The sequence below is a fragment of the Antedon mediterranea genome, chromosome 11, assembly GCF_964355755.1.
Source record: "Antedon mediterranea chromosome 11, ecAntMedi1.1, whole genome shotgun sequence".
Lineage (NCBI taxonomy): Eukaryota > Metazoa > Echinodermata > Crinoidea > Comatulida > Antedonidae > Antedon > Antedon mediterranea.
This window is the reverse complement of record NC_092680.1, coordinates 17,455,564-17,592,036: the sequence shown is the minus strand read 5'-3', so window position 1 is coordinate 17,592,036 and position 136,473 is coordinate 17,455,564. Positions and strand designations below refer to the sequence as shown.

General features: G+C 33.6%; 11 protein-coding genes and 1 long non-coding RNA gene across 23 annotated transcripts; 7 read left to right on the top strand and 5 right to left on the bottom strand.

The window, feature by feature from the left end:
- Window positions 1-1,138: 1,138 nt before the first annotated feature.
- Window positions 1,139-11,899, top strand: LOC140062697 (uncharacterized). Of its 3 annotated transcripts, XR_011847522.1 has the most exons (5): window positions 1,139-1,621; window positions 2,893-5,800; window positions 7,058-9,616; window positions 10,005-10,148; window positions 11,518-11,899. XR_011847522.1 is itself a non-coding variant. In XM_072109005.1 (3 exons), exons 2-3 carry the CDS (start codon window positions 2,960-2,962, stop codon window positions 7,106-7,108), a joined length of 2,892 nt encoding a protein of 963 aa, XP_071965106.1. In that variant the 5' UTR covers window positions 1,139-1,621; window positions 2,893-2,959; the 3' UTR covers window positions 7,109-9,785. The 3 variants fall into 3 exon arrangements, 1 of the variants encoding a protein (XP_071965106.1); XR_011847521.1 differs by lacking the exon at window positions 11,518-11,899 and having other exon boundaries at window positions 10,005-10,582; XM_072109005.1 differs by lacking the exons at window positions 10,005-10,148; window positions 11,518-11,899 and having other exon boundaries at window positions 7,058-9,785.
- Window positions 11,900-12,060: 161 nt separating this feature from the next.
- LOC140062560 (uncharacterized) lies at window positions 12,061-15,271 on the top strand. The gene is made up of 2 exons (XM_072108827.1): window positions 12,061-14,381; window positions 14,788-15,271. Exons 1-2 carry the CDS (start codon window positions 12,474-12,476, stop codon window positions 14,821-14,823), a joined length of 1,944 nt encoding a protein of 647 aa, XP_071964928.1. The 5' UTR covers window positions 12,061-12,473; the 3' UTR covers window positions 14,824-15,271.
- Window positions 15,272-19,323: 4,052 nt separating this feature from the next.
- Window positions 19,324-31,524, top strand: LOC140062033 (uncharacterized). The gene is made up of 3 exons (XM_072108075.1): window positions 19,324-19,409; window positions 25,794-28,705; window positions 28,829-31,524. The coding sequence occupies exons 2-3, from the start codon at window positions 25,865-25,867 to the stop codon at window positions 28,877-28,879; spliced, it is 2,892 nt and encodes a 963-aa protein (XP_071964176.1). The 5' UTR covers window positions 19,324-19,409; window positions 25,794-25,864; the 3' UTR covers window positions 28,880-31,524.
- Window positions 31,525-47,609: 16,085 nt separating this feature from the next.
- Window positions 47,610-62,309, bottom strand: LOC140062638 (ribosome-releasing factor 2, mitochondrial-like). Of its 3 annotated transcripts, none has more exons than XM_072108939.1 (18): window positions 62,128-62,309; window positions 59,736-59,852; window positions 59,232-59,369; window positions 58,695-58,820; window positions 57,558-57,646; window positions 57,089-57,238; window positions 56,811-56,984; window positions 56,165-56,245; window positions 54,791-54,887; window positions 53,887-53,998; window positions 53,184-53,283; window positions 52,527-52,740; window positions 52,215-52,291; window positions 50,729-50,867; window positions 49,928-50,110; window positions 49,226-49,392; window positions 48,549-48,680; window positions 47,613-47,903 (listed from the first exon to the last, which is right to left on the bottom strand). In XM_072108939.1, exons 2-18 carry the CDS (start codon window positions 59,848-59,850, stop codon window positions 47,775-47,777), a joined length of 2,223 nt encoding a protein of 740 aa, XP_071965040.1. In that variant the 5' UTR covers window positions 59,851-59,852; window positions 62,128-62,309; the 3' UTR covers window positions 47,613-47,774. The 3 variants fall into 3 exon arrangements, with proteins under 3 accessions (XP_071965041.1, XP_071965040.1, XP_071965039.1); XM_072108938.1 differs by having other exon boundaries at window positions 47,614-47,903; window positions 53,887-54,027; window positions 54,739-54,887; XM_072108940.1 differs by lacking the exon at window positions 48,549-48,680 and having other exon boundaries at window positions 47,610-47,903; window positions 53,887-54,027; window positions 54,739-54,887.
- A 1,998-nt stretch (window positions 62,310-64,307) lies between these two features.
- On the top strand, window positions 64,308-96,317 carry LOC140063237 (uncharacterized). Of its 2 annotated transcripts, XR_011847595.1 has the most exons (5): window positions 64,308-64,445; window positions 71,696-71,790; window positions 95,014-95,492; window positions 95,784-96,051; window positions 96,154-96,317. It is a non-coding gene; the product is annotated as an uncharacterized lncRNA (long non-coding RNA). The 2 variants fall into 2 exon arrangements; XR_011847594.1 differs by lacking the exons at window positions 64,308-64,445; window positions 71,696-71,790 and having other exon boundaries at window positions 92,634-95,492.
- Window positions 64,756-83,896, bottom strand: LOC140063236 (uncharacterized). 5 transcript variants are annotated; one of them, XM_072109741.1, is made up of 11 exons: window positions 83,838-83,896; window positions 83,644-83,753; window positions 82,938-83,040; window positions 78,411-78,492; window positions 78,100-78,323; window positions 68,229-68,306; window positions 68,016-68,067; window positions 67,291-67,493; window positions 66,569-66,710; window positions 65,662-65,722; window positions 64,756-65,316 (listed from the first exon to the last, which is right to left on the bottom strand). In XM_072109741.1, exons 5-11 carry the CDS (start codon window positions 78,321-78,323, stop codon window positions 65,147-65,149), a joined length of 930 nt encoding a protein of 309 aa, XP_071965842.1. In that variant the 5' UTR covers window positions 78,411-78,492; window positions 82,938-83,040; window positions 83,644-83,753; window positions 83,838-83,896; the 3' UTR covers window positions 64,756-65,146. The 5 variants fall into 5 exon arrangements, with proteins under 5 accessions (XP_071965842.1, XP_071965843.1, XP_071965844.1 ...); XM_072109742.1 differs by lacking the exon at window positions 83,838-83,896 and having other exon boundaries at window positions 83,644-83,812; XM_072109743.1 differs by lacking the exons at window positions 82,938-83,040; window positions 83,644-83,753; window positions 83,838-83,896 and adding an exon at window positions 78,618-78,643.
- On the bottom strand, window positions 86,250-90,555 carry LOC140063235 (uncharacterized). 3 transcript variants are annotated; one of them, XR_011847592.1, is made up of 4 exons: window positions 90,135-90,555; window positions 89,917-90,024; window positions 88,194-88,283; window positions 86,250-87,921 (listed from the first exon to the last, which is right to left on the bottom strand). XR_011847592.1 is itself a non-coding variant. In XM_072109740.1 (2 exons), the coding sequence occupies exons 1-2, from the start codon at window positions 90,173-90,175 to the stop codon at window positions 88,953-88,955; spliced, it is 1,113 nt and encodes a 370-aa protein (XP_071965841.1). In that variant the 5' UTR covers window positions 90,176-90,555; the 3' UTR covers window positions 86,250-88,952. The 3 variants fall into 3 exon arrangements, 1 of the variants encoding a protein (XP_071965841.1); XR_011847591.1 differs by having other exon boundaries at window positions 88,194-90,024; XM_072109740.1 differs by having other exon boundaries at window positions 86,250-90,024.
- A 1,108-nt stretch (window positions 96,318-97,425) lies between the features above and the next one.
- LOC140062032 (BTB/POZ domain-containing protein KCTD6-like) lies at window positions 97,426-98,196 on the top strand. Its single transcript, XM_072108074.1, has 2 exons — window positions 97,426-97,774; window positions 98,186-98,196. Exons 1-2 carry the CDS (start codon window positions 97,426-97,428, stop codon window positions 98,194-98,196), a joined length of 360 nt encoding a protein of 119 aa, XP_071964175.1.
- An 820-nt stretch (window positions 98,197-99,016) lies between these two features.
- LOC140062688 (BTB/POZ domain-containing protein KCTD6-like) lies at window positions 99,017-100,642 on the top strand. Its single transcript, XM_072108992.1, has one exon. The coding sequence runs from the start codon at window positions 99,171-99,173 to the stop codon at window positions 99,780-99,782; it is 612 nt and encodes a 203-aa protein (XP_071965093.1). The 5' UTR covers window positions 99,017-99,170; the 3' UTR covers window positions 99,783-100,642.
- Window positions 100,643-105,641: 4,999 nt separating this feature from the next.
- On the top strand, window positions 105,642-107,445 carry LOC140062031 (uncharacterized). The gene is made up of 2 exons (XM_072108073.1): window positions 105,642-106,233; window positions 106,988-107,445. Exons 1-2 carry the CDS (start codon window positions 105,702-105,704, stop codon window positions 107,443-107,445), a joined length of 990 nt encoding a protein of 329 aa, XP_071964174.1. The 5' UTR covers window positions 105,642-105,701.
- Window positions 107,446-108,199: 754 nt separating this feature from the next.
- LOC140062030 (uncharacterized) lies at window positions 108,200-114,286 on the bottom strand. Its single transcript, XM_072108072.1, has 3 exons — window positions 111,417-114,286; window positions 110,269-111,375; window positions 108,200-110,130 (listed from the first exon to the last, which is right to left on the bottom strand). The coding sequence occupies exons 1-3, from the start codon at window positions 114,255-114,257 to the stop codon at window positions 109,597-109,599; spliced, it is 4,482 nt and encodes a 1,493-aa protein (XP_071964173.1). The 5' UTR covers window positions 114,258-114,286; the 3' UTR covers window positions 108,200-109,596.
- An 8,573-nt stretch (window positions 114,287-122,859) lies between these two features.
- LOC140063029 (uncharacterized) lies at window positions 122,860-124,977 on the bottom strand. The gene has a single exon (XM_072109456.1). It carries the CDS (start codon window positions 124,923-124,925, stop codon window positions 123,651-123,653), a length of 1,275 nt encoding a protein of 424 aa, XP_071965557.1. The 5' UTR covers window positions 124,926-124,977; the 3' UTR covers window positions 122,860-123,650.
- Between the last annotated feature and the right edge of the window lie 11,496 nt (window positions 124,978-136,473).

Below are 136,473 nucleotides of genomic sequence, written 5' to 3'. Positions count from 1 at the left end.
ACAACGATCATCAAACAATAAAACAGTGTATCTTCTGTATCAGTTGTATATTATAAGGTCCAGTGGGGAGTTTATCCAGATGTTTTAAAATTCCATTTAGTCCATAATTAATGGGTCCCTAAAGAAACAGCTTAACTTTATGACCTTTCCCATCGGTAAACCAGGAGAGATTGACACTATTTATGTACAGATTTGACAATGATATCCGTCATTGAAATACTTTAATATACAATTAATCAATACTTCCAAAAAGTCTCTGGACCAATTTAGGACCAATCATAGTCTCAGAGATGACGTAATGACATATGATAATGAACTGAAGCCGATATACCCCCAAGTTCCAGGAGCCTCCAGACACACCTTACCGACATTTCTTCAGAAGCACATCTACACTCACATCTTACTGACAGAATCACTTTATCCTCTGTTCCTTAGTTGCATTATTCTGAATACTATCCTGAGTTATATTATCCTGAATTATTATTGTATCAAGTATTATTGAATAAACAATATATGTGTTACTGCAGTCAAGCGAGTACAGTCTTTAATTAGGTTAAACCTCAACACATTATATTACATGGTGCAATTTTATAAGAAACAGAGTGAGCAAACCAGAATTAACAAGACAAGAAGCAGAAAATAAAAGCAAGAAATAATTTCTTGAAATAGAACAAGAGACGAAGACAAAGAAGACAACCAGATATTTGTTTGATAGGAGAAAACCAGAAATGTCTTTTACACGAAGACAAGCAGAAATTTATTTTACACGAAGACAAGCAGAAATTTATTTTACACGAAGACAAGCTGACATTTATTTTACACGAAAACAAGCAATTTAGAGAAGCAACAATTTTTTAACCAGAGTGAACCAAGTAGATAGCAGATTTTATGTCTATAACTATTGGATGAAGACAGCCGATAATTTACAATAATAATAATAATAGAACAACAAGACCTTCCAGAAGATTCAAGACGGAGTACGGAAAACAAAAGCAAGCGGACAAGAACTGTTTTTTTTTTGGACATTCACGAGTTTTTTGATAATGATTAATTTTGAATATTGATGATCGTTCTGATTAGAGAAGTCAATTTGTTTCTTCAGGTTCTTTTATCTCTCAAAAAATACTTATAAGTATCATCTGATTTCCGTCTGTTTGCTGATGACAAATGTATTTCGTTCCTTCTTCTACAGTGCTATTGAGCCTTTATATTAATAATATTATAATGTATAATAGTATGTTTGTATGGTTTTTATAATGTATGCTTTTGTCATTTAAAGATTAATGTCAGGGGTTGACGAACCAGGAAATACATTGGTTTGATTCAATAGTTAGTGCGGTACGTTACTTGTTGTACATTTGTTGGTTGTGTATCTACAAATGGATCACTGTTTGCCCCAGTATTCCAAATAGAGAGAGGAAGATTGATTAAGTATCGATAAAGTATGACGTTCAAGATTTTAAGCAGATCAGTTTCGATCTATTGTTTGGACATAGAAGATAGTAATTAACCTAAGTTCTTAAACGGTACGTGTTGCTCCGAGTCCTCGATTATATCCGGCATTAAGGAAATAAATTGTACTGATCACTTAATGGATATTAAGGCTACTGAGTAAGCCTGGGTAAGATTACAATCAATTTATACTTTAAACTTATCCATTTCAAGAAGTAACTTTGATTCCTTGCATGTTGATGTTGTCAAATGTATATAGCGGTTTTAACAATTGTCTCAAAGCGCTTAAAAATAAAGATGGGAAACAGATTGAATTACAAAGAACAAAATGGTGGGTTTTTTAAGTTTTGACAACTTCAATAGATTGTTCATTTGAATTGAATTACGAAGATTGTTCCACAGTTTAGGAGTAAACAGATGTACTGTAGTAGTCGACCTAAGAGATCTCTTACAGACTAAAGATCTACCTATAATTAAGGGGGAAATATAATATGATGGTGATTTGGGCTTATATATTTATACAATGTTTACTCAATGTTATAGAAAAAAAAACAAATGTAAAAATTTAGTATTAAACAACGATGGACAAAGAATACCTACTGCCTATATTTATAGATTGAATTGTCTAATGGTAGGTTTGTTTTTTTATACTCGTCACCAGTACAAATAATGTATGTACTTTAGACATTGGATTATTGTTAACGCGCAACACAATGTAAACAGACACGTTTCATTGAGGTTATATTGGTTGTGGCTCCAAGGGTCCTGGGTTCAATTCCCGTCACATGTCAGGATTTTTTCTAAGGACCAAATTACTCCACTCCCAAAGACTTGTAATAAGACTTTGTTTATGTAGAGCATCTTGTGTATATGTTTGTCTTGTGAACCTCTGAGGGTCCCTAATGATCAGCAATAGCTGGATGGATCACCCTCATTAAATATGGTTTTAAAAAAAATAAATTAAAAAAAAAAATAAAATAAAGATAAACATCACGATTAACCAAAAACGTCATCGTTATTCAATTTAATTTTCCGTGTCATAAATCATATTTTATCATATTCATTTCTTAAAATGTTCATTTCTTAACATCACCATAATCTTAGCGGGTTAATTCTTTGTTTATTTTTTAGGCATTTATTTTTAAAACCTAATGTACTCTACTGGCAAACCTTTAGACGGTTACCTGTTCTAATGCCAGAATGAGCACTATCATCCAAAAGAAGCAAGATCCTTCCCACACAATAACTAATGTAGACATGCATTAATTAGCATCATTTGTAGTGTTGCCCTATAAACTAAAAACATATATATAATAATACAAAACCTTTTTGTACTTATTTTTAATATATCCTTTTCGCTTTAGGCTAGTTTTAATTTTATATTACTATGTCTTGACACTTTCCATTTGAATGCTTTATTAACATATGTTCTTGTTATAGAAAAATACAAGGCAGGAGAGGAACCTTTCTTAGATAAATAAATATCAAACAGGAAATAACTAGCAAAATGGATGAAAAGGGGGTGGCTTACTTGAAAGGATATGCTGAGTCGTTTCAGCGAAGTTTTAACATGCGAGTTTTAGCAGACGATACTGAGATTAAAGAAGCTTACAAAACAGCTCAAGAAAAGGGAAAAGTACCTTTTAACAGAACTAAGGTACTTATTCTGGGTGATCATGGTGCTGGAAAAACCTCGACTTGCAGGCGTTTACAAGGAAAGGATTTTCGACCAGAAGAGCCTAGTACAATCGGAATTGAAACAAACACAGTACAGGCGAAAGTCAGTGATGTTAATAGTAAATGGTGTGAAGTGACCAGTACTCCACTAGAAGATTATGAAAGTTCAGCAGCGTGGTGGACTGTATCACGTGTCCTTAAACAGAGCAAAAATAAGGTATCAAATTCTCGTGGTCGGTCCAAAAATAATCCACAAGTATTAATGCAAAAATTACTGGAGGACACATGTTATTTAATGTTGTATATTGTTCCTTTCATGACTATACTTTGTTTTGGTGGATTTACATTCGGGTTTGGTCCAGTCGTGTGGTTGTACATTGTTTGTGTTATGTCAATATGTGATGTCCACAGTGCATATCGATTTGGTTGTGGATATGCTATATTTATGGTAATATTAGATAGCGCTACACAATTAAATGAACATTTTTTAAACTTACAAAGCATAGAGTCAATATGGATGTATGTATCTGCGGTGATAGATGTTTGCATTTATGGAGTTGGTTCGTTCCTTATTGGTGTGCTTATGAGTACAGGTGGAAGGACTGGTATCTGTGTAGCATTGTGCTTTATGGTACACCCAAATAAGACTGATATTTCTATTGAAAGTTTTTTTAAAAAACTATCATTTCTTTATAATATATTATATTATTTTAAATTCGTATTTTCGGCAGTTATTATAATTGTAATTTTTAGGAGCATTAACACACACATATTTTCATTAAGTCGAAGGAAGTTGATTATTCTGTTAATGATTAACATAATTTGTATCATTACAGCAATATACTTAGGAAGGAACAATTTTGTTGAAATATGTATTTTATTTTGTTTCATTGCAATAGTCTTTTCCATAATGTGTGGGGTTATATTAGGAAGAAAGATGGTAGCTTATGGCTATACACCTGGAAATTACATTTTAAAGAAATCAACAGGGTTTATTGTTGGAATATGTTTAGCAGAAGTATGTGGTTGGAGATTTGGAAATGTGTTTAATTTAAGAGATGGTCATAACCATTCCAATTCACAGTATATATTTGACTTGATTTTATTTTATGCCCCAATTACTGGGTTTTTTATCTACGAGATATTATCTTATGTCAAAGTAAAAACTACATCATCAATACCTATAGTACATATCAGAAATTCAATGAAAGCAGATCTACGAAACGAATGTTACATTGACGCCAGACTTAGTTTATGGGATTTTGCAGGACAAGACATGTACTATAATACGCATCATCTGTTTATGCCAAAGCAAGGCGTATATTTGGTTGTTTTCAACGCTGTAGAGGCGATTTCTAATCCTCATAGACACATTAAACGGCTACAATTCTGGTTACAATCTATTGCTATGCATGTTGATATTGAGAATGCTGTAGTGTTTCTTGTAGGAACAAGAAGAGGAAGTGTACGTGATGAAAAGGCGTTTTCCACCTTTGAGAGATGTGTAAATGCACATCTTTACAAAAGGTTTTCTAAATTACTTGCTTTTCATCCAAGTGGACGACTTTGCTTTTTTATTGAAAACTCATTCAATGTTGATACGGAGCTTAACATCTTACGACAAAATATATATAACGAAATTATAAAATTTAAATACGTTTGCGAAATGTTTTATGTCAAATACCTATTGTTTAAAGAAACGTTAAATGGATTTCGTCATAGAAATTTCATTATTGTGAGTATAAAAGAAATTGAAGATGAATTAATGTTAACAGCAAGCACAATTTTTGTGAAATTTGAGGTGCGTCAACTTCTAAATTTCTTTGAAAAATCGGGAGATATCATATACAATGAATTTGATGAACTACTTCAGAATTATGTTGTTTGTGATCCTCAGATATTAATAGACATTCTGAAATTATTAGTGAATGTACCTGAACCACACAAAAGAAACAGAGCTTTATCTGATCTTTGGCAGCGATTACAAGAAACAGGGATTGTAGACAGTAGACTATTGGAACACATTTGCCGAATGAAAGGAATTTGGAGAGTTTATCCTTATGTGATTCGGTACTTGGTTGGAACACAGTTGATGTTTCCACTTACAATAACTAATCAAGTTGATCAAGTTGGAACATTTTGTCTTCCTTGCAAATTGCCCAAAATTGATTTACAACAACGTGAATTTGAGTATATTGATTGTACTTCTGATATTTTTTATTTCGATTTTGGTGAAATGTTACTGGAGTTTGTATTTCTTCGACTTATTGCAAAATGCTGCCAAGTATTTGATTGGAATAATATTTATTATAACTGTGCACGATTCAGAGCAAGTGACACCTGCTTTTTTCAAATAAACACTGACACAGTTTCTTCTGGCAGTATTTTCTTTTATGATAGAAATCTGATCAAACTGTCAGTGTCTAAAGAAATTCCGAGTCAGTCAGTTAATATCTTACAGACAATTCTTAATTCGATTGAAGGAATAATCGAACAGACTTTTAATCCGGATTACTTTCATGATCAGTATATTTGTGGTCCAGTGTGTGAAAGATGTAGTTCTTTGGATGGAACAATGTGTTTGGTGAATCTTATTACATTAAGTAACGATGTCTCTGCATTGAATGAATACAGAGTAGATGCACATCACAAAGTGTATCGTAAACCAGAGGTAAATATATTTATTTTGATTTTTGTTCTCTGTAGTAAGATGTAACACCGTTAATGTAAGTCTGTTTTTTGTTTGCTAAGTGAAAACAGACATATTAGTAGCATTGCAAATTGTGTTTTACAAACAGTAGGCCACATTTTACGGGAAAGGAAATTTTTTGAAAAACATAGCAACGTTTTTAGTTTCAGCAACGTTTTCACTCGTATTAACATAACATAATTACAATGCACGATGCAGTTTCACTATTTTTATACTGTATGGTGAAACCAACATTTACGTAATTATTCCATAACATTTTAAAATTATATTGATGTACTTGACATTTAAATACATTAATATTGTCGAGTAAACGTAAACGTAAACGTAAACGTATCAGAAATACAACCCTACTGTTGATTGGTGATAAAGAAGAAATATTTCTTACAAAAAAAACGCCGCTCGTTTTGATACATTATTTTCCCGTGTATTGAACATCCTCAGAGACACGTGACTTCACGACACGTGAGAACATTTTTTTCCGCAGTGTGTTGATTTGCGTCAACCAATCAAAGGATGAGAATCCAAAATCGTTTAACCGTGAGTCTTCGTCTCTTTTCACAGACGTACTTTGGGTCGAGCAGCATGGACCTATACATTAGTCCCAAAACCCAAAATAAATAGCTTTCGCGATGATAATAGTTTCCTAATGGTTCCGTTCTCTTTATTATAATTGTCTAAAGCTGATTTTCCACTAGGCGAATTTGTTCGCGCGAATCGAAAGCGTCTTTTTTTATCGTATTTATATTTTATGTACTGTATCCATTTTATATTTGTATGTACTGTACTTTTGAAAAGGCCAACAGAGTTTCCCCATGGGGATAATAAAGTTTTAATTGAATTGAATTGAATTGAATTATGCTCTACGCATGCGTATTCGAGTTTTTGTTTGTCATACTCCCTTTCTGCGACGAATTCTAGTTCCTTGATTTTTGCTGCAGCGAAATTTACTAGTTCGAATTGTTTCAACTTTTTGCGAAGCGAAATATTGCGCAACTAATCAGAGATCAGGACATGACCTATGACGCTTTCATGAGCAAATCGAAAAGCTCAGCAACCACGCGAGAAGAACATGAACGTCGCAGCTATTCGTTCATGTAGTGGAAAAGAGAGTAGGCGATTTTTTCTCTTTGAAACGTTGGATTCGCGTGAACAAATTACATGCACTGTAAATATACTTATTTTAACCTAACTTGATTTTAAAATGCTTTAATTTTACAGTTTAGTTTTACATGCAGTAGACCGATAACCACTAGACAAGTTGCTATTTGAGAAGTTGCCAACAATTAATTATATTTAGATGGCTTGCTGGTACCTGTCACTAAATGACGATTGCATATACACATACCTATCTCATACATGCGGCAAGTTGTATAATGTTAGAGAAAGACATTAATTTGCTTAAAGTTGCCGCTGCTGCATTAAACGATTTATTCAAGAGTGACATTCTTACATGAAAGTAAAACTACCTCCTCAATGCCAATAGTGTATATCAGAAAATCTGAAAGCAGATCAACGAAACGCGACAATTCTGATGGTTACAATCTATTGATGCATGTTGACATTGAGAATGTTGTAGTGTACTCTTTGCCCAACACAATTTTGCAGACACGCTTCTGAATCTTTTCCACCTGATTCACATGCGTAAGACCAGCATGCCACAAAGGGGCTGCATACTCAAGCACCGGTATTAAATAACCCTTGTAAACAGAAATAAGTTCATTACTATTAATACCTGCTTCTTTCAACTTGCGTATCATACACATTTTCTTGTTAGCTTGAATACAAATTCTATCTACTTTTGAAAGATTACACCTAACAATTTAACTTCCTGTACTATAGCAAAAGAGTGATTAGATATATGCAAATCAGGATAGGGGGATATACGTTTACGAAAATTGATATGCATTGCAAGGCATTTATTTGTATTTAGTTTAAGTTTATTATTAATGCTCCATTCAAACAGAGTGTCTAAACTAGTTTGAATCGATGTATCACCACTAGTCCTATTTTCACCAAGTGTGAGGTTGTCTACATATTTCCACACTTTCATTTTGTTATTATTGATCTTTAGATGCCAATAAGTACATTAGCCTGCAGCATGGTATGTACTTCCTGGCTTTAATTAAACCCGCAGATGTGTACCCAGTTCAACGGATACAAAGCATTCCACCAGATTATTTATATAACCCTGGAGGAATTATTTGGAATATCCCTGGTATAACTAAGCATTGCTGCTATTGCCATTTATGGTTTTCTGTACGCTCTACTTCATGCTTATTGGATAGCGTTGGATAACAATACATTCAACAATAATTGTCTGTGTATAAGATTCCATTTTTTAATATTGTATAGATGAGGCAACAATGGTTAAAGCCTAGTTTCTAAAGATTATTTTTAAATTCACTATTTTGAACTTTGTTGTATACTTATTTATTGTTGTTACTTAAAAATGAGCTATGCTCGACGCGTTTATGAGATCGAATATGTTCCGAATATGAGCACTGTTCTATATACTTACAGTATATATATATATATTTCCACACTTTATACTCTGACGTTATTCAAATTCCTTCACTTGCACTGATGAAGGGCTAGTGTTGCCCGAAAGCTCTGCTAACTTTTTGGCTGTTTACTTTATCGTTTTGATTTAGCTTTTCGCTTTTTATTTTTGTATCTCCATTGAGATCCAGCCACTGATACCCACAGCATTGTCATTTTTTTCAGTTCCATATTTTTTAGTTGTATGAAAAAATGTCTCTGGCTGGATTCGAACCTGCAACCTCTCGCTTACAGGGCGAGTATCATACCACTAGACCACAGAGCCATGTATGGTATTATCACAGATTTTCACCCACCAGATACATTCTCTCATACAACAAACGCCCTCACAATCAGTGGAGGCTTAACAAGTCAGAATAAATTCCAACTTTAATTCGCAACGGTTTTTTAAATAATATTGTGTATATGTAAATCAATGATGTTGCGTAGCACTGTGTAAATTGTATATAAATCATACTGTAAATTATAGAAACAGTGCTCATATTCGGAACATGATCTCATAATCGCGTCGAGCATAGCTCATTGGCGAAATATAAATCCAAAGGCAAATTACTGAAAAAATGACAATGCTGTGGGTATCAGTGGCTGATACCCACAGTGGTATATAATACCAGTAAATATATATATAATCTTTCTGTTAAACTTACTTCAGTAATTTAACATTATTATTTTTTTTAAATATATTAGTTATTCCAATAGTTTAAGGTTTCACATGCCTTGTTATGTATTGTACCTTTGTCCTGTCTTCATGTTGTTTGTAATGTACTTAACTAATTAGTGGCCGGTAAACGAGCTTCGCTCTTATCCATACAAGCATTTGTATATTTATCTTTAATGTACAGTATTTGAAATGCTTTGAAACTGAAACTAAATTGAAACTAAAACTTAAGCTTTTATTAGCTTTATTGACAGAGAAGCAATTCTCATTGCAGAATTCAATAAAATCAAAGCAGTGTAAAGACTGTTCTTTGTTCTGTTGACTTGAGGTACCTGTTGACAATTGTGTATGTATATAATGTATATAAATTATTTATATAATAGTATACTGGAGCGGAAATCAAAAGACTCTACACCATCGTTTCCAATAGCTCTTTAAACTTAAAGAAGCAATCGATTTTGAATACTATATCACATTACAACCAGTACCAGTTCAAGCAAAATTATTCAAATACAGATCGAGAGCTAACTGGACAATACAATACTGTCAAAAGTAACAGGGTAAGTATGAAATATCACCGGATTTTCGATCAGATTTAGAAACTACTAATCTATAAATACATTGACGTAAGGGCAAAATTCGGTAAATCGCGCGTTACTTCTAGAATGTTTACTCGATGGTATATAAAGTTGGTTCGTACATTCGGTACTGATTTTAACCACCTGATGTAACTCTGTTTACTAATTAAAGTGAGTTAGATAATTAGTTATTGACAATTAAAATGAATTTAGGTTCAACGATTTGCCCCAAATAGGGGTGTTTTCCGATCGTGGTATACACTGTCCCAATGGATGGATGGTCCATCTTGAAAAATACCCACACACAATAATACGAAGATGCTTCGCATTAACCTATCTCCTTCCCCTTCTGCGATAATTGTTTTAATAGCTGAACACCGGTTGAACGGCTCGAGTACAGAATCATAATGTTGAAGACAGGCCGATATACGTTTATACAAATGTTTTGATTTCCGATGAATGGAACATTCCGATGTCTCAGTCTCTCCTAGTATAATTATTTGTTTTAACACAGGTAGGTAAATTTATTGGCCCTTTGGGTAATAATTTAAAAAAATATAAACATCGTAGAGGTGTATCATTACACGTACTTTACTATTTCAGTCGACTATGGTAGTGACATGTTAACACAAAGTATTAAATCCCAAATGTTTTACTGTATTGGTATATTATTTATAGGCCAATACAAATTGACAAAATATTTCGTTACTGAGTGGATAAAGCATATATTTAAAAATTGGTCCTCTTTGTAACCATCCTCTTCCCCATCTCTAATGTTGCATACAAAACACACACAAAAATAATTTTGTGTGACAAGTTTCTTTTTCGGAAGTAATTCCCAAGATGCTAATTTTAGTTGACTACATAAATAATCGTATCTATTTATTCGTTTCTGTCAAGGACAATGTATTACAGTCCTGCTGTACGTACAGTAGGCCTACATTTGAAATCGCCAGTTCGTTAACGCTGAAATTACTGTGTTAACATCTAGTGTTAACTAATTTGACTAATAACATTAGTTGTTGTTTTTTTCTCTTTTGTGAGGTTCACTCACCTTTATTTCATTTCAAAACATAAATAAACAATTTTATTATGTTTGCATATTATCTATTTTCATTCATAGACATAAAGTTTTCCCTTACATCTTAAAAAAACTCTGCAAGATATCATTTACACATTTACATTACATATAAACTGAAAACAATATCAATAAATATGGAAAATCAAAGGCAACTCAATAACCAGTTGCTTGTAGAGTATAGCATTTACCATGCTATTTTTTTTTACACTTCTTTTTATTGTTTTTTTCTTTTTTTCTGTTTTATTTGCTCTTTTTACATTTTTGTACAAATTACTTTATTTACAGTAACCTTCAAAATAAAAAATTAATAAAATACATTCATGGTATACTCTTGTGTAAGTATATTTTTAAACATTATCCATGAGATTTTACAGACTGACTTATTTAATTCTGGCAATATTTTTATTTTATAATAGAGCAATTGAGTATAACTTATTTTTTATGTTGCATTCAGACCCAAAAACAAAACACTTCAAAAGAACCGCTACTATTATCTAACTTTTTAAATATTTTATTGATTTTTTTCCATAATAAGATATTGCTTTTACATTTGAAAAACATGTGCTTTTCATCCTCAGTTACATCACATAACTCACATTTTTTTGTGTTCTTAATATTCCATTTATATAATTGTAAATTTGTTGGTAAAATTCTAAGAAGTAATTTGTATTAAGTTGTGCATATTTTTTGTTTTTCTCATTTTTTACTTTTCTTGACCAAATATCAAACCAGTTTGTAATTTCAATATCAATTTCTTTTTAGTTGTTAATGTTAATATTGACATTATTTTATATAATACAAGATTTGATGCTACTCAGACAAGTTAGAGATAGTCCAATGAGATGGAGCAAAACCAATTGAATTACTTGAGAGGATGTGCTGAGTCTTTCAAGCGAAGTTTTAATATGCGAGTTTTAGCAGACGATACTGAGATTAAAGAAGTTTACAAAACTGCTCAAGAAAGAGGAAAAGTACCATTTAACAGAACCAAGGTTCTTATTCTGGGTGATCATGGTGCAGGAAAAACGTCGACTTGCAGGCGTTTTCAAGACAAAGATTTTCGGCCAGAAGAGCCTAGTACAATCGGAATAGAAACAAACACAGTTCAGGCGAAAGTCAGTGATGTTAATAGTAAATGGTGTGAGGTAACAAACACTCCTTTAGAAGATTATGAAAGTTCAGCAGCGTGGTGGACAGTATCGCGTGTTCTTAAACAGAGCAAACATAATAAATAAATAAATCTGATAATGATGTAAATGTTTCGATCCGAAAAATATTTGAGGACATAACTTACCTGCTGTTTCAGTTTATTCCTATGACTGTAATTTTCTGGTTTGGTGGACTTTCTTTCGGGTTCGGACCAGTTGCATGGTTATACATTATTTATCTTTCAAGAATTTTTGGTGTTCACAGTGCCTATCGCTTTGGATGTGGGTACGCAATATGTATGGTATTCATAGACAGTGCAACACAATTGAATGAAACATTTGCTCAGCAACCTGTCGTTGAGTTAAATATATGGCTTTATATGACTGTTGTTATGGTCGTTTGCTTGTATGGGTTGGGTTCGTTCCTTGTTGGTGTGCTTATGAGTGCAGGTGGTAGGACTGGTATTTGTTTAGCTTTTTGTCTCATGGTACATCCAAAACAGAATATTATTTCTACTGATGTTTTTTAGAAAAAATATCATTCATTTACAATATAATATACATTGAGTTTGTGATTGCTGCAGTTATTTTAATAGTTATTTTTAGAAGTATGCATACCAAAATATTTTCACTTAGTCGAAGAAAGTTTGTCCTTGTATTTATACTAAATGTAATGCTTATAACAACAGCAATATATTTGGGAAGCCATAATTTTGTAGACATATTTACATTGTTTTGCTTTATTTCATTGGTGTTTTTTATAATTTGTGGAGTTTTTATAGGAAGGAAATTTGTGGCGTATGACTATTTCCCTGAACACTACCTTTTTAAAAAGGTTATTGGGTTTATTGCTGGGATTTATATTGGCAGAATGTGTGGTTGGAAATTTGACAATTTTGACCATCTAACTAACGTAGAGAAAGACTTTTCTAAATATTTGCTTAAAATGTTGTCATTTGCTGCACCGATTTTGGGTTTTATTATCTACGAGTGGCATTCTTACATGAAAGTAAAAACTACGTCATCAATAACAGTAGTGCATATTAGAAAATCAATGAAAGCAGATCTACGAAACGAATGTTACATTGACGCCAGGCTAAGTTTATGGGATTTTGCAGGACAAGAAATGTACTATAATACACACCATCTGTTTATGCCAAAGCAAGGCGTATACTTGGTTGTTTTCAATGCTGTAGCAGCGATTTCTAATCCTGATAGACATATTAAACGGCTTCAATTCTGGTTACAATCTATTGCTATGCATGTTGATATTGAGAATGTTGTAGTGTTTCTTGTAGGAACAAGAAGAGAAAGTGTACGTGATGGAAATGCGTTTTCCACCTTTGAGAGATTTGTAAATGCACATCTTTACAAAAGGTTTTCAAGATTACTTGCTTTTCATCCAAGTGGACGACTTTGCTTTTTTATTGAAAACGCATTTAATGTTGACAATGAGCTTAACATCTTACGAGAAAGGATATATAATGAAGTAACAAGATTGAAATATTTTTGCGAAATGTTTTCTGTAAAATACTTATTATTTAAAAACACTTTAAATGGATTTCGACATAGACAGTGTATTATTGTGAGTGTAAACGATATTGTAAATGAATTAAAGTTAACAAGAAAAATCTTTATGGAATATGAGGTGCGCGAAATTCTGAATTTTTTTGATAAATCCGGAGACATTATATACAATGAAGTTGATGAACTACTTCAGAATTATGTTGTTTGTGATCCTCGGGTATTAATAGATATTCTGAAATTATTAGTGAATGTACCAGAACCACACAACAGAAACAGACTCGTATCTGATCTTTGGCAGAGATTGCTGGAAACAGGAATTGTAGACAGTAGACTTTTAGAACACATTTGCCGAATGAAAGGAATTTGGAGAGTGTATCCTTATGTGATTCGGTACTTGGTAGGAACACAGTTGATGTTTCCACTTACAATAACTAATCAAGTTGATCAAGTTGGAACATTTTGTCTTCCTTGCAAATTACCAAAAATTGAGTTAAAACAACGTGAACTTGATCATGTTGATCATACTTCTGATATATTTTATTTCGATTTTGGTGAAATGTTACTGGAATTTGTATTTCTTCGACTTATTGCAAAATGCTGCAATGTGTTTGATTGGAATAATATTTATTATAACTGTGCACGGTTCAGAGCAAGTGAAACATGTTTTTTCCAAATAAATACTGACACAGTTTCTTCCGATAGTATTTTCTTATACGATAGAAATCTCATCAAACTTTCAGTTTCGAAAGAAGTCCCGAGTCAGTCAGTAAATATCTTACAGACAATTCTTACTTCGGTTGAAGAAATAATCTTACAGACGTTTAACCCGGATTACTTTCGTGATCAGTATCTTTGTGGTCCAGTGTGTGAAAGATGTAGTTCATTGAATGGAACGATGTGTTTGGTGAATCTTGTCGGAATAAGCAAAGATGCTTATGCATTGAATGAATACAGAGTGGATGAATACCACAAGGTTTATCGGGAACGAGAGGTAATTGCATTTATTTCAATTCTGTGCACATTTGTTTTTCTTTTGTAATTCGAATTGTTTAAGAACTAATAGACCTACTGATAGGAGTCTGTGTTTGTTAAATAAAAACATACATATTATACATTTCATAATGTTGTTACTGTGTAGGCTTCAGCCTTAGGTAAATGGAAATGTTGGTAGAAAACAGTAATATTTTTGGTCTTAGTGACATTTTCTCTCCACTTAACATAATTGCAACGTACGATGTAAGTGCAATACTTTTGTAATGGAAATAACAATTACGCACAGACTTGTACTTGTACTTCTACAAGCGGTTTTCCGGGAATATTTCGTCAAGTTCGCACAACAATCAATACTCTATTTTAACCATAACTTAATTTGGTTTTAAAATTCTTTAATTTTGCAGTTCAGTTTCACATGCAGTAGACGGATAACCACCTAGTCAAGATTTGAGAAGTTAATGTCTACAATTAGCTGGTACCTATAACTACTGTTTATGCGGTCAGTACATTGTATACAATATGTGATTAAATAAGTGGTTTTTGAATATTTATTTGTTATAATATAAGGCTTACATAGAAATAAACGTTACATTGTGTTCTTACTCGGTTCATCGCACATGACATTCCCTGACAATCATGATAATGAGTAATATAGTTTGAACATCGCAGAAATTTAAAAATACCTTGTTATTGAAACCAAAACATAGTTAATAATAAAATAAACTTATACAATGTTAAGACAATAAGTAACTACTAAATAAAGTATTATTTTCATTAATGTTAAGTAAGTTCCATAATTATAGAGACTGTAATGTATCTTGGTAGTACTATACAATGTTTATATAGCAGTTTTTACCACGTGTTAATAAATTATAATCTATAACCCTGATAATGAAACAAAAAATGTTTTTTTTAATTGAGTATGTGTTGTTGTCTGCATCGCTAATTATGTTATGTAACAATACTGTATATAGGCCACATACAAAAAGTGAACCTTCTTTATTTATTGAACTCGAACAAACAAAATTATTATTATTGGGTAATATGTTTTTGGGCTCTTCTTAAAATTGGGTTCCGGGAATAAAATTTCTAATCGTTTACTTGTAATTATGAGAGATGGATTTTGCACTTGACAGAAATGCAAGAAGTTCCTGATTTTGAAACCGATAAAGAAACATTCGCGCAGACTGAAATTTATGATGTCAGCTTCAAATATAGATTTATGGGTATATATATATTTGTTTCACTTGCACTGCAGATGAAGGGCTAGTGTTGCCCGAAAGCTCTGCTAACTTTTCTGGCTGTTTTACTTCTCGTTTTGATTTAGCTTTTCGCTTTTATTTTGTATCTCCATTGAGATCCAGCCACTGATACCCACAGCATTGTCATTTTATATATATATATATATATATATATATATATATATATATATATATATATATATATATATATATATATATATATATATATATATATATATATGTGAGAATAAGAATAAGTCGCCCAACCGAGACTCGAACTCGGACCGCCTGCTTGATACTTGATATGCAGTTGTCCTAATCATTAGACCACTGGGGCTTTCATGGTATTGTTCAAACTCATTTGGATAGCGACTCTTTAATATTCTCGGTGTGGTAAGACGGAACAGCACTCTAGTCCTCAATTGTACGCACGCGCACCAGAGATCAAATTGATACGCCCTCATCTATTCAGTATTTTTATTCACGAAGCTAAGCGGGATCTCCGAAGATATACTTATATATATATATAAACACATCAGGCAAAGAACATTAATTCTAAACCGCCCGGTGATATACTGAAATTGTAATTAATTAATTTGAAACGATAATGATGAGTAAGTCTGTGAGAATGAGAAAAAGTAGATCCCGCTTGTTTGTAGTAGGAAACCTATCTATCTAATATGGAGCCCATGTCATTTGTATTCCTACTGTCTGTGGCAGGGAGGTACTGTACCCTGCTGTAAGGTAGGCCTAGAAAAAAAAACTCAGATTTTATTAGTGGACAATAACAAATGAACTCTATGCCTAGGCTAGTAGTAGTAGGCCTATAAAGGTAGCCTAACTAACAGGACTAGGATAGGCCCTACTACTAGCCTAGGGCTCTAGGTAGCCTCGAAGTCTGAAGAGAAAGCAAATTAGTATTACCTATTACTTCTACTCGCGAAATAAACTACGTGCGTACGAGTACGCCAAAAAAATCACCTATTATGGACAACACAATTGATGGCGCACTACTCCAATAAAATCCCCTACTGTGGACAAAAAGTCACCTATTTTGGACAGCCAATTATGAATTATGAAATTATGAATTATGAAATTATGAATTATGGACAAACAACATCGCCCTCTAGTCCCTATTATGGACAGAATTTAACCTATTATGAACAGAAAAGGAGCAGTATGAACAGTATTGGCCTTCTAGAGGTCAATCTGTTTAGTGGCAGAATGTCATTCTTCTGAAAAGGCTGTTAGTGAAACGAACTAAACTGATAAGGTAACTTTTAAACATCTTTCATTTTAATGTTTTGTTTGGTTTTACCAGTCATAGGTGTTCTACGTCAATTTTAAAAATACTGTTAAAGTAATCCAAATACGGTGTATATAAAAATGTTTATTGCTTAAGAGAAAGAAAAAAAAGATAGAACATATTGTTTAACATTCTTTAACTCCATTACCTCAACGACGGCAAAGATTTTCGCGTTGCGTGCGTCGCCATCCGTGCAAATAGCAATGTCCTTTCGTAGATTTTAGGTCCTAGATCTACAGCTTTCTTATCGCGAATATTTTCACCATCAAACTGCAATAATTTGGGTGAGAATCAATGCGCACAAAGAGTTCCTTCTAAGCATAAATTATTCATTATAATATAATCCGTAAGTTTATATTAATTATTTTGTATAACAAACACGCAATCGGGGTTGATTCCAATGTCACTGTTACTGCCTCAAGGTGATTAAAATCCTTTATTCAGTGAAATTCCAAACGTGAATTCCAAAACATAAATATACTAACAATTTCCAATTCTAATCCAACATATTTGTTATTGAAATTACACAATCGTAATAGTATAGAATCATAATGGATCAGTGAACTTTATTAAAGTGACTTGCTTTTCTTCACAAATAGGCCATATAGCATTTAAATTGGATTCACTATACGTATAATTGTTCTTAAGCAGAAAATGGTGATCCACAGAATAAACTACACTTCCTTATTGGGTATCGTTTATTATTTGCAACATTTTAACGTCCAAAAAATAAAAATAAAATAAAAAATAAGAAACATGTGACTAAAATATAATGTATTACATGATCTTCATTGAAGCTTGGTAAAATATTTTTTTAATGAAAACCGATACAACAAATCAGATACATGACTTTAAATTGTTCATAACATGCTAATGTTAATGAAAAAACAATTTTAGTTTTAGGAGGGGACATTAAAATGGATCTTAGTAAAGCTGTCTTGGCAGCATTTTACAAATATTGTAAACATTTTCTTGAAGTTGCCTGAGAAAAAAGATCTGAATTAAATAAGAGCTTATTTGCATTGTTGCACTAATGAGTGCGTTGCCACTGATCCAAAAGTGTTTGTCAATAAATTTATTATTATTATTATCTATTCTAATAAAACATTGTTCCAATTTTTGGAAAAAATCCCAGTACCATTAGTACAGGGAAATTTTCGAAAAATGGCCTATTTTCGACCCTTTTATTTTTTGACATAAATGATTACTATTGCATAATAAACATGCGCAGAGACTAATAATGGGTTTTGCGCATGTCAATTGTGCTATAGCAACCAGTTTTGACATAAATGGTTACTATAGCATAATAAACATGCGCAGAACCTATTATTCGACTCAGCGCATGTCAAATGTGCTATAGTAACCAGTTTTGACTAGATGGTTACAATAGCATAATAAACATGCGCAGAGTCGACTAATGGGTTCTGCGCATGCTAATTGTGCTATAGTAACCAGTTTTATCGAAAAATAAAAAGGTCAAAAATTGGCCATTTTTTGGAAAAAATCCCTGTACTATAGTACAGGAAAGTTTTCGAAAAATGGCCTATTTTCGACCCTTTTATTTTTGACATAAATGGTTACTATTGCATAATAAACATGCGCAGAGACGAAAAATGGGTTCTGCGCATGTCAATTGTGCTATCATAACCATATTTGACATAAATATAGCACAATTGATATGCGCAGAAGCCATTATTTGACTCTGCGCATGTCAATTGTACTATAGTAACCAGTTTTGACATAAATGGTTACTATTGCATAATAAACATGCGCAGAGTCGAATAATGGGTTCTGCGCCTGTCAATTGTGCTAGCATAACCATATTTGACATAAATGGTGACTATAGCATAATAAACATGCGCAGAGTTGACTAATGGGTTCTGTTTGGGATCTAGTGTATACTTGAGTAGTCGGTCATACTAATCTACGCCCGGTATCGCCCTGTACGGTTTTATGATATAAAATAATGTCCCCAAGTAATCTAGTGGCGCACACCAACACACAACCCTCATTCAATGTAACAGTGTGTTACATACATTTTCTGCAATGAAATGCAACGTAAGTTTATATTAATTATTTTGTATAACAAACACGCAATCGGGGTTGATTCCAATGTCACTGTTACTGCCTCAAGGTGTTTAGAATCCTTTATTCAGTAAAATTCCAAACGTAAAAAGTATATTAACATAAAAATACTAACAATTCCCAATTCTAATCCAACATATTTGTTATTGAAATTACACAATCGTAATAATATAGAATCATAATGGATCAGTGAACATTATTAAAGTGACTTGCTTTTCTTCACAAATAGGCTATACAAAATGTTTAGCATTTAAATTGGAATCACTATACGTATAATTGTCCTTGAGCAGAAAATGGTGATCCACAGAATAAACTACACTTCCTTTATAATATTATACCTTATGAATACTGTTTCAAAAAGAACATTCATTTTTTTATTTATACAATTTTTCAGGTAAGTAATAGGTTTCATTATTTTTATACATAATTGTTGTTTATAGCATTGATTATATGTATATTCTTAATTTTTTTTCATTTATAAAGAGATGATGAAGTAAGGCATATTTCCATTTATTTAGTTGTTTTAATACATTAGCTTTGTATATGCTTAGCAAACCAATTGAAAACACATGATCTACATATGTATTTCCAGTGCCAAGTATTATATTTTTTAAATTTGCCTCGATATTGAATTTAGTTATTGTATGCTCATTTATGTAAAGCCACAAATGATTTGCTTCTGCACATTCAAAAAATAAATGTGCATCATCTTCAACACAGTCGCATTGTGGACATTTGTTTATGTTTACAATTTTCCATATACATAACCTATTTCTAGTTGGCACAATCCTATGTAGTAACTTAAAGTTAATTTGTTTGAGCTTGTTTTCCTTCATTAATTTTATTTTACGCTCCCAGGTTAATTTCCAATCAATTGTAGTATTAAAATACAACTGCCATTTTATTTGACATTTTGGTTCTATACCCTTTTTTCTAATAAAACAGTTATACATTTGCTTACTTGTCATTTTACATAATTTAGTAGCAGACTGAATCTTGTCCTGTATTGTATTTTCATTATTTGACTTAATAACGTCTTTCCATTCTTGTGGAATGGCTTGTAGTAATGTGTGAAATTCTGCTATCCAATTTGATTTTGAAATTAGAATTTCAAGTAACATATTCGAATTAATGAATCTATTACCAAAAACAATATCTTTTATTTTTCTAATACCGGATCTGATCCAGTTTCTATACAGTAGTGATAGGCTGTTATAACTTATAAATGTATTTCCCCAAATGTTTTGTTCTAATATTTCATCATAGCATGATGGCCATTTGAATACACTTTCATTATATTTAGTTAATGCATTTAATACATCTAGATAAAAACTAGGTACATCTTTACAACATTTTATATTATAGTGAGACATATTTTCAAGGACATCTAGAGGTTCGATATTATTTAAATACATAGTCGGTAAGTATTTCCACTTTGAAGGCATTCAAAATTTTAAAATGCGCAAAATTAATTTTTTAATCAACTTTCTACGCGTTTCTTGTCATTTTGAGCATGTCAAAACTTCCCATACGCGCGCAAATTTTTACGCGCGCGGTGCGCATGTAGCGTTAAGTACATACTTTTTTTGCGTGATTTATGTTTTTGCAGCCTTTTCTAATAACTTTGCCAACTTTTAAACAATTTCGACTTAAAATTACGTCATACGAGCAGGTCGAATTGGATAATTTTCGCACGTTTTTGATGAAAATGTTCACTATGTCGGTCGGTCTGTCTGTCGGTCTGTCGGTCTGTCTGTCGGTCCGGTATCACTATGCATTGTAGCACGCGAGTTAATGGCTCTTGGCCTTGTTTGTATATAGATGATATCGACAGCCTCATAACAAAAGTGTCTAAGTCATAATTTTTTTTTTCTGCCTAACTCACTGCTTATATATAGGCCTACTATATTTGTTGTGTTTCTACCCAAGTCAGCTGTGTGACTTAGGCAATTAAGGAGAGCTGACTTCTGATCTGCCTAACTCACTGCTTATATCATTATACTGCCCTCTGTACATTATCAGAGTGCTTTTATATACATTTGCACATGCTCAGATCGTTTTTTGTGTTTCTGCCTAAGTCAGCTGTGTGATTTAGGCAATTAAGGAGAGGGAACTGATGATTTTTTAAATAAAATAAGAAATACATTTTTAACCCATTTGTTACAAATTCTTTCTCTTTTATTGCTACTTTCCTTTTCTAAAATCTTCAGTATTAATTTTAATCTGAAGAGCTGATGCTATTAAATTTTGTTACTTAAAGGTAGCATTTTTTGTATACAGATGATATCGACAGCCTCATAACAAAAGTGTCTAAGTCATAATTTTTGTTTTGTTTTTCTGCCTAACTCACTGCTTATATCAATATACTACATTTTTTGTGTTTCTGCCTAAGTCAGATGTGTGACTTAGGCAATTAAGAAGAGCTGACTTATGATCTGCCTAACTCACTACTTATATCTTTATACTGCCCTCTGTACATTATCTGAGTGCTTTTATATACATTTGCACATGCTCAGATCGTTTTTTGTGTTTCTGCCTAAGTCAGCTGTGTGACTTAGGCAATTAAAGAGAGGAGACTCATGATTTTTTTAATAAAATAAGAAATACATTTTTATAGTATATTTTTTAACCCATTTGTTACAAATTCTTTCTCTTTTATTGCTACTTTCCTTTTCTAAATTCATCAGTGTTAATTTTAATCTCAAGAGCTGATGCTATTAAATTTTGTTACTTAAAGGTAGCATTTTTTGTATATAGATGATATCGACAGCCTCATAACAAAAGTGTCTAAGACATAATTTTTTTTTCTGCCTAACTCACTGCTTATATCAATATACTATATTTTTTGTGTTTCTGCCCAAGTCAAGCTGTGTGACTTAGGCAATTGAGGAGAGCTGACTTATGATCTGCCTAACTCACTGCTTATATCAATATATTATATTTTTTGAGTTTCTGCCTAAGTCAGCTGTGTGACTTAGGCAAGTAAGGAGAGCTTACTTATGATCTGCCTAACTCACTGCTTATATCATTATACTGCCCTCTGTATATTATCTGAGTGCTTTTATATACATTTGCACATGCTCAGATCGTTTTTTTGTGTTTCTGCCTAAGTCAGCTGTGTGACTTAGGCAATTAAGGAGAGGAGACTCATGATTTTTAAAATAAAATAAGAAATACATCGTTATAGTATATTTTTTAACCCATTTGTTACAAATTCTTTCTCTTTTATTGCTACTTTCCTTTTCTAAAATCATCAGTGTTATTTTTAATCTGAAGAGCTAATGCTATTAAATTTTGTTAATTAAAGGTAGAATTTTTTGTATATAGATGATATCGACAACCTCATAACAAAAGTGTCTAAGTCATAATTTGTTTTTTTGTTTTTCTGCCTAACTCACTGCTTATATAAATATACTATATTTTGTATGTTTCTGCCCAAGTCAGCTGTGTGACTTAGGCAATTAAGGAGAGCTGATTTATGATCTGCCTAACTCACTGCTTATATCTTTATACTGCCCTCTGTACATTATCTGAGTGCTTTTTTATACATTTGCACATGCTCAGAACGTTTTTTTTTTGTGTTTCTGCCTAAGTCAGCTGTGTGACTTAGGCAATTAAGGAGAGGAGACTCATGATTTTTAAAATAAAATAAGAAATACATTTTTATAGTATATTTTTTAACTCATTTGTTACAAATTCTTTCTCTTTTATTGCTACTTTCTTTTTCTAAAATCATCAGTGTTAATTTTAATCTGAAGAGCTGATGCTATTAAATTTTGTTACTTAAAGGTAGCATTTTTTGTATATAGATGATATCGACAGCCTCATAACAAAAGTGTCTAAGACATAATTATTTTTTTGTTTTTCTGCCTAACTCACTGCTTATATCAATTTTATATCTTTTTTGTGTTTCTGCCCAAGTCAGCTGTGTGACTTATGCAATTAAGGAGAGTTGACTTATGATCTGCCTAACTCACTGCTTATATCAATATACTATATTTTTTGTGTTTCTGCCTAAGTCAGCTGTGTGACTTAGGCAATTAAGGAGAGCTGACTTATGATCTGCCTAACTCACTGCTTCTATCATTATACTGCCCTCTGTACATTATCTGAGTGCTTTTATATACATTTGCACATGCTCAGATCGTTTATTGGTTTCTGCCTAAGTCAGCTGTGTGACTTAGGCAATTAAGGAGAGGAGACTCATGATTTTTTAAATAAAATAAGAAATTTTTATAGTATATTTTTTAACCCATTTGTTACAAATTCTTTCTCTTTTATTGCTACTTTCCTTTTCTAAATTTTTTAGATTTAAGCTGTTGAAAGGTTACTGTCCCCATTCTTTCAATGAGTATATTAAAACTAGTGAAAGATGTCCGGGTAGGCTTTTACGTTGGAATTCGAAAGGCAATACTTTTCATAATTCTGTATTTGTTTCCTTTCCTAGACTATGGGAGCAAATACCAAATGACATAAAAGATTCACAAACAATTTCAATATTTAAGGCTGCTCTAACAAAACACTATATTTCATGTTATGTATAATTTATTTGTATTTTTCTTGTATATGGTTTTATCTTTAACTGATTGTATTGTATGGAGTGAGTGCAGAATCTGTTTGGGCTTTAGCCTATTCTCATTCCTGGTTATTTCTACATTGATGACCGAATAAATATTATTATTATTATTATTATTATTAAAATCATCAGTGTTAATTTTAATCTGAAGAGCTAATGCTATTAAATTTTGTTCCTTAAAGGTAGTATTTTTTGTATATAGATGATATCGACAGCCTCATAACAAAAGTGCCTAAGTCATAATTTTTTTTCTGCCTAACTCACTGCTTATATCAATATACTATATTTGTTGTGTTTCTGCCCAAGTCAGCTGTGTGACTTAGGCAATTAAGGAGAGCTGACTTATGATCTGCCTAACTCACTGCTTATATCAATATACTATATTTTTTGTGTTTCTGCCTAAGTCAGCTGTGTGACTTAGGCAATTAAAGAGAGGTGACTTATGATCTGCCTAACTCACTGCTTATATCTTTATACTGCCCTCTGTACATTATCTGAGTGCTTTTTTATACATTTGCACATGCTCAGATCGTGTTTTTTTTTGTGTTTCTGCCTAAGTCAGCTGTGTGACTTAGGCAATTAAGGAGAGGAGACTCATGATTTATAAAATAAAATAAGAAATACATTTTTATAGTATATTTTTTAACTCATTTGTTACAAATTCTTTCTCTTTTATTGCTACTTTCTTTTTCTAAAATCATCAGTGTTAATTTTAATCTGAAGAGCTGATGCTATTAAATTTTGTTACTTAAAGGTAGCATTTTTTGTATATAGATGATATCGACAGCCTCATAACAAAAGTTTCTAAGACATAATTTTTTTTTTGTTTTTCTGCCTAACTCACTGCTTATATCAATATACTATATTTGTTTGTGTTTCTGCCCAAGTCAAGCTGTGTGACTTATGCAATTAAGGAGAGCTGACTTATGATCTGCCTAACTCACTGCTTATATCAATGTATTATATTTTCTGTGTTTCTGCCTAAGTCAGCTGTGTGACTTAGGCAATTAAGGAGAGCTGACTTATGATCTGCCTAACTCACTGCTTATATCATTATACTGCCCTCTGTACATTATCTGAGTGCTTTTATATACATTTGCACATGCTCAGATCGTTTTTTGTGTTTGCAATTAAGAAGAGGAGACTCATGATTTTTTAAATAAAATAAGAAATACATTTTTATAGTATATTTTTAAATATAGAATCATTATGGATGAGTGAACTTTATGAAAGTGACTTGCTTTTCTTCACAAATAGGCCATACAAAATGTTTAGCATTTAAATTGGAATCACTATACGTATAATTGTCCTTGAGCAGAAAATGGTGATCCACAGAATAAACTACACTTCCTTATTGGGCATCGTTTATTATTTGCAGCATTTTAAAGTCCAAAATAAGAAACATGTGACTAAAATATAATGTATTACATGATCTTCATTGAAACTTGGTAAAATATTTTTTTAATGAAAACCGATACAAAAAATCAGATACATGGCTTTAAATTGTTCATAACATGCTAATGTTAATGAAAAAACAATTTTAGTTTAGGAGGGGACATTAAAATGGATCTTAGTAAAGCTAAGCATTTTACAAATATTGTAAACATTTTCTTGAAGTTGCCTGGGAAAAAAGATCTGAATTTAAAAAGAGCTTATTTGCATTGTTGCAAAAAAAAGGTTGAAAAATTTAAGTTCAAAGTTAAGAAAAGCTACTGCATTGGTTTTGTTTTACTATTGTATTTAATGTATGTATCCTTGAGTGTACATACATACATGTTTGGTTTATAATGTTTATTTGTATGTAGTTTAAGTTGACTGCACCACTAATGAGTGCGTTGCCACTGATCCAAAAGTGTTTGTCAATAAAGTTATTATTATTATTATCTATTCTAATAAAACATTGTTCCTAAGCGCCGTCGTGAAAACACACCTCAAGCAGGTAATATCTCAATAACGAATCTTCTTAATAAAAGATGCACTCCGATCCGATTTAGTATGGCATGGTAATTAACTGGTAAATTGATCTCATTTATAATTTCAATAAATGAGAACAGTAGTGTCAGCCTCTCATAAACGTTTGGGTGCGGGTGGATATATTAATCTTGTTGTAAACGCTACCTGGTCAGAAATATACCTATTTATAAATGATTTTCACGTTTTAATTCTTGTTTTAATAAAATTATAAAAATGTTCTTGTTACAGAAATGAAAAAGGGAGTAAACTATCTTAGATAAATATCAGAAAGTTAGAAATCTCAAATAACGTACAGTAAGATGGATAAAAAAGGCCAGAATTACTTAACCGGATATACTGCATCTTTTAAGCGAAGTTTTAACTTGCGAGTTTTAGCAGATGATACAGAAGTTAAAGACACTTACAAAACAGCGGGAGAGAGAGGGAAATTACCTTTCAATAGAACTAAGATTCTTTTTTTGGGTGATCATGGTGCCGGGAAAACTTCGACTTGCAGGCGTTTACATGGAAAGGAATTTCGACCAGAAGAGCCTAGTACAATCGGAATAGAAACAAACACTGTTGAGGCGAATGTCAGTGATGTTAATAGTAAATGGTGTGAAGTGACCAGTACTCCACTGGAAGATTATGTAAGTTCAGCAGCGTGGTGGACAGTATCGCGTTTACTCAAAGAGGGTAAACAGGTATCAAATAAGACAAGTGTGTTGCCTGATAAAAATAAACGAATATCGATTAGAAAAGTACTGGAAGACACATGTTATTTAATGTTGTATATTATCCCTTTCACTATTATACTATGTTTTGGTGGGCTTACATTCGGGTTCGGACCAGTCGTGTGGATATACATCATTTGTATTATGGGAATATGTGATTTTCACACGGCCTACCGCTTTGGTTGTGGATTCTCTATATGGATGGTACTCGTAGATAGTGTTACACAATTAAATGAAAATTTCGAAAATTTACAAAGCAGGAACTTATGGATGATTTACACAACAGGTGTAATGGTTGTTTGCATGTATGGCATTGGTTCGTTCCTTATTGGTATGCTTGTCAGTGTAGGTTGTAGGATTGGTATTTGTCTGGCATTGTGTTTTATGGTACATCCAATACAAACTTCAATCGAGGACTTTTTAGAAAAACTCTCATTTATTGACAATCTAGTTTACCTTAAATTTGTTATTTCTGTCGGTATTATATCAGCAATATTTAGGAGAATTCACACTAATATATTTTCACTTAGTCGAAGGAAGTTGATTATTTTGTTCACGATAAACATATTTTGTATCATTGCAGCATTATATTATTTCGGAAGTAATAATTTCGTCGAGATATGTATTTCATTTTGCTTTATAGTAATTACCTTTTTCATAGCATGTGGGACTATATTAGGAAGATTGATTGTAGCGTATGGGTATGTCCCTGATAACTATATTTTAAAGAAGACTATTGGGTTTATTGCTGGAATATATATTGGCAAAATGTGTGGTTGGGAATTTTTTAATTTTAACCATCTAACCAATTTAGAAAAAGAACATAACTATTCTTTATCAAGACATTTGCTTAAAGTTGTGTCAGTTGTTACACCAATTTTGGGTTTTATTATCTACGAATGGCATTCCTACATAAAAGTAAAAAATACGTCATCGATACCAATAGTGCAAATCAGGAAATCGATGAAATCAGACGTGCGTAACGAATGCTTGATTGACGCAAGACTTAGTTTATGGGATTTTGCAGGACAAGAAATGTACTATAATACACACCATCTGTTTATGCCAAAGCAAGGCGTATACTTGGTTGTTTTCAACGCTGTAGCGGCGATTTCTAATCCCCATAGACACATTAAACGGCTACAATTCTGGTTACAATCTATTGCTATGCATGTTGATATTGCGAATGTTGTAGTCTTTCTGGTAGGAACAAGAAGAGAAAGTGTACATGATGCAAATGCGTTTTCTACTTTTGATACCTTTGTAAATGCACATCTTTACAAAAGGTTTTCAAGATTGCTTGCTTTTCATCCAAGTGGACGACTTTGCTTTTTTATTGAAAACTCATTCAACATTGATAAAGAGCTTATCCTCCTGCGACAAACATTATATAATGAAACTTCGAAATTGAAATACTTTTGCGAAATGTTTTCTTTAAAATACCTATTATTTAAAGATACATTAAATGGATTTCGTCATAGACAGTGTGTTATTGTAAGTGTTAAAGATATTGAAAATGAATTAAAGTTGACAAGCAAAATCATTGTGAACTTTGATGTGGGTCAGCTTTTGAATTTCTTTGATAAATCTGGAGATATCATATACAATGAACTTGATGAACTACTTCAGAATTATGTTGTTTGTGATCCTCAGATGTTAATAGACATTCTGAAACTATTAGTGAATGTACCTGAACCACACAACAGAAACAGACTCGTATCTGATCTTTGGCAGAGATTACTGGAAACAGGAATTATAGACAGTAGACTATTAGAACACATTTGCCGAATGAAAGGAATTTGGAGAGTTTATCCTTATGTGATTCGGTACTTGGTAGGAACACAGTTGATGTTTCCACTTACAATAACAAATCAAGTTGATCAAGTTGGAACATTTTGTCTTCCTTGCAAATTGCCCAAACTTGAGTTACAACAACGTGAATTTAATTATAGCTATCATAACTCGGACATATTTTTTTTCGATTTTGGTGAATTCTTACTAGAATTTATATTTCTTCGACTTCTTGCAAAATTCTGCGAAGTTTTTGATTGGATTAAGATCTATTATGACTGTGCATATTTCAGAGCAAGTGAAACATGTTTGTTTCAAATAAAGACTGAAACAATTTCTTCTGGCAGTATTTTCTTATATGATAGAAATCTATTAAAACTGTCAGTGTCTAAAGTAATCCCTAGTGAATCAGTTATTATCTTACGGAAAATGCATACTTTCATTGAAGAAATAATCCTACAATCTTTTAATCCGGATTACTTTCATGATCAGTATCTTTTTGGTCCAGTATGTGATAGATGTAGTTCTTTGGATGGAACGATGTGTTTGGTGAATCTTGTTGCCATAAGTAATAAAATCTCTACATGGAATGAATACAAAGTAGACGAATATCACACAGTATATTGTAAATCAAAGGTAAATATATATCTATTGTTTATATTGTTTTGCTTTAATATTTTCTCTGTTGGTAAGTGAGATGTAACAACTCTTTTGTTGTGTCTTATGTACTAATTTTCTTTATACATGTTTTTTTTTCAGTTCAGTTTTACCTGCAGTAGACCAAACACCTTCACCCAGACAAGTGTTTGAGAAGTTGCTACATCTTAGTAATTAAAATACAAACAATTTATAATAGTGTTAATTGAATTAAATTAAATAAATTCCTGTCATTTGATTGACAATTGTGTGCAAGAGTACGCACTATTGAACGGTTGTTCAATAGTACTTTTTTAGCGCACGAAACAAAAATCAACAGCGCCGCCTATACAACAACAGCGCCTATTATATGAACTCTCGTTTCGCGACGGAATTTTTGGAGAGATATACATACTAACTTAGGCCAAAAAAGCATTTGAATTAGCTTTAGATCGTTTGTATGATTTTGAATAATTAATGGGAACAACTCTACAAGACATAGAATTGTTTGAAAACACAGAATTAGCCTAGAACAATGTTAGTTGCCTGGCGAAGTTTCGTAATGGTATCGCTGCCATTCAGCCTAGTTAAGACTAGGATTGTTTTGGAGTTCGTTTACATAATTAACACGAGGTAGGTGTGATTACAAAATCAAAATAAATATAACATTAAATATATTATAAAAAAACATATATAATTATTTTGCAATGTAAATATGTTACAAACATAATTATCAATGCGAATCAAATGTAGGCCTATCTTTTCTGATTCAAATGAATATATTTAGGTGTTATACACTAAGGGGTGTCTAGAAAACTCAGATCTAGAAAAGTCAGATCTCAGATATATCTGACTTTTCTAGATCTAGAAAACTCAGATATCTGACTTTTCTAGATCTAGAAAACTCAGATATCAAGATCTGAGTTTTCTAGTTCCAAAATGGAACTAGAAAACCCAGATCATCAAATGGATCGTTCCATTTTTATCAGAGGGTAGCTTGTTTGAAATACTACAGTATTATATGTTTTCTTACTAATCTATATATTAATGTATATATTAATGCTACTAAATTTTTCGCGTAATTTTACGTATCTCGTCCAAAACCACTGAAAGGTACGTGCTTAAATTTGGCACACTGGTGTTTATTGAGAGGCCGCACACGATAGGCTATTTCACTTTCCTAAATTTTAAGGATAAACACTAAAAAAGGCAAAATATAGCAGTAATTTGACTTCTTAGCGACCATGTTACGTCACTGTATAAATAAACAGTCTTTAGTCAACCGTATCGAATGATCGCGCCGTTGAAGTTTTAATTAATTACTCCTATCCTTGGAAGAGAATGTATTTTGTAGGCCGTAGGCCGCTTCTACATGTTACAATATTAGTAAGAAAACGTATAGGTGGCCTACAGTAATCAGTTTCAATAATATTCTAGTATTTCAAATTAATAATGGAATGATCCAAATGACCTACCAACCAATCATATGATGATCTGATGATTTCTAGTTCCATTCTGGAATTAGAAAACTCAGATATTGATATCTGAGTTTTCTAGATCTATAAAAGTCAGATATCTGAGTTTTCTATATCTAGAAAAGTCAGATATCTGAGTTTTCTAGATCTAAAAAACTCAGATATATCTGAGATCTGAGTTTTCTAGACACCCGTTATACAAGATATGTATAAAACAAATAATGACTCTTTTATATTCGTGTAATGGCCACATAGCCACCTTGGTTAAGATTCGTTGCATAATACCATATGGAATTAATAGTGTAAGTAAGGGTAGAAATTAATTGTAATATAATAATGTAAAATAATAATAATTATCATCGTCATAATATTGCATGGTTATTAAATGTTACATCTATTAATACCTAATCATTGCATACAGAAGGTATCAGTTCAACCGAGTCGAATACATATAATAATAAATGGGCAGCATAAAATGTAAATAATCTATGTGCCTACATAATCACATATGTCTTTACTACTTTCTATAGTAGAATAATATACAATGAAAATATTATTTACCGGTGATAAGATTATTTATAGTAAAATGTCCTTGTTGAAACGTTTGAACTACAAACCAACCAAGGAGAATAAATATGTAGTAAATTACTTAATGTGAAATAAGATTTTAAATGCACACTCGAATGTCAACAATATCCAAGATTCGGCCGTTGTGTATAAAACAAAACAAAACCATGAAATGTTCCATCGGAAGCTCTGTCTACACTAGTTTGACACAAAAGTGTGATGTGCCCAAATATGGTAGTGATATAACCAAATATGATAGTGATATAACCAAATATGGTAGTGATATGACATCATCATCATGACCATAATGGGTGCACCACATTTTTGTCACAAAAAGTTTAATAGTGTTAACAGAGCTTAAGGCGTTGTTTGCTTCAGCGGAAGTTTCACATAATTTTGTGAAAATGGATGAATGAACGAATTCAGCAAGTTCCCAAATTTATTTGGAAATATTGACTATTAGCAATACTGTTGATTTTTCGTTTGCTTACATTTGACTAGTATTCAATCAATTTTATCTTGTATAAATAACTGGATTAATTTTGTACTATGTTCTGATTTTTCATCACCAATGACCTTCACCTTGAAATTAGGATTGTTGTTTTCTAATAAAACTGTAAACAAATAATAATGAACAAATAAAACAGAATGTTAATTTGTATATATAAATATTTGTTGGTGGATACATGTACTACAAAGGGAGAGAGGCATTATATACCAATAGATAAAAGTTTTGGTCCTCTCTCCTTCATCTTTTTTGGTTTTTTTTGTAATGTATTATACCATATGGACAATTGTCTGAAATAAAAGTTGAATTGAATTGAATTGAAATAAACAACTTTGTATAATGATTTAAAATGTTTTTTTGTGTATTTCTATAGTTCACATTTTCCTCGTTTTTAATTTTTTGTAACTGTTTCCACTTCTTACTTTTTCTGATTTTAAATATATGGACCCAATTGGAAATAAATCGGCCACTTAATTGTCGACTTAATAGATACCTTACCGTACTCAAACTATATGAAATAAACTGAATACCGACCGATATTGGTTTTTTTTCTACAAATATTATAGGACTATTTTGATAATAATACATGAGGATAATGAGTAGACGTTTTCATTTATTGAAAACAATACTTCCAATAAAAGCGAGAAAACGAGAATTAATTTCAATCACATAATTATGAAACGACAATAAATAAAAAATGATAGCTCCATATACTGAATTTACATTCTATAAATAAACCATGCCACCTTCACTTAAATAATGTATAATATACATAATATATATCTACTTCCTCTATTCACAATCCTACATGATTTTCTGCAAACAACGTCATTCGATATCAACCTGCAATAATTTAGACAACTATATTCCATGCTGATCCTACATTTATGGAAAGATATTTTTAATTAAGTATAAGTAAACCATCCGTGAAGATCTTTTAAATGTACCTGATCTCGGAATATGGTGAGTAATACTAATATTTACGAAACGATATCTATACAGTCTGCTGTAGACGCGGAACTGTTTGATCGCCTCTAATTTCAAGTTCACAACGATAGCAATCGAGGCTAGATAAACCATGAATGGCACCAAAGAACGAACAGTCTTAAAGACTAGCATTTAGGATAAAAACTCTCCCCCTACCCAAAGTGTAGTTTTTATCTTTAAAATCCCACTGTGTTTTAGCGTTTTTCGATTTTTACTAAAAAACGCATTACGGAAACTGGTGTAAATTTACCAGAGGTAGTGAGCGCATCCTGTAACTCACAGTTGCGAATTGCTAAAAAATATTAAATATAATTACTAAAATGTAATCAGAATAAATGGACGTTCACTTAATGTATTATAGTTACAGTCAATTTTCAGCTGTGTAAAGGGTCTTTCACACCTGTTCCGGCACGGTTCCGGTCCGGCGAATCGAACATCAATGTTTCGTTTTCACGCGGCTATGCGCCATACGATATGTGCGTAGCCGCGTGAAAACGAAACATTGGCGTTCGATTGGATTTTCCGGCGCCGGACCGGAACCGTGCCGGAACAGGTGTGAAAGACCCTTAGGGTCTTTTACACCTGTTCCGGCATGGTTCCGTTCCGGCGAATCGAACATTAATGTTTCGTTTTCACGACGCTTCACGCGGCTATGCGCCAATCGATATGCGCATAGCGTCGTGAAAACGAAACATTGATGTTCGATTCGGACCGGAACCGTGCGGGAACAGGTGTGAACGACTCTTAACTTATCAATGGACACATATGGCCATGTTTTACTAAAACATTACTTACATGTTATTTAACAATTAAATTTGAAAAGCAAAGGAACTAAACGGTAGGCCGTACATTTAAAATTCGTGAATGAGACTGGTGTGTTTAGGTAGGCTACGATTATTAGTTGTTGATTGTATATCCGACTAGTAGTCCATTATAGGCAGAATATCGTTAAACAATTTTCGATCCGTTATGAATAGGAAATGGAGGATCATTCACGTTTATATAGTTGAGTTCTCAGATATAGGCCTATCTAGTTTTACAAGGAAGTATTATACATCCATAATCTAAGAAGAGAGGATATGTTTTTGTAATTCAGTATCGATAAAGGAACTTCAAGGATACGGACAGATTAGTTCGATACGTTACTTTCAATACATTGCTTTCAATACAACAGGACTGAGTTCTAATTTAGATTCTTCGTACTGAGTGGGGGAGGGGCTTGCGAATCAAATCGTAAGTACGTATCTATATATAAATTATGGTTAATTCTGACATAGGCGAGCACAATGCAAAAACTTCGGTACAAATCTCCGCCTTGGATACCTTATCTATCTGAGATGTACCGCGAAACGTAGATTTGATAACATTAGTGTTCACATCGAAGCTATTGTTCCATATTTCTATCTTAGGAAGATATTATAAAGAGTTTTTTAACAAAATTTATGATTTCAACATTAGATTTTTAATTCTTCCCGGTCAAAGTAATTTCCGGGTTTAATTTAAAAGATAAGTTCACCTTGCAACAACCTGGTTTCAAATATTTTCTTTCTTTTATACACAAGGGAGCAGTTAAAATAATAGATTTGACCCTAAAGGTGACTGGAAACAGGCACTTTCCATCAATCAATACAGTGTCCCTTTGGAAGACGAAAAAAAAATCAGATAGTAGGACTGGAGCTTAAGTTGGCCATTAGTCATAGCCATTTCAGTTTTTTGTTTATTTTAAAACATACCGCGCGTGTGTGAAGGTACAGTAGTTAAATAATAGAAATTATACTGCAAATTAATAAAGATCAAATTAAATATACGCCATAAAGAATCAGAATATATTGTGGGGAATAGTCGGGGGAATAGTATTATAAAATTACATAGGGAGATTTGATAAGACATTTTTCGAGTGAAATCCCGATAGCTGAGTTTTATTGAGTAAGCTTGCAGGAATAACTGTAGGCTATCTTCCTGTGTCCCGTTAGGACCGAGATGTCTGCCCATGTGGCAAGCCGTATGTCTTCTTTCTTGGGCCCACTCTGTCACGGCAGTTAGTTTCAAAAGATGATTAAATTAAATAATGTATTAATAATTATTAGGATGGTATTCATTTGAATAAACGCCTCTCCAATAAAACATCACTTTGAATAATATCCCCCCCCCCCCCCTCCAACCCAACTATCTAATAAACGTCCATCCACATATTTATAATAACACAATTAGGCCTATACTATTTGTAGTAGAATTCACCGCATTGTTATCTACAATTTACCAAGTCATGTGTTATTCTTTTTTACCACTTTTCATATCTATTAGAGGATTTCATTTGATTATAAATGTTACCATATTATTAAAACTAAACAATTTAACATATATCCCTCGAATAAGCACCTCCCTCAAATGACCTCCGCTTCCCCAAAGGGCCCTACCAAACAATAAAAACTATACTTTAAAATGTTATAATCATCTAAAACACTGTGAAACAAAGTAGTTTAGTTTTAGGAATGTCAAGCATTTTCAATAATGGTAACCGACAGAAAACGTACAAGGAGAACATTATCATTCCGAGAACCATCGTCTACACTTCCTAGAGGGGGAGCGAGCGAAGCGAGCTCACCCTCTAGTCTTATACAATTTTGTGTGCAGAATAGCTAAAATACATTTTCTACGCATTTAGATTTTAGTCGACTTTATTTTCTATTGTACACTTTGTCAACTGTCAACTATATTTGATACTTTTTTATTTTGCTTTTGTTGTTAGGATTTTACCGGACACACAGTGTTTCTGAGTCGCTTACAAAGGTAAAGCGTAAACAAAAAACAATACTTCCTGTCACCTTCTTTTAAGATTTATCTATAGTATGCGAGCATAGAAATAGTTACACCACTCATAAAACACATGCTATGTTATTGTTACTTGTATTTTATTATTTTTACAGCGATAGTACTTATAATTCATCTGATGGATTGATTGTAGGCCTACTAAGTAGAATGTTGATATCATCTATATTTGCTGACATCTATATTATTAGTTATTTATATAGTGCTTTTCTTAGAGACCCAAACGCTGTACAAGAATATAAATATTGTATACAATAATTTACAAATCAAAAAAAATGTTACATATGACATTGACTGAATACTTAACACTTTGGAAAAAGATGCGTCTTAAGTAGTTTCTTAAAAGATTGCACATTAGAAACCTCACGAGCGCATTCAGGTAGGCAATTCCACAATCGAGGCCCAGAATAAAAAATGACACCAAAAGACCGCTTAGTTTTAAGAATGTTAAGTATAATATCCTATTCAGATATAAGTACTCGTCTACCCAAGTGGTATTTAAAGATAAAATCAACAAAGCTCTCACTACATGTGCACAAGTACACCTGCCTAAAAAGCAACGGATTCGACTTCAATTACGAAGGTGAAAATGAATCGTTCTATACTGACTAGCATGATTTTTCACAGACGTTGGTTATCAAACATGATATAATATTTTTAATAGAGCCGGACGGAGTAATCGTTTGCTAACCTATTTTCAGATTGAGGTGAGATAGATAGTTAATATGCCTATTATATGAAATCAGGAAGAGCTCTGATTTCGAATCATTGAGTTTCAATTTGTTTCTAACCATTTGATTCGTGAAAGGAGGAAGTGCATGCATGTAGTGAAGTTATTCTCAATATCATTGAATAACAATATACAGTAAACAATGAAGAACAATATAGGCATAGGCTAAATTCACGGTCTTTGAATATTATTATTATAATAAACTCTAAAATAACAAATCTGCTTACCATAATAAAGTAAATACGATACGTCAAGCTCATTCTTGAATTTCAATTGTATTAGTATATGACTTGCAGAGGGTATTTCACAAAAAAAAAACCTACTAGTGTTTTGGTGTTGGTTTGCAGAGGGTATTTAACAAAAGAAACCCTAACTAGTGTTTTGGTGTTGGTTTGCAGAGGGGATTTAACCAAAGAAACCCTAACTAGTGTTTTGGTGTTGGTTTGCAGAGGGGATTTAACCAAAGAAACCCTAACTAGTGTTTTGGTGTTGGTTTGCAGAGGGGATTTAACCAAAGAAACCCTAACTAGTGTTTTGGTGTTGGTTTGCAGAGAGGATTTAACCAAAGAAACCCTTAACTAGTGTTTTGGTGTTGGTTTGCAGAGAGGATTTAACCAAAGAAACCCCACTGGTGTTTTGGTGTTGGTTTGCGGAGGGGATTTAACCAAAGAAACCCTAACTAGTGTTTTGGTGTTGGTTTGCAGAGAGGATTTAACAAAAGAAACCCTACTACTGTTTTGGTGTTGGTTTGCAGAGGGAATTGAACCAAAGAAACCCTAACTAGTGTTTTGGTGTTGGTTTGCAGAGAGGATTTAACCAAAGAAACCCAAACTGTTTTGGTGTTGGTTTGCAGAGAGGATTTAACCAAAGAAACCCTACTACTGTTTTGCTGTTGGTTTGCAGAGGGGATTTAACCAAAGAAACCCTAACTAGTGTTTTGGTGTTGGTTTGCAGAGGGGATTTAACCAAAGAAACCTCACTAGTGTTTTGGTGTTGGTTTGCAGAGGGGATTTAACCAAAGAAACCCTACTAGTGTTTTGGTGTTGGTTTGCAGATGGGATTTATGCAAAGACACCATACTAGTGTTTTGGTGTTCATCGCTAATATTGTGAATTCATTTAACATAGCGACATGTAGTAATAAAAAAGCATACACAATAACAAACAACATAAAACAAACATTATGATATTGCTGGTATAGATAAAAAAAATAGATTCTCTCTTAACCAATAATATTGAGAATAAAATGAAATAAAATTAAATGTGTTTACTATTTAAAAGGAATTGTATTGATAAAAATCGTTTCTTTGTCTTTACAGAAAATAAGTGAGAGAAGCCTAACTATAGATACAATGTCAAAACCTTTTTAACTGGATAAAATGGATAAAAGGGGGCTGAGTTACTTGAAAGGATATGCTGAATCGTACAAGAGAAGTTTAGACATGCGCGTTCTAGCAGACGATACTGAGATCAAAGAAGTTTACAAAACCGCCGAAGAAAACGGAAAGGTACCATTTAACAGAACAAAGGTTCTTATTCTTGGTGACCATGGTGCCGGGAAAATGTCAACTTGCAGGCGTTTACAAGGAAAGGATTTTCGACCAGAAGAGCCTAGTACAATCGGAATAGAAACAAACACTGTTGAGGCGAACGTTAGTAATGTTAATAGTAAATGGTCTGAAGTGACAAACACTCCACTAGAAGACTATGAGAGTTCAGCAGCGTGGTGGACTGTATCGCGTGTACTTAAACAGGGTAAACATAAGTTGTCAAAGGGCAAATGTTCATCTAGTAATAATTCACTGATGCGAAAAGTATTGGAGGACACATGTTACTTAATGTGGTATATTATCCCTTTTACGGCTATACTATGTTTGGGTGGGTTTACATTTGGGTTCAGGCCAGTCGTGTGGTTGTACATCATTTGTATTATGACAATAATTATGCGATGTCCACAGTGCATATCGCTTTGGTTGTAGATATTCTACATGTATGCTCCTCATAAGCGTGGTTCTTCCTAGCGACGCAACGCAAGGACGTAACGCAACGCATGTGAATTGATCAATCACAAGCGATGGCTTATTTGCTTGTGATTGCTGACTGTCTATAACTTCGCTTTTCATTGGTTAAAACGCTTGCGTTGCGTTTACGTCCTTGCGTTACGTTCTAGTGGGAACCAAGCTTTAGATAGAGCTACACAATTGAAGGAACTGTTTGCAAGCATAGACAAAATAGATTTTAATATCTGGATTTACGTGACTACTGTTACAGTTGTCTGCATATTTGGATTTGGTTCGTTCATTGTCGGTGTTCTTATGAGTACAGGCGGTAGGACTGGTATCTGTGTAGCATTGTACATTATGGTACATCCAGATCAAACTGTAATTTCCATTGACAGTTTTTTAGAAAAACCATCATTTCTTTACAATATAATATATTATCTTAAATTCCTATTTCCTGCCGTTTTTATAATTGTAATTTTTAGGAGCATGAGTGACTCAAATATTTTCAATTAGTCGAATGAAGTTAATTATTGTATTAATAGTTAACATAATTTGTATAATTTCAGCAATATACGTCGGAAGGAGCAATTGTATTGACATATGCAGTTTATTTTGCTGTATTGCAACAATATTTTTAATGTTGTATGGGGTTATTTTAGGAAGAGAGGTTAAAGCGTATGGGTATGCACCTGGAAATTACTTTTTAAAGAAAGCTATTGGTTTTATTGCTGGAATATGTTTAGCGAAAATGTGTGGTTGGGAATTTAGACATGTGAACAATTTAATTAATGTAAGGGATGACCATAGCGATTCAAAATCACACGATTTCTTTAATTTATTTTCATTTTTTGCCCCTATTACTGGTTTTATCATCTACGAATGGCATTCCTATATGAAAGTAAAAACTACGTCATCAATACCAATAGTGCATATCAGAAAATCTATGGAAGCAGATCTACGAAACGAATGTTACATTGACGCCAGACTAAGTTTATGGGATTTTGCAGGACAAGAAATGTACTATAATACACACCATCTGTTTATGCCAAAGCAAGGCGTATACTTGGCTGTTTTCAATGCTGTAGAGGCGATTTCTAATCCTCATAGACACATTAAACGGCTACAATTCTGGTTAAAATCTATTGCTATGCATGTTGATATTGAGAATGTTGTAGTGTTTCTTGTAGGAACAAGAAGAGGAAGTGTGCGTGATGAAGAGGCGTTTTCTACTTTTGATAAATTTGTAAATGCACATCTTTACAAAAGGTTTTCAAGATTGCTTGCTTTTCATCCAGCTAGGCGACTTTGCTTTTTTATTGAAAACGCATTGAAAGTTGATAAGAAGCTCAACAACTTACGAGAAAGTATATATAGTGAAGTAACAAAATTAAAATACTTTTGGGAAATGTTTTATGTAAAATTCTTGTTATTTAAACAAACGTTAGATGGATTTCGTCACAAACAATGTATGATTGTGAGTATTAAAGATATTAAAAGTGAATTAATGTTGACAACCAATACTTTTGTGAAATATGAGGTGCGTCAACTTCTGAATTTCTTTGATAAATCTGGAGATATCATATACAATGAACTTGATGAACTACTTCAGAATTATGTTGTTTGTGATCCTCATGTATTAATAGACATTCTGAAATTATTAGTGAATGTACCTGAACCACACAAAAGAAACAGAGCCGTGTCTGATCTTTGGCAGAGATTACTGGAAACAGGAATTGTTGATAGTAGACTAATGGAACACATTTGTCTAATGAAAGGAATTTGGAGAGTTTATCCTTATGTTATTCGGTACTTGGTGGGAACACAGTTGTTGTTTCCACTTACAATAGCTAATCAAGTTGATCAAGTTGGAACATTTTGTCTTCCTTGCAAATTGCCAAAAATTGATCACAACACTTATTTGATTGGATTAGGATCTATTATAACTGTGCATGGTTCAGGGCAAGTAACACATATTTTTTCCAAATAAACTCTGAAACAATTTCTTCTGGCAATATTTTCTTGTATAATAGAAATCTTATCAAACTTTCAGTGTCTAAAGAAATCCCGAGTCAATCATTTACTATCATACGAAAGATTAATATCTTCATTGAAGATATAGTCCAACAAACTTTTAATCCGGATTACTTTCATGACCAGTATCTTTTTGGTCCAGTGTGTGAAAGATGTAGTTCTTTGGATGGAACGATGTGTTTGGTGAATCTTATTTTATTACGTAACGATGTCTTTGCATTAAATGAATACAGAGTAGATGAATATCACAAAGTTTATCGTAAATCAAAGGTAATTTTGTTATATAATATAGAATAACCATGCCGGTATGCATACAACAATAACTTGCGTTTGCTTAATGTAATTAAATATTCTTTTTATTTTGCAGTTCAGTTTTACCTGCAGTAGACCAATGACCTTCACCGACACAAGTCTTCAATAATATTGACTACAAGCTCTTTTTTTTTGTAATGGAAACTAATGTTGGACATTTGTAACGTTTGTTAGAAACCGTTAGATATCCAATTCGGACATAAACATAGGCCTATTGTGCTTGTTTTTTCTACAATCATCATCGATTCAATTTACTCTTGCTGAGAACAATTTATTTGCGAGGAGTATTGACAGCATACACAATTGCGATGAATAAACTGTACAAATCACTTTTTAAGCATTCCATAAATTATACGAAATTAATTTGAACAAAAACAAACGTATGCGCAATGTAAACAATATTTGTATTTTTACTTGTTAAGTTGTATTGTTATGTTGTATTGTTTACATAATGTATTGTTTAATATTTGTAAATGTCTCTTGTTGCAACCATGGAGGTAAAAATGTCTTTGTTTACTACCATGCCGCAATTCTCTATAGAAAGTTTCGAATCAACTGGTATAGTCGTAAATAACTGTCAACAACAAAACCTACGCGTTATTAATCGTGTGCGCAGTCGGATTGCTGTATTGATATGCGTTTATTAACAAACATAATTATTATACTGCACTGCACTCGGCCGGCCGTACTTTTAAGTATCTTATTATGGTTAAAATATATTGTTCCGGAAAACTCCTAAAGCTAAATTACGGAAATCTATAGCCTATAAATAATACAGTAATTGTGTTGTTAATAGGCTGCGCTTTTGACTTCCAGATACTGTACGTAACTTCGTCGTATTTCAATTTTATTATCGAGCTTTGGGAGTACTGGGATGATCATAACTCATGCGCAGATCGGTGTTTCTATATATAAATTTACGTAAGGGCAAAATTCGGTAAATCGCGCCTTACTTCTAGAATTTTTACTCGATGGTATATAAAGTTGGTTCGTACTTTCGGTACTAATTTTAACCACCTGATGTAACCCTGTTTACTAATTAAATTAAGTTAATTTAATAAGTTAAGATAATTAGTTATTGACGATTAAAACGAATTTAGGTTCAACGATTTGCCCCAAATAGGGGTGTTTTCCGATCGTGGTATACACTGTCTAATGGATGTCCATCTTGAAAAATACCCGCCACAAAAATGCGAGGAGGCTTCGCATTTTTCTATCTCCTCCTACGATAATTGTTTTTAATAGCTGAAAACCGGTTGAACAGTTCGAGTACAGCATCATAATGTTGAAGACAGGCCGATTTTCTTTAAAAAATACTATTTTGATACATTTAATATACGTTTTTACAAATGTATTGATTTGTGATGAATGGAACATTCCAAATTATTTGGTTTAACCATACAGGTATAGATTTAGATTTATGGGCCCCCTTGGAGAATAAACATAAATAGTATTGCAATGCTGTACAATACTGTTATGGTATTAACCACTTTTGATCGCAATTTGAATCGCAAATTTCTTACTGTGAGTGTTGGTACTGTTAGATGTAATATAAAAATATATACAAATAAACTTTATTACTGTGAGTGTGGGTAGGCCCTACTGTTAGATTATAAACATATAATATACAAATAAATAAACGTTATTACTGACAGTTGCTTCTCAACGTTTGTATTAATTAATAATTTAAAATTATATAAACGTCGTAGTGGTGTATCGTTACATTTACTTTACTATTTCAATCGACTATGACAGTGAGAGTTTTAACAAAGTACCGTATTAAATCGTAAATGTTTTACTGTATTTAGTGGTGTATTATTTATAGGCCTATAAAACATTAAAAACAATATTTCGTTACTGAGTGGATAAGAATATATTTTAAAATGTTTCCTCTTTGTACCTATCTTCTTCCCCCATCCCTCAACCCTTAATGTTACATACAAAACACAAATTGGGGTTGTTTAAATGAGTCCAAATAAAAAAATTTGACTCATTTTGTTTCTCTCTCGGAAGTAATTCCCAGGGTGCTAATTTTAGTTGACTACATAAATCATCGTGTCTACTTATTCGTTTCTGTAAACGACAATGTATTATATCCTGCGGTACGTACATTTGAAATCTCCATTTTTTTCTCGCTGGAAATACTGTGTATTCGAGAGAACCATCTGTGGGCACGACCTAGATGGTACGCGAGCGAAGCGAGCGTGCCATCTAGTTGTATACAATTACTCTCACATTAGGCCTACTGTCCTGAATCGAAAGCTCGTGCGCTATTTATTAGTAGGAAATGGCGTAGGCCTATTAACAGTTGTGTCATTGAGTTTCTAACATATTTGTTCCCAAGTTATGTTCCCAAGGATTGTTAAGCTTCGATATAGTATCAGTATAAGGAAGTACATCATACTGTATCTGATTGATGTATTGTGAGTTAACCAAGGTAAGATTATCAATAGTTATAAACGGCTGTTATTTCTATGGCGTATTCATGTTTTAAGGAATCATAAGGGGTTACCGGGTTATTGTACCAGAAAATATACCTATATATATATATATATATAAATCCAAAGGCAAATTACTGAAAAAATGACAATGCTGTGGGTATCAGTGGCTGGATCTCAATGGAGATACAAAATAAAAGCGAAAAGCTAAATCAAAACGAGAAGTTAAACAGCCAGACAGGTAGGCCTAAGCTGTGCTTCGAAAATCCCCCTTTTTGTTCCTATTCCCTTATGTATTACCGGTACATTATTGTAGTGTTTAGGCCTACTTTAAGATCGAAAATAAATGAGAAGGTAACAGCATAATTCCTGTTAACTGTATATTGTTTGGCAATGGTACCGTAATCGATAGTGCAGTACCCCACTGCGTTGTTGGTTTACTGAATCTCGGATGCATGTGTATAATTCCTTCATATAATTTAAAGATAAGGAACAGTTAGTTTGTTTCAAATTATAATGTAACCAGATAACTTAGTGGTAAGCCCAAGTAATGCTGCGAGATCATGTTTAGATGCAATCTTATTGAGAGACAACAATTTTAATTTTGGAAAATTAAAATGCAGGTTCTGTCGAGGAAATTTAAAAGAAATTGGAATCTATATATAAATTCACGTAAGAGCAAATAAGGGTTAATCGCGCGTAACTTTTAGAATTTATACTCAATGGTATAGTAAGTTAGTACATACTTTCGGTATAATGTAAATCTGTTTACTAATTAAGGTTACTTAAATAATTAGTTATTGAGGATTAAAACGAATTTAGCTTAAACGATTTCTCCAAACGTGGTATGCACTGTGTAATGGTTGTCGCTGCAGAAACATACCCGCACACAATATACAAAGATTCTTCGCATTTACCTAACTTCTTCTACAAAAAATCTTTTAATTGCTGAAAACCGGTTAAACAGCTCGAGTACAGAATCATAATGTTGAAGAAAAACCAAATTTATTTTTTTTAACTACTTTACTACTACTCTACTACTATTACACAAACGTAACGTAATGTTACATACAAAGCACAAAGTGGGTTTATTTCCGCTTGATTCAAACGTTTGAACCCATTTTGTGATAAGTTTCTCTTTCAGAAGTAAAATTCCCAGGATGCTAATTTTAGTTACATAAATCATCGTGTCTATTTATTCGTTTCTGTAAACGACAAACGACATGTATTATAGTCCTGCGGTACGTACATTTGAAATCGCCATTTTTTTAAAGCTGAAACTACCGAGAACCATGTGGGCACGATCTAGATGGCCATAGTCAAAATAACTACTGCAATGCGCTAAACCTTTCCAAACCACATTGTTCTGCACCCTCGACGCGCCATTCCTTATAAATAAGTGTTACTTTTAAGAAATGTTTGATTTAATAATTTTACAATAGTTAATTGATAATTACGGTTGTAGAAATGCCCTATTTTATACAATTATCTTATATAGGAAAAGAAAATCAAATCGGAAAACAAGATGGAACAGAAAGGATTAAATTACTTGAGAGGATGTTCTGAATCTTATAAGCGAAGCTTTAACTTGAGAGTTCTAGCAGATGATTCCGAGATTAAAGACACTTACAAAACAGCCCAAGAAAGAGGAAAAGTACCTTTTAACAGAACGAAGGTACTTATTCTAGGTGATCATGGTGCCGGGAAAACGTCAACCTGCAGGCGTTTGCAGAGTAAAGAATTTCGACCAGAAGAGCCTAGTACAATCGGAATAGAAACAAACACTGCTGAGACGAACGTTAGTGATGTTAACAGTAAATGGCGTGAGGTGACAAACACTCCATTAGAAGATTATGAATGTTCAGCAGCGTGGTGGACTGTATCTCGCGTGCTTAAACTGGATAAAAATAAAGATAAGTTAAAGGCAAACAATACGTCTGAAAATGATACTCAGGCTTCGATCCAAAAAGTATTACATGACGCATATTACGTGATGTTTCACATTATGCCTATGACAGTAATGTTCTGTTTTGGTGGACTTGCATTTGGATTCGGGCCAGTTGCGTGGTTTTATGTCAGTTGTCTTTCGGTATTTTGTGATGTTCACAGTGCCTATCGCTTTGGCTGTGGTTATACTATATGTATGGTACTCATAGATAGCACTACACATTTTGGCCAGCAACAGGTCATAGAATTAAATTTAGTGATTTACATAACGGCTATAACATGTGTTTTTATGTATGGACTGGGGTCGTTCCTTGTCGGTGTTCTGATGGCTACAGGTGGGAGGACTGGCATATGTATAGCTTTATGTTGCATGATACATCCAAGCCATAAAATAATTTCCCTCGAAGTCTTACTAGAACACATATCTAAGATATTGTACAGTATGCAATATTTAGAGTTCTCAATTTATGGAATTACTATATTGGCCATTTTTAGGATCATTCACACCAAAAGATTTAGGCTTAGTCGAAAACAAGTGATAATTGTATTGCTACTTAATACGATGCTTATAACAGTAGCAATATATTTCGAAAGACATAATTTTGTTGACATATGTACATTATTTCGTTTTATTTCTACTGTGTCTTTCTTATGTTATGGTGGTATTCTAGGAAGAAAATTTGTTGCGTATGGGTATGTTCCTCAGCACTACCTTCTTAAAAGATTTATTGGGTTTATTGCTGGGATATATATTGGCAAAATGTGTGGTTGGGAAATTGGAAATGTTAACCTTCTGAGTCTATTAGAGAAAGAGAATAGCCTTTCTATGTCAAGATTGTTGACATTTATTTCCCCGATCTGGGGGTTTATAATCTACGAATGGTTTTCTTACATGAAAGTAAAATCGACGTCATCGATACCAATAGTGCATATCAGAAAATCAATGGAAGCAGATCTGCGAAACGAATGTTACATTGATGCCAGACTAAGTTTATGGGATTTTGCAGGACAAGAAATGTACTATAATACACACCATCTGTTTATGCCAAAGCAAGGCGTATACTTAGTTGTTTTCAACACTGTAGCGGCGATTTCTAATCCTGATAGACACATTAAACGGCTACAATTCTGGTTACAATCTATTGCTATGCATGTTGAAATTGAGAATGTTGTAGTGTTTCTTGTAGGAACAAGAAGAGGAAGTGTACGTGATGAAAAAGCGTTTTCTACTTTTGATAAATTTGTAAATGCACATCTTTACAAAAGGTTTTCAAGATTGCTTGCTTTTCATCCAAATGGACGACTTTGCTTTTTTATTGAAAACGCATTCAACTTTGATAAGGAGCTTAACATCTTACGAGAAAGGATATATAATGAAGTAAAACAATTGAAATATTTTTGCGAAATGTTTTCTGTACAATACCTATTATTTAAAAACACTTTAAACGGATTTCGACATAGACAGTCCGTTATTGTGAGTATAAAAGATATTGAAAATGAATTAAAGTTAACAAGCAAAATCTTTGTGAAATATGAGATGCGTCATCTTTTGAATTTCTTTGATAAATCCGGAGACATTATATACAATGAACTTGATGAACTACTTCAGAATTATGTTGTTTGTGATCCTCAGATATTAATAGACATTCTGAAATTATTAGTGAATGTACCTGAACCACACAAAAGAAACAGAGCCGTGTCTGATCTTTGGCAGAGATTACTGGAAACAGGGATTGTAGACAGTAGACTATTGGAACACATTTGCCGAATGAAAGGAATTTGGAGAGTGTATCCTTATGTGATTCGGTACTTGGTAGGAACACAGTTGATGTTTCCACTTACAATAACTAATCAAGTTGATCAAGTTGGAACATTTTGTCCTCTTTGCAAATTGCCCAAAATTAATTTACAACAAGGTGAATTTGATTCTAATCATACTTCTAACATATTTTACTTCGATTTTGGTGAAGTTTTACTAGAATTTATATTTCTTCGACTTATTGCAAAATGCTGCCAAGTTTTTGATTGGCTTGAAGTCTATTATAACTTTGCACATTTCAGAGCAAGTGACACATGTTTGTTTCAAATGAACACAGAAACAATTTCTTCGGGCAGTATTTTCTTATACGATAGAAATCTCATCAAACTTTCAGTTTTAAAGGAAATCCCGAGTCAGTCAGTTAATATCTTACAGAATATGCATACTTTCATTGAAGAAATAATCCTACAAACTTTTAATCCGGATTACTTTGATGATCAGTATCTTTTTGGTCCAGTATGTGAAAGATGTAGTTCTTTGGATGGAACGATGTGTTTGGTGAATCTTGTTGGAATAATTAACGATGCATCGAATAATGAATACAGAGTAGATAAATATCACAAAGTGTATCACAAACCAGAGGTAATTATAATGGTTATGTTACCTAAATGTGGTTCAAGTAATTATCTATGTTAGTAGTGAGAAGTAACGCCATTTAATTGATTAGGTTTTTGTTTTTTGTCAGATGTTTGCCCTACTCTGACGTAATTTGACATAATTCTCGGGTGGGACTCGAACCCACGACCTCAAGATCACTAGCCTGGCGTTCATACCTCTTGACCACCCAGCTTGAGCTGATCGCTATAGTGGTTAGATTCGAGCCCAAGTAAGCAGCGGGTACTGCACCAACTGGGTTGTAATTATATTAAACTACTGTGGAGTAGCTTTGTGTTTGTTTTATTTTTTACTAATTTGCTTTAAAAATTCTTTTATTTTGCAGTTCAGTTTTACCTGCAGTAGACCAACCTTCAGCCAGACAACTGTTTGATAAATTAATAAAACAAAATGGTTATGTGTACAGTGTTGCATTAAATACAACAGAACCTATATTTGGGGGACACTACCAAAACTGTCCCGATGAAAAAAAAACAAATCCCAAAATTCATATAGTAAATTAATTGATCTGGACAAGAAATTTTGAATAATGATTAAAACTTTATCAGTCAACATTTCACCAATGAAAACTCAGAGAAAGTATCATAATTATTATGAAATCCATGTTTGTAAAAATAATGCAATAAATGACTAATTATTTGCCCAGCTGTTTTGTTTTTTTTGAGATTAAAAAAATGTCACTGTTTCAATGTGAATCAACCGTAGGCCTACCATTTATTCAATCTGATTCAAATGATTTATTTAGATGATATATAAAACGAATACTGATGTTCATTATTTGTATAATATTGCACAATAAATTAACAGCATCAGTAAGAATAATGCAGTTTTTTTACAAGTGCATCTCTCTCAGATTGAGACATCCTTTCATAGCTTGATAATTCTAATGTAAATGTTGCTGTTCCAGATGTAATTGTCCTTAATGATGTTGCATAACCCTAGAAAAGAAAGAGAAAGACTTAAATAGGTCTACCTCAAATTATATTTAAGCACTCCACCTCCAATTCAAAGGCTACCTCTAATTAAGGGACTCCTTCCAATTATATAATATTCAATTTAAGAACTCTCTTCAATTTAAGCACTCCCTTCAATTTAAGGATTCTACTAAATGTAAGAACTCCCTTCAATTTAAGCACTCCCTTCAATTTAAGAACCCCCCCCCCCCCCTAAATTTAAGCACTCCCTTCAATTTAAGCACTCCCTTCAATTTAAGCACTCCTTCAATTTAAGCACTCCCTTCAATTTAAGAACACCCCCCCCCCCATCTAAATTTAAGCACTCCCTTCAATTTAAGCACTCCCTTCAATTTAAGCACTCCTTCAATTTAAGCACTCCCTTCAATTTAAGCACTCCCTTCAATTCAAGCACTCCTTAAATTCAAGCACTCCTTTCAATTTAAGGACTACCTTTCCTTCAATTAAAGGATTCCCTCCAATCAAAAGACTTCCTAAAATAAAAAAAACTCTCTCTTTCTCTGAACCTGGAAAAATATTTACTTTTTTCAATAAAAAAGGAAATTTAGAGTTACACTTTTATGGGAACTCATCAAAGGAAATCAAGCAAGTTAAAAATGACAAACGTACAAGCATCTCGGCCAATGGAGTTCTAGCTACAACAACCTTACAGTCTAACCGATTCTCAATGTCAATAATATGACCTCGTCTTTTTGAAAGGTCACCTAAAACTGCTCCTAGTCGGTCTTGATCTGTGGTAACCTTAAAAATAAGTTTGCAACATATTATTCAACTAAAACTAAACTTGCGGCAAAATCACTTTAAATCAATTAAGTCACCTGGACTAACTAAATCACTATTTTAAAATGTTTTCCCTACTATTCATATCTAGAAATACCATACTAAAATCATTATTTTGAACTTAAAACGAGAAAATTGAGATTTACAGTAGACTGCACTCTATATGATCATCAGCATCAGATGACTTCAGATCAGACAAGGGATTTGTGTCTGCTTTGTGAAGTGGAATATCAAACTTTTAGTGAGACTATATGAAGACTAAAGCACTGATTTATCCATTTAAAGCTCTGTCTATATACTATCAAACTTTATGTGACAAAAAAATGTAATGTGCTCATTATATGAAATGATGATGTTATATCACTACCAAATTTGGTCATATCACTACCATATTTGGTCATATCACTACCATATTTGGTCATATCACTACCATATTTGGTCATATCACACTTTTTTTGTGAAACTAGTTTGATAGTATAGACAGAGCTTTATACACGATATTTTACCTCGACATTCATCATTGGTTCTAAAACTTCAGATTCCGAAGATTGCAAACACGATTGGATACACTTTGCTGCACAAGCTGATACTATTGCAAGAGAAGTACCAGCAGCAACATGTAAGCTCTCAAGGACTACCTCAACACCTAGTACTTGTGCACTGATCCGTGGACCTAGCAAGACAAAAACTTGTATATTAATGTTTTTATTAAGATGCAAATGCCTCACCAACTTTATACCCAATGTTTTTAATCAAAGCATCCGCATCCTCAGTTAGCTCAATAATGTCAACCTCTGCATAAAGATTTCCAGACGCTAGACATACAAATTACTACACAAGTTTTACCAAATACAGTATCCATTTCACACCTAAAATTAATCAAAACTATCATGACACTGTATTTATCAGTTTAAAGAACACAAGTTCTACCATACTATTGAAAGATAATAACTTGGCTAAAGTTTTGTAGCTGAGATTGTTACAGAAAGGCAACAAATACGAATTTGTTTGTGCTTATCATCGCAGTGTATGATTTACAGGGTAAAACAAAACGCAATTGAAATTAATTCCCACTTACCGTAGTAGATGAAATTTGCCTGATGGCTAGGCATGATGGCCACAAAAATGAGCTAAGCCTAGGCACTGATACTAGTCGCTAGGCCTAGTTGAGAAAATAATACTTAAGAAAAAAAAGGGTTTGTTCTAACCTGCTGATAATGCTGATAACGCTCCATTCTCCACAGCATCCATGGCATCCTGATCATAGACAAATTCGTCATTTTCTTCTGGAAAAACCACTGAATCAGGTACAGAAAGTTCGAAGGTAGGTATCACCTTCATTCCTATATTAGCCATGTGAAATTGTTCACCAATAGTTGTTTCTAAAGTTGCTAAAAAAGGACAAAAATACATTGACAGGCACATTTAATTGTAATAAAAAATAGTAATTTGGGATCATGATCATTGTAAAATTCTGTGAACACTCCACTGCTGTTTAACAATGCAGTGGTAACCACATTAAAAATATTTATTGTGGTAAATATAAAATAAACATTAATTACAAAGCAGAAGCTACAAGCTAAGCATGCTAGGTTAAAATAAACTAGATATTTACCTATAAAATGATAAAAATAATCAATTGAAGAGCAGTGCAGAAAACTTAATTTTAATATAGTATTATATTTTATTATACCCATCTTATTTAACATTGTAATTTTTCAAAGTTTATAGATGTTTACATTTTTTTTATTTGCAATACATACTTGTTTAGTTGTGTGCTATATAAGTTCAGAACTTCATTTTAAAACTATTTTTAGACTCTGGATCTACCTTATTTCAAAATCGTGAATCAGCTACCATTAATGCAATACTGTTTCCAAATGTCAGAAACCGTCGTCATCTAAAGGATCATGTGAAGTGCGATTATCATAATGAGATCCAACCAGTGCTCACAGACAACAATGTGATCATTTCTGGCTAGAGAACATAGTTAATGATATGGTACTTACACTGCTCTGACACCTCTTCTGTTATCATCTCCCTGTATGATATTTGTAGTGGTCCTAGATCAGCATCAATCTTGTATTCTTTCTTGATTCTGTCATGTATTATCTCAAGGTGCAGTTCACCCATTCCTGATAAAACTGTCTGCATGATAACAAAAATAAATTTTAGTCTTTTTACGTAAAGAGTGACTTTCAACCATATTTCAACCTTCAGCATTTTGTTAATAGTCAAAGAATCTTTGCTTATCCTCAACAAATCTTGTTGAGACCAACAGAGGTACACACTTAAATTGGTGACAATGGCTTTGGCTGCGTTTGTGCTTTCCTGGCAGCTAGTGTAGTGACTATGATTTAATATTTATTCCTTGTGTTGTGATTTGTATTATATTTTGTAAAATTTATCTTTTGCTTGAATAAATAATAACAATAATAATTAACATGAAGAAAGAATATCGGGAGACTTCATTAACATGTGACCAACAACAATTTTTAATCTAATGCATATATTAGTACTACTTGGGATACTAACTACTAGGCATACCAACTACTTGGGATACTAACTACTAGGCATACCAACTACTTGGGATACTAACTACTAGGCATACCAACTACTTGGGATACTAACAACTAGGCATACCAACTACTTGGGATACTAACTACTAGGCATACCAACTACTTGGGATACTAACTACTAGGCATACCAACTACTTGGGATACTAACTACTAGGCATACCAACTACTTGGGATACTAACAACTAGGCATACCAACTACTTGGGATACTAACTACTTGGGATACTAACTACTAGGCATACCAACTACTTGGGATACTAACAACTAGGCATACCAACTACTAGGCATACCAACTACTTGGGATACTAACTACTAGGCATACCAACTACTTGGGATACTAACAACTAGGCATACCAACTACTAGGCATACCAACTACTAGGCATACCAACTACTTGGGATACCAACTACTAGGCATACCAACTACTTGGGATACTAACTACTTGGGATACCAACTACTAGGCATACCAACTACTAGGCATACCAACTACTTGGGATACTAACTACTAGGCATACCAACTACTAGGCATACCAACTACTAGGCATACCAACTACTAGGCATATCAACTACTAGGCATACCAACTACTTGGGATACTAACTACTAGGCATACCAACTACTTGGGATACCAACTACTTGGGATACCAACTACTTGGGATACTAACTACTAGGCATACCAACTACTTGGGATACCAACTACTTGGGATACCAACTACTAGGCATACCAACTACTAGGCATACCAACTACTTGGGATACTAACTACTTGGCATACCAACTACTAGGCATACCAACTACTAGGCATACCAACTACTAGGCATACCAACTACTAGGCATACCAACTACTAGGCATACCAACTACTAGGCATACCAACTACTTGGGATACTAACTACTAGGCATACCAACTACTTGGGATACTAACTTGCCCAGTTTCCTCATCCGTTTTTACTTGCAAACTGGGGTCTTCTCTTTGTATACATTCCAATGCGTTATCAAGAGCTAGGAATTTAATATGAAGATGGTGTAATAAATATTTGATTAGCAAAATAAGATTATGTCAATAAAAAATCACTTTCTAGTCAGGAGTACGCTTTCTAGCCAGGAGTACGCTCTCTAGCCTTCGGCTTATATTATCTCTATGGGATGGACACATCAATTTTGTGCAATGTTGAAATAAAAACTAAAAAGAAATCACATAAATCTTTTGTTATAAAGGTAGTGAATGTAAGCTTACCATCTTGATAAGCCATTGATGGAGCCTCTATAGTACAGAAAAACACAGGCTGAGGGATGTCTAAGCCTGGTAGAAGTTCTAATTGCCTTTCTGTTTTGTCTTTAACATCTTGGCCTAAATGTTTCTTACTCTTTCTGTTTGACTGTATTTTAGTATCCTTTGAGATTTTCGCTAGATTTGATTTTGAGGAAACCAATGTGTCCCCTGTTATTGTCTAAAGAAAGAAAAATATAGGATTAGTTGCCAAAAAAAGGTTAGGTAGTAATATTGGTTCTATGGCTTTGATATGTGTTACAACATCAATCAATTTATCTTAAGCAAGTCGAATGGCTAAATAAAGGGTTACCCCAGTGTGCTAGCTCACACAGCCACTGTCGTGGACAGAAGTAATGGCACTTTAGTTGGCAGCTGGTGACATGACGTGACCCTTAGGGGAGAAGAATGTTAGTGAAAAGGTTAACATCTTATTAGTCCACAGTGCCATGAGCGCTATTTCGGATATGGCGCTATATAAATCTTAATTATCATCATATATCAGTGCGTAGGTTCCACAAAGGTTATGTTTAAGTGTGTGAAATTCATTTAAGTCTAAGAGTAGCCAAGGCAAAATTATATGGATTTCAACCTCCTATAGCTGTAATAAATAATGCATCAAACCTGTTTCATGCCAACAGCAACAGCAATATTACCAGAGGTCATATTGTGAACTTCCCTATGCTCATCGGCAAATACCTCTAATAATCGGCTTATTCTCTCTCTAGGGAAAAAAAACGGAGAAAATTTATTCTATTTTAGTGGTTTATCTAAATAGCATTACGAGACAAACAATTTTCAACTTTAAAAATGTTTATATGAATGCGAGTCATGGGCTTTGACTAAATCTCCGCAAAAAAGATTGATGCCTTGTGAGATGTAGGTAGATAGAAGAGTCCTCCGAGTTCCCTGGACTGCAAGGAAGACAAATCACTGGGTACTAGACACCACAAAGACTGCAATGATGCTACGACAGCAGATGGCAGTTAGAATTATGCGATTCTTCAGCCATGCCATTTGTCAAGGAGGTTTGATATAGAAATAATATAGGGGTCAGTGGATGGACAATGAGGAATACCAACAACAACACGGGCAAATGACATAAAGAATAGATGGACAAGGATGGTAGAAGCATTAACTGTGGACAGAGAATGTTGGCGTGATATTTATACCACCGCAACAAGATTTGCACCACCTGACTAAAGAGAGTGAGACACTGCTTGCAACATTTATAAGCCAAATTTTCATCTTCACTCAAGTTAAATATAGTACTTTACATACTTTATTGTATTTTTTAAAAACAACTTAATTATAAAGCGATTCTTACACTGTTCCTCTATTTAAATTATATAAAGCTGACTGAGGTTTGAGTTCCCCGGAGTAGATTCGCAGAAACACAAGAGGGCCTCGATGTTTGTCATGGACAATCTTAAAAGCATATGCACACAATTCGCCATCAAATGATTCTCTGAAAAAAAATTTAAAAAGTTGGTATTTAGAGAATAACAATATTATATGATATTGATATGTTACACACACAAGACAATCAGAATTCCATCTGGAAGTTCAAATATGCATATTTAAAGTAGGGTGACAAATTCAGGATTTTAAAGTAGGGACGAAGATGTGTAGGGGCCACGAATTGCAAAAAAAATATAAAAATTAAAAGCTGGAGTTCTATTTGTTGTGCTGTATTCTTCACAATTTAGATTCTGATCTGCCTATGAGGACAACATATCCATAAGCCGATTTTCCACTAGGCTATTGTTTGTGTGAATCGAAAGTGGCAGCTTATACACATTCATGTTTCCATCTTTTAAATCACAGTGTCCGACAAAGTTTTCGCTTTAGTAAAATTGATAGTTCAAATTGTTTCTACTTTTTGCGAAGCGAAAATTGGGCAATCAATTGGAGCTCAGGAAATGAGCTATGACGAATTCATGCAAATCGAAAAAGCTCAGCAGACACGCAATGAACATTCGCATTGTAGTAGAAAGGGTAGTGTGATTTTTTCTCTGCGAAACGGCTTTATTTTGTTTTTAAGAGTATAACATTCAATATTATTTTATAAATGATATAAATAAAAATAACTTTTTTTTATCTTTTTTTTTTTATTAAGTATATTTTAATACACAGAGGCGCCTTACAATTAAATATAATTTATAGTATATAAACGTACACTAATTCTTGATTGCATTGTTGAGGTGATGGTAGGTAGTCTATTACTGCATCCATTAACAATTGAACACCTTTGTTCTTAAGTGAGCTCCCACATAACACCGGTACTGCACCTTGACCTAATGTCACTCTACGAATTACAGCTTTTAACTATAAAAAGAATTACATATTCAAAATTCAAAATCAAGTCTTTCAACATCATTAAATAAATGTATTTATTCTTTTGACCACTTCAATACAAAACTGTTCTCCCAGAGTAGAGGGCCCGGCATACAACTTGCAAAATCAATTTACAAACACATATAAAATCAACCACAGCGAGTGAGTGGCCGAGCGGTTAAGACAGTGGAAGAGCGAGTGAGTGGCCGAGCGGTTAAGACAGTGGAAGAGCGAGTGAGTGGCCGAGCGGTTAAGACAGTGGAACCGTAATTACGTAGCCATAACATCGGCAAGGGTTCGAGGCTCACTCGCTCCATGGTTCTGGTGGTAGAACGAGTCTTCTCGGATAAGGACTATAAACCGTAGGTCCAGTGTACACATAGCTCATGCGCACTTTAAAGAACCTAGTACATCTTTCGAGACGAGTAGGGGGTTACCCCGGTGTACTAGTCCACACAAACACAGCCACTGTCACACACAGCCACTTTGCAAATTGGGACTGGACCGTTTTAGAGGTGTTTACCACCTGTTGGTCCAGATCCTTCACTAACTGTGTTAGTGAGAAGTCGAATAAATAAAATAAAACATATTTCTATATAATAAATAACTGAATGTATTACTCTTCACGCAAGAAAATTCAATGCCGTACATATTTTTCTGTTGAATATTATTTCAACTTTTCACTAGGCCACAATTCCACTTTTAAGCTCTGTCCACACTAATCAAACTTTATGTGACAAAAAATGTGATGTGCCCATATGGACATGATGATGTCATATCACTACCATATTTGAGCATATCACTGCCATATTTGAGCATATCACTACCACATTTGAGCATATCACTACCATATTTGAGCATATCACTACCATATTTGAGCATATCACTACCATATTTGAGCATATCACTACCATATTTGAGCATGTATCACACATTTTTGTCAAACTATAGTTTGATAGTTTAGACAGAGCTTTAGACTTGATTAGATAACAACTCATTGATTGGATTATAAATGAAATCAAATAAAATAGATTGATCAAGTCCCGTAACATATCAGGATTTTTTCTAAAGGACAAAATTACAACTCCACTCCCAAAGACTTGTAATAAGACTTTGTTTATGTAGAGCATCTTGTGTAATATTGTCTTGTGAACCTCTGAGGGTCAATAATGATCAGAAATTGCTGGATGGATCACCCTGATTAAAGATGGTAAAAAAAAAATGATTCATTGTAATTGAATGATTGATTGAAACACCAAAATACCAACCTCATCAGCTTCAATTTGAAGAGGATCAAATGAATCGGTTTCCAAAACTTTATCACCAAATTCTTCATCCAATTCTACAAGCTGTAAATAAATTTTGTAATTATGCTTGTTAGTAAAATATCCATTTTAGTGTTAACTCAAGGATGATTTGCCAGCATGTATAACTTGTTCATCCCATTGGGACATAGGGCCACTCTTATGACTTTCCCTAACAAAGTAATAGTAACTGGTAGGGATGTAAGCTCAATCACAAAGTGATTAACAAATGGGGGTGAAATGAACCAGAGCTTTGGGATAATCCCCTAAATCTCTATAAAAGATGCACTGTGTTCTTTTAAGTGCACACAAACCAATTGTGTTCACTGAACCTCTAATTTTTCTTATTCGAGAAAACTATGTTCTATCACCAGAGCTATGTCTTGAATCGGTGCTTATTATGACGGTGATATGCAGTGCTTCTGTTTTAAACGGCTTGGCCACAACTCAATGGTATGCCAAGAGATGATCTTATAATAATAACATAACTTTTAGAGTTGTTGAGAATCTGACTTTCGAATAGAATCATGAGGAAAATAACAATAAAAGACAGCTCAGTACGACATTACAGGTCGGCTTTTACATAACAAAAAACAAGAAAAACTATTACATCTTCAACTAAAGCTGTTCGTGCTGCTACTACTTGTTCCCAGGCAACTGCATCATTTTTATCCACAGGCTGCTGTACATATGCTCTGCCATCATCTTTTAAATTCCAAGTTACAGTTTCCATAGTAACAACGTCTATAACACCCTCAAAACTTGTATATTTCCCCAATGGTAACTATAAAAGTAATTTTTTCATCACTTTAATAATGTAAATTATGAGGTTATATAAAAAAATGAGTTACCCTAACCTTCACTCTCTTAAAAAAAACAATACTGTACCTGTAAAATTAGTGGTTTAACTTGTAGCTTTTCTTTTATAGATTGAATTGAGAATTCAAAATCAGCATTATGTTTGTCCATTTTGTTTAGAAAAGCTATCCTAGGTATCTGATAATTGTTAGCCTGTCTCCAAACTGTCAGTGTCTGAGCCTAGCAATAAAAAAGAATATAACTGTTGTGAGCCTTAGAAATAAAAGGAAGACAATATGTAAGGGTGTTGGATCGTGAGATTGTGAGTTTGAATTCAAAGTTCATCGCATTGCTTGTATCCTTAGGCAAGACACTTTACTTATGTTTGATTCTCTCAACCGAGGTGTACAAAATTTGTAAAAACACAACTGCGCTGATTACGGCTACAACATTATGGGAGTATGTTTCAAAACATTAGGGTAATAATATGAAGCGCTTAGAGTGTTTGTACATTATGCGCTATTTAAGACCAACTTATTATTATTTCTTTAATTATTACCTCAACTCCTGCAGAGGCATCAAAAACTGCAACCGCTCCATCTAGCACCCGTAGACATCTCTCAACCTCAACAGTAAAATCAACATGACCTAAAAAAGTTATATAAAATCATTAGATCATCCTTAACACTGTAACCACCGTCACAATCTTAATCTGCACTATATTTGTTGCCATTAGGGCATTTTCGCAGGAGCACATAAATGTTAACTTTAACGCTATTTTCCAACATGCAACGCGCAAGCTCCGCCCTCTTTGTAAATAAATCTGCGCATGCGCAAGCATGACGAAAAACTTACTTACATACGTCAAAATCTTATTTCTGAAAAATAGCGTCAATGAAAACCATTAACCGTAGGGTATCGAAACATGGAAGAATCATTAAATTTCTGCAAATGATTAGGAAACAAATGGCAAATTAAAGGTGTTTTTAATTAAGCCAAACAAATTGACATATTGTTCATCACAATATCCTATTTATCACCCAATATGCATGATCAAACAAGCTCAGCTAAGCACCTGGTACTAGCACCAGAGCGAAGGTATTCCATGATTTGTTTTTATACAAGTGGCGTATGTTGCATGCAAGATACATGCGTTGTATTCTACACCATTGAAGCGAAATCAAAAAGATCAAGTATGTTGCCCAACTGTTGGCTGGACCTACGCTGTTATGCAAATGAGTAGAATGTTGACGTGATCCATTAAAAGTTAAAAAGAATTAACTCTCAATTTCTGGTAAGAAATCCATGTATGAAATAAATGTAACATTTCTTGCATAAACAAATTGTACAGTAATAATTCTACATGTTCATACTTAAAATAAATTTGACCATTGTGCACGATTTTCTGCATTTTCTCTCTGTTTATCAAAATCATTTGTAATAAGGCCACTAGATAAGTCGTTACTTAAAGTTTTGAAAAGACAAATGTGGTGTCTTCCGTGGCGTTCCGAAAATAATTTGAGCTGCCAAATGCAAAAGAATTTTCATCAAGCCTTAAAATGTGACCAAGCGTATTCCATCTGTGTTTTTCAACAACATTAGTCATTGGTTCTGTATTGGTTATTCGGTATCGGTTCATTGTGAATTGTGTTGGGCAATTTAATATAAAAACCACCAGAGATCCCCATATTTATACCTGGAGTATCAATAAGATTTATTCTGTAATCTTTCCAATGGTAGGTAACAGCAGCTGATGTAATAGTGATTCCACGGTCTCTCTCCTGTGGTAAATAATCCGTCACAGTATCCCCATCATCAACATCTAGTAAAAGATAAGTAGCAGACGTCAGTAAAGCAAGAAAAGCCACTTTACTAGAATGTAAAAACAAAAGACTACTAGTATAGGCTACTAGGTTTGTTTTGTTAGTGTACAGTATACCAGTTGATAAACTAGTAAGCACCTTCTTTTTGATTGGTGGTTAAAGATACTTAATACCAATCCAAAGATCCTGCGTTCAAGTCCTGTCATATTTCAGGATATTTCTCTTGGCAAAAAAAAAACAACTCCACTCCAAAAACTTGTAGCAAGACTTTGTTTATGTAGAGCATCTTGTGTGTATGTTTGTCTTGTGAACAGGATTGCCACATTTAAGAAGGATATTGAATTAATTCGTTTATGGTTATCACTTTGTTAAAAATAGCAAATCCTGACATACCATCCATAAACACTTACCACCGAGGTGTTTGATCTGTCCCGAATAGAATAATATTCTTTCTGTTGTGGTTGTTTTGCCTGCATCAATATGTGCCATGATACCTATATTACGAATATCTTTAGCATCGCTACTCTTTAATGATAAGTGCCTTCTCTCTGGAAAAAAACAAATTTATATTTAAATGATCAAATGTACAAAATTACATTTGTAACATCTTAATGTGGCAATCTCTTTCTTCTTTAATGATGATGATATAATTATATCAAATTGTGCCTTGGTGGTTGACATGCTTGGTACCAATTCCACGATTCTTGGTTCAAATTCTCTAAATTCCAGGATTCTTAAAGAGTATAACAGTTCTGACGTCACAATACTATGTGACATCCTTTTTACTTGGCAATGGCCCAAGCGCTTCAATGTCAGAATGTGCTGTTAGAAGGTGTGATAAAAAAAATTAAATTTATAAACAAATTCTTAAAATATGGTAAATAAATATTTAAATATTTTTTGAAATATTATACCTCTGTGACAGTGGCACATACAAGGGATGTAAGACAAGAGGCTGGTAGTAAGTGGAGCATACTTATTAAGGGTATTTCCCTTGTGTATAGCAGTTCTGTATATCAATGACAACATTCCTGAAGAAGAGAAACAAAAATATTATTATTAATATTAATTAATCAGAATAAGCAATAACAGTTAACACTAAAACAAACCAAAGTATAAAGAAATTGTTTGGTTTGATAGAAATACTTTTTACTTTAGATTTGTCACTACATACAAAATGTTACTGTAGCTTATGGTGGCCCTTTATAGGATAGGACAAACATTAAATTAATAATATTACAAATTATTCTTTTATCTTTTTCATCAGTGTGATTCGGCCCATTTTTGGTGGGCCGAAACGTCCCACCTTTGACTTGGTGTACATCGTGTTCGGCCGCAAACGGTTTCGGCCGCAATGTTTTGAATGCCCATATAAGGCGCTATGTATGGAGCGCCAACGATGCATCAACTTCCGTTTGTTCTGCTGGTCTTTTCATTGGGTTATTCCATTCTAAAAATGTGGGTGCATTCTAACGTGATCGATCGAAATTGACCGACATAAAATGTACGGCGTATTATCATATTACTTTCTGTGATATAAGTATTATTTAGAATGCTGTGGTGTGGATATATTTGAATCTATTTTAAATGATTTAGATATACGTTTATTATTATAATAATAATCTTAAACGGGCAATAAACTTGTACTTGTGTCTTGTACATTTACTCTTGCAGGCCTAATGTGTTCTAATAAAAACAGAAATGACCATTAAATCAGTTAATATTACATTAAGTATTTTAAAACTCTGGTTATATAGGCCTATTGTAATGTGTTCTAATGAAAACAGAAATGACCATTAAATCAGGTAATAATACATTAAGTATTTTAAAACTATGTTTATATAGGCCTGTATGTCTAATAATATTGTATATTATCAACAATGCTTAAATAGGGCCTAAGCCTATGAATCTTCAGAATAATAACTGGACATCGCTGATTTCAGCACTATAATGCAAGTTCGTATTTCGTTGTTGACGTGATGGTTTCTTAACATATGATGGGATGTCAATGGCTATCTCCCCATTAATAGCTCGTTTTAGTAACATTAATCTTTTCTTTTTCCTACGTTGTTGAAGAGTTGGCCAGTGTAGTGTGTGTAGCATGGATGTGACACTTGATGTTCTTCTGTAATCGGATGTTGCAAATCTTGCAGCTCTTCGTTGTACCATTTCAAGCTTGTTTATAAGTTGTGATTGATGGGGATCCCATACTGTAGCTGCATATCACTCGCAATGCTCGCGTTGAATAGTGCTATTGTATGTATGTTAGTTAAATTAGTTAAAAAATTAGTAAAAAATCTTATGTTAGTAATAAACATTAAATATAATTTTAAACTATTTGCAAAATACGTTAGTTAAGAACTTTTGTAATATAACATGTTATTGCTAGAAATAAAGTCAATTTTAATGTATGTAAAGTAGTAAGATATTAGTAAAAATCGTATGTTAGTAATATAAATTAAAAAAGATATTGTTTCATTGTTACATTTTAAACTATTTGCAAACTATATTACTTATTAGTTAAGTAGTTTTGTAATATAACATGTTATTACTAGTAATAAAGTCAATTTTAATGCATGCTAGTGGTTAATGAAAAAAACAATTATAAATATAAATGTTATATTATATGTTTATTTATAAAATATGGTAGTTAAGTTAATTCGTTTGTAAATTCTCAAACTTATAACGTGTCTAAATAAAAATACAAGAATTGATAATAAATGTGATGTGTTAAGATTGTATATAATAAAATAATTTTCATTTTTCTCTAACCGTATCTGAAAAGAAATCGTAATATTATATACAATAATACAAATGTAGAGAAAAATCGGTAAAGCAATGCACCCCTATTTTTTGAATGGAATAAGCCACGGAGATCGCCAATCTAAACAATGCATTTAATATAAACAATGCAAGCAAGCCTGGCGTTCCATACTAAATACATGCGGCCGAACTCGTTGGCGGCCGAACACGACGGTATTCCTTTGACTTTGTGTGGGCCGAAACCAGGCCAGGGAGTTGACGTACAACTTCCTGCCGAAAATTCTCACTTTAGACCAAAAATACTGAAAATAACGTTTGGGGGGAAAAGGTTTATAAAATACATATCAAAGCCGATAAATTTAAATGTGTCGAATCGTCTCAGGGCCGAATTGTCCCGGGTCGAATGGTCCCGGGCCGAATGGTCCTGGGCCGAACGGTCCCGTCCCGGGCCGAATCGTCTCAACTCAGGGCCGAATCGTCCCGCGGAATGCATGGCCGTGATGCATTCATTTTCGGTCTTGCTAAAAACGGCCAGATACCTACCAGAGCAACAAATCCTATCACCAGAGAGCAGCCACCTGCTTGCAATTGATTTTTAACAGTATATTACAAATTTCAAAGCTCAGAAACTGATAAAATTTAAGTTAAAGGTGAATTTCTCGCCGTCGCAATTCCAGAATCGAATGCGTTTGATCATCATAATAGTAACGAAACGAACGCGTTCATCCGTGTCTTTATCTTTATTCAGTGGTCAACTGTGAGGCGCTACCGATGCATTTATTTGGTCAAATAAATTCTTTTCTGTGCACTATAACATTTTACTAACCTGCTTTGTGTTACTCACTCAACTGCTCTCACAGAATTTATTTGGTCAAATAAAATCAGAAATTCTTTTCTGTACACTATAACATAATAATAAATAAGCCTTACAATCAAGTTCACACAATTTGTTTTGATTTTTAATGAAACCATAGAATTGGCTAGTAGGCCTACGGTCATTTCAGTAATCCGACACGCCCTTCTGTCAGTGATGGTAGGCATATTATGTTTATAATGCGTTTGTCTTTTTGATCATCTAAAATTGTACGTATTTATTCAGACACAATCCAAATATTATCATTTTCGATTTTCACGTAATTATTCTTCCGAAAGTCGATAAACATTAAAATTCGTGAGGATTCATTATGTTAAATACAGTACAGAGAGTAGAATCATTATATAGTAGGGCCGGCATGTGGCAAAATAAAATAAAAACAGACGTTTTGACTTGATATTACCGTGTATTTTATATATAACAAGTAATTAGCAATAATAATAATTATTACACCATAACATACAATAACAAAATGAATAAAAATGATTGTGTTAATTGTGATTTTAGTCAAGTGTTTTCAGCTTACATCCCGTCATTATCTCAAATTCTCTGTAGGCCTATACGCCATCTGGAACAAAATGTTCAAAGACAAAGATATCTTTAAAAATTGGTACAAAAGAAAATGACGCAAAACATTAATGAAGGCTATTTTTGCAAATCAAGGTTTTAATTGGATGTGAAGACAAACATGACTTTCAAAAACTGTCGATGTTACTAAAGGAAAGAATCATGAAAGAAAATCATGATTTTGTTAAAATACCCTATTTTGCTGCAGAAATTAAACACATGGTTGCCGTTTGATTGGAAGAAACATTCTTGCGAGAGCATTTACAATATATTAAAATTAGCAACTGACTGGAAAACATTAAAAGTAGCCGACCTGATTGACAAGATAAAGGATCGTGAACCCAACAAGCCATTTTACACCGTTTGTATTGATGAACTTCCACGTTTAGTATTTTTAGTATGTGTTATTTGTTATCGTTACCGTTTTTGCAATACGAAACATGGTAAAAACATGAAAAAAGAAAGAAATCGCGCAATCGATTGATGTATTTTTTGTACCAATTGTTTGAAGATGTCTTCGTACATTTTTCTCCACATGGCGTAGACATAGCATTGCATGCTACCGTATATAAATACACGGTAATATCAGGGAGTTGTAAAATAAACTCTCTGGTAATATCAAGTTAAAACTTTATTTTCTTGCCACATCCCTAATGATTTTACACCTTTTTTAACATACGACGAAAGCCTAACAAATTTTCAACAAATTATAAATAATCGACTTTCAGAACAATAATTTGAATAGGGCCACCACTGACCGAAGGGCGTGTCCGATTGACGGAATTACCGTAGCCAACTAGGCCTATATGGTTTTAACCAATATAGAAAAGAATATCAAAGATACATTTCCGATCTTTGTTGATGTTATTGGTGCTTATTTGAATGTATTATTATAGTTTAATATGTTTAGATTAATCTGTTAATGGCGGTTTCATCGCTGTTGGTTGTCAACTGTATAAAATAAAATAAATAAATTTTTAATACAAAAAAAAAAAAAACTTTGTGAACATAGTTGCATTAGTGTACAAAAAAGAATTTCTGATTTTATTTGACCAAATAAATACTGTGAGAGCAACAAAAGCGTTATTTATTTTGAAATAAATGCATCGGTAGCGCCTCGCAGTTGACCACTAAATTTTACACAAAAGAACGGATGAACGCGTTCGTTTCGTTACAATTATGATGATGAAACGCATTCGATTCTGTAATTGCGACGGCGAGAAAATGTTATCAGTCTCGGAGAGGTCAGTTTCTGAAAGAATCTTCTAGGCCAAAGATCGTAAGCGCCACGTAGGCCTAAGCTACTAGCCTAGTCCACCTCGTGGACTAAGTATACTAAGTAGCTTTGAAATTTGTATACCAATAATCATTTCGAAGCAGGAGGCTGCTCTCTGTTCTGGTGGATTTGTTGTTCTGGCTGGTAGGTATCTGGGGGTGTAGAACCCTTCTTTCAAATTCAATAATATTAATAATATTATTATTAAATAATAAAATAAATAGGCCTAGGGTAGGGCCTAGTCATTGGGGGAGGGGTGTCCCCTACCTTAAATATCGTGCAATAACTTTTTAAACTAACAGACACACGCGATTGATTATATATCTCCTTGGCGGAGGTAAATGAAATGTGTGAGTTTGTGCCCGAGTTTGCGGAACATTTAAAAATTTCTTTCTGCTGTTAATAATATGAATATATAAATAACAAACAACAAAAATGTTTATTTTCCACATTAGTATGGTACATTGATGATTACAAAATATTATTATATCTACTATATTGCACTAAAATCAACTAAAAACTATATTGCACAATTTTTTATTAAACTAAATTTTTTTCTATTACCGTATAGTGTTTTTAAATAATACCTTATTTTTTTTAATACCTTAAAGATTCATTTTCGTTCAGACAACATAACATTTTCTTGAATTAACAAAAATGTTAATTAATTAAAATTAAATTACCAGGAAAATTGCTCTAGTACAGTACCACTAAATTTACACCTAATTTTTATTTGTCATATGTTTGATGATAGACCAACTTTAATATGAACAATTTATTTTTAGATTAAATATATTTGAAATAATATGTGAATGATATGAGGGTAAAAAGTAATAGGTTTGAAGCTATTCTTCAATTCCCAATCTAAATGTTGTTTGTTGTGTCAGTAATGTCTTCATCACCATATTACCACCAGCAGTTTTTTTTTCTTTAACCGTGTAATCATTCCTCAATTCAATGGGATACATCATTCTTGGTTTCGTCAAAAACGGATTTGAAATATCATCAGTAGGATCTAAAAAACACAATAAAATATTATAATTTTTATCTAAAATGCAAAATTATACTAGTGTAAAAACAATTCCCAAAAATTAGGCCTCTATTAATATGCTTCCACGAGTTAAATTTGTATCATTCGCAAAAAAGAAAATTACTATAATAATTTATTTGGATAAATTACATCTAGAGAAACAACATTTTCAAATGGATTTTTAAATCTCACTCTTGATTAAAAAAATGCCGGCCCTTTTGGTATTAGTAAAATAATAATTTATAAAGTGCACTGAGCTACCAAAGTTAACCGTGATCATGGGTTATCATGACCAATAAATTAATATCTCTTATTCTAAGAGCATCTTACCAAATTTAAAGTCACTTTTATCATCATTCCATATTGGTCCACTGCTTGCATTCACAAATGGCTGTAAAAATTTTCAAAAATTACATTATTGCATGATTAGACTTAAACAAAAATATTAATGCCAGCGTACAGTATATAACAATTCTGCCATACGATTGGTCAGATGTTGTCAACTTGTTTCTGTATACTATTGATAAGGGTGAATTGTACTTAATAGTTATTATATCATACTATTTTGTCAAATAGATAAATAAATAAATCAATTTAGTTTAGTTGGACACACAATTAATAATTATTTTAAACTATAACTATATATTTTTTTTTTTTTTTTGCGAATTTTCTTTTTTTGTTTGTACGTTTCTTTATAGGGATGAAATAAAAGAAATTGATTGATTGATAAATGTTTTAATGTAATTCATTTATCTGGCTTTATTGTTGGAGTTACATGCCTTGGCACAATTAAAGCTATCTCTGTTTTTGTTTGCTTGCCAAAATAATAGAATAAAATTATGTATGCATGTTACAACTTAATTAACTGATAAAAAATGTTTCTTTTTAAAAATATAGACTACAATATAGGATATTTTCACATTAAAAAGTAGTGTAATTATTCCTTAATAGAGGGTCACAAACAACAAGCAAGTTCAGGAAAAAAAAGAAAAGTGTTTGTGTTGTGATGTTTTAATTTTTGTTTTGAAGGGTCTTTCACAACTGTTCCGGTACGGCGAATCGAACGCCAATGTTTCGTTTTCACGACGATCCACGCTCGCATGCGCATATTGATTGGCGCATAGCCGCGTAATAACGAAACACTGACAGCGCCAGACCACAACTGTACCGAAACAGGTGTGAAAGACCCTTTAGGCAGGTTATAGTTCTAAATCTCATACTAGATTCCAATGCCTACCTGATTATAGCCATTATCCCACTCAGTGCCTGTACAAGGATTATATTTTATTTCAGTGGGTAGTACGCTTCTTGGCTGTATGTCCTCTCGCTTTACTGTGACACTTTTCTCTTTGTATAACGTTCTAGAGCGTGGTACAGTACTAAATAAATATTTACATAAATTTTATTATTTTTAAATTCCCTTAAAACCATACATTGGACCAGTGGCGTAACGTAGAGACCGGAGGCCCCTGGTTTAGGAACCCTAAAGTGGCCCTCCAACTCTAGGCACTGCTCAAGGGCCTCGTAAGCTCCGGGTGCCCCTGGGTTTAGCCAGTGAGTGCTCATAGCCGTTACGTCACTGCATTTGATTCAAATGATGCATTCACATTCTGAAAATCAGACATTAGCCACCCAGACACTAACCACCTGTTATGGACTGTACCATTGTTAAAGTGGGAGGGGCTGACAATGTTGGGTGTTGGTAATTAGCAACTCCCTGGCTTAAAGATGTATTGTCCCCTGAAAAAATAATTCACTAAACATTTTTTGTTAAATATGCCATTTTTAATGTCACTTTGACCAAAAATTGGGTCGAAAAAAAATGTTTTTGGGGAAAATACATCTTTAAGTTACATTGTTGCTTGACTTATATTTTGTACCTATATTTTGTGACGTACAACAGGTTGAGATCTTCTTGAGGAATGACATACAGTAATACAATGTTTTTTGTTTTCTAACCTGTCATTAAACCCTGTCTGTTTTCTTCTTAACTGGGCTAAATGTTCATCAATATTAAACCTCAGTTTCCTTTGTTTTTTCTCTTTTTTTGCTTTGCTTTTTCTAAGCATACTTGGATGAATAAGGTATCTCTTCAAGCCACTATCAGAAAGTGGAGATAGTTGTAATGGACTTCCAAATGTTCTTTCTTTTTTTACAGAAATCTAAGAACAAAACTAGATTTGAACTCATCACTTTACGTAGAATATGGATGGCGCACTTTTTTACTCTATAGAAATTTGACCCTCGATATAAATTATCATTCTCTTAAGTTTCAATAACAAATTTCTTTTGGTTCTGAATTTAAGATAAATTTTTTTTAAATTGTATAATCACGTGTTTGTTGCGCTTCGTAACTTGTGCAGCACCGAAAACCTTATTATGACATCTTCAGATAGAGGTCAATCTTCTGATAAAGTTATACAATGTTATGTTGAGAAGATTTAGAGATACACGCGCAACAAAATTTGTGGAAAGAAAGAAGAAGATAGAAAAAGAAAATCCTGACAATAACAAGGGGTTATCCCCCAAGTGCGGATAACCAAAAATAATCAGTAGATTATTTATTTATTTCAACTTTACTTTAGAGAGATTAACCCTTCCAACTGAACCCACAGATCAGCTGATATTCAGTTGTTGTAAAAACTGTTGGTATGGTTTGAATATGATAAGAATTTTATACATACCATGCCTGTACCATTTTCAGTGTGGTACATTGGTATAGACAAGTCATCATTCCTAAGAGAATAAATATTCATTCATTTAATCAATGCTAATTTAGGAAAGGGTTTATTTATTTTGTTCCCCGTATATAATAATTACATTGTTCAAAATGATTTGTTTTAAATAAAGGAAAATATATTCTGATTTGTCATAGTATATACAATAATCCAAATTACCAGAATGAATTGAGATCTGTAGGACCCTTCTGGTTCTCTTCACTTTTATCATCTTCTCTGGATACTGTTGACGATGATCTAATAATAATAGTATAAAATTTGAATGAATAATTTAATAAAAAAAAACAATAAGTCAGTTACTATAACATTAGTACAATTATGCATGGATTAATTTTACTTTAGAACAATCAACATAGATGTGTTATAAACTCCAGTATCAAATAGAAGAGGCAATTGTTTGATATAACATTATTTGTACTACTACCAGTTAATTTTAAAAAGTTTAATTCTGATTACAAAACCTCTACCAAAAATTAAAAATAGTTTGAATAAAGAATTCTAATTTATATTCTTACTTCATAAATGGTAGCATTGTTGGTATTATTCCTTTACTAGTAGTTGTTTCTTGTAATGGCATATACATTAATAATGAGTAGTAGTATTGGAATTAGATTTAACAGTCAGTAGTCTACATTCATAAACCCGCAACACATGGTCAATCTGTGTTTAAATCGATGAAATAATTCTAGTTCTAGGCCCTATGTTATTTATAAAAAAAGAATTCATCATTATTGTAAAGAAATTTCAAAATCAACCAAAGACTGAGTCATGACATTGTTTTTTAAAAGATGGTATAGATAGGCCTAGCCCTCCCTAGGCCTAGTAGATAAATTTGTTTAGGGCTAGGCCTACCTATGGCAGGCTCACTTGTTTATATGTCGAGCAAGGCAGGGCGCTAGTCTGCTAGCCCTGCCTGGCCGCCATATTAATGAATCTAGGCTAGTACTAGCCTAGGACTACTCCATGGTTGTTATTGGTATTAATAAATAAACCCTATCTATATGCTAGGTTATCAATAGTAGCCGAGTATATGGGAGTTTAAATACTAGAATCCTCCTTAAAATAATTATAGGCCTAGCCTAGGCCCAGAAAACTGTTTTTCTTTCCACCGCACACTGCCCACGACCTGCCGCCATGGCCAAAAAGATGCCTCCCTCTCTCTCTCTCTCAATAAATAAAAAAGTTTTGAAGACGTTTTATTTAGAGGGCGTACTACTAAGAAATGATAATTAACATTTTCGATAAAATTAATATTATATTAAAAACAAAATTATAAAGTAGAGCAAACTAAATTTATATTTCAGTAAAATATGTACTAAATATAATGATGTTTTATACATCTATTATAACAATTAGAACAATCAACACTTCAAATGGTACAAATATATATACCTGAAATCATATTCAAATAATTGAGAGCAAATGATTAGGTTCCATTTTCTATTTTTGCGAAATTCTATTCTAGCTTGATTTCTATGCATTGTTTGCTACCTCATCCCCCGACTCAACTTAATAATAATAATAATAATATTTATTCGGTCATCAATGTAAAAATAACCAGGAATGAGAATAGGCTAAATCCCAAACAGATTCTGCACTCACTCCATACAATACAATCAGTTAAAGATAAAACCATATACAAGAAAAATACAAATAAATTATACATAACATGAAATATAGTGTTTTGTTAGAGCAGCCTTAAATATTGAAATTGTTTGTGAATCTTTTATGTCATTTGGTATTTGCTCTCATAGTCTAGGAAAGGAAACAAATACAGAATTATGAAAAGTATTGCCTTTCGAATTCCAACGTAAAAGCCTACCCGGACATCTTTCACTAGTTTTAATATACTCATTGAAAGAATGGGGACAGTAACCTTTAAATCCTAATGAAAGTCTATGTAATTTAAACAAGTCATCAATAGATAATAATTCAAGCACTTTCAACCTATGAAAATAAGATGTGTCACAGGAACCTTCCTTTCTAAACATTATTATCCTTGTTGCTTTCCTTTGTATACTTTCTATTCTATTAATATATGATTTCTCAAATGGTGCCCACATTGAACAACAGTAGGTAACCACTGGAAGTAATAGAGCTTTGTATAAGTTCAACATAGCTAACCAGGACATATTAAATAAGTTAAGGTTAGTAATAGAGATATGGTCTACAATAAATGAATAAAAACGAGATGCTCGCAAATGTGAATATATTATTTTTATTATTATTATTATAACATTTATTTCTCTTTTCTTTTCAATGTACAAAGTTTGTGATTATAAGTAAGAGCGGCGAAACCCAAAAAGCTCATCTCCAAAGCAAACTGTCAAATAATTATATAAAATCATCCTTTATTTAAAATTTAAAAAAAACATAAAATGTAACAAACATCCCATATGCGGAGGCACAACAAAAATAAAATACTTAAAATAAAAAGGCAAAAATAGTATAGGAAATACATCAGGCATACAATTCAGATTGTTAAAAAAAAAAATACAGCTACAAAATTACATTAAATATTAGGGAACAATTTTCCCACGTCGGTTTAAAGCGGGTATTCTATATGGTATATATCTACAATGCCGTTTCGCTTAGTTATTTTTTTTATTCCCTTCGTTTTATTTTTTACACAAAACACAGCTTGAAAACTAGTGTATCGAGCGAATGAAGATTTTTTTTGTTAACAATCCACGGCTTCCTACCGCTACACCATATAATAATCTACATAGCATTTCAGTGTAAAATCATTATTGAATGCTGCTGGCTAATTTGCGTTCGTGGGCTTTACTTACTTACAATTAGGACAGTCAGTTCATTATTTTCTTTGATTGTTTTTATTACGTATGTTAATATATGGAGTTATATCTCCAAGTGTTTCGAAATTGTTTGCAAAATCTCCATTACTGTCCACGATAGTACTACGCCACCCTTACAAATATGCTAATTTGCATATTCCTTCACTTGAGGAGGCAGGTGCTTGGAATTATGCAGGTAGACGATCTGTTGTTCTGTTCTCATGTTGATGTAATGCTCGGGGGGTGTGTAACAGACATATTGCGCAGCACGATGTGCTTTTGGTTGATACATTAATAGTAAGTTTTACATCAATCAAAATGATAGCTAATTGTAGTAGTATGCTGAAGTTTTGTTAGAATCGAGGTTGTTTCTAACGTAATCGTAGGCCTATACTTATCAACTAAAAATGTTTCATTTTCGACGACAACGACTCAAATATCCATAGTTTAAAGCAGTTAGGCCTACACATTGTTGATATGCCAGTATACAGAACAATTTAGTATGCCTGTGAGTAATTTTGTACGAAACAATGTTTCGCCCATAAAGCATATTCGCTCGGTTGTTGAAATCGTCCCTCCATTGTTGTGCCAATTATTTGAATGACGTAATAAGGAAAGTACTTATAATTTTGTTTTGTTCTTGTACCAGTATAAGTAGTGACGCTATCTTATGAATGACTTGTTCAATTCATATAAAGCCGAACCGCCCTTATCCGATTAAAAAGTGCATCCGCCTATTATAACAAAGGGACGCAGTAAAATGCAATTATTTGTAATAAAAACCGAAGGTGGCAATGTTTCGATTCATTTTTGCTTTGCTTTTCATCGTAGACGGAATGATTGTGGTTGACCTACCAGACGTTTTTGCTGCCTGCTGTAACCATGATGTCGTGTACAAGAAATCCAATAGTAAGGGGTAAGGGAGGGTAAGTATGCCTACATTATAGTTCAACTTAACTTACTTATTATCAATTGTCATGCCCTCTAATCACTGTCTGGATAAATGTATATATTTTAATTATTTTTTTAAACTGTCTTATTTTAGACTTTAGGCCCCAGATATAAAATATTGTATCATTTTATATGTCTTAATTCTATCGTATCTAACGCTTTTCCTTTGATTAAAAATATTTGATAGTTTGATTACCAAATGATTTTTACTATCATCGAAATCATCCAATGTTTCAATAGGTATATATAAAACATAATGTTAGCTATATATTTAGTTCCGTAACAAAATTACCAAACTGGTTTTCACCTCCGTTTCGTGCATGATAAATAAATAAATAAAAATACTTATTATCGTATACCTTGAAACATAATTCGAAAATAATTTTAGTTAATAACAACTCCCTGGTGATACATATATTTGTTTTTCTCTATGTTCACCGCTGAATATCACAGAATGTAAATTATCCTGGGAAATAAATTTCTTCATTTTCTTTAGCCTCATAGAATAGTCGCGCAGCATTCGTTCTTCCACCAAAGAATGCGTCTCTTGGGTTAAGTTTAGGATGAATGTAAGGTACATCAAGTATCTCCTGTCGTTAAAGAGGGTTAGGGACCGTTTAATCTCTTTCCATTCATGTTCCCAAATTTCTACATACTCTCAACTTTAGCTGTTCTTAATAAAAAAAAAGGGAATGTAATCGGAATATCCGTTCCTAGGCTTCTGTTGTTGACGCGTGTTGATCACTTGATCTGTGCTGATCATCGACATGCTAATGAAAGGAATACGGACATGCTGTATTCTTTAAGTATTTAATTTCACCAAAATATAAAACTACAAAAATGTGTGTGTATTCCAACAAATCAGTGCTTTCCTAATTGCCTGCTGAATCGCGTTCTTTTTTGTTCGTTCTGTTGTAGTAGGCGAAGTTTTTTCGCTTGTTTTTTTGAAACTACAGAATTGTTTTCGTTTGGCCTTTTTTTGTAAATTGCATCTCTCTCTCTCTCTCATTCCTTTGTTTTTGATTCAACATTGCATATCAGCATAGACTATACATAGGTAGGAGGTTATGACGGATGATAGTCTAAAGCTTGCTCCTATTTTTCTTCCTCCATTTCCTCCCTCCATTTCATCAATCTTTTTCCTTAATACCACCGTGTGGAATCAGGGATGGCCTTTGAGAATATATCTCCTACACATAACGTAGGCCATTATATTTACTACATCCTCCAACATTTCAGTAGGCACGTTGGAAATAAAAATAATCTATCGCGCAGCATTCGTTCTTCCACCACTAACATTCTATTTCAATACGGTATATTTTACAAACATAATAATAATAAATCTACTGTAAAGAAATAAGAATTATAAAAATAAAAAGTGTTAAGATAATATTTAAAATTATACAAATTACATTTGGCTAAGAATCTTACTTTATGGCTTTTATCGAACGCATCGACATTGATACAACGTAAATGAAAGTAGTTTAACGCCCATTCAAAATTGGTAGCGCCCTTTTCCACAAGTTCCAATGCCAGAATTGGCCGAAAAAATGTTAGGAGTTGGACATAAAATAATCTATCGAGCAGCATTCGTTCTTCCACTACTAACATTCTATTTCAGTACGGTATATTTTACAAACATATAAATCTACTGTAAAGAAATAAGAATTATAAAAATATATAAAATAAAGTGTTAAGATAATATTTAAAAGTATACAAATTACTTTTGGCTAAGAATCTTACTTTATGGCTTTATCGAACGCATCAACATTGATACAACGTAAATGAAAGTAATTTAGCGCCCATTTAAAATTGGTAGCGCCATTTTCCACAAGTTTCAATGCCAGAATTGGCCGAAAAAACTTTAGGAGTTGCTCACATCTTGAGCCGTGAAGTTATAACGTTCAACCATGTCATTCAGAACGAACAAATGCTTCTATGAAAACCTTCTCAATTGTTATTATTTCTTTGTACTTAAGTTCGGTAGTTTCTAGTTCGGCGGTAGTTTCTTTCTTAATCTCCGCCTCCAGCACGGGTTCAGCTACGGTACTCTTCCGTAAACATCATCTTCTACCTCGTCGGCATTTCTTCCCAGAAATAGGTGGTAGTCACCTGGCGATGACGTGTCGTCGTATACAATCCTCTCCTCTTCAGAAATTATTTACGATCTATAATGACCGTCTTATTCAGCATAGATATTAGATACATTATTTAAATCAACGTTAATTGGAGATAGGGGCTGAATCGCCAGTATCCCCCATCGCTTCCTCCTCTTCTGTTGTAAAATAGGCACCGGCCGTAGTTAGTACGTCTTCGTCTTCAAATTCTGAATCACAGGTTATACAGTAACTTGTTCTTCGACATCAGAGTCCTTAGTAAGATCAATGATTTCGACTATTTCGACTTCTTCCGCCATCTCGATTACTTCATTGTCTGTCGGGCTATAGCATTGTAGAATAGGTAATGATGACAATGTAATCGTGAGTTATATACAGTCAAAGGATTAAAAAATACATTTGGCATCCTTAAAATTGATTCAACCAATTGTAATTGTCATTGTCGTATTTCCTTTTGTTTCATCAAATCCGTTGTCATTCTGATATACTCCGGTACCGCATTTATCAACTCCGGTACCGCATTCATCAACTCCATGGACACCGTTAGATCAATTATTTCTATCGGATCTTCTTCAGAATCCATAGACACCGTTAGAATAATTATTTCTATCGGGTCTTCTTCAGAATCCATGGACACCGTTAGATTAATTATTTCTATCGGATCTTCTTCAGAATCCATGGACACAGTTAGATCAATTATTTCTAATAGTCTATCGGATCTTCTTCAGAATCTATGGACACCGTTAGATTAATTATTTCTATCGGAGGTTCTTCAGAATCCATCCATACTTCTTCGTATCCTTGTTCTCCATCATTGCTGATGACTATAACTTGTATCTACTTTGGTTTTTCTTAATGTTTAAATTCATAATAAACGTTTCAAATGGGCTGGAAAATTAAGACTCCAGGTGAGCCCCTACATTTAATTTAATTAAATAACTAAGTCACGATAACAACAAATTATATAAATTTCTTAAATCAATAAAAGAAAACATAATTATTTTTTTTAGTTTTAAATATTTGCTTTACCTATTTTCTGATATAAAAGTATTTCATATTTAAAATATTACATTGGAAATAAAAATCTGAAGTGAAAGTATTGTTAACAAATTAACAGATCCAACAAAAATCACCGCCTGTCTAAACTATCTCGTTGATGCATACATACAGTATGCCTACACCGGCGTAAACCTTTCACAAAATGTCCACATCACTGTATTTGTTTATATTGCTAAATATATTCCAACGATTCACACATTCATTCCTCTTTCGAGGATTCACTAAGTTTAACAAGTCTCGGAGCATTTTTTAACGAAAGGGATTAAACATGACTAGTTTCACAGAAAAGAACAAATGGATTTTGAACCTCGCCACAAGTTTTGCAGACACAGTAATGATCGTTGCAAAAGATGGAATACACAATAATAATGAACATTCAACAGATTTTTGCCATTGAGCTGAATATGTATTTGAAGCCGACATACCACGTTCATTAAAATATTGTACTTTATAACACACAGTAATTTGAATTACAGCAGAATTTCATGAAATGGTGATGTACTGAAAGTAATGATTATGCATCTGCACAGTAGGTGCTCATCTATGGAATATTGAGAGGGAATCGTACAATACTGTATTTCAAGTAATGTGCGTTATGATAGGATACTTTTGGTACCTCACCAAAAAAAAAACACATAGACTTTAAACAATGACAAAATGTGTCGCAATTCCTTCAGAATTTCGAACTCGTTGAAGATCTTGAATTGGGACCGCATCATATTCAAGCAACTTATACAGATGGTTGAAAACCAATCCAGAACCAACTCAACCTACGGACAATCATTGAACATTTGAAAGAAACTTGCTCGGAGAATGCTACACTGCATGCAAAACCGTATTGAATGCGATGGATTCGAATTCACTATTTGAACGTCCAACATCATCAAAATATACATTACAATCCATACTACAGACATCTCAATATTGAATCCAGCAAGTTGCTTCTATGAAAAACAAAACTTAATGACATTAAATTAGCGGATATTTAAAGCAATACTAAACACGTATACACATGGATATTTAACGTATTACTAAACACGTATACACGTGGAGGTTTAACGTTAATGCCATTATTGAACACGTATACACGTGGAAGTAAAGTTAAAGGTTTATTTAAAAACTATACATTCCCCTTTTTAACAATATTAACTGATCATTGTTAATAATACAGTATTTCAGATTTCCAATGTATATTTGCTGTTTCTATAAAAAGTGATTTATTAGATTAAAATTTTATTAAGATTTGAACATAAAATTCCAATTCTGCAATTTACAGTAGATTAAAATTTTAAAATGCATTTACAAAATGTGATATTTAGTACAAAAAGAAGACAAAAAACAAGCTAGGTCCGGAAATATACTAAATAAAAAAATTGTAATAAATTAAAACACTAAAATACTTGTTGAGAACAAGATATACAATCTACCGTATAGACATCCCAATCAATACCTTATTACCTATCTTGCAGTAAAATGATAAATTTGGATATAAAGGTCTTTTCAATTGTTTTTTTTTTATCATTTACCATTCACTATTCCATTTCACTAGAACTTGGAACGTTTTCTTCTGAAACCAATAGTTCTAGTTCCATTGATTTCATTCGGTTTTCGTTTTGGAATTTGTCGTTGACTTTTTAACAATTGGTTTCATGAAACATTTATGTTCGTATGATACATAAAGGGTGCAAACTCTGCAAAAGTTATACCATTTTTATGAGTATCCTGGTGGTACAGATGTATTTGTTTTAGTTTATTGCTTTTAGAAATTTGATAGTTTGGTAAGGCAGCTTAAATCTTGTTTTAATTGTGAGAAAAAAAATTACCTTATCTTGAAATGTTAGTGATGAACCATGCTGTATGAGGTACAGTACTGTACGTTGACGTTATACGTCACACTTTGACAATACCTTATCTTGAGATGTTAATAATGAACTATGCTGTATGAGGCACGTTATACAATTTTTATGAAAATCAAAACAACGCGCATTTTAAAATTAAATTAATTAATTTGTTGAGCATTTTTGTAATTTAATGTGAACCCTTTAACCTTGCACATGGTTTTACCCGATATTGGACCTCCGGACACAAAATAAAAAAAATAAACTGGCCATCTTTCGGATTAATTTTATTTGTTAGTTCACCGAGATAATCCCCGATTAATGGTTGCCATTCACCAGCGTTAGTAGTGTTAGAAACGAAAACGCAAGAATCGGTGTCGTAGTACAAAATACGATCTTGTAGTTTTTCTAATAGATTGTACAATTTAAGCCTAGCAGTAGACGTTGTAAACGCGGCAATAACTACGTTTACTTTCTTATTTACAGTGATACTTTGTTCTTGGCTTTCGTACTTATCTTCTGCTAAATTGTCATTAATTAAATTAACATTAACAAGAATTCCAGGGTTGGATAGAAGATCGTAAACATCGTTTGCATCGCTAGTGAATTTGTTTTTAGATTGGTTTTCTTATTGGCCAAACATTCCCGAAATTGAATTTAACAAGTTTGGCCAAAGAACTTCTTCCAGCGTTATACATAATGTTATCTGAAGTTTAATTCCTTCATTTTCTTCATACTGATCGATAGGCATATATTTCTGCTTGTCAGCAGCAGAGATACACTAATCAGGCCACCAAGAATCAGTAAGCGAATAAAGAATTACCCACACTTACGTTGTTTTTATACCATTCCATGACACTAATTAAATTAAAAAACAAACAAACAAATGTACTTAGAACTTCCTTTAGAAAATGTGTCCGCTATTAAGATTGGTCAAACAAACCCTTAAATAATTAGGAAGACCTTCCCACAGCAGTGACCATTAGATTTAGCCTTCAACCAAACGGAAAACATGGACCCAGGAAACACCTTAATTAAAAAACAAAGGGAAAAAATGGAGAGATGGAGAAAGGACAAATCAAAAATAAGCGCCAGAAAAATATTTTATTATACCTTTTCGGGAAGCACTGCAACAATTAAAAGGAAACAACTGGAAACAATTATTTACAAAATCAATTTCTCAAAAAATTTAATGAAAAAATATATAAAATACAAAACAATAATAGTCTGTATAAAAAACCAGATGAAATTTTTTGTGAACAAAAATAACCTGGAAAAATATGATATCTTCGTCGACAAGGATGATGCCGGCGGATAGGGATGATTCAACGCAAGCTCCCAGTTATACTTCTCCATTTCCTCTATGGCAACCTTTAGCAGATACCACAACGTAGAATCAGGCACTGCCATTAAAATGTACCGCATACAGGCGGCGTAGTCGAGGAGCTTCCCCACCTCTTCTAACATACTTGTGGGAATGTAAGAAATATTCATCTATACAACGATACAATAATAAAAATTAAAAAAGTTGATAGCTACTCTAATAACGAAATAGAAAATAAACAGAAAAAAGAAACTCACATTAGGCTATAGAAATAATATACACCCAAACAAATTGGTAAATCCAAAAAACGAGACAAATGAATCGAGTACAGCAAGGTATCTAGAGAGACAAAAAGAGACAACGAAAAATAATTAAAAAAACCGAGGAAAAACGATAAATAATTGCCTTTTACATGACAGTACGACTCAATAAGAAATAATTACTAAATAAAAAATATACTATACCGAGACATTAGTACTGTACTTGCATATTAGAAAACAGGAACGCAGAAAATATATTATACAAAATCCACTTGAACTGGTAACCATAAGATGTTAAGTCAACAATGGAGATTTGAAAGTGAGGGGAGTCGGAACAGTCAAAATATATATATCTTGAAATAATTGAACAATACAGTCATTATGGACAATGCGATAAGAAAGATTGGGGACAATGGAAGGTACCCCTTGCAAAAGAAAACAATATAATACACCCGATAAAAACATACCCTTCAATCAAAACTAAACAAAAGAATTACAAACTGCGCCATAAAACAAATAATTAAATAAAGGACCTGTTGTACCCTAGCCCAATGTTGACCTTGGTTTATTTTCATAATTAATAAATTAGATTAATTTCCTGTTATTGTAATAATTAAATTATTCTTAATTAATGAAGGTCATTCTTTTCCTGGTTTCGTAATAATTAAATTATTCTTAATTAATGAAGTTCGTTCTTTTCCTGGTTTCGTAATAATTAAATTATTCTTAATTAATGAAGGTCTTTCTTTGTTTAGGGGTGTTATTTATTAATATATTTATTTATATTTTGATGGTGTTTTGCAATGGATTATAATTCGTCCTTGCTGGAGGTTAATTAATCTAATTATTTCGGGTTTCCGTTCTGTCCTTTGTTGTTTATTTTTGATGTTCAATTTTCATTATTATTTCCGCCAGGTGTTTCTTTGTCTCTTAATTATTAATTTTTGGCGCGAGGTTCTGGTACATGGTGAGTGACGTCATTACTTTATTTCTTGTTAATGTAGTTAGTGAATAATCCCAATGAGGGGTTGTAGGATTATACTCGCTTCTCTGGTTGAAGTGCCAAGCTACATTTACTTTGGTAATCTTATAACCCATCTTTACTGCTTTTTGGTTTTGGGACTTCAGTAGTAACCCAGGTACCAACTAAGGCCCTTTCGTCGTTAGTATGAGGAGATTTAATCATATGATAGCTTGATAAAACCTATGAATAAGTTCGAGTTTTTCGTAAGTTACAAATGTTGTGGTCTTCTTCCGTAAATCTTATTTGATATCTGTCGTACAGCAGGGAGTTGTAAAATAACTAAATTTTATTTTACAACTCCCTGCGTACAGGCAGCCCAAACAGTAAACGTTTTTCATATCATTCATCACAGCTATGAATGCCGATATATATGTTCATTCAAATGTTTCCTTTATCATTAACCATTCTCTTTGGTTAGGCCTTCACTTCTGCCGTCAACTGGTCGATTTTGAATTATCCTCTGTCAGATAGTTTAGGTAGTCTTCTATGTTTTTGGTTTCATCGAAGAGTATTTTTTCATTTGTCGAGATTATACGTGGGTATAGACCATCGTCTTCTGGTGTAATTTCAGTAACATCGTTGAAGAAATTCATGTTGAGATTGTTAACTTGACTCAAGAGACTAGTAATACATCTGTCACGTTGCAGCGTTGTGAAACAACAAATATATTGTCCTTTTCATCTATTCCGGTACCGCATTCATCAACACTCTCCAATTCTTGTATCATCTCGTCAACAATATTCTTTTGATTTAATAGTTGACGTTATACGTCACACCTTGGCAATAACTTATCTTGTAATGTTAATGGTGCACCATGCTGTATGAGACACGTTGACGTTATACGTCACACTTTGACAATACCTTATCTTGCAATGTTACTGACAAACCATGCTGTATGAGGCACGTTGACGTTTATACGTCACACCTTGGCAATAAGTTATCTTTCAATGTTAATGGTGCACCATGCTGTATGAGACACGTTGACGTTATACGTCACACCTTGACAATACCTTATCTTGCAATGTTACTGATGCAGCATGCTGTATGAGGCACGTTGACGTTTATACGTCACACCTTGGCAATAACTTATCTTGCAATGTTAATGGTGCACCATGCTGTATGAGACACGTTGACGTTATACGTCACACCTTGACAATACCTTACCTTGCAATGTTACTGATGCACCATGCTGTATGAGGCACGTTGACGTTTATACGTCACACCTTGGCAATAACTTATCTTGCAATGTTAATGGTGCACCATGCTGTATGAGACACGTTGACGTTATACGTCACACCTTGACAATACCTTATCTTGCAATGTTACTGATGCACCATGCTGTATGAGACACGTTGACGTTATACGTCACACCTTGCCAATACCTTATCTTGAAATGTTAATGATGCACCATGCTGTATGAGGCATATTGGAACGTTGACGTTATACGTCACACCTTGACAATACCTTACCGTGCGATGTTAATGATGCACCATGCTGTATGTATGAGACACGTGGACATTATACGTCACACCTTGACAATACCTTATCTTGCGATGGTAAGGATGCACCATGCTGTATGAGGCAAACCATTAATTCTAAGGTAGTTTCATATCTATTCAGATATACATAAAGTGGAGTGTTTCCATCCTTGAACAAAATCTTACGGACGTTCGCACTATAAGCTGATCAACCAGTTATGTGTAGTTCACGTCACTGCCTCTTAGACGAGTTCTATTTCTTGTGCATGGGCAACCAAATTGAAATATTAGATTTCTTCTAAAAATCTATCTACAAGTTCTTCTTGAGTTGCCATACAACAAAGGTCGTGGTCCTTCTGCCCTGGTCGATCAAACACACATCCTTAGCAATGTGCTACAGATAGCTTTGCTATTTCATCCTTCTGCCCTGGTCGATCAAACACACATCCTTAGCAATGTGCTACAGATAGCTTTGCTATTTCATCCTTCTGCCCTGGTCGATCAGACACACAGCCATAGCAATGTGCTACAGATAGCTTTGCTATTTCATCCTTCTGCCCTGGTCGATCAGACACACATCCTTAGCAATGTGCTACAGATAGCTTTGCTATTTCATCCTTCTGCCCTGGTCGATCAAACACACATCCTTAGCAATGTGCTACAGATAGCTTTACTATTTCATCCTTCTGCCCTGGTAGATCAGACACACATCCTTAGCAATGTGCTACAGATAGCTTTGCTATTTCATCCTTCTGCCCTGGTCGATCAGACACACATCCTTAGCAATGTGCTACAGATAGCTTTGCTATTTCATCCTTCTGCCCTAGTCGATCAGACACACATCCATAACAATGTGCTACAGATAGCTTTGCTATTTCATCCTTCTGCCCTGGTCGATCAGACACACATCCATAGCAATGTGCTACAGATAGCTTTGCTATTTCATCCTTCTGCACTGGTCGATCAGACACACATCCTTAGCAATGTGCTACAGATAGCTTTGCTATTTCATCCTTCTGCCCTGGTAGATCAGACACACATCCTTAGCAATGTGCTACAGATAGCTTTGCTATTTCATCCTTCTGCCCTAGTCGATCAGACACACATCCATAGCAATGTGCTACAGATAGCTTTGCTATTTCATCCTTCTGCCCTGGTCGATCAGACACACGTCCTTAGCAATGTGCTACAGATAGCTTTGCTATTTCATGCTTCTGCCCTGGTCGATCAGACACACATCCTTAGCAATGTGCTACAGATAGCTTTGCTATTTCATCCTTCTGCCCTGGTCGATCAGACACACATCCTTAACAATGCGCTACAGATAGCTTTGCTATTTCATCCTTCTGTCCTGGTCGATCAGACACACATCCTTAGCAATGTGCTACAGATAGCTTTGCTATTTCATCCTTCTGCCCTGGTCGATCAGACACACGTCCTTAGCAATGTGCTACAGATAGCTTTGCTATTTCATCCTTCTGCCCTGGTCGATCAGACACACATCCTTAGCAATGTGCTACAGATAGCTTTGCTATTTCATCCTTCTGCCCTGGTCGATCAGACACACATCCTTAGCAATGTGCTACAGATAGCTTTGCTATTTCATCCTTCTGCCCTGGTCGATCAGACACACATCCTTAGCAATGTGCTACAGATAGCTTTGCTATTTCATCCTTCTGCCCTGGTCGATCAGACACACATCCTTAGCAATGTGCTACAGATAGCTTTGCTATTTCTACGAATTCTAATAATTGGTTTTATCAATACCTTTTTAAAAATAATGAACTACCGCCTCCAAACGTCATGGATATGTGTTGAATGTTAAAGGTTAACCCATCCCCCACTAAAATATCCATGTGCAATTGAAGGACTTTAGTAATCTCAGCTAAAATGAATTCTGGCGTTAGATGTTCTCTCAATAATTAAATTCAATCATATCTTCTTCGGTTTCTACATCGTCAATGATATCTTCGTAAAATCTTTTAACTCCTGTTTTAATTCTATCATTTTCTTCTAAATCACCTCTTTTGTTTCTTGCAATGCGGCAAATTCCTTCAACTGCCATGTCGTTCTCTAATTGAAGTGTTTCTTCCCCTTCATTATTACTTATATTCAAAATACCGTACTGTAATACAAAATGTTACAATTTTTTTATATGAGACTAAATATCATATATTATTACCATTTTCAAAATAACTTTATAGAAATAGTAACTTACCATTTCATTACATAATTCGTTCTGATCATCAATTAACTCTCCTATAGCAGATAGTTTCGTTATCATCATTCTTAATCTTAATTATACTTTGAGTGTTAAGCAGTTCGTCGATACCGTTTCTTCTAATACCCCCTCCCCTAGGCAGTCTCATATGGAGAACGTTACATTTAAATTTATTATTAATAAAAAATATCCGTTTTGGACTGAAGGACCTTCATAATGGCTGCAAAAATAACGTCAGCCGTAAGATGACCCCTCCGTCCAAAAGGAATATAGGTGTATCCAACACCTCAGGCTGAATAACTATCCGAAGCATGTCATCGACATGCACGTTAATGCAGAGATTATCGACGACATGCTCGAAAATTCGATACAGAGTGGGGAGAAACACCTCTAAACTTAAATGATCTACATTAAAAAAATTTACTAAAAAATCGCTAATAGTAGCGTTAAAACGCTGGTTAAACCTATCAGCTACTGAACAATATTACAGAAATGACTCAAATCTACCTCGTCCAGATTAAGGTCATCGTCCATGGCTTCATTAGCGGCAACTTCTTCTCCGTCTTCGATTCTGAGCCTTTTCTATTATCACCTCTTCCGTATTGTATGGGTACAGGCTAAAAACAAAAAGAGTAAAACGTAAAGAAAAAGAAATAAAAGACGTGGTACAACAACAGTAAAGAAAATAAAACGATAGTTACCTCAATAACCGAAGACTCCATTGAATTACTATTCTCGATATTTTCCCTCATTCTTAAACATTTGGTGTGAGCACCAACGCCGTACTACAGAAAAAAAATATATAAATAGATAAATTAGAAAGGAGAACGCATAGAAACCGTAAACGCAGAAACACTTACTTCTACGTGATCAATGCGTAAACTATCCGATAGATCCTGCACTATCTCTATGGCATTATTGCAAATATCCATAAGTGAGAGGCTATCGGCTTCAGAAACACTCTGGCTAACTGTCAAATCAAGGTCCTGATCATTAAAAACAAAATCCTCCAGTAGCCCAATATCGGGGATAATACCGTCGGTAACAATATTTTCTACATTATTCGGCGATAGGCTAACTATAGCTTCAGCTGCTCTCTGGCATTCGTTAAACAAACTATCGTTAGAATCGGATGAAGATGATGCGTAATGAGCCATTGTGAAAATCAGTAATAAGTCTTGGATAATCAGTAAGCGAATAAAGAAAGGACAAATCAAAAATACGCGCCAGAAAAATAATTAACTATACCTATACGGGAAGCACTGCAACAATTAAAAGAAAACAACTGGAAACAATTGTTTACAAAACCAATTACTCCAAAAATGTAATGACAAAATAGACTAAAATATACAAAAAAATAATAGCCTGTATAAAAAATAAATGTTAACCAATAAAAACCAGATGAAATTTTTTTTTTGAGCAAAAATAACCTGGAATAATATGAAAAATAAAAGGTTACACCTTCGTCGATAAGGATTATGACTGCGGATAGGGATGATCCAATGCAAGCTCCCGGTTATATTCCTCCATTTCCTCTATGGCAACGTATAATCAGGCACAGCCATCAATATATATCTTCTACATACAACGTAGTCGAGGAGCTTCACTACCTCTTCTAACATAGTTGTAGTTTCTTCGGTTTCTACATCGTCAATGATATCTTCGTAAAATCTTTTAACTCCTGTTTTAATTTGATTTGATCGGTACGGAAGAACGGGGTGATATAGATTTTTAGGTGCCTTAAATTGTGCATTTAACTATGCCAAAATAATCATCGATGTTAGTAATCGTGTTCCCAAATTTCAACGTACTCGAACTGAGGGAATTGATTTGTAAGAAAATAATTTCTTTTAGTTTTCATATAACTTTCGATCATGGGTTCCCGTGTAATAGGGTTGACGGAGTCCTGTCGGTAACGGGTAGGACAACCATGAAAAAGACACCCTTGGAATTCAAAAATAATTTTGTTTTCGATGTTCACGCCGTCTAGGTGGGGTACCAACCAAAGAGCTTTTCACCTACGTTTCGAGCATGGTTTTATGAATACCTCTTTTATACGCTTCATATGATAACCATTCAATACTTGCTACTGAGTGATTTACGGTCGTCTGGTAATTAGATGGGGGAAATAAGGCTATTGTAGACGGCTTAAGAAAATTTGAAGAAAAGACGTAATTGCACGCGGGCGCAGTGGTCATGAGATTGTTGGGAAAAGAATCAACACCCGCGAATTTTGGGTCCGTTGTTGATGTCACGCTTAAAAATAGATGTCTAAATGTTAAACAGCAACGACGAAGAATGTCAACATCGCTGGCGCAATAATCAATAAGTTCTTTTTCATATCAAACTGTACATTGCTTTCAACTTTCTCGTTATACCATTGAAAAACGCGTAATTTTGGTTAGAAGAAATATTAAATAAATGCGGGAAGTATCCTTTCTTTAATTTATTAACACGAATGGAGATACCTTACCTCCTCTACAGACAACATCGAGGAGAAAATGAAATCCCTGGAAGTTATGTACAATGCGTATAACATTTTCTTTGTACTCATAATGTTTAAAAATATGAACGCAGAAATCATTGCAGGCATTTTCACCGTAAAAAGTAAGCGTTTTTTCATTAATAATACATTTTAGACAAATTTTAAGTACGCAGAGATTAGGCTTGTGTTCACCAGTTTCCTGTGTGCATTCAAAGTCAAAAAAGTCAACGATTTTTTGCATGTAACATTTATGATCGGTAAGATGCAAAAACATTGCAAACAAGGCAAAAATACTGTTCGCATTTGTGATTTTGTCTTATCACCCGATTACAGGTCTTACAAGTTTTAATTTTCTTACAAGTTGATGTTTCGCCTTTAATTATGATAACCAAAATAATTATTCAAACCAAAATTATTCATCGGACTGAACGAGATACTATACTGCTTACATATATTGTAAAATCTTGTTTCTGAGATCTCTATCAGAGGTAAATATATTTAAAACTGTGTAAAATGAATGTCTATCGAATAACACTGTTGATAGTTTACCGGAATACCGGCTAGCTGCTTTACAATACATGGACCAAACATCCAGGTTTAGTTAGTTATTCAGTTTGTTATTGGAAGGAATCCGATTCAGAATGGCCTGAATCTCTTCCTCACAATCATTAATTCTCGCTTGAGAATTAGGATGGGAAACCGAATCATTATCTTCTTCTTCTTCAGAATTTAGTAAGTCTGTATTCTTAATAATGTATTCAGTCTTATGAGTAAATTAATTTAATTTTCACTTCCGCTTGTTCCAGCAAATCGTACCATAATGAATAATGAATTTCTACAAGCCAACCCATGATTACACCGATAAGGCAAAGGCTACTACTGTTTCAACATTGACTTCTTTTGAATTGTTGAAACAGTTTTGCCTGAATCTAATTTATATACATACTTTTTTGGGCCACCGAAACGAAGCAAGAAATATATTTGCCGTTTTTAGGATCTATTTCGTTTGTTAGTTCACCCAAATATTCACCAAGCGATGGTTGCCACTCATCAGAGTTAGTTTTATTAGTAATAAACTACACGAGCCTGTAATTTTTCTAATAGTTCTACCTAACTTCAACCTAGCTGTAGCCGTGGTGAAGGCAGCAATTGCAACGTTTACTTTTTTGTTAATATTTAGGTTGCACTGTTGTTGCCATATATCATTTGGAGCAAATTTGTGCCTGTCCATAACTGCAAACAGTTTGTCAAAAAAGTTTGAAACATTGTTCCGGTTCAAATTCATTGCTCTTGCTAAACAAAACCAATCTTCCCCCGATTTCTGGTTTTCCCCATGTATTGTAGAAAAGGGCTGGGAATTGGTATTTTGTAATACCTCTTCCTTGATGGTTTCCAGTTGTTGGTAGCTGCTTGATAATACGACTTCATTGGCTTGAAAAGGGTCCTGTCAAGTGGCTGCAAGTATTTGGTGGTGTGTGGTGGTAAGCAAACCATTATGTCATAAGCCACTGCAAATTCAATGGCCTCAATAGACTGTACATGAGAACCATGCCCGTCCATTATCAGGATAAAACTTTTTTGGAATCAGGAGATTTTTTTATGATTGGTGAAACATTACTTATCCTTAAAAAATCGATTGCATTCTTTACACTCTATTCTACTCTCTCTATTTACAAAAGAATTAGAAGAGGGGCAGTCGTTGTGCTTACACAACACGCACGTGAATTGACAACTGTGAGAATACTTGTTATTATACCCCTTATGACATCTATCACAAAAATAATCAATTTTTAGAAATCCTGTAACAGTTGTTATCTGCTTCTTCCGATAATAACCCCCGAATCTCTAAGTAAATGAAGGGCGGCTATTTTTTGCTGAGCCCTACCTTGCCTAACGTTATTCCATCTAGCCACGTTGTTAATTTTATCTTCGAGCATGGAAATACCCGTAACAATAGCGCGTGCTCAGCAGATAGTTTCGTTATCATTCTTAATCTTAATTATACTTTGAGTGTTAAGCAGTTTGTTGATACCGTTTCTTCTAATACCCCCTCCCCTAGGCATTCTCATATGGAGAACGTTACATTTAAATTTATTATTATCACCTCTTCCGTATTGTATGGGTACAGCTAAAAACAAAAAGAGTAAAACGGTAAAGAAAAAGAAATAAAAGACGTGGTACAATAACAACAGTAAAGAAAATAAAACGATAGTTACCTCAATAACCGAAGACTCCATTGAATTACTATTCTCGATATTTTCCCTCATTCTTAAACATTTGGTGTGAGCACCAACGCCGTACTACAGGAAAAAAAATACAAATAGATAAATTAGAAAGGAAAACGCATAGAAACCGTAAACGCAGAAACACTTTGTAAATACTCAATTACATAAACTACTACTTTATGAGTTATACACGGAAAAAAAATTGAAAAATAAATAAATAAATTAGAAAGAAACACAAAGAAGCCGTAAAACGCTGTAAACACACGTTCGGTTACACAATCTACTTTTAAGAATTATACACGTAAAATAAATATTACGTAAAAAAAATAAATTAAACAAACACTTACTTCTACGTGATCAATACGTAAACTATCCGATAGATCCTGCACTATCTCTATGGCATTATTGCAAATATCCACCTACGTAATTTTGGTTTTCTAAAGAATTAAAATAATGAGGAAAGTAACCCTTTTTAAGTTCGGAGATGCCAAAAGTTTTGGGCAATTAGGATAGAGGCATGGGCAGAAATGAAAGGGAATCGATGAATCGAATGCTCGTGTCTTTAGTCCTAATCGAAATAAGTTTACCACCGCGAGCAATTACATCCGGTACAATGGAGTTTTCGTACAGGTAGTTGAGCACGAAGTAGCTATCATAACCCTGGAAGTTGTGAGCGATACACGTAATATTTTCGTTAAATTTGTAATCTTTGAATACGTAATTGCAGAAATCTTCGCATGCAGACCCCCCGTGAAAAACCACTGTTTTATCCCCACACACGTCACAATCGGCGGAATCATTAGCGCCGTCGATACAATTAAGACAAGTTTTTTGAAGAACGCATAAATTTGGTTTGTGTTCGCCTGTATCTTGCGTGCATTCGAAATCAAAAAAAGAAATATTTGGTGACAGCTCTGTTACGGGTCTCCTGATTCTTAAACTTTCTTTCAGTATGCTTAGGGGCTACAACCGGTTCCATGTAGCATTGATGATCGTATGAAACGAAAGTCCTACAAATTCTACAAAAGCGGTTTTGACAATTGTGATCTTTTTGAACGATCCTATTACAAGTTGAACAATTTTTAATTTTGCCACATACTGAAACTTTAGAATAAGGAGATTTTTTTATGATTGGTGAAACATTGCTTATCCTTAAAAAATCTATTACATTCTTTACATTCAATTCTACTCTCTCTATTTTCAAAAGAATTAGAAGAGGGGCAGTCGTTGTGCTTACACAGCACGCACGTAAATTGACAATTGTGTTGGTATTTGTGATTATACCCCTTATGACATCTATCGCAGAAATATTTAAATTTTAGAAAACCTGTTATTGTGGTTATGAGATCGTAATGATTAGAATGATGATAAAGATATATCTGCTTCTTTCTATAATCGCCGCTAAAAATGACAGAATTTAAATTGTCTTTTGAAATGACAATAATTTGGTGATTTGGTAATTTTGATTGCATCTTTTTTATTTCCTCGATGCCGCAAGTCTGCTCCCTAACCCCCGAATCTCTAAGTAAATGAAGGGCGGCTATTTTTTGCTGACCCCTACCTTGCCTAATGTTATTCCACCATCTAGCCACGTTGTTAATTTTATCTTCGAGCATAGAAATACCCGTAACAATAGCGCGTGCGCAGCAGATAGTTTCGTTATCATCATTCTTAATCTTAATTATACATTTAGCATTTAACAATATGTCGATACCGTTTCTTCTATAGCCCCCACCCCTAGGCATTCTCATGTGAAGAACGTTAAATTTAAACTTTTTATTAATAAAAATATCCGTTTTGGACTGAAGGACCTTCATAATGGCTGCAAAAATAACGTCAGCCGTAAGATGGCCCCTCCGTCCAAAAGGGATAGAGATAGGTGAATCTAACCCCTCAGCCTGTATGACTATTCGAAGCATGTCGTCGACATGCACGTTAACGCAGAGATTATCGACGACATGCTCGAAAATTCGATACAGTGTGGGCAGAAACACCTCTAAACTTATATGATCAATATTAAAAAAATTTACTAAAAAATCGCTAATAGTCGCGTTAAAACGTTGATTATACCTATCAGCTACTTGAACGATTCTACAGAAGTGATTCAACTTCTTCTTCCCCGTCTTCGATTCTGAGCCTCTTTCTATTAACGCCCCTTCCGTACTGTATGGGTACAGGCTGAAAACAAAAAGAGAAAAACGGTAAAGAAAAAAGAAATAAAAGACGTTGTACGACAACAACAACAACAACAACAACAACAGTAGTAAAGAAAATAAAACGATAGTTACCTCAATAATCGAAGACTCCGCTGAATCATTAATCTCGACATTTCCTCTCAAACTCAAACATTTGGTGTGAGCACCAACACCGTACTATACAGAAATAAAAATAATTAGATAAATTAGAAAGGAAAACGTATATAAACCGTAAACGCAGAAACACTTTGTAAATGCCCCCAATTACAATCTACTTTTTTAGAATTATACACGGTAAAATAAATATTACGTAAAAAAATAAAATAAACAAACACTTACTTCTATGTCATCAATACGCAAATTAGCCGATAGCTCCTGCACTATCTCAATAGCGTTATTACAAATATCCGAAAGTGAGAGGCTATCGGCTTCAGAAACACTCTGGCTAACATCTAAATCAAGATCCTGGTCATTAAATACGAAATCTTCTAGTAGTCCAACATCGGGGATAACATCGTCGGTATCGATATTTTCGATATTGTTTCGCGATAAACTAACGATAGCTTCTACTGCTCTCTGACATTCGATAAACAAGCTATCGTTAGAATCGGAAGATGATGATGATGATTCGTAATGAGCCATTGTTAAACAAAAATCAGTAAAAAACTGTACTAAAATTCTCTTAATCAAGAATGTGGAAGTGAGTTTAGTGCGTTGTAAGCTGGTACTGATGAGTTCACTATAAATTTACCCATATATTTATACACACTAAAATAATTTATGCATGAAATCTTTTCGTAAACGTAACCAATTTAAATGAAAATAAAACTAAACATTGGAAAACAAAAATCATGAAAAATAGTGAAACTAACATCATGACGTTACACATTAAACTTTAGTATGTTTAGTAAGCGATAGGTGGTGGAATTTCAAAATCATCTTCCGACACTGGCTCATTTTCTGCTACTGGCTCGTTTTCTGCCAATGGCTCATTTTCTGCTACAGGCTCGTTTTCTGCCACGGGCTCATTTTCTGCTTCTGGTTGATCAGTCGTGTCAGCAGGTGCAAATTCGAAATCCTCAAAGATGTCTCGGTTAAATGGAAATATTCCACACTTGCGGAACCCATTTGTTATGTTTATAGGCGTATTTGCCTTAGAGAGTGCCCCTTTTACCACACCTGGGATGTCATAATGGTCATTCTTTCACCGGGATGAGTCTTCATCCATGAATCCTGTGCAGACCGCAAGTAGGTCTTAAATGGACTATAAACGCTTCTATCCAGTGGCTGGAGTTTGTGACTGGAGTTTGTGACTCGTGTGGGATGGAAAGGAAAGCATGACAATACCATTTTCCTTGGCAAAGTCAAGGGTTTCTATTGACAAGTGTGGGTCCTGCATTGTCCAATAATAATAATAACACTGGCTTCTCTTTCATGAAAGCAAGGAAGTCTTTTGATATCACAAACTGTTTTTTTACCATTTGTTGAAGATTTGTGATTGTTAAAACATTTGTGATTCTTAAAAGAACGATTACATTCATTACATGAAATGATAGTTACTGAAAACGCTTAAGCTGGGTTATCCCACAAAGACCCTTATCTACCCCAGCCGTCGACAAAAGACTTTCAGCCGCTTCTTTTTGTAAATTAAAACCCCGTCTAATATTATCCCATCGCTTTCTATTATTTAATTTATCTTCCAACCTAACCTTGAAACACCTGTGACAGTAGCTATCGCGCAGCAAATTTGCTCGTCGTTTTCATTACGAATTCTAATTAAACATTGCGCACCTTTTTTTATTTTATCAATACCTTTTTTTTTAAATGAACTACCGCCTCCAAATGGCATGGATATGTGTTGAATGTTAAAGGTTAACCCATCCCCCACTAAAATATCCATGTGCGATAGAAGGACTTTAGTAATCTCAGCTAGAATGAATTCTGGCGTTAGATGTTCTCTTAATAAAAATGGTAAGGAAATCGGTATATATCTAAACCGTTAGCGTTAATAACAAGCCTACTGTAACTCTATCATGTGGCTGAACATTTTGGCATAATGTATTCAGCACATGTTCAAATATCCTAACTAATAAAGGTAAAACATCAATAACACGAAATTGGTCTAACCCTACTAAAGTGACTAAGTGATCACACTTGAAAATAATTAAAACGTTTGTTGAACTTATCTCTAAGTCTCCTTATAATACACAGATCTTCAACCTTTACATCCCTTATGTTACGCTCATCCTCTTCCTCTTCCGAATTCTCTTAATCAATGCGTGGTCTCTTATCAGGCTAAAATACAAGAAAAATAACAATTTACTCCATTTATATTATATTTTATCATTGAAAAAAATAAATAAAGGATCTATAAGTAAAGAAGAAAAAATCCGTACAAGCTTACCATTTGTTTACGAAAATTTCCTGCTCCATGCTGCACTAATTCCTCGTCGAAATCATTATTATCTTCTTCATTATTCTCGTAATATCTTTTCTCTCCTCTTCTCTTACCGTGCTAAAATATGAATAAAACAGACAGACTAAGAACAATATATCTTACATAATTATACTACTTACAAAAAAAAAATGTTTAAAAAAAGAACTTACCATTACTTTACGGTATTTTCCTACTCCTTCATAATTAAATTCAATCATATCTTCTTCGGTTTCTACATCGTCAATGATATCTTCGTAAAATCTTTTAACTCCTTGTTTTAATTCTATCATTTTCTTCTTTGTCTAAATCACCTCTTTTGTTTCTTGCAATGCGGCAAATTCCTTCAACTGCCATGTCGTTCTCTAATTGAAGTGTTTCTTCCCCTTCATTATTACTTATATTCAAAATACCGTACTGTAATACAAAATGTTACAATTTTTTATATGAGACTAAATATCATATATTACTATTTTCAAAATAACTTTATAGAACGCGGACGCAGTGATCATGAGATTATTGGAAAAAGAATCAACACCCGCGAATTTTGGGTCCGTTGTTGATGTCACGCTTAAAAATAGATGTCTATTGCGCCAGCGATGTTGACATTCTTCGTCGTTGCTGTTTAACATTTAGACAATAAGTTTTTTTGTATGTAAATATTGAAAAATGAAATCCCTGGAAGTTATGTAAAATGCATATAACATTTTCTTTGTACTCATAATGTTTAAAAATATGAACGCAGAAATCATTGCAGGCATTTATGATCGGTAAGACGCAAAAACATTGCAAACTCAGCAAGCAAGCTCCCAGTTATATTCCTCCATTTCCTCTTCTAACATAGTTGTAGGAATGTATGAAATATCCATCTATACAACGATACAATAACAATAAATTACTTGGAAAAAAAAATAAAAAAAGTTGAGAGCTACTCTAAAATAACGAAATAAAAAATAAACCGAAAAAAGAAACTCGCATTAGAGTATAAACAACCAAACAAATTAGAAATTCAAAAAACGAGCCAAATGGATCTAGAGAGAGAAATAGAGACAACGAAAAATAATTAAAAAAACTGAGGAAAAACGATAAATAAATGCCTTTTACATGACAGTACGACTCAATAAGAAGTAATTACTAAATAAAAAATATACTATACCGAGACATTAGTACTTACATATTAGAAAACAGGAACGCAGAAAAGTAGAAAATATATTATACAAAAACCACTTGAAAAACAATACAGTCAATAGATTAATTAATCTCCAACAAAGAAAAAATAATTAGGTTAAACATCTTCTTTCTCCAAATCTACAGAAATATTGGAAAGATTCAGAATGGCCTGAATCGCTTCCTCACAAGCATTAATTCTCGCTTGAATACCGTCTATCTGCTTTACAATACATGGACCAAACATCCAGGTTTATATTTCTTCTTAAAATCTATCTACAAGTTCCTCTTGAGTTGCCATACAACAAAGGTCGTGGTCCTTCTACCCTGGTCGATCAAACACATATCCATAGCAATGTGCTACAGATAGCTTTGCTATTTCATCCTTCTGCCCTGGTGGATCAAACACACAGCCATAGCAATGTGCTACAGATAGCTTTGCTATTTCATTAACGAACTTCTCACAAAAATGTCTGAAACGCCTTCTATATAAATCCGCCATTCTGTTATATCCACTTCTGATGTTAGCTGTGCCTCAGAATAAAAAAATACCCTATCCCACCAGTCATCACTTATAGCCTGCCCCGGTTCGATTATTGGGTGATCTACTGTGTCAATTGGTGTATCAGCTCGAAGCATGGCTTCAATATCTTCATCTTCGATATCATCTGTGTTTCCGTCTTCGATATCATCGGGGTATACGTCTTCTTCGATATCCTCGGCGTTTCCGTCTTCTTCGATATCATCGGGATTTCCGACTTCTTGATTGAGTTTAATTACTGGAATTTGTGTATCTGTTTCGTCCGTTACAAATATGGTTAACGGTTTGTTAACATCCAAGACATGATCAGTACCCATTAATAATTTCTATAGAGGTACTTATGAGTAAATTGAATTAATTTTTATCATCTATCACTTCGCTTCGTTTGCTGGAGCAAATCGTACCATTGTTCAATCGTTTGAGTTAGCAATATGTAAACTTTCCGATAGATCCGGCACTATCTCTATGGCATTATTACAAATATCCATATGTGAGAAGCTATCGGCTTCAGAAACACTTTGGCTGACTGACAAATCAAAGTCCTGGTCGTTAAAAACAAAATCCTCTAGTAACCCTGACCCAACATCACCGTCAACTAGAAACAAATGTGAGCAAAAAAACATCCCCAAAATATATTGACAAAATAGACTATAATACATAATAATAATAGCCTGGATTTATATTTTAAAAAAATAAATAAATAAAAAACTTCAACCGCAGTAAGGGGATACATCTTCATCGATAACCAGGGATTATGACTGTGGATACGGATGGTCTATCGCCAGCTCCCAATTGAATTCCTCCATTTCTTCATTGGCTATCTTTAATAGATACCACAGAGTGGAATCTGGAACAGCCATCAGTATAAACCTTCTACACGTGGTGTAATCGAGGATCTTGACTACCACCTCTAGCATTGCTGTTGGTATGTATGAAATATCCATCTATACAATAACAATACATTTTTTTTTTTAACTAACAAATTCCAGTAACAAATCATATTTGTCCTCCTTGGCATTTAAACATCAATAATTAAGTAGTGCATCTTGGCAGATGAGGAGATGAAGACTAGCGATGTGTGGGTGGATGTATAAATATTATCCAAAACTATCCAACTATTTAATGCAAATTATCCTCCGTGTAAATTAAAATTATCTTTAGCGTAGTTTCAGTTGAAGATAAAAGCAGTAAGACTAGTGTATTCGACCTCAAGATAAGTAAAACAGGTTGTAATCCGGGCAGAAGCTTCCGGGCCAGATAATGCGTTGTGGATTTGATTCAATATCTGGAAATACATTCGTTTAACAAGGTGGGATTATTTTTTCTTCATTTCAAGCCTTTCCTTCATTTCAAGCCTTTCCTTCATTTCAAGCCTTTCCTTCATTTCAAGCTTTTCCTTCATTTCAAGCTTTTCCTTCATTTCAAGCTTTTCCTTCATTTCAAGCTTTTCCTTCATTTCAAGCTTTTCCTTCATTTCAAGCTTTTCCTTCATGTCGAGCTTTTCTTCATTTAAGGGAGTTTCCTCCTACAGTTACGGTACTACAAAGTTGTACAATCCAGTACTTTGCATGGTAGTAAGATTTTTGTTTCCTTCTTGCAGATTAAATATACAGACTGAGAGAACATTTGGAAATCCCAGTGTCGATTGTAACGCTTTGTTGGACGAGTGGAAGAATGTTATTCACGGCAAGTTTGAAAGGCCATGACCGAAAAAGGAAAAAAAAACGCGTGATGCGTCGACGAGCGGTCACTTCTAACTTTTGTTTTTGTCAAGTACGGTGATATGGAATCAAAAATTGGATCCGAGATTATTAGTAGGCCTAATGGTTGAACATTATAACAATCTGAATGAAGAACAATCAAAAGAAGTAGGTATATCTCATTGTTTAATAGCATGTGTATTTTTATTTGTAGTACTACTTTGACCTGTAACATTGCAAACTTCTAAATAAAAACTGTTTTCTTTTCAGTATGCACATGATAGGAAACTTTACAGAATGGTGAACAATCAAGGGCAGCAAGAACGTGTTACATTAGCGAAAGGTTGTGTGAAAAAACCGGAAGATCTGTTTTGGTCATTTCGGTACACAAACTATGAATGAAAAACAACCGTTTATTGTTTCTGTAGGCGTGTGGGTGGGGGGGGGGGGGGGTTTAAATCAAATAATAAATCATTTTATACAAATTTTGGTTAAATTTTTGAAATGTAAATATTATGATACGAAACCTGAATTAAACTGGAATATGTATACATTTATTTCATCTAGCCTGAATCATTTTTTAAAATTTACAAATAAAAGACGATTAGATGATGATGATGATGATGATGATGATGATGATGATGATGACCACTACGGAATAAAATCGAAGCAACTCATTAAAAGTAGATGAGTAGAGGCCTAGTTATTGGACTAATGAATATTCATGTTTATTTTGTGACGTTTTTACGAGGGGTCCCTAACTTATGTACGAAAAGTAATGTCCAGGACATACCTATGCGTATTTCAATGTTAAAAGGGCAGGTTTAGATGAACATAGTCATATCCATAAAGTTTGACGTAAGAGTTGAGCTAACTACAATTTGCTAATGCAAATGCTTTCTGTCGAGCCGTCTGTGTATGGGGTTCGACTCCCATGAGCTACTTCTTTTACTTTATAGTGAGAGAGAGATTATTTAGAGTTAGGTTTAGTTATATTTCGGCTATCTTTCACATAGGGTCCTCAACCTATGTACGAAAAAAAATCATTTTGCGGGATTAGTCACAGATCCAGGGGAATACATTTTATCTTTCTTTTATTTTTAATTTTAGCTCTAAGACTGGTTGTATATAAACTAAATACTCACATGCGGCATGCACGCCCGTATATAGTAACCTTACGTAAATTCATGCCATGTCACAACAACTGATACTAATATGAGAATCGACTGGTACACCAACCTAGATAAACTTGTGTTTACACGACCGTTCATCTCATCCAATCCGGTTATTATATTTCAGGTATCTTATTGATATTGAATACATAAGATAAACTTTACTATTGATGGTGTGATCGAGATAGCGGTATGTCAACAACGTGCTGAATGTCAACAACGTATTCTCAGTTATATAATATCATATTTATCCTAATTCAATCAATTTGCTTAAAACATTTGGAGCACAAATTGTCACAAATGACTACAAACAAATAAACTACTGGAAGGAAGAAGATCTAGTGCTCTTTGTAAGTCGTAGATTATAGATATGGATTTACATGAAGACGATGTTTTGGAGCTAAATGTTGGTGGTTGTTTTTACTCCACAAATCGATCAACCTTAACTCGTTATCCAGATTCTATGCTGGGTGCTATGTTCAGTGGTCGTCTTCCTTCTAAAGTTGATCAGTGTAACCGCTACATTATTGACGGAGATGGGCCTACATTCCGACACGTTTTGAATTTTCTGCGAAGATCAAAACTTATTCTTCCTGACGGATTTAAAGAGTGGGATATTTTATCGATTGAAGCAGATTTTTACCAGATAGAAGATCTTATCCGGCTTATTGAAAAAGCAAGAGAACAAATTCGTCGTGATGAAGAAAGGGAGAGAACTAGTAAGAGCCAGTGGCGTAGGCCTATATCTATTCTACAAAACACAGTCGATAAATTACCATCGATATCACGTTTTCTGGAATTGAAAAGAGGTGGTTCCCAGTTTGAAACAAATTTCCCAAATATCACATCCAAAATCATCTGTAACACTTTATGGAAATAACTCAATTAGAAGATATAGAAAAATATAGGACATTTACAATAGACTTATGAGCCATGACCGAGTTATATAACGCCATGTAATGTTATTTTTATCAATGTTGCCGACATTATACAGTACTCTCCTGCCCAACGTGCACAAGAAGACTATACATTTTTGAAAATTGACAAATTTGCGGATTTACTGACTTTTTGTCGATCTCCCAATTACAGATTGTTATTGTGTTTAAATTGAATGTTTGACACTTTCACAGGAGCATATTGATCATTTTAATTTATTACAAATAAAGAGTTTGTATACGTTTGTTATACAATTGTTCGCAACCATTATAATGGAATGTCAAAATGACCACAATTGGTGTACTAGAAATTTTTAAAACTATACTTGAGCTATTGAAATATCAATTAGAAATATAAAAGCATTAATTATACAAGTTGTAACGTTGATGCGTGTTCGAGATTTTAGCTTACAAATTAAATTAGTTGATAAATTATACTGTGCGAAGCTGAAAGTGATATTGTTACATAACAAAGGTTTCTTAATAAACCAAAATATAAACATAACTTGTTGATCTTTTTATTGATTTGATGCAGTGGTATTTGGTGGTCCATATTCATAGTGGCTTGTTTTTTAGTCGTGTTATTGTGTTGTTCTAGTTGTATAAAATCTATATGATGTGTCAACGCAACACAGAGGCGATGGATATAATATGTAACGTACGGTAGTCTTTATGCTAAAAAAATCCGGGTGTCCAGAAAACTCAGATCTCAGATATATCTGAGTTTTCTAGATCTAGAAAACTCGGATATCATTACCAGAATGGAACTAGAAAACTCAAATCAAATCATCAAATGATTGGTTGGTAAGTCATTTAGATCAATCCATTATTAATCAGAAAGTAGGTCATTTGAAATACTAGAGTATTATTAAAACTGATTACTGTACTAAGAGAGAGTGACGTTATTGTAAAATAGGAGTCTTTTATTGGTTGATTATAAATTAGTACACAGATGATTGAATAAAAACATAAATGGTGGATAACATGCTTCCGCTATTTAGTGTTTTATAGGCCCTGGGAAGGGAAGAGGTCTAGAATAGGGACGTATGATTCATTGCTTTTAAAATCATTATTAAAACGAAGTAGGCCCTATAGCCAAGCTTTCAATAATTCGTAGCTGTTGCCTATAACAATTCTGTATCTAAACTTTATTTTGTATTACAAAATCACCTTTGCAGACATGAATTTGAAAGGAGACGATGTTTTGGAGCTAAACGTAGGTGGTTGTTTTTACACTACAAGTCGATCAACATTAACTCGTTATCCAGATTCTATGCTGGGTGCTATGTTCAGTGGTCGTCTTCCTTCTAAAGTTGATCAGTGTAACCGCTACATTATTGACGGAGATGGGCCTACATTCCGACACATCTTGAATTTCCTGCGAAGATCAAAACTTATTCTACCCGATGGATTTAAAGAATGGGATATTCTATCGGCTGAAGCAGATTTCTACCAACTAGAAGACCTTATCCAATTAGTTGAAAATAAAGGAAAGAAAGGTAAAGGTTTAGACTTTATACAGATACACAAATTTGACAGGCATTGGCATATAGTTACCAGTCTTGAAAACATATTCTGTAAATTACCATCACTGAAACAGGCGTATAATTATCATACATTGTGGGATGAAAAGCCAAAGGAACTTCCCGAGTTTGAAGTGAACTTTGAGGCATTTGCCTTAACAAATCCTATGCCCATGTTAAAGAAAATAACTCAACTAGGATTTACATTGGAAACCACATGCTTCTGCTCGAACGAAGGATGGACATTTACAAGAGACTGTTATTTTTAAAATTAGTAACGCAAGTATCGTCAATTTTGTCAGGGAGGTTGACAGTCTACTACTACTGTAGATTACGGAGCTACCTTTGTCTATGGTATATATTGAAGAAACATTATACGACTTGCTTTAATCTCGAACATTACAAGTATACAATTTTCTTTAAAAAGTTTACGAAAGTGCACACGAGCCAGAAGTGTACACATGGGCTCCAGTATCACTTGCAAAAATATGTTTGTTACTGTTTATTTTGTTTTGACGTATGTTATTTTTATCAATGTTTCAACTTTACTAATATTAGTAACACAATAGTGTTGTTGCTGTCTGTCCACGCCCAAGAAAAATATATATTATTTGAAAACATTTTTTTTTAGAAATCATTTTCATGAGCTGGTTAACTGACTTTAATTTGCGAATTCATTGACTCGTTTGTTTGTTTTTTTTTTTTGGTTCATTATTATTTTGGAATTGTGTATGGAAAATGTAATGCCAAACAATTACGAGTAGCCTAGTTTTATGTAATTTAGTTTCACCGCACAGTAGTGGATCCGCAGGGGCACAACAGGCTGCAGTGTTTTGTGTCTAAATGTTTGTTATACACATTTTTACTATTCCACGTACGCATCCATATGCATGGTATCAAAATGACTGCAATTGTACTGGGTTTTAAACTGTATTTAAAAGCCCTGGGCGTGGAGTTAGCCGCTCTCGCTAATAGAAATATAAAATCATTATACTGCAGTTGTAACTTTTGCGCACATTTTTTGTAATTCTAAAGGTAGACTTAGGCCTACATTATGCTGCAGAGGAAATAAGTGTCATTACTGAATAAAAAGGTGTTGTACGACATCTCACCAACGTTGTAGACATAATTTGTTGATCTTTTTATTAATGATTTGATACAGTAATATTTATATATTCATCTTGCCCGACTCAATTATTTTTTGGAATTTACAAAATAAAACACGAATTTTGTTGTGATGATGACTGTGATGATGATTAGGAAGACCGTTACGAAATATAATCAAAACGACTCATTAAATGTAAATATAGTCAGATGGACTCTCTGTTAATCTAAACCTGCCATTTAGAGCACATGTGGTTCTATTAGAAATATAAAAACATTAATTATAGTTGTAACTGAGGATGTGCGTTCGAGATTTTTTAGATTAGTTAATAAATTATGAAGCTGAAAGTGATATTGTTACATAAAAAAGGTTTTAAATAAACCAAAAGTTTTGAACATAATTTATTGATCTTTTATTGATGCAGTGGTATTTGGTGGTCTCTCTCCATAGTGGCTTGTTTTTTTAATCGTGTTATTGTGTTGATCTAGTTGTATAAAATTTCTATGATCAACTTTGAGATAAGTTACATTGTAGTCTTTATACCCAAAAAAAATCCAACTAAGTAAGAAAGAGAGTGACTTTATTACAAAATGGGGGTCTTTTATTGGTTGATTACAAATTAATACTACAGACGATTGAATAAAAATATAACATAGCGGATAACATGCTTCCGATATTTAGTGTTTTATAGGCCCTGGGAAGGGAAGAGGTCTAGGGACGTATGACTCATTGCTTTTAAAATCATTCATGGCAATACACACGTGCGCAGTAAAAAATAAAGATTTTCCACAAAATGTTCTATCACACTAGGCACTGGTTACAAGTTGTTACTTCTTGCAGGTGTGAAAGGGGTATAAGTAAAATGTTACTCACTGTAGATATAACTTTCCATACCCTGGATCGTAAGAGGATTCCCTTCATTCCGATCCTTCAGTTGGAATTATTTCCTTTAATGTTTCATCATAGCCTCAATTGTCATTCCATCTAATAATAAATGTTATTATTTTAAATATTATAATATTTATCAATCAATCGGGCATCATTCAGTCAAAAATGACTATGGTAAAGAAATTGGACCATTTCAGAACCAAATTAGCCAGTATGCCAGGGCATATACCGTATTAATAATTATATACGAAACTCCTTAAAGTTGCCCAATAATTCTGATTCTAATATCTGTTTTATTTATCTAATATTTGTTTATCTAGGCTAGCCCAGGCCGTCGTCTACTAGGCTAGCCCAGGCCGTCGTCTACTACTATTGCTGCTGCTACTATTGCTACCGCTATTCAATGTAGGCCTAGGCCTAGTTAAAAACAATAATAATTTTAACACCAGTTCCTTCAAATTTCCAATATCTTCCAATGATTCATAATGATGCCTCAATCAAATATATATTTTTTTAATACATAACTACAGTGTTTTAACTTTAGCTAGGCCTACATAATAAACAACAGTTGACGGGCGTGACGTGTGTAAGGACCTATAATATATCAAAACTGCAGCTGAGTGACGTAGGCCTACTAGGCCTAGTACTATGTTCATTGCGTAGAGGCTAGCTGTTATATACTATAGTGTAGTAGTAGCCTAGGCCAAGAATATAAGTATGCCTAGCTTATTTTGGCCCTCTAGATGCTAGCTAGCTAGGTAGGACCTCCTCTCTAAAACTAGGCTTAGGCCTACTAGCTAGGCCTAGCCTATTACTAACTAGGCCTAGTAGGCCTACTACTATCTAACTAGCCTAGTAGTAGGCCTACAGTAGGCCTAGACCTAGGCTAGTTAACCTAGGCCTACCTAAAAAAACTTGACCACTGTATTGTAATGTTTAACAGCAAATCTTCAGACATTTATTAGAAATATCAATTCAAATTCTACTAAAATTTCGATTCAATTGTTGCGTACACGCACGAGGACCATGCCACATGTCCGAAGTTTGTCCGCCGCGCGCGTAGTTGTGCTAGAGAGGCCACCAAAAGCAAGGCCTAGTCGTTGTGTATCCAGGCGGCCTCTGAATAATGTACTACCGTCAATTTTTAAAACTAGCGAGGTATGTTAAGGGCGCTATTTTGATTTTAAAATAGCAGAACTTGGTTTAATATAAGTGGAAATTGAATTTAAAATAATTTCGTAAATGTATAAAGAAGAGATAGTATCAACGTTTACAAGTTGATGTTAAATGTAAAATGAAAAAAAGATAAAACATATTGATGTGTTAAAGCATCTCTCAAAGTTTAAATATAATTTATATTCATATAGTGGCCGGCTGGCTCGTTTTTTTGTTATTTTTTTTAGTCATTATATGTAATATGTGCTGTTAACTCCGAATATTATAAGACTCCCATTGCCTTTTCAAAATGCCTTGATACGTCACTGTATCCCAATATCTGATTGGGCTGCCTATCAATGTGCGCATGGGCATTACAGTATTATTTGTTTTTACATTAAATAATACATGTCTAACCAATGGCTGGAGTGGTACAAATCTAACCTGAATATTCTGCCGTTTTATAGATCATTATTATATTGGAGCGAGTAGGCCTAATTTGACAATGGCTTCACACAAAGACGATATTGTAGAGTTAAATGTTGGTCGATCAACATTAACTCGTTATCCAGATTCTATGCTGGGTTTAATGTTCAGTGGTGATCTTCCTCCTTCTAAAGTCGATCAGTGTAACCGCTACATTATTGACGGAGATGGGCCTACATTCAGACACATTTTAAATTTTCTACGAAGATCAAAGCTAATTCTACCTGAAGGATTTAAAGAGTGGGATGTTTTATCAGCTGAAGCAGATTTCTACCAACTACCAGATCTTGTCAGATTAATTGAACAACAGGCAAACAAGAGCGATGTTTTGGAGCTAAATGTTGGTGGGTGTTTTTACACCACAAGTCGATCAACCTTAACTCGTTATCCATATTCTATGCTTGGTGCTATGTTCAGTGGTCGTCTTCCTTTTAAAGTTGATCAGTGTAACCGCTACATTATTGACGGAGATGGACCTACATTTCGACACATCTTGAATTTCCTACGACGGTCAAAACTCATTCTTCCTGAGGGATTTAAAGAATGGGATATTTTATTCAGTGAAGCGGATTTCTTCAAACTTCCAGGACTGGTTCCACTGATTGGAAATGCGAAAGAACACATTCGTAAGGACAACATAAAGATAAGTAAATGTTTAGACTTTATACAGGTAGACAAGGTAACATCCTCATTGTATGTATCTAGCAATCTGCCAAACATATTCTGTAAACTACCATCATTAAAACTGGGAATTTCAAAACTCCAAGATTATCAACGGGAGAAAAATCGAGTGACAGTTTCCCATCCGGACGCACCTGATCATCTGACACTGTTAAAGGAAATAATTCAACTAGGATTTACATTGGAAACTGCTTGCTTAGGTTCGAAGGATAGATAGATGGACATTTACCAGAGAGACCACTGCGCCCACTATATAATGTGTAAATAACGTGCTACTAATTGTTCAAATTTCTTTAGTAACGCAAGTTGTCAAGATTTGTTTAGTTGATCAATGTATCGTTTTGATTTTGTGGCACCATTTCTTATGCCTAATATTGATTGCCATTTTCCCTAAGGCTTTTAAAGAGACAATTCCAATAAGCCAGTCCGCAAAAATGGGTTAAATGTTAACAGGTGGATATTCGCATAATTTTGTAGGAGCAAATTCGAGAAAGTTAAAATATTGTTGTTCCAAGTCCAGTCCTAACCTAAAAGAACAATTATTATTATTATTACAATATTACTAAATTAACTGTGTATGTATTTTGCTGCTTTTTTCATTTGGTAGTTGTAAAACAATTCAATAAAGATTGACTGTTAAAGCCTATAGTCTCAATGTATTTTGTAGTATACAAATTAGACACACAGAAAGTATAGAGATACGGCGGAGAATCGCAGATTGAGGCTCCGCTTATGGTGGTTTAGTGAAAAACCTGTGTAGGCTATTTCAGGTTTCTAACTTCAACCCCCGAGACATCGCTTTGCTGAAAATCACATTCAGGCTTGTCATAATGTTTAACCACTTGTGTTAAGTTAATCATTGTGTTAAATAAATAAGATAGAATGGTACGCTGTTATTGTCTGTTGACATGGGGCTGAACAACACATAGTGTGTAGCGCAAATTTATACATTTTTCGATCATGTTAAAATATGTGAATTGAAAGTATACTTAACACTATCTAAAAAGCGAATTAATAATAAGTATACAATTATATTTCAAAACAAACTAGCATAATACAGACACGAAAAGTACCTAACTCTACCTTCTCATACTATTATTCACCACATCTTTTGGTGTATAAATATTACATAATGAATTATAAGCTAGAAATATGGATCGCACAATATCGTGAATGCCAGGAATTAACTGAACATTAGAGATGGGAACGAGAAACGACCAGGATAGAAAATGATAGTCAAATTGTGAGGTGGAAAAGGCTGGCAAATTGGAACGGGTGGGGATACCGTAATAACCCAGAATTGTAAGGAGATTTTGTACTTGAATTGATGGTGAAGAACGAAGCCATTATTTTGTAGAGTACAGTTGGATTGTTCTCCGGAATAAGAAGAGAAATATTGTAAACAGGATCTATTTTGTCTTTCGAAGAAAGAATAAATTGTTCGGTACTGTGTTCTTTATGGCGGGGGACCAGGAGGGTGAATTATATTTGATAATCAACTTAACTGTTGTATATTATTTACCTCCGCCAAATTGAGGAAGTCGATATTGCTAAAATAATTAATGTAAACGTTAAAGATATGATATTGTGCAAGGTAAACCATAAACCCGCTCCATTCCTAGGTTTGGCTAAAAAGATATGAATGCCTCCTGGTAAAAGAAACTTAACAAACAAAGCTATCTAAAACTAGCAAAGCCTTTTTCTTGGCTGCGCCCCTGGAGCCTGATATGGAGCTGCTTTCGATGATATCGTTTTTCAAACCGTAATTCCTAGCCATAAATAAACACTACACGTACGTGTCATAATGGTTTGAGCCATAAAATCTAACCTGGACATAATTTTGCAGTTTTTGTTGTGGCAGATAATTTGAAACATGGATTCGCATGTAGACGACGTGTTGGTGCTAAATGTTGGTGGTTGTTTTTACACCACAAGTCGATCAACCTTAACTCGTTATCCAGATTCTATGCTGGGTGCTATGTTTAGTGGTCGTCTTCCTTCTAAAGTCGATCAGTGTAACCGCTACATTATTGACGGAGATGGGCCTATATTCCGACACGTTTTGAATTTCCTACGAAGATCCAAACTTATTCTACCCAATGGATTTAAGGATTGGGATATTTTATCAGCTGAAGCAGATTTTTACCAAATTCCGGAGCTGATTCAACTCATTGATAAAAGAATGACGGGCAAATGTTTTGACTTCATAGAAGTAGAATTTGTGGGCTCGTGTAAAAGTGGTTATCCTAAAACTCAACAAATATTTGTACCACCTACAGTAGCCGGCTTTTGGTGGTTGTTTGCCTCACCTAACCTAATCGACAAGATGCCATGTGTAAAATCTGGATTGATGTCTAAGCAGCGAGAAAGCTGTTATGAGCCGGAGATGGTTTATAATGGTTATTGTAAGCACGCTGAGTATGGATTGAAACTTCCCGAACACTTTTCATTAAATCGTTTGCAACTTTTTAAGGAGATAACTCAACTAGGGTTTACATTGATATCAACATCCTTTGCAAGTCGCCATGCTAGGTGGACATTTGCAAGAGAATGTCTTCTATAGTAAATCACCGATTAACTGTTATTATAACAATAACAAAAACATAAACGGAAAATCAATGTTCCATTCATGATATCCCTAACTTTACCATTAGGGTTGAGCTAATGTTGTATACATGCATCTTAAACATTCATTGACAATTCTCAATTAAGCCCGTAGTCTTCAAACATTTATTTGCAAAAATAAGTATACAGCACATTTGTTTAAAAAAATTGATTCGACCAATGTTCATGTCTTTGACACAGCAAACCAAACGAAGCAGACATCGATAGGCCTACCCTAGTCTATCTCTTACAAAAGTGCTTGATCATTAGATAAATAAGATTTGTAAAATCAGTCATATTAAGTGTCTGTTCACGAGGGACTGTATCAACATTATGTCCGTTCTTTTCCTTAATCATAGTTCAAAGTCTGATTCATGTTTTCATATTTAAAATCCTTCTCTACGCATGCGTATAAGCTGACGCATCCGATTGGCGCGAACATATTAGCCTAGTGGAAAATCGGCTTTATAGTGATTGAAGGAAATTGTTCGAATCTAACCATAATATAACCATTGTCCTTTTAGTTTATATTCTGATTTTCAAGTTAGTTTGCAGACATGGATTCAAAGGTTGATGAAGTTTTGGAGCTAAACGTTGGTGGTTGTTTTTACACCACAAGTCGATCAACATTAATAATTCGTTATCCAGATTCTATGCTGGGTGCTATGTTCAGTGGTCGTCTTCCTTCTAAAGTTGATCAGTGTAATCGCTACATTATTGACGGAGATGGGCCTGCATTCCGACATGTTTTGAATTTCCTACGAAGATCAAAACTTATTCTACCTGAGGGATTTAAAGAGTGGGATATTTTATCATCTGAAGCAGATTTCTACCAACTAGAAGACCTTATCCAATTAGTTGAAAATAAAAAGACAGGAAAATACTTGGATTTCATAGAGGTACGCACAGGAAGTTCATCCTCGTGGAATATATCTACCAGTGTGGCAAACATATTCAATCATTACCATCTCTACGAAGGCGATTTACGACAACCGATTTTATTCCAAAAATAACCATAAGTGTCCCAACAAATCATATGACTTTGTTTAAGGAAATAACTCAACTAGGATTTAGGCCTACATTTGCAACAGACTCGAAATACCCTTGTTGAACTTTTACAAGAGACTGTGACACTTATGATGTACAATATTATTACGGTATCGGCTAAGTTTTAAAACTTAGTATCTCATTTAGAGTGTTTGTGTTGTTGATTTCGGATCCATTTGAGAACAGATTTTCGGAAAAAGAAATCTGTAAAATGAACATTATTATATTTACGATTATCCTTCCATGAAATAACAAGGGGCGTCTACATGAGGTTTGGAAGGGCATGGAACTAGTCGTCTTTTGAAAAATAATAATTTCATTTTTCCTTTAAGACATGAACCGACACAGCAGCCTCTAAATCCCCATATACGTTAACTAAATGAAGTTCTCAAGTTCTCAAAAATATTAGAGTTTTACTATAATTTTTTAGACAGTTGTCTGTATTTAGTGTAGCTAAAGCTTAGTTCCCACTAGAACGTAACGCAAGGACGTAAACGCAACGCAAGCGTTTTAACCAATGACAAGCGAAGTTATAGACAGTTAGCAATCACAAGTGAATAAGCCATCGCTTGTGATTGGTCAATTCACTTGCGTTGCGTTACGTCCTTGTGTTGCGTCACTAGTGGGAACCACGCTTTAGGTACAGTATTTTAGGACATTTTCCCCAAATAAAATAATTACTGTACTGTATCTAAATCAAACATTAAAGCTATATGAGGTTTATCCATATTTATTGGAGACAAATTTATAATGTAATCATCTCATGCAAATTTAACAACTATCGATTATGGTTGATCCAATTTAATTGTATGCATTTTAACAAATCACTCCACCATATCAACTTAAACGTGTTGATTGTGATTATAGATAGAATACCTGCTAACTGTAGATATAAACTTTTTTAATAACAAAATGTAAAGATAGTAGTAATGTAAACAGTTTCAATTATTATATCAAATTTACACCTATTGATTTAAATACATACAACATTAATTTCATACTAAAACTTGCTCTTAATAAACACCTTAATTGATTCAGTAAAATAAATTACCTACTTATGATCGTTTCAGAGTAAACTGTTTTGTTGTTTGACCACATAATATCTTTTTTATATCGTTTTTTAGATCTTCTTCCTTTTTAAAAATCGTACTTTTACTTTTGAGCGTTTCCCTTTAAGCCTCTGGACAATCATGTGTGCAAGACACATTCGCCGTTATATCATTGATGTTATATATTTCCTTTCTTTAAGAATACAGTCTCTCTCTTATGCGTTTCCTTTTCATCTGCACAATCATTTGACATGATCTGTGTTAGATAACACGTGTGGGTCATGTTTAAAAATAAAAAGAAAATGAGTTTCTTATAACTCTAAAAGTACATTATTTTGGTTCAACTAAAACAATTAGGCCTAATAGATTGATTTGGAATCATATGAATTTATTTAATGACGGTAGTTTTATATTTGTACATTGTTTAATGTGACGGATAACAAGTTTATGTCCGTTTGTGTATGGGTATGTAATTTGCAAATCATAAGGTAGACTTGCCCCATATTCATTGTCTTTTTTTATTTATTTATTTTTATTTCGATTTTTGTGAAAATACCAAAATCAAGAAGTATACATATGAAACGCCATATGTGCCAAAATATTTATCTTTTTACTAATACTGTATTAAAACAAACCTCCGTCTGGAACCCAGACTAACCATAAGGTAATGTACGCGGCATTTGATTTCAGCTCAGAGAGAAAAAGGTTCATAGTATTTACAATACTGATATTGGTTACTCAATGGAGCTTTCTTCATGAACACACAAATAAAAACAAAAGAAAGAACAGATATAGAAACCTATTGTAGAGAATCACTACACATAATATGGTGTCTCTCCTGTATGTATTCTCAAATGAATGTTTAAATTATTACTTCTTTTACAATTCTTCCTACATTGTCCGAAAGTCAGATGATGATAGGCCTATCTAGACACCTCTTTGTTCATCATGGTTAGCCCATCTTTTATACCTTGATTGTTTCCACATATAGACAGACAGATCAGATCCTCTTAAATTATAAAAGAATTTATAGCTTCTAAATTAGGATTCTATTCACATTCACATTTCTTAAAGCTCTGTAATGGAATGCACATACAATTGTTCTGTTGTTGAATTAGTAGCATCATTTACATCCTGGTCACCAGTGTTCAATAGTGCCAACAACTCACTACCGTTTGACATGTATTGTATACCTGATCCATGCATCCTTTTAAATTTCTTCCCACAATGTTCACATTCATAGGGTGTCTCTCCTGTGTGTATTCTCAAATGACTTTTCAAATGCTCACTTCTTTTAAATTTCTTCCTACAATGTTCACATTCATATGGTGTCTCTCCTGTGTGTATTCTCAAATGACTTTTCAAATGCTCACTTCTTTTAAATTTCTTCCTACAATGTTCACATTCATATGATTTCTCGCCTGTGTGTATTCTCAAATGTTTTTCGAAAGACCCACTTCCTTTAAATTGCTTCCCACATTGTTTACATTCATAGGATGTCTCTCCTTTGTGTATTCTCAAATGACTTTTCAAATTCCCATTAAGTTTAAATTTCTTTCCACAATGTTCACATTCATAGGGTGTATTCTCAAATGACTTTTCAAATGCTCACTTCTTTTAAATTTCTTTCTACAATGTTAACATTCATAAGGTGTTTCTCTTGTGTGTATTCTCAAATGTCTTTTCAAAGACCCCCTTTCTTTAAATTTCTTTCCACAATGTTCACGTTCATATGGTGTCTCTCCTGTGTGTATTCTCAAATGTCTTTTCAAAGACCCCCCTTTCTTTAAATTTCTTTCCACAATGTTCACATTCATATGGTGTCTCTCCTGTGTGTATTCTCAAATGAAGTTTCAAATTCCCATTATGTTTAAATTTCTTCCCACATTGTTCACATTCATATGGTGTCTCTCCTGTGTGTATTCTCAAATGACTTTTCAAATGCTCACTTCTTTTAAATTTCTTCCCACAATGTTCACATTCATATGGTGTCTCTCCTGTGTGTATTCTCAAATGACTTTTCAAATTCCCATTATGTTTAAATTTCTTCCCACAATGTTCACATTCATATGGTGTCTCTCCTGTGTGTATTCTCAAATGACTTTTCAAATTCCCATTATGTTTAAATTTCTTCCCACAATGTTCACATTCATATGATTTCTCGTCTGTGTGTATTCTCAAATGTTTTTCGAAAGACCCACTTCCTTTAAATTGCTTCCCACATTGTTTACATTCATAGGATGTCTCTCTTTTGTGTATTCTCAAATGACTTTTCAAATTCCCATTCTGTTTAAATTTCTTCCCACAATGTTCACATTCATATGGTGTCTCTCCTGTGTGTATTCTGAAATGAATTTTCAAATGCTGACTTCTTTTAAATTTCTTCCCACATTGTTCACATTCATATGGTGTCTCTCCTGTGTGTATTCTCAAATGACTTTTCAAATTCTTACTTCTTTTAAATTTCTTCCCACAATGTTCACATTCATATGGTGTCTCTCCTTTGTGTATTCTCAAATGACTTTTCAAATGCCCATTAAGTTTAAATTTCTTTCCACAATGTTCACATTCATATGGTGTCTCTCCTGTGTGTATTCTCAAATGACTTTTCAAATGCTCACTTCTTTTAAATTTCTTCCTACAATGTTCACATTCATATGTTTTCTCGCCTGTGTGTTTTCTCAAATATCTTTCGAAAGACCCACTTCCTTTAAATTGCTTCCCACATTGTTTACATTCATAGGATGTCTCTCCTTTGTGTATTCTCAAATGACTTTTCAAATTCCCATTAAGTTTAAATTTCTTTCCACAATGTTCACATTCATAGGGTGTATTCTCAAATGACTTTTCAAATGCTCACTTCTTTTAAATTTCTTTCTACAATGTTAACATTCATAAGGTGTTTCTCTTGTGTGTATTCTCAAATGTCTTTTCAAAGACCCCCTTTCTTTAAATTTCTTTCCACAATGTTCACATTCATATGATGTCTCTCCTGTGTGTATTCTCAAATGTCTTTTCAAAGACCCCCTTTCTTTAAATTTCTTTCCACAATGTTCACATTCATATGGTGTCTCTCCTGTGTGTATTCTCAAATGAAGTTTCAAATTCCCATTATGTTTAAATTTCTTCCCACATTGTTCACATTCATATGGTGTCTCTCCTGTGTGTATTCTCAAATGACTTTTCAAATGCTCACTTCTTTTAAATTTCTTCCCACAATGTTCACATTCATATGGTGTCTCTCCTGTGTGTATTCTCAAATGACTTTTCAAATTCCCATTATGTTTAAATTTCTTCCCACAATGTTCACATTCATATGGTGTCTCTCCTGTGTGTATTCTCAAATGACTTTTCAAATTCCCATTATGTTTAAATTTCTTCCCACAATGTTCACATTCATATGATTTCTCGTCTGTGTGTATTCTCAAATGTTTTTCGAAAGACCCACTTCCTTTAAATTGCTTCCCACATTGTTTACATTCATAGGATGTCTCTCTTTTGTGTATTCTCAAATGACTTTTCAAATTCCCATTCTGTTTAAATTTCTTCCCACAATGTTCACATTCATATGGTGTCTCTCCTGTGTGTATTCTGAAATGAATTTTCAAATGCTGACTTCTTTTAAATTTCTTCCCACATTGTTCACATTCATATGGTGTCTCTCCTGTGTGTATTCTCAAATGACTTTTCAAATTCTTACTTCTTTTAAATTTCTTCCTACAATGTTCACATTCATATGGTGTCTCTCCTTTGTGTATTCTCAAATGACTTTTCAAATGCCCATTAAGTTTAAATTTCTTCCCACATTGTTTACATTCATATGATTTCTCTCTTGTGTGTATTCTCAAATGACTTTTCAAATGCTCACTTCTTTTAAATTTCTTCCCACAATGTTCACATTCATATGGTGTCTCTCCTGTGTGTATTCTCAAATGACTTTTCAAATTCTTACTTCTTTTAAATTTCTTCCCACAATGTTCACATTCATATGGTGTCTCTCCTGTGTGTATTCTCAAATGACTTTTCAAATGCTCACTTCTTTTAAATTTCTTCCTACAATGTTCACATTCATATGTTTTCTCGCCTGTGTGTTTTCTCAAATATCTTTCGAAAGGTCCACTTTGTTTAGATTTCTTACCACATTGTGTCTCTCCTTTGTGTATTCTCAAATGACTTTTCAAATTCCCATTAAGTTTAAATTTCTTCCCACATTGTTTACATTCATATGATTTCTCTCTTGTGTGTATTCTCAAATGACTTTTCAAATGCTCACTTCTTTTAAATTTCTTCCCACAATGTTCACATTCATATGATCTCTCTCCTGTGTGTATTTTTAAATGTCTTTTCAAAGGCCCACTTCTTTTAAATTTCTTCCTACAATGTTCACATTCATATGGTGTCTCTACTGTGTGTATTATCAAATGACTTTTCAAAGATCCTTGTTCTTTAAATTTCTTCCCACAATGTTCACATTCATATGGTGTCTCTCCTGTGTGTATTCTCAAATGAATTTTCAAATTCCCATTATGTTTAAATTTCTTCCCACATTGTTCACATTCATATGGTGTCTCTCCTGTGTGTATTCTCAAATGCCTTTTCAAATGCTCACTTCTTTTAAATTTCTTCCCACAATGTTCACATTCATATGGTGTCTCTCCTGTGTGTATTCTCAAATGACTTTTCAAATTCCCATTATGTTTAAATTTCTTCCCACAATGTTCACATTCATAGGGTGTCTCTCCTGTGTGTATTCTCAAATGAATTTTCAAATGCTCACTTCTTTTAAATTTCTTCCCACATTCTTCACATTCATATGGTGTCTCTCCTGTGTGTATTCTCAAATGACTTTTCAAATTCTTACTTCTTTTAAATTTCTTCCTACAATGTTCACATTCATATGATTTCTCGCCTGTGTGTATTCTCAAATGTTTTTCGAAAGACCCACTTCTTTTAAATTTCTTCCCACAATGTTCACATTCATATGGTGTCTCTCTTGTGTGTATTCTCAAATGACTTTTCAAATGCCCATTAAGTTTAAATTTCTTTCCACAATGTTCACATTCATATGGTGTCTCTCCTGTGTGTATTCTCAAATGACTTTTCAAATGCTCACTTCTTTTAAATTTCTTCCTACAATGTTCACATTCATATGTTTTCTCGCCTGTGTGTTTTCTCAAATATCTTTCGAAAGGTCCACTTTGTTTAGATTTCTTACCACATTGTGTCTCTCCTTTGTGTATTCTCAAATGACTTTTCAAATTCCCATTAAGTTTAAATTTCTTCCCACATTGTTTACATTCATATGATTTCTCTCTTGTGTGTATTCTCAAATGACTTTTCAAATGCTCACTTCTTTTAAATTTCTTCCCACAATGTTCACATTCATATGGTGTCTCTCCTGTGTGTATTCTCAAATGACTTTTCAAAGGCCCACTTCTTTTAAATTTCTTCCTACAATGTTCACATTCATATGGTGTCTCTCCTGTGTGTATTATCAAATGACTTTTCAAAGATCCTTGTTCTTTAAATTTCTTCCCACAATGTTCACATTCATATGGTGTCTCTCCTGTGTGTATTCTCAAATGACTTTTGAAACTCCCACTTTCTTTAAATTTTATCCCATATTCACATTTCAACTCTTCCACAGTCCATGTTAGATGTATTCCTAAATGCACCTTCAAATCAATGAACTCAAATTTATCTCCACAGTGTTCACATTTATATTTCATAATTTATGAATGATATTGTTAATGTTGGTTTTTTGCTCAACCCAAATTTTTTTTAAACTTACTGTATTTAAATTACGTGTACGTAAAATTTCTATTTATAGTAAGTATATAATGATGCTGAATGTCAAAACCAAAATGCCTCTCATTTTCAAACAATAACTCTTGTCTAGCCTAGCTAGGCTACCTTGGCTTAGACCGAAGCCTCTCTTGTCCGCTTCCACCACCGCGGTCCCAATAAATGCCTCTTCTCGAACTTGCAATTCCGAAAGTCAGATGATGATAGGCCTCTACTCTGTGCTACTAGCTAGTACTAGCCTACTACTAGTAGAGTACACCTATCTACTCTAGGCTAGGGCCTAATAATACATTTAGACATTTTCAAACATCTCTCTGCTTATCATGGATCGCGCGCAATGCATACACACATTCAAAGTTCAAGCATCTTTCTGTAAAATAAACTTCGATCGAAGATATTTGTTAATGTTCCAATCAAAGAACTTATAATTAACAGAAGAATCTCCTGTTCTTCTATCTATTATCGAGGTATATTCAGAGCGTCATTTCGACGATCGAGCATTCTCTACTTCTACGGGGCGCCATTTATGCCTTTATTTACTTCCGAATTAGAAATAGTACTACGGTAACTGCTCCAGTGGACCAAATTTAGCACCGGTGGAGCACAGTGATATAAAATAGAAATAAGTCACTAATTTTAATATCTTTTCGTATGTAAATACACTGTGCTCAAGTGGACACAATTTGGCGCCAGTGAGGAGCACAGTGATATAAAATAGAAATAAGTCACTGAATTTTAATATCTTTTCGTATGTTAATAACAGTGTGCTCAAGTGGACCCAATTTGGAGCCATGGGAACACAATGATATAAAATAAAAATAAATCACTGAATTTTAATATTTTTTCGTATGTTAATACACTGTGCTCAAGTGGACCCAACCCTATTTGGAGCAAGGGGAGCACAGTGATATAAAATAGAAATAAGTCACTGAATTTTAATATCTTTTCGTATGTTAATAACAGTGTGCTCAAGTGGACCCAATTTGGAGCCATGGGAGCACAATGATATAAAATAGAAATAAGTCAATGATTTTTAATATCTTTTCGTATGTTAATACACTGTGCTCACGTGGACCCAATTTGGCGCGCGCGCCAGTGAGCACACAGTGATATAAGATAGAAAAAAGTCACTAAATTATAATATCTTTTCGTATTTCAATACACTGTGCTCAAGTGGACCCAATTTGGCACCAATGGGAGCACAGGGAATTATAGTCACATACAAAAACATCGAGAAAAAATACTTCTCGAATTAAAAAATATTTCAAACATGGTATATTTGTTCAATATCGGTTACTCCATCCGTAAACCAAAAGAAAAAATAGTTTCAAGCCACGTCAGTGATTTTAATAACTTGCGTTTGCTTAAGATACTACTTACGAAAAAACAGACAATTCCGACACATATGTTAAACTCTAATAATGATTTTTACAAAAAAAAACCGGTTAGGATTTCGATTTTTTCCCTGTAAATTGAGCAACTTAAATTAAAAATATACCAAGAAATATATATTGAAATCAAGGAGTATTTTTTTTTTACAAAAGAACTGTTCGTATGTTAATACACTGTGCTCCAGTGGATCCAATTTGGCGCCAGTGGAGCACAGGGAAATAGTCACATACAAAAACATCAAGAAAAAATACTTCTGGATTTCAAAAATATTTAAAACTTGGTATATAAGTTCAATATCGGTTACTCCATCCGTAATGCAGAAGAAAAATTAGTTTCAAGCCATATCAGTGATTTTAGTAATTTTCGTTCGTTTAAAATGTATATTTATGATAGAACATAGAATTCCAACACATTTTTTAAACTTTAAATGTTGATCGTCATAAAATAATTGTCCTACACATTTGAAATTTGGTAGTATACGTTCAATAGGTTACTACACGTTCAATATGTTACTACATAATTCATATTTTTAACATATGTCTTTTTTTTAATCGCTAAAGTTTAAAAAAATGTGTTGGAATTGTATGTTCTTTCATAAGTATTTATCTTAGACAAACGCAAGTTATTAAAATCACTAAATGTGGCTTGAAACTAATTTTTCTTTTACATTACGGATGGAGTAACCGATATTGAACTTATATATCAAGTTTGAAATATTTTTGAATTCGATAAATATTTTTTCTAGAAGTTTTTGTATGTGACTATTTCCCTGTGCTCCACTGGCGCCAAATTGGATCCACTGGAGCACAATGTATTAACATACGAACATTTCTTTTGTAAAAAAAAATACTCCTTGATTTCAATATATATTTTAAATTTAAGTTGCTCAATTTACAGGGGAAAAATCGAATTCCTAACCGTTTTTTTTGTTGTCAAAATCATTATTAGAGTTTAACATAATATGTGTCGGAATTGTATGTTTTTTCATAAGTATTATCTTAAGCGAACGCAAGTTATTAAAATCACTGATGTGGCTTGAAACTATTTTTTCTTTTGGTTTACGGATGGAGTAACCGATATTGAACATATATACCAAGTTTGAAATATTTTTAAATTCCAGAAATATTTTTTCTCGATGTTTTTGTATGTGACTATTTCCCTGTGCTCCCATTGGTGCCAAATTGGGTCCACTTGAGCACAGTGTATTAACAGACGAAAAGATATTAAAATTTAGTGACTTTTTTCTATTTTATATTACTGTGCTCACTGGCGCACGCGCCAAATTGGGTCGACGTAAGCACAGTGTATTAACATACGAAAAGATATTAAAATTCAGTGACTTATTTCTATTTTATATCACAGTGCTCCCCTGGCTCCAAATCGGGTCCACTTGAGCATAGTGTATATTAAATACGAAAAGATATTAAAATTCAGTGACTTTTTCCATTTTATATCACTGTGCTCCACTGGCGCCAAATTAGGTCCACTTGAGCACAGTGTATTAACATACGAAAATATTCTTTATTCTTTATTCTTTATATCAAACCAACAATGTAAAACACCAATAACAGGTTGAAAATAAAACTAAACTATAAAATATGAGCCAATATAAATATATAGAAATGAAAAAGAAAATTTAAATAATTTCATTAATAATACATTTAAATTGAGAAAAATTACAGTTAAAAATATCTAAAGAATTATTTTTTTAAAAGACATGAATTGTACAATGACGAGAGTCTACAGAAAATACCATTTTTACAAACATAGACACGAGAATATTTAACATGAAGAAAGGGTTTACATTTACATTATATTAAAATTCAGTGACTTATTTCTATTTTATATCACTGTGCTCCCCTAGCTCCAAATTGGGTCCAGTTGAGCACAGTGTTTAAAATACAAAAAGATATTAAAATTCAGTGACTTATTTCTATTTTATATCACTGTGCTCCACTGGCTCCAAATTGGGTCCACTTGAGCACGGTGTATTAACATACGAAAAGATATTAACATTCAATGACTTATTTCTATTATTTCTATTTCATATCACTGTGCTCCAAATTAGGTCCACTTGAGCACAGTGTATTAACATACGAAAATATATTAACATTCAATGACTTATTTCTATTTTATATCATTGTGCTCCCATGGCTCCAAATTGGGTCCACTTGAGCACAATGTATTAACATACGAAAAGATATTAAAATTCAGTGACTTATTTCTATTTTATATCACTGTGCTCCACTGGCTCCAAATTGGGTCCACTTGAGCACGGTGTATTAACATACGAAAAGATATTAACATTCAATGACTTATTTCTATTATTTCTATTTCATATCACTGTGCTCCAAATTAGGTCCACTTGAGCACAGTGTATTAACATACGAAAATATATTAACATTCAATGACTTATTTCTATTTTATATCACTGTGTTCTCCTGGCGCCAAATTGGGTCCACTTGAGCACAATGTATTAACATACGAAAAGATATTAAAATTCAGTGACTTTTTTCTATTTTATATCACTGTGCTCCACTGGCTCCAAATTGGGTCCACTTGAGCACAGTGTATTAACATACAAAAATATATTAAAATTCAGTGACTTATTTCTATTTTATATCACTGTGCTCCACTAGTGCTAAATTTGGTCCACTGGAGCAGCTACCGTAGTACTATTTCTATTTCGTAAGTAAATAAAGGCATAAATGGCGCTCCGTAGAAGTAGAGAATGCTCGATCGTCGAAATGACGCTCTGAATATACCTCTATTATCGGTCGGAAGTACGGGGTTAAAAGGTCAAACTGGGCGACGCAATTTTACAGCAGAGCCACAATAATAATAAAGAGTTACGACATTGAAGATTAGAAGCCATTTTTGTGTCAAAGAATTTGCACGCTGAGGGCGCGCGCGTCTCTTTTGTATAGTGTTTTCCTGTACTGTAGTTCCATGCATTATTTTTAGATTTTGTTGTCTATGAAATAACGCTTAGATTCCGTTTTTATTTTAGTAATTAATTTTATTAATGGTATTGATTTGTTAAAATATATATATATTTTTTATAATAACAAAAAAATAAATACTAGGGCCTACATGGAAGTTAGGATACATCAAAGAATGAACCAATACAAAAAACAAATTCACCCCTCTTTTTATGCAGTATATTATGGCTTTCTGTGTGTTTTTTACACAAACTGCGCCGCCAACGTTATTAAAGCCGATTTTCCACTTGGCGAATTTGTTCGCGCGAATCGAACGCGCCAGCTTGAGCTTGTACGCATGTGTATTTATGTTTACGTCTTCCAAATCCTTCTCTACGCATGCGTATTAGCTGACGCCTTCGATTCGCGCGAACATATTCGCCTAGTGGAAAATCGGCTTAACATTCAGAGACTCGTTCATCATTTCATTTGTAATAATTTGCCTTTATTATTTTAATATTGTTCATACCCTTTTCAGTATATTAACAAATATATCCACGACACTTTATTATTTTATTTAGTCATCAAAGTATACATCATGAATTGAAAATATTACATAATTGTTATAGGATGTTTTGTTCCAAAATCAATCAATCGAACGTTACTAGCGCACGCACGCGCAATATTCTTTGCCGCAAGTACTTCTGTACGCTGTGCACGTCGATATTTCACCGTAAAATGCGCAATTACATTTTTTTAAATATAAGAAAATGTTGAAAAGTATTTTGTTGCTCCTATACTTTACATGCATTAATGGAGACAAGTTTGACACAACTTGATCTTCATATCACGTGACTAAAATCCAATGTCGTAACTCTTTATATATATGCGCCCTCACTCGTCATACTTCTATCGGATGGTTATAGGTATTAATAATTAAACGAAACCCGATGCGGTTTTGTTAGTTAATGCCTCTTTTCTTTTTTTTAACACAAGAGGCAGAATATTATATTTTTATGAATGTATTTCTGTTTTTATCATGGAAAAAAAGCATTTTATATATTTAAACACATTACAGCCTCTAATATACCTATTATCATGATGGATTGTTTATACTTTATGGGCATGTTATATCGGACGCGTAATGATCTCCTAGTTATCTGGTTTTAATCTGGACATTCTTTTTTTCCAACTTTTTTTAACTATCACTAGCAATTATAATCCTAATAAAAGTAAGAACCAATCATTTAATGAGAATCCATTTCGCGTATACGAAAGATGATACTGGTACTTTCACTTTCCACAAATTAAAGCGTATCAAAGTGGCTGGTTTGGGATTCGTCTGAATCGTATCAACATTTTTAATGTTCCCCTTTCACCCGCCGCCACACCCACCGCTTCCCCCATTGCCAATGGATGACATTAACATACGGATGGAATTTTATTAGGGTACGTTCTCATACCATGGTGAGGGTGATTTTTGACCAGACTAATAATATTATATTTATTCGTATTTATCGAGCATAATTATAATACAAAGCCGGCTTTTAAATTAGTCTCGAAACAGACAGAGACGATGTTTACTATGGCGCGCGTATAGTAACCACTTTTATGCAAATAGATTATTACAGACAGAAATTCCTATCCCTAGTGGACAAACATTTTCCAAAATATAACAAACTAAGGAAATCAATCAAGATTATCTACAGTTGTATGAACAATATGAAACAGATAATAGACAGTCGATCACAACAAGAGAATACTCAACCAGCCCGAAACAACATCCGTGGAAAAAATGCAAGAAAACAAAACATGCAACTGCCGACAGAAAAACAAATGCCTACAATCATCTGTAATATCAAGCCACAGTTACACGCAAAGACAAATCCACCTCGGAAACCTATATCGGACCAATAGGGTTGGTGAAATTCAGTCCAAAATACGCAGAATTTTTTCCAAAATACGTCAAGTTGAGGGCGCTATACTAATCCAAAATACGCGAGTCTTTCCAAAATACGTCGACTTGAGGGCGCTATTCATTTTCCAAAATACGCGATTTGTCCAAAATACGTCAACTTGAGGGCGTTAGTAATTTTCCAAAATACGTCAACTTGAGGCCACTATTATTTTTCTAAAATTTGAAAATTATCCAACTATTATCCGCTATCAGTCCAAAATACACAGAATTTTTCCAAAATACGTCAACTTGAGGGCGCTATACTAAATACAAAATACGCGAGTCGTTCCAAAATACGTCAACTTGAGTTATCCAACTTAAAACAACTTTTGTAGCGCTATTAATTTTCTACAATAAGAAAGTTATCCGACATACCCTCCAAATTGAAGGCACAGTTTTCCAAAATACGCAAATTTTCCCAAAAAATATTCGAACCTTCAAAACGCGAGGCTGTTTTAAAAATTACTATAAAGGATTGTATCTTCAACATTGAAAAGATGAACCATTTTGGTAAGTTTTAAGTTCAGTTTGTATCATATTAGATAATAGTTCTTGTAGTATGGTAGTCCATTGGCAATATATCAATATTTGTTGTATGTTAGGATCTTCTGCTTGATATGCAGATGTGCTAACCATTAGGCCACTGGCGCTTTCATGGTATAGTTCAAAGCCGATCTGATAGCGACTCTTTATATTCTCGGCGTGGTCCGGCGGAAAAGCACTAGTCCCTTAGTTGTATGCACGCGCACCAGAGATCAAATTGATACGCCCCATCTTATATATATAATATATATATATTATTTATTGTGAAAAATTAAGGTGCAGTTGTGACTCTAAACTAGTCACCTCTTTTTTCCCCTTCTCGTAGGCCTATTCATCATTTCATTTCAGGTATTTTTTAACAATTAAACACCCTAAAGTAAAGGTAATCATATGTATATAACATAATATAAAAACATTTTTATTTTGCCGTTTTCGCGTAAAAAACGATTACTTAGCCTACTACTTATATAACCAAATATTAATATTATTTTAAACATTTTAACACTAATGGGTTTTAATTATTATTACTATACTTTTCATCAAGATTGAAGATGATATTATAGTTCAGTTTGAGGATCATAATAATGTTACATTTAGATCTCTCTCGCTTAGCCGAACCATTTTGAACTTTAACTAACTGTTTTAACTATGGGTATTTTGCCGTTTTCGTGTAAAAAAATAATTACTTTACTTCTTCTAACTAATTATTGATATTATTTTAATTACAATACCATATTCTTTTTATTATTATATATTATATGAAATAACTATTATGTTAGATTTCAGATTAGGTGATTTGTATTAGACCATAAGTACATTAAATTGAAAGCGATGTTGGGCACATTTTGGACAAATCGCGTATTTTGGAAAATGAATAGCGCCCTCAAGTTAACGTATTTTGGACAATTCGCGTATTTTGGAAAATGAATAGCACCCTCAAGTCGACGTATTTTGGAAAGACACGCGTATTTTGGATTAGTATAGCACCCTCAACTTGACGTATTTTGGAAAAAATTCTGCGTATTTTGGACTGATGTTCACCAACCCGACTCTATCGGACTCACTGAAAATGACTTTAAAACACGATACAGAAATCACACCTCATCATTCAGTCAGTCATACACGTTCTAGAAACTCAACCGAACTCAGTAAACATATTTGGACACTCAAGGACAACACAGACTATTCAATCTCATGGCGCACCTTGGCATCTACTAAAGCATATAGTAGCGCAAACAAAAAATTCAACCTGCCTCTGCCTCAAAGAGAAGTTATTTATCATCCACCACCCTGAATTATCGACATTAAACAAACGTAACGAACTTGTGTCCGCCTACCGGCACAGAAAGAAAACATTGTTACATAACAGCTAACATTAAAAAATGTGCTTATAAGCAACGTTGTAATTGACGGTTCTCATTATAGTCTCCTGATGAGTGAGTTGCACGACTCACGAAACAAGCCTGTAGAGACCAAACTGTATACAAATCCACTCGTAGCGTTGATTTTTTTTTTTATATATTTATAAATATAACTACTGTACATTAACTAGCAGCAGATTATTTAGTTTTTTTTTAAGTTCAGTGAAAATGAATCACAGTTTCACCAGATATTTTAAAAAAACGAAATATTGGTAAAACTTTTACCTTTTGACCATGACGTTAACATTCAAGATTTTTAACAAAATAAAGGTAAACAATTAGATCTCAGCTTGTTATTATATAGTTATGCTGCAGAAACTTGGTCAATGAAACATACTTTGATCATAATTGTTTTGATTTAATATTAATGCAAATTTCTATTCCTGTAAAGCTCTCTGTCTACAATATAAAAAAACTGATGTGCCAAAATATGGCAGTGGCAGGACCTTATCATGTCCATATATGGGCACAACGCACATCACATTTTTTGTCACAAAGTGTGATAGTGTAGATCTTAACAATTATACATTTTTTTAGACTTTTTTATAATCAATGCTACACATGCTATACATGCTTTTTTAAAGCAGTTTTGTATATTTGTATTTTGTATATTTGTATATATACAGTAATACTTTTCCAAGCAATATGGTTGATAACAAGAACAGTTTAAAGATAGCATTTTACATTCATACATTGTAATGTATTTCGGTACATTTTACACAGAACCTTGTATTTGTATCCATATACAGATACATTCTTGAAATAGTATTCTCAAATGACTTTTCAAAGATCCACGTTGTTGACATTTCTTCCCACAATGTTCACATTCATATGGTGTCTCTCCTATGTGTATTCTCAAATGTTTTTTTTAAACACTCTTTATTCTTAAGTTTCTTTTCACAATGTTCACATTCATATTATGGTGTCCTGTGTGTATTCGCAAATGTTTTTTAAAAGATCCACGTTCTTTAAATTTTTTTCCACAATGTTCACATTCATAATTGTTGTGTCTCTCCTGTGTGTATTCTCAAATGAATTTTCAAAGACCCACTTTGTTTAAATGTTTTCCCACAATGTTCACATTCATATGGTGTCTCTCCTGTGTTTTCTTAAATGAATTTTCAAATGATCACTTCTTTTGAATTTCTTCCCACAATGTTCACATTCATAGGGTTTCTCTCCTGTGTGTATTCTCAAATGTTTTTTCAAGGACCCCCTTTCTTTAAATTTCTTTCCACAATGTTCACATTCATATGGTGTCTCTCCTGTGTGTATTCTCAAATGACTTTTCAAATTCCCATTCTGTTTAAATTTCTTTCCACAATGTTTACATTCATATGGTGTCTCTCCTGTGTGTATTCTCAAATGACTTTTCAAATTCCCATTCTGTTTAAATTTCTTCCCACAATGTTCACATTCATATGGTGTCTCTCCTGTGTGTATTCGCAAATGACTTTTCAAATCCTTACTTCTTTTAAATTTCTTCCTACAATTTTCGCATTCACATTCATATTGTGTCTCTCCTGTGTGTATTCTCAAATGACTTTTCAAATGCTCACTTCTTTTAAATTTCTTCCCACAATGTTCACATTCATATGGTGTCTCTCCTGTGTGTATTCTCAAATGACTTTTCAAATTCCCATTATGTTTAAATTTCTTCCCACATTGTTCACATTCATATGGTGTCTCTCCTGTGTGTATTCTCAAATGACTTTTCAAATGCTCACTTCTTTTAAATTTCTTCCCACAAGGTTCACATTCATATGGTGTCTCTCCTGTGTGTATTCTCAAATGACTTTTCAAATTCCCATTCTGTTTAAATTTCTTCCCACAATGTTCACATTCATATGGTGTCTCTGCTGTGTGTATTCTCAAATGAATTTTCAAATGCTCACTTCTTTTAAATTTCTTCCCACATTGTTCACATTCATAGGGTGTCTCTCCTGTGTGTATTCTCAAATGACTTTTCAAATTCTTACTTCTTTTAAATTTCTTCCTACAATTTTCACATTCATATGGTGTCTCTCCTGTGTGTATTCTCAAATGACTTTTCAAAGGCCCACTTCTTTTAAATTTCTTCCTACAATGTTCACATTCATATGGTGTCTCTCCTGTGTGTATTATCAAATGACTTTTCAAAGATCCTTGTTCTTTAAATTTCTTCCCACAATGTTCACATTCATATGGTGTCTCTCCTGTGTGTATTCTCAAATGACTTTTGAAACTCCCACTTTCTTTAAATTTTATCCCATATTCACATTTCAACTCTTCCACAGTCCATGTTAGATGTATTCCTAAATGCACCTTCAAATCAATGAACTCAAATTTATCTCCACAGTGTTCACATTTATATTTCATAATTTATGAATGATATTGTTAATGTTGGTTTTTTGCCTCAACCCAAATTTTTTTTTAACTTAGTGTATTTAAATTACGTGTACGTAAAATTTCTATTTATAGTATACTGAATGTCAAAACCAAAACGCCTCTCATTTTTAAACAATAAATCTTGTCTAGCCTAGCTAGGCTACCTTGGCTTAGACCGAAGCCTCTCTTGTACGCTTCCACCACCGCGGTCCCAATAAATGCCTCTTCTCGAACTTGCAAAAATTCCGAAAGTCAGATGATGATGATGATAGGCCTCTACTCTAGCCTACTACTAGCTATCTATTCTAGGCCTAGAGAGGGAAAGAGGGCCTAATAATAATACATTTAGACATTTTCAAACATCTCTCTGCTTATCATGGATCGCGCGCAATGCATAAACACATTCAAAATTCAAGCATCTTTATGTAAAATAAACTTCGATCGAAGATATTTGTTAATGTTCCAATCAAAGAACTTAACACAAGAATTTTCTTCAATTTGCATCAAAGAATATATACAGTATATCACAAGAAGAGGTATATTCAGAGCGTCATTTCGACGATCGAGCATTCTCTACTTCTACGGAGCGCCATTTATGCCTTTATTTACTTACGAAATGTAGCTGCTCCAGTGGACCAAATTTAGCACTAGTGATATAAAATAGAAATAAGTCACTAATTTTAATATTCTTTTCGTATGTTAATACACTGTGCTCAAGTGGACACAATTTGGCGCCAGTGAGGAGCACAGTGATATAAAATAGAAATAATTGTCACTGAATTTTAATATCTTTTCGTATGTTAATACACTGTGCTCAAGTGGACCCAATTTGGAGCCAGGGAAGCACAGTGATATAAAATAGAAATAAGTCACTGAATTTTAATATCTTTTCCTATGTTAATACACTGTGCTCAAGTGAACCCAATTTGGAGCCAGTGGAGCACAGTGATATAAAATAGAAATAAGTCACTAAATTTTAATATCTTTTCGTATGTTAATACACTGTGCTCAAGTGGACACAGTTTGGAGCCAGACGAGCACAGTGATATAAAATAGAAAAAAGTCACTGAATTTTAATATCTTTTCGTATGTTAATACACTGTGCTCAAGTGGACCCAATTTGGAGCCAGTGGAGCACAGTGATATAAAATAGAAAAAAGTCACTGAATTTTAATATCTTTTTGTATGTTAATACACTGTGATCAAGTGGACCCAATTTGGCGCCAGGAGAGCACAGTGATATAAAATAGAAGTCATTGAATGTTAATATATTTTCGTATGTTAATACACTGTGCTCAAGTGGACCCAATTTGGCGCCAGTGGAGCACAGTGATATAAAATGGAAAAAGTCACTGAATTTTAATATCTTTTCGTATTTAATATACACTATGCTCAAGTGGACCCGATTTGGAGCCAGGGGAGCACTGTGATATAAAATATAAATAAGTCATTGAATTTTAATATCTTTTCGTATGTTAATACACTGTGCTTACGTGGACCCAAGTTGGCGCGCGCGCCAGTGAGCACAGTAATATAAAATAGAAAAAAGTCACTAAATTTTAATATCTTTTCGTATGTTAATACACTGTGCTCAAGTGGACCCAATTTGGAGCCAGGGGAGCACAGTGATATAAAATAGAAATAAGTCACTGAATTTTAATATCTTTTCGTATGTTAATACACTGTGCTTACGTGGACCCAAGTTGGCGCGCGCGCCAGTGAGCACAGTAATATAAAATAGAAAAAAGTCACTAAATTTTAATATCTTTTCGTATGTTAATACACTGTGCTCAAGTGGACCCAATTTGGAGCCAGGGGAGCACAGTGATATAAAATAGAAATAAGTCACTGAATTTTAATATCTTTTCGTATGTTAATACACTGTGCTCAAGTGGACCCAACCCAATTTGGAGCTAGGGGAGCACAGTGATATAAAATAGAAATAAGTCACTGAATTTTAATATCTTTTCGTATGTTAATACACTGTGCTCAAGTGGACCCAACCCAATTTGGAGCTAGGGGAGCACAGTGATATAAAATAGAAATAAGTCACTGAATTTTAATATCTTTTCGTATGTTAATACACTGTGCTCAAGTGGACCCAATTTGGAGCCAGTGGAGCACAGTGATATAAAATAGAAATAAGTCACTAAATTGTAATATCTTTTCGTATGTTAATACACTGTGCTCAAGTGGACACAATTTGGAGCCAGTGGAGCACAGTGATATAAAATAGAAAAAAGTCACTGAATTTTAATATCTTTTCGTATGTTAATACACTGTGCTCAAGTGGACCCAATTTGGAGCCAGTGGAGCACAGTGATATAAAATAAAAAAAAGTCACTGAATTTTAATATCTTTTTGTATGTTAATACACTGTGCTCAAGTGGACCCAATTTGGAGCCAGTGGAGCACAGTGATATAAAATAGAAATAAGTCACTAAATTGTAATATCTTTTCGTATGTTAATACACTGTGCTCAAGTGGACACAATTTGGAGCCAGTGGAGCACAGTGATATAAAATAGAAAAAAGTCACTGAATTTTAATATCTTTTCGTATGTTAATACACTGTGCTCAAGTGGACCCAATTTGGAGCCAGTGGAGCACAGTGATATAAAATAAAAAAAAGTCACTGAATTTTAATATCTTTTTGTATGTTAATACACTGTGCTCAAGTGGACCCAATTTGGCGCCAGTGGAGCACAGTGATATAAAATGGAAAAAGTCACTGAATTTTAATATCTTTTCGTATTTAATATACACTATGCTCAAGTGGACCCGATTTGGAGCCAGTGGGGCACAGTGATATAAAATAGAAATAAGTCACTGAATTTTAATATCTTTTCGTATGTTAATACACTGTGCTCAAGTGGACCCAATTTGGAGCCAGTGGAGCACAGTGATATAAAATAGAAATAAGTCACTAAATTGTAATATCTTTTCGTATGTTAATACACTGTGCTCAAGTGGACACAATTTGGAGCCAGTGGAGCACAGTGATATAAAATAGAAAAAAGTCACTGAATTTTAATATCTTTTCGTATGTTAATACACTGTGCTCAAGTGGACCCAATTTGGAGCCAGTGGAGCACAGTGATATAAAATAAAAAAAAGTCACTGAATTTTAATATCTTTTTGTATGTTAATACACTGTGCTCAAGTGGACCCAATTTGGCGCCAGTGGAGCACAGTGATATAAAATGGAAAAAGTCACTGAATTTTAATATCTTTTCGTATTTAATATACACTATGCTCAAGTGGACCCGATTTGGAGCCAGTGGAGCACAGTGATATAAAATAGAAATAAGTCATTGAATGTTAATATATTTTCGTATGTTAATACACTGTGCTCAAGTGGACCCAATTTGGCGCCAGTGGAGCACAGTGATATAAAATGGAAAAAGTCACTGAATTTTAATATCTTTTCGTATTTAATATACACTATGCTCAAGTGGACCCGATTTGGAGCCAGTGGAGCACTGTGATATAAAATAGAAATAAGTCACTGAATTTTAATATCTTTTCGTATGTTAATACACCGTAGTCAAGTGGACCCAATTTGGAGCCAGTGGAGCACAGTGATATAAAATAGAAAAAAGTCACTGAATTTTAATATCTTTTCGTATGTTAATACACCGTGCTCAAGTGGACCCAATTTGGAGCCAGTGGAGCACAGTGATATAAAATAGAAATAAGTCACTGAATGTTAATATCTTTTCGTATGTTAATACACTGTGCTCAAGTGGACCTAATTTGGCGCCAGTGGAGCACAATGATATAAAATAGAAATAAGTCACTGAATTTTAATATCTTTTCGTATGTTAATACACTGTGCTCACGTGGACCCAATATGGCGCGCGCGCCGCGCCAGTGAGCACACAGTGATATAAAATAGAAAAAAGTCACTAAATTATGATATCTTTTCGTATTTTAATACACTGTGCTCAAGTGGACCCAATTTGGCGCCAGTGGAGCACAGGGAAATAGTCACATACAAAAACTTCTAGAAAAAATATTTATCGAATTCAAAAATATCAAACTTGGTATATAAGTTCAATATCGGTTACTCCATCCGTAATGCAAAAGAAAAATTAGTTTCAAGCCATATCAGTGATTTTAGTAATTTTCGTTCGTTTAAAATGTATATTTATGATAGAACATAGAATTCCAAAACACATTTTTTAAACTTTAAATTTTGATCGTCATAAAATAATTGTCCTACACATTTGAAATTTGGTAGTATACGTTCAATAGGTTACTACACGTTCAATATGTTACTACATAATTCATATTTTTAACATAATGTCTTTTTTTTAATGGCTAAAGTTTAAAAAAATGTGTTGGAATTGTATGTTCTTTCATAAGTATTTATCTTAGACAAACGCAAGTTATTAAAATCACTGGCTTGAAACTAATTTTTCTTTTGCATTACGGATGGAGTAACCGATATTTAACTTATATACCAAGTTTGAAATATTTTTGAATTCGATAAATATTTTTTCTAGAAGTTTTTGTATGTGACTATTTCCCTGTGCTCCACTGTCGCCAAATTGGATCCACTGGAGCACAGTGTATTAACATACGAGCATTTCTTTTGTAAAAAAAAATACTCCTTGATTTCAATATATATTTCTTGGTATATTTTTAATTTAAGTTGCTCAATTTACAGGGAAAAAATCGAATTCCTAACCGTTTTTTTTTTTTTTTTTTGTCAAAATCATTATTAGAGTTTAACATAATATGTGTCGGAATTGTATGTTTTGAGCACGGTGTATTAACATACGAAAAGATATTAAAATTCAGTGACTTTTTTATATTTTATATCACTGTGCTCCACTGGCTCCAAATTGGGTCCACTTGAGAACAGTGTATTAACATACGAAAAGATATTAAAATTCAGTGACTTATTTCTATTTTATATCACTCTTCCTGTGCTCCCCTGGCTCCAAATTGGGTCCACTTGAGCACAGTGTATTAACATACGAAAAGATACTAAAAATCATTGACTTATTTCTATTTTATATCACTGTGCTCTCCTGGCTCCAAATTGGGTCCACTTGAGCACAGTGTATTAACATACGAAAAGATATTAAAATTCAGTGATTTATTTCTATTATTGTGCTCCCCTGGCTCCAAATTGGGTCCACTTGAGCACAGTGTTATTAACATACGAAATAATATTAAAATTCAGTGACTTATTTCTATTTTGTATCACTGTGCTCCTCACTGGCGCCAAATTGTGTCCACTTGAGAAGTGTATTTACATACGAAAAGATATTAAAATTAGTGACTTATTTCTATTTTATATCACTGTGCTCCACCGGTGCTGAATTTGGTCCACTGGAGCAGTTACCGTAGTACTATTTCTAATTCGGAAGTAAATAAAGGCATAAATGGCGCTCCGTAGAAGTAGAGAATGCTCGATCGTCGAAATGACGCTCTGAATATACCTCACAAGAATGAGAATTCCGCGATTTTTGCATGAGAAATTTGTAACAGAGAGCTCCAGTGAGTGATGCCCGCCCTCATAAGGGCGGATGTATACATACTAAATAAGACTTGATTTAATAGATATTATACATGTCACATTAAATAGAATTATGATAATATATTTCGCAATTGTAAACTATTTTATAATACATATTTATTAACAAACTAGTGTACATTCACTTTTACAGACAATTATTTACTAACATGCTAAATTAGTTCACAAAAAAGGCCTAACACAGCAACACCAAAATCAACAAATCGTTACTCAGCACTGGCCTATTATTTATTTATTTCCTTTATTGCATCAAGTAAGCAGTGATGAAGTTGACATAAATATAATAGTAAATATGTAAACACATAGTATAACACAGTCCAAACAAGTAATACTAAAAATAAATCATAGTCCACAAATCAGTCTTTCAATGGCCATCATAGTACATCCAGTAACACAAACCAATAGGGGTTCACAATTTGCTTATCATAACTCAGACTGATCATTCACCAATCATTGAAAACTCCGTGGAAAGTAATGAAGTTTTTTAGTGTTACAGGGAAAATCGCGGATATCATTCTTGACTTGTGATATATATTCTTTGTTTGCATTCAAAACACAGTATCGGTCGGAAGTACAGGGTTAAAAGGTCAAACTGGGCGACGCCATTTTACAGCAGAGCCATAAATAATAAAGAGTTACGACATTGAAGATTAGAAGCCATTTTTGTGTCAAAGAATTCGCACGCTGAGGGCACGCGCGTCTCTTTTGTATAGCGTTTTCCTGTAGTTCCATGCATTATTTTTAGATTGTTGTCTATGAAATAACGCTTAGATTCCGTTTTTATTTTAGTAATTAATATTATTAATGGTATTGATTTGTTAAAATATATATATATTTTTTATAATAACAAAAAAATAAATGCTAGGGCCTACATGGAAGTTAGGATACATCAAAGAATGAACCAATACAAAAAAGACACAAATTCACCCCTCTTTTTATGCAGTATATTATGGCTTTCTGTGTGTTTTTTACACAAACTGCGCCGCCAACGTTATTAACATTCAGAGACTCGTTCATCATTTCATTTGTAATAATTTGCCTTTATTATTTTTAATATTGTTCATACCCTTTTCAGTATATTAACTATATCCACGACACTTTATTATTTTATTTAGTCATCAAAGTATACATCATGAATTGAAAATATTACATAATTGTTATAGGATGTTTTGTTCCAAAATCAATCAATCGAACGTTATAATGTACTAGCGTACGCGAGCGCAATACTCTTTGCCGCAAGTACTTCTGTACACTGTGCACGTCGATATTTCACCATAAAATGTGTAATTACATTTTTTTAAATATAAGAAAAAGTTGAAAGTATTTTGTACAAAGCCGGCTTTTAAATTAGTCTCGAAACAGACAGAGACGATGTTTACTATGGCGCGCGTATAGTAACCACTTTTATGCAAATAGATTATTAGACAGAAATTCCTATCCCTAGTGGACAAACATTTTCCAAAATATAACAAACTAAGGAAATCAATCAAGATTATCTACAGTTGTATGAACAATATGAAACAGATAGACGATCACAACAAGAGAATACTCAACCAGCCCGAAACAACATCCGTGGAAAACATGCAAGAAAACAAAACATGCAACTGCCGACAGAAAAACAAATGCCTACAATCATCTGTAATATACCAAGCCACAGTTACACGCAAAGACAAATCCACCTCGGAAACCTATATATCGGACTCACTGAAAATGACTTTAAAACACAATACAGAAATCACACCTCATCATTCAGTCAGTCATACACGTTCTAGAAACTCAACCGAAACATATTTGGACACTCAAGGACAACACAGACTATTCAATCTCATGGTGCACCTTGGCATCTACTAAAGCAGCATATAGTAGCGCAAACAAAAAATGCAACCTCTGCCTCAAAAAGAAGTTATTTATCATCCACCACCCTGAATTTTCGACATTAAACAAACGTAACGAACTTGTGTCCGCCTGCCGGCACAGAAAGAAAACATTGTGACATAACAGCTAACATTAAAAACTTTGTGCACACATTCTTTAAATTTCTTCCCACAATGTTCACATTCATAGTCTCTCCTGTGTACAGTATATTCTCAAAGGTCTTTTAAAATGCTCACTTCTTGTAAATTTCTTCTTACAATGTTCACATTCATATGGTGTCTCTGTGTATTTTAAAATGGTTGGTCAAAGGTCCACTTTCATTAAATTTCTTCCCACAAATACAATGTTCACATTCATATGGTGTCTCTCTTGTGTGTATTCTCAAATGTTTTTTTCAAATGCTCATTATGCTTAAATTTCTTTCCACAATGTTCACATTCATATTATGGTGACGTGTGTGTATTCTCAAATTACTTTTTAAGGATCCACGTTCTATAAATTTCTTCCCACAATGTCCACATTCATATGGTGTCTCTCCTGTGTGTATTCTCAAATGTTGTGGAAAGAAATTTATGCAAAATGGGAATTTGAGAAGTCATTTGAGAATACACACAGATAGCAGATACCCCTTATGAATGTAAACATTGTGGAAAGAAATTAGCTCTTTAAAAAGTCATTTGAGAATACACACAGGCGACACCTTATGAATGTGAACATTGTGTGAAGAAATTTAAAGGATAAGGGTTTTTGAAAAAACATTTGAGAATACACACAGGAGAGACCCCATATGAATGTGAACATTGTGGGAAGAAATTTGCATGTGTGTGTATTCTCAAATGTTTTTTTTCAAATTCTCATTACTGTATGCTTCCACAATGTTCACATTCATATTATGGTGTCGTGTGTGTATTCTCAAATGACTTTTCAAAAATCCACGTTCTTTAAATTTCTTCCTACAATGTCCACATTCATATGGTTTCACTCCTGTGTGTATTCTCAAATGTTTTTTTCAAACAATGTTCACATTCATATTATGGTGTCCTGTGTGTATTCACAAATGTTTTTTCAAAGATCCACGTTCTTTAAATTTTTGTCCACAATGTTCACATTCATAATTGTTGTGTCTCTCCTGTGTGTATTCTCAAATGAATTTTCAAAGACCCACTTTGTTTAAATGTTTTCCCACAATGTTCACATTCATATGGTGTCTCTCCTGTGTGTTTTCTTAAATGAATTTTCAAATGATCACTTCTTTTAAATTTCTTCCCACAATGTTCACATTCATAGGGTGTTTCTCCTGTGTGTATTCTCAAATGTTTTTTCAAGGACCCACTTTCTTTAAATTTTCTTCCACAATGTTCACATTCATAAGGTGTTTCTCCTGTGTGTATTCTCAAATGATTTTTCAAAGATCCTTTTTCAGTAAATTTCTTCCCACAATTTTCACATTCATATGTTGTCTCTCCTGTGTGTTTTCTCAAATGTCTTTTCAAATGCTCAATTCTTTTATATTTCTTCCCACAATGTTCACATTCATGGGGTGTCTCTCTTGTGTGTGTTATCAAATGTCTTTTCAAATGCTCACTTGTTTTAAATTTTTTCTCACAATGTTCACATTCACATTCACATGGTGTCTCTCTTGTGTGTATTTTCAAATGATTGGTCAAAGATCCACTTCCATTAAATTTCTTCCCACAATGTTCACATTCATATGGTTTCTCTCCTGTGTGTATTCTCAAATGTTTTTTCAAAAACCCATATCCTTTAAATTTCTTCCCACAATGTTCACATTTATAAGGTGTCTCTCCTGTGTGTATTCTCAAATGACTTTTTAAAGAGCCACTTTCTTTAAATTTCTTTCCACAATGTTTACATTCATAAGGTGTATCTGTGTGTATTCTTAAATGACTTTTCAAATTCCCATTTTGCTTAAATTTCTTTCCACAATATTCACATTCATATGGTGTCTCCCCTGTGTGTATTGTCAAATGTCTTTTCAAATGGCAACTTCTTTTAAAATTTTTCCCACAATGTTCACATTTATATGGTGTCTCTCCTGTGTGTATTATCAAATGACTTTTCAAAGAGCCACATCCTTTAAATTTCTTCCCACAATGTTCACATTCAAAGGGTGTCTCTCCTGGGTGTATTCTCAAATGACTTTTCAAAGAGTCACATCCTTTAAATTTCTTCCCACAATGTTCACATTCAAAGGGTGTCTCTCCTGGGTGTATTATCAAATGACTTTTCAAATTCCCACTTTCTTTAAATTTTATCCCATATTCACATTTCAACTCTTCCACAGTCCATGTTAGATGTATTCCTAAATGCACCTTCAAATCAATGAACTCAAATTTATCTCCACAGTGTTCACATTTATATTTCATAATTTATAAATTATATTGTTGGTTTTTTGTTCAACCCTAAATTATTAAAAAAACTTACTTTATATTTAAAATATGCTCACGTAAAAACCCTTTTAATTTATAGTTTAAAAAATATTATTGGTGTGTTATTTAGTCTAGAATGATGCTGAATTTCAAAACCAAATGCCTCTCATTTTCAAACAATAAATCTTGTCTTGTTTAGGCTAGGCTTAGACTAAAGCCTCTCTTGTCCGCTTCTTCAACCACCGCGGTCCCAATACTTAGCTCCTCTCGAACTTTCAATTCATAATGTCAGATGATGATAGGCCTTGGCCTAGCTAGCTAGGCACAGCAGCAGCAGGTAATAATTCATTTCGACAACACCTCTTTGTTTGTTCATCATGGATCGCGTGCAATGCGTACAAACATTCAAATAGACTTCAATCGATATTTCTTAATACAGATATACCAATTCAAAGAAATGGTTCCACACAGCAAAGCTAGAGTTGTTTTAATTTTAAGTTTACTAGGCTAGGCCTACAGTACTAGACTAGCCTATAAAGTATAAGTATATGCGATGCCACAGGATAACTACTGTGTTTCGAGCACAGCTAGCTAGCTAGAGCAGCAGCGAACATCAGAAGACACACCATGGCCGCTCAATTTCAAGGGCGCCTCGCACGTCGAGTAGGGATACGTAAAGTTATTCTTTAATATAACATAATATCTTGATAGTAGTATTATCTTATATTTTATAAGTGCAAATTGATCATATTTTTAAGCTTTGGAATAAAAGTGTGTGTTTCAATTGCCTGGAATTGTTGACAGTATCTACCATTTTTTTCAAAATCATTATTTATTATTTATTTAAAAAAATGTAAATGATCACAAACAATTTGAAAGTGTTGTAAAGAAAGGTAATAGATTGATTGCTTATATCAAGTCTGTTATTGCCAATTTTAATAATTTATATAAAATAATATATATTTTGGCGATTGCCCTCCCTTCAATTAATTATGGTTCAGATGTATGGTGTACCATAAATAAATCAGATATAGATAAAATAGAAAAACTGAAATTACAGATAGCTATGATGATGATGAGTACACTACGATCTGTAATTTATGGGTAACTTGGTTGGATACCAATAGGGCCAACTATGCATAACGTTTCTCGAGTTACATATTTTGGTCGCTTACTTAAAATGGAATCATATCGCTGGCCAAAAATACTTCTCAATGCCACTAAACTTGTTGATGGATGGTTATCCTAATGATTTTTGCTTCAAATTTATTAAATGTATATATATTAATATTTTTTACAAAATGTGAATCTGAAGACCTTCTAGAACATTTACTTAACAATCGTGACAATACATATTTGGGTTAATCCTCTAATTGATAAAATAAAAGTAATATTTCATAATAATGAATGGAACGAGAATGTTGCTATAGTAGGCCTACATCTCTCAGATTTCGTCCTACTGTATTTTTAAGGACACAATACATATAGAAGAATGTTTATTAGATAAGTTATATTTTGAAGGAGTATCCCTAAAATTTAAACTTTGCTCGAACACGTTAGCATTGGTATTTAGATGATCTGAAGAAAATAATGGTTTTGTACACTTTGTAACATTAATCAACAGGAAACTATAACACACTTTCTGTTTATCTGTTCTGCTCTTACAAACACAAGATTGGAAGAGTTGGACAAGCTTGAACATGCATTAATGAATTATAATAATATCT

Excerpts from the sequence above, each read along its gene's own strand:
- LOC140062697 (XM_072109005.1), top strand. The coding sequence starts at position 2,960 with ATGGATGAAAAGGGGGTGGCTTACTTGAAAGGATATGCTGAGTCGTTT. Across the intron at positions 5,801-7,057 it reads AAGTGTATCGTAAACCAGAG|TTTAGTTTTACATGCAGTAG; the intron begins GTAAATATATTT and ends TTAATTTTACAG.
- LOC140062560 (XM_072108827.1), top strand. The coding sequence starts at position 12,474 with ATGCATACCAAAATATTTTCACTTAGTCGAAGAAAGTTTGTCCTTGTA. Across the intron at positions 14,382-14,787 it reads AGGTTTATCGGGAACGAGAG|TTCAGTTTCACATGCAGTAG; the intron begins GTAATTGCATTT and ends TTAATTTTGCAG.
- LOC140062033 (XM_072108075.1), top strand. The coding sequence starts at position 25,865 with ATGGATAAAAAAGGCCAGAATTACTTAACCGGATATACTGCATCTTTT. Across the intron at positions 28,706-28,828 it reads CAGTATATTGTAAATCAAAG|TTCAGTTTTACCTGCAGTAG; the intron begins GTAAATATATAT and ends TTTTTTTTTCAG.
- LOC140062638 (XM_072108938.1), bottom strand. The coding sequence starts at position 59,850 with ATGTTGTCATTGATATACAGAACTGCTATACACAAGGGAAATACCCTT. Across the intron at positions 57,647-58,694 it reads AAATCTTATTGATACTCCAG|GTCATGTTGATTTTACTGTT; the intron begins GTATAAATATGG and ends TAACTTTTTTAG. Across the intron at positions 56,985-57,088 it reads TTAAACCACTAATTTTACAG|TTACCATTGGGGAAATATAC; the intron begins GTACAGTATTGT and ends TTACTTTTATAG.
- LOC140063236 (XM_072109741.1), bottom strand. The coding sequence starts at position 78,323 with ATGAATATTTCTTACATTCCCACAAGTATGTTAGAAGAGGTGGGGAAG. Across the intron at positions 68,307-78,099 it reads AAGATATCATATTTTTCCAG|ATCATCGTCAACAGTATCCA; the intron begins GTTATTTTTGTT and ends TATTATTATTAG. Across the intron at positions 65,317-65,661 it reads TAAAAGTGACTTTAAATTTG|ATCCTACTGATGATATTTCA; the intron begins GTAAGATGCTCT and ends TGTGTTTTTTAG.
- LOC140063235 (XM_072109740.1), bottom strand. The coding sequence starts at position 90,175 with ATGTCGAGATTAATGATTCAGCGGAGTCTTCGATTATTGAG. Across the intron at positions 90,025-90,134 it reads CGGAGTCTTCGATTATTGAG|CCTGTACCCATACAGTACGG; the intron begins GTAACTATCGTT and ends TTTTGTTTTCAG.
- LOC140062032 (XM_072108074.1), top strand. The coding sequence starts at position 97,426 with ATGGATTTACATGAAGACGATGTTTTGGAGCTAAATGTTGGTGGTTGT.
- LOC140062688 (XM_072108992.1), top strand. The coding sequence starts at position 99,171 with ATGAATTTGAAAGGAGACGATGTTTTGGAGCTAAACGTAGGTGGTTGT.
- LOC140062031 (XM_072108073.1), top strand. The coding sequence starts at position 105,702 with ATGGATTCGCATGTAGACGACGTGTTGGTGCTAAATGTTGGTGGTTGT. Across the intron at positions 106,234-106,987 it reads GATGGTTTATAATGGTTATT|ACATGGATTCAAAGGTTGAT; the intron begins GTAAGCACGCTG and ends GTTAGTTTGCAG.
- LOC140062030 (XM_072108072.1), bottom strand. The coding sequence starts at position 114,257 with ATGAAATATAAATGTGAACACTGTGGAGATAAATTTGAGTTCATTGAT. Across the intron at positions 111,376-111,416 it reads GAGAAACACCTTATGAATGT|AAGTCATTTGAGAATACACC; the intron begins TAACATTGTAGA and ends TGAGCATTTGAA. Across the intron at positions 110,131-110,268 it reads TTGAGAATACACACAGGAGA|GAAAAGTCATTTGAGAATAC; the intron begins GACACCATATGA and ends AAGTGAGCATTT.
- LOC140063029 (XM_072109456.1), bottom strand. The coding sequence starts at position 124,925 with ATGAAATATAAATGTGAACACTGTGGAGATAAATTTGAGTTCATTGAT.